At 41.0% G+C, this 144,179-nt stretch overlaps 6 protein-coding genes and 1 long non-coding RNA gene across 12 annotated transcripts in view; 2 read left to right on the forward strand and 5 right to left on the reverse strand.

The window, feature by feature from the left end:
- Positions 1 to 18,971: 18,971 nt before the first annotated feature.
- sf3b6.S (splicing factor 3b subunit 6 S homeolog) lies at positions 18,972 to 31,782 on the reverse strand. The gene is given in 4 exon segments (NM_001086471.1): positions 18,972 to 19,577; positions 21,419 to 21,557; positions 22,666 to 22,784; positions 31,687 to 31,782. Coding segments are annotated over 4 exon segments (378 nt in total). The 5' UTR covers positions 31,717 to 31,782; the 3' UTR covers positions 18,972 to 19,487.
- Positions 31,783 to 36,869: 5,087 nt separating this feature from the next.
- Positions 36,870 to 51,803, reverse strand: tp53i3.S (tumor protein p53 inducible protein 3 S homeolog; the record flags this gene model as incomplete). Its single annotated transcript, NM_001092485.1, is given in 6 exon segments — positions 36,870 to 37,425; positions 40,103 to 40,299; positions 47,433 to 47,645; positions 48,633 to 48,900; positions 49,721 to 49,863; positions 51,784 to 51,803. Coding segments are annotated over 6 exon segments (1,011 nt in total). The 5' UTR covers positions 51,791 to 51,803.
- A 3,880-nt stretch (positions 51,804 to 55,683) lies between these two features.
- On the reverse strand, positions 55,684 to 58,757 carry LOC108717497 (pre-rRNA 2'-O-ribose RNA methyltransferase FTSJ3-like). The gene has a single exon (XM_041565073.1). The coding sequence runs from the start codon at positions 58,663 to 58,665 to the stop codon at positions 56,113 to 56,115; it is 2,553 nt and encodes an 850-aa protein (XP_041421007.1). The 5' UTR covers positions 58,666 to 58,757; the 3' UTR covers positions 55,684 to 56,112.
- A 63-nt stretch (positions 58,758 to 58,820) lies between these two features.
- LOC108718264 lies at positions 58,821 to 73,810 on the forward strand. 2 transcript variants are annotated; one of them, XR_005961661.1, is made up of 4 exons: positions 58,821 to 58,965; positions 59,724 to 59,877; positions 63,615 to 63,678; positions 71,484 to 73,810. It is a non-coding gene; the product is annotated as an uncharacterized LOC108718264 (long non-coding RNA). The 2 variants fall into 2 exon arrangements; XR_005961662.1 differs by lacking the exon at positions 58,821 to 58,965 and adding an exon at positions 59,586 to 59,640.
- A 3,583-nt stretch (positions 73,811 to 77,393) lies between these two features.
- Positions 77,394 to 86,757, reverse strand: pfn4.S (profilin family member 4 S homeolog). 2 transcript variants are annotated; one of them, XM_018265980.2, is made up of 5 exons: positions 86,643 to 86,757; positions 83,806 to 83,944; positions 82,110 to 82,244; positions 79,976 to 80,081; positions 77,394 to 77,822 (listed from the first exon to the last, which is right to left on the reverse strand). In XM_018265980.2, exons 2-5 carry the CDS (start codon positions 83,920 to 83,922, stop codon positions 77,794 to 77,796), a joined length of 387 nt encoding a protein of 128 aa, XP_018121469.1. In that variant the 5' UTR covers positions 83,923 to 83,944; positions 86,643 to 86,757; the 3' UTR covers positions 77,394 to 77,793. The 2 variants fall into 2 exon arrangements, with proteins under 2 accessions (XP_018121469.1, XP_018121470.1); XM_018265981.2 differs by lacking the exon at positions 86,643 to 86,757 and adding an exon at positions 86,009 to 86,349.
- fam228b.S (family with sequence similarity 228 member B S homeolog) lies at positions 86,436 to 104,283 on the forward strand. 2 transcript variants are annotated; one of them, XM_018265978.2, is made up of 10 exons: positions 86,436 to 86,576; positions 86,666 to 86,729; positions 88,928 to 89,041; positions 94,028 to 94,150; positions 95,140 to 95,217; positions 97,816 to 98,013; positions 99,638 to 99,715; positions 99,869 to 99,956; positions 101,234 to 101,378; positions 103,861 to 104,283. In XM_018265978.2, the coding sequence occupies exons 3-10, from the start codon at positions 88,946 to 88,948 to the stop codon at positions 103,910 to 103,912; spliced, it is 858 nt and encodes a 285-aa protein (XP_018121467.1). In that variant the 5' UTR covers positions 86,436 to 86,576; positions 86,666 to 86,729; positions 88,928 to 88,945; the 3' UTR covers positions 103,913 to 104,283. The 2 variants fall into 2 exon arrangements, with proteins under 2 accessions (XP_018121467.1, XP_018121468.1); XM_018265979.2 differs by lacking the exon at positions 86,436 to 86,576 and having other exon boundaries at positions 86,595 to 86,729.
- A 12,037-nt stretch (positions 104,284 to 116,320) lies between these two features.
- LOC108718268 (intersectin-2) overlaps positions 116,321 to 144,179 on the reverse strand; it is a 94,527-nt gene continuing 66,668 nt past the window's right edge. For all 3 annotated transcript variants that reach the window (XM_041565075.1, XM_018265982.2, XM_041565076.1), the window contains 13 exons: positions 140,200 to 140,336; positions 137,636 to 138,066; positions 136,084 to 136,211; positions 133,135 to 133,307; positions 130,837 to 130,990; positions 128,641 to 128,846; positions 126,416 to 126,477; positions 125,057 to 125,223; positions 122,024 to 122,069; positions 121,785 to 121,906; positions 120,635 to 120,731; positions 119,691 to 119,882; positions 116,321 to 116,746 (listed from right to left, as the gene is read on the reverse strand). In XM_041565075.1, coding sequence (XP_041421009.1) covers positions 116,745 to 116,746; positions 119,691 to 119,882; positions 120,635 to 120,731; positions 121,785 to 121,906; positions 122,024 to 122,069; positions 125,057 to 125,223; positions 126,416 to 126,477; positions 128,641 to 128,846; positions 130,837 to 130,990; positions 133,135 to 133,307; positions 136,084 to 136,211; positions 137,636 to 138,066; positions 140,200 to 140,336 — 1,917 coding nt within the window. In that variant the 3' untranslated portion in view covers positions 116,321 to 116,744. The remainder of the gene's footprint in view (positions 116,747 to 119,690; positions 119,883 to 120,634; positions 120,732 to 121,784; positions 121,907 to 122,023; positions 122,070 to 125,056; positions 125,224 to 126,415; positions 126,478 to 128,640; positions 128,847 to 130,836; positions 130,991 to 133,134; positions 133,308 to 136,083; positions 136,212 to 137,635; positions 138,067 to 140,199; positions 140,337 to 144,179) is intronic.

Below are 144,179 nucleotides of genomic sequence, written 5' to 3' on the forward strand. Positions count from 1 at the left end.
AAATTATCATGTATCGTCTCTTTAAAGATCGACCATTCGCCATCTAAAACCGAATTGCTGTTTTAGCCTATGGGGGACCTCCTAAAACCTATTTGGTGGACTTTGAAAAATCAACGTTTTTTTAAAAAAAAACGTCAAATCGCATAAGATCAGTTATGATCTTACTTCGATTCGAATACAGCCTATTCACCCGCAGAAATTTTTTTTTTAATACATTTCGGTTGTTTTTTTTTGTTTCTTCGAATTTTGAAGTTATAGGAGTTACTCCGAAATTCAACACTTGATAAATCTGCCCCTTAGTATCAGGACGACGTTGCTCAGAAATATCGGTGTACAAGGGGGTACACACACGGGCATTAGCTAACGGTTATTTCGCTTCTACACTGACTCAGACGTGTAAGTCTTGCTTGCTGCTGTTTTAAAGAAAAACTCTTCTTTAAATACGTATATATACAGATCTATATATATGAAGAAATAAAGAAAGTCTCACTACTTTACTGGCTTGTAGGTCTTTTTATTTGCTTTGTCCTTCATAAAGGCCCATTTGAGCAATGGAAACCCAAGCCTGCAGATTGGCAGTACAGGTACAGGACCTGTTATCCAGAATACTCAGGACCTGGGGTTTTCCGGATATCGGATCTTTCCGTAATTTGGATTTTCATACCTTAAGTCTACTAGAAAATCATGTAAACATTAAATAAACCCAATAGGCTGGTTTTACTTCCAATAAGGATTAATTATATCTTAGTTGGGATCAAGTACAAGCTACTGTTTTATTACTGTTTTATTATAACACAGAAAAAGGAAATCGTTTGTAAAAATTTGGATTGTTTGATTCTAATAGAGTCTATGGTAGACAGCCTTTCAGATCCTTCTGGATAACCGGTTACCAGATAACGGATCCCATACCTGTATTACCATTCAACTCCATCAATGGGGTGAACAATGAAGTTTATGAATAGGTAGATAACCATAGTTACTTCTACTAGTGTAGCCTACAAAGTACATTTCTAAAAGGGATCAAGTTCATTTACCATTGGATGCCTTGAAGTCCTAAGTGTGTGTGGTTAAGTGTTTTCCACGTACTTGATCAGAACTACAGTTAGGTCCATAAATATTTGGCAAGAAGAAAACCCACACTCAGAGCTCAATGCATGCAGGCGAAGCCCTGCGTGTTTATTGCAACGTAACATTTCGGGGGCGTGCACCTTCGTCAGACAGCAATAAATATTAAATAAATATAAAAAAAAAATATTTGGACAACTTTTTTTTCTAATTTTGGTTCCGTACCACATTGAATTTTAAATGAAACAACTCAGATGCAGTTGAACTGCAGACTTTCAGCTTTAATTCAGTGGGTTGAACAAAAAGATTGCATAAAAATGTGACGAACTAAAGCCTTTTTTTAACACAGTCACTTCATTTCAGGGGCTCAAAAGTAATTGGACAAATTAAAAAACTGTTATACTTGATTGAAACCCCTTTGCTGGCAATGACAGGCTGAAGTGTTGAACTCATGGACATCACCAGATTCTGGGTTTGCTCCTGTTTAATGCTCTGCCAGGCCTTTACTGCAGCGGCTTTCACTTTTTGTTTGTTGGCCTTTCTGTCCCAAGTTTAGTCTTCAACAAGTGAAATGCAGCTCAATTGGGTTCAGATCGGGTGACTGACTTGGCCATTCAACAATATTCCACTTCTTTGCTTTAATAAACTCCTGGGTTGCTTTGGCTCTATGTTTTGGCTCATTATGAAACACCTCCCAATCAATGTGACTGCATTTACCTGGATTTGTGCAGACAGTGGGGGTTATTTATAAACACTGGGCAAATTTGCACCTGGGCAGTAAACCACGGTAACCAATCAGATGATTGCTTTCAGCGTTCAACCTACAGCTGGCTGAAAAAAGCTAGTCACTCATTGGTTGCTATGAGTTACTGCCCAGGTGCAAATTTGCCCAGTGTTTATAAATGAGCCCCACTGTCTCTGAACAGCTCAGAATTCATTTGGCTGCTTCTGTGTCACATGATGGATAAACACTAGTGTCCCAGTGCCACTGGCAGCCATGCAGCCCAAGCCATCCCACTGCCTCCCAAATGTTTTATACAAAACTGTGCTATGCTTTGGATCATCAGCTGTTCCACACCTTCTCCATATTTTTTTCCTTGCCACCATTCTGGTAGAGGTTGATCTTGGTTTCATCTGTCCAAAGAATCTTTTTCAGAACTTTTGAGCAAAGTCCAATCTAGCCTTTCTATTCTTAGAACAACAAATATGGGTAAATCCTAATTCTCACCTTGCCTTCCAGGAGTATCTTGGTGATCAAATAGGCATTGTCCCCTAACACCACCACCTCTCCTCGTTAGCCACTGCTCCAGCCTCCCCATAGGAAAACAGGATCATTGTTCCAAGTCTATTATAGATCCCACTGTAAAAGAGAAGATATCAACAGAGGACAAGGGGAAACCTTAAATGATGACTTTTGGATATGGAGGTGATCTAGGAGCATGGGACAATAAGCACTATTTAATGAGAAGCTTTGTGAGTGGCTGGTCTCCTGGGTAAGTAATAAACCCATTTCAGTAGGGCAGATATACTGTTTGTTCCCCTAGAAGTCAGCTAAGGAGATGTTCTGTAAGGTTTGGTTCTGGATCCCACATTAGAGTACTGAAACTAAAGAGCAGACGTGTTTTTGTTGCTTTTGAATGCTGAATCGACCTGGGTACCAGCTCTGAAGTTATTCCTGTTAATAAGAACTACTGGCACCCAAATGAGTCATTTTGCACCACCTATAGCCCAAACATTATTCTTCCAAACTATGCAAACGGTTGTGGGGGAGCCAAGGTCCCGATCGGCAACAGCAAGAAAGAGCTGGAAAGTGAATTACAGCTCAATATGGCACTGCTGTAAAGGTTCTTTCTGTTCCCGAGAGAATATCAGAACACAGAGATGGCGGCTATACATAGCAGGGGACAGACTGCATGCGGAATAAAATAAATATGTGCCAAGGAAATGTGACTCATAACAAACAAGAACATTGTTGGCAGGAGGAAATCAAACATCAGTCAGACTTGTCATTTCAAGACTTTGATAAAATATATCCTAAATTCATCTTAAAGGCATACTGTACCTCCCAACATTTTGAAAATAGAAAGAAGGACAAAAAGATTTGCCACGCTAGGCTCTGCGAAGAGTTCACTCAAATAACTGATTCTAGTACAAACAAAATCTAACAAAATAACTGCCTTTTGCACAAATCCTGCATGTAGAGAGACATGATCTCTGGTGATTTTAATAGAGTGAGCTCTAATACATTTTCTAGGCAAGTGATCCCCAACTAGTAGCTTGTGAGCAACATGTTGCTCTCCAAACCCTTGGATGTTTCTCTCAGGGTTCTCAAACCAGGTGCTTATTTTCGAATTACAATCTTCAGTGTATTACCCACAAGCGAATGGAGAAATCGAGCGATTCAACTGAAGTCTGAAAGAAGCACTACAGACAGCAAATCTTACTGGGAAATCTTGGAAAGTATTTACAACAGAGTTTCTACATAACTACAGAGCAACGCGCCATGCAACAACCCAATCATCTCCAGCTGAATTATTACATGGCAGACAGATGCACACTAAGTTACTGTCAGGGAGCCGGGAGCCCCCTCTGGGGAGTAGTCCGGATCTAGGAGGAAGCCCCTCAGGAGGGATCAGGGTCGTGGTATCCAAGGGTAAGGCAGGAGAATAAACAAAGTCCAAGCACAGGTCAAAAGACAGGCGGAATACAAACAAAGTCCAGGGCCAGGCAGGGGGTCAAATGGCAGGCAGAGTATCAGCGAAGTCCAAGTCCAGGCAAGGGGTCACAACAAGGAATCAGGCAGATATAAGCAGGGGAAACAGCAAGGGAACCCAGGAATCTCTCAGGGAACAGGATCCTATTTTCGGGCGCCATCTTGGCGCCTCAGGCGTCCTTTTATCTTTGAATTTGGCGCCCTTGCGCCAGCGTCAGCGCGCCTGCGACCGTCGCGCCGTGCTGGCGTCACAACGCCGGCGTCGGAACCCACGTGGGTTCCCTGGGCGCCGCCATCTTGGATTCTTCGCCGCCGGGAGCGGACGCGACTCCTCGCGCTCCCGGCGGTCTTGACAGTACCCCCCCCCTCACGGGGGGCCTCAGGACCACCGGGACTTGGTTTCTGGGGAAACTTGGAGTGGAAGTCTCTTACCAAACGAGGAGCATGCACATCACGGTGTCCCTCCCAAGAGCATTCTTCGGGGCCAAAGCCCTTCCAATGGATGAGGTATTGAAGGGACCCTCTGGAGATTCTGGAATCAAGGATTCTCTCCACCTCGAATTCTTGTTGACCCTCCACAGAGACAGCAGGAGGAGGAGATTGGACACCAGAGAAACGGTTGGAGACGGTGGGCTTCACCAGGGAGACGTGGAACACGTTGGGGATTCTCATCTCTGGTGGGAGTTGAAGTCTGATGGCTACAGGGTTAATTATCTCCAAGATGGGGAACGGACCCAGGAACTTCGGACCCAACTTGGGAGATGGCACCTTCAAGCGAATATTCCTGGAAGAGAGCCAGACACAATCACCCACCTTGTAGGGAGGAGAGGGCCTTCTACGGCGATCCGCGAAAGTCTTGTGGACTAGAGCACACTTCTCTAGATTAGACTTGGTTGCAGCCCAAATAGCAAGCATATGGGCTGCCAGATCATCTGCAGCCGGGACGTCCGACAACACGAAGTCCTGAGGAAAGGCTTGAGGGTGCTGTCCATACACCACCATAAATGGAGACCTTCCTGTGGAGGAATGACATGCATTATTATGAGCAAACTCCGCCTACGGGAGGAGGTCAGACCAATCGTCCTGGCAAAGAGACACGTGGTTCCTCAGGAACTGTTCTAAGGCTTGGTTCACACGTTCAGCTGCCCCATTCGTCTGCGGGTGGTAGGCAGACGAAAATTTAAGTGTTGTTCCCAAGTCTTTACATAGAGAATGCCAGAACTTGGCGGTAAACTGGGTGCCTCTGTCGGAGACGATCTCCACCGGGAAACCATGCAGGCGGAAGATGTACTTAATAAAGAGTTGGGATAATTCCACCGCAGAGGGTAACTTCTTCAAAGGGATGAAATGGGCCATTTTGCTGAAGCAGTCAATGACAACCCAGATCACAGTATTCCCACCGGAGGGAGGAAGTTCGACAATAAAGTCCATAGAGAGGTGCGTCCACGGACGAGAGGGAACCGGCAAAGGCTGTAACAACCCGCTGGGCGGGAATGGCTAGGCTTAGAAGTGGCACAGACATTACAAGCAGCCACAAAGTCCTTTACATCCTTGCGGATATGAGGCCACCAGACTAGGCGCCTCAAGAGTTCAAGGGTCTTGGCCGGACCAGGATGTCCAGCTTGCCTGGAGCAGTGGGTTTGTTGCAGGATGGCCAGGCGAAGTTCTGGAGGGACGAAGGCCATGCCAATCGGAGTATCTTGAGGAGCCGAGGACTGCCCAGCCAGAATCTGGTCGGCAAATTGGGGATACAGAGAGGCAATGATCTTGACTGGTGGAATGATTGGTTCCTGCCTCTCAGGGTCACGGTCCACCGGAGTGAAGCTACAAGACAAGGCATCGGCCTTCAGATTCTTGGAACCTGGGCGATAAGTCAAAACAAAGTTCAATCGGGAAAAGAAAAGGGCCCACCTGGCTTGTCTGGGATTTAGCCTCTTGAGGGACTGTATAAACTCCAGATTCTTGTGATCTGTGAAAATCTGGACAGGAATTTCAGAGCCCTAAAGGAGGTGACGCCATTCTTCAAGGGCAAGCTTGACTGCTAAGAGTTCTCGATTTCCGACATCATAGTTCTGCTCTGCGGATGAGAACTTCTTGGAGAAAAACGCACAGGGGTGCAATTTTCCATCAGTGGAGTGTCTCTGAGACAGGATAGCTCCGGCTCTGACTTCAGAAGCATCAACTTCGATGCAGAAGGGTAGTGCAGGATTGGGATGTCGGAGAACAGGAGCGGACGTGAAGGCCTCTTTCAAGGACTGAAAGGCTTCTATGGCAGATGGAGGCCACAGGCTGGGTTTACCCCCTTTCCGGATGAGGGCCAGGATAGGTGCAATGCGGGAAGAGAACCCCCGGATGAACTGTCGATAATAATTAGCAAATCCGATGAATCTCTGGATTGCCTTGGTACTCAGTGGGAGAGGCCACTCCTGGATGGCCGACACTTTCACGGGTCCATCTCAAATCCCTCTGGAGAGATAATGTATCCTAGGAAGGGGATCTTGGATACCTCGAAGACACACTTCTCCAACTTGGCGAAGAGAGAGTTCTTCCTCAGACGAGAGAGTACCTCCTTCACCTGGGAGCGATGACTTTCAAGGTCCTTGGAAAAGATCAGGATGTCGTCCAAGTATACGACTACGAACCTTCCTAGGAGATCTCGGAACACATCATTAACAAACTCCTGGAAGACGGCAGGGGCATTGCAAAGGCCGAAGGGCATAACAAGATATTCATAGTGCCCATCCCGAGTGTTGAATGCCGTCTTCCATTCGTCACGCCTCCCGGATGCGAATGAGGTTGTAGCCCCCCGGAGATCCAACTTGGAGAAAATCTTTGCCCCTTTCAGCTGGTCAAAGAGCTCGGCAATCAAGGGCAGGGGGTACCTGTTTTTCACGGTGATCTTATTCAGACCCCGATAGTCTATACAAGGCCGAAGGCCTCCGTCCTTCTTCTCCACGAAGAAGAACCCAGCCCCTGCAGGAGAGGTAGAAGGGCGGATAAACCCCCGCTGGAGATTTTCTTGGATGTACTCCTTCATAGCGGTAGTCTCTGCAGGAGACAGAGGGTAGGTGCGCCCTCTGGGGGGCATAGCTCCTGGCAGGAGTTCAACCGGACAGTCGTAGGAGCGATGTGGGGGAAGGAACTCTGCAGGACTTTTTACAAAACACATCAGATAACCCCTGGTAAGTGGAGGGCAAAGTCTTTAGTTCCGCAGTGGAGACATTCACCTTCTCGAGGGGTTTTGGCAGAAGGCAATGTTGCAGGCAAAATAAACTCCAACGAGAGATCTGCCCAGTGGACCAGTCTATGGTGGGGTTATGCAGACGTAACCACGGAAGACCCAATATTACTGGAGTAGAAGGGCAGGGAATGATGAAGAAAGAAAGTTTTTCTTGATGCAGCGCCCCAACTTGTAAAGATAGTTCCGCCGTGAACATTGTGACGAATTCAAACTCCAGGGGTTTGTCATCTATGGCGGTAATTCGCAGGGGTGAAGACAATGGAAGCAGGGGAATCTTCATGCGTTCGGCAAAGAAGGCGTCCATGAAATTGCCATCCGCTCCGGAGTCGAGGAAGGCCCTTTCGAAGATAGATTTACTTGCCAGGTGAATCTGCAAAGGAAGGAGAAGTCTGCGTGAATTTTCTTGATACTTCTCCTGAGGCCCTCGAGTGATGCCCCCTACATGAGAAACCTGAGACATACCTCGGGGTACAAAACTCTTGGCTTTGGCAGGACAGGCGTTGGCAAAATGGGAATGCCACCACAGTACAAACAAGACCTGCCATACGTCTTCGAGTCTTTCCTGCTCGGAGAGGCGAGCCTTTCCTACTTGCATAGGTTCCTCCAGGGGAGACGTGGACACATGAGTCACAGGGACAGCGGATGCTTGCAGAATCGGCCTTTGAAAGCGAGGGGCCAACATGGGGAGAAAATCGTCTGCTGCGCTCTCTCTCCACCTGGTGTTCTCTGAGACGGGTGTCAACCTTAATGGATAGAGCGATCAGCCCTTCCAGGGTGTCAGGAGTCTCTCTGGAGACGAGATCATCTTTGATGCGGATGGATAGGCCTTGGTAGTATACGGCCTTGTAAGCGTCATCACACCAGGAAGTCTCCGCCATCAGAGTTCGGAAGTCTATAGCGTACTCATTGACACTGCGGCTTCCCTGCCGGAGCTGCAAGAGACGTTCGTAACCCGACCTGGAGCATCAAAGACTATGCGAAAAGCTTGGAGAAAGTCTTTAACATCATAAGTCACCGGGGAATTCTTCTCCCAAAGAGACGTTGCCCACTCCAGTGGCTTGCCTTCCAATCGAGACATCACATACCCCACCTTGGAACGCTCACTTGGAAACTGTGTGGGTTGGAACTCAAATTGAATTTGGCATTGTGTGGCAAATCCCCTGCAGGCTTGTGGGTCCCCACTGAAGCGAGGGGGAGGTGGAATGCGAGGCTCACCTGTCGGGTAGCTTGCATTCGTAGAGGCTGCCGCCATGGGGGGATCTCCAGTAGGTGGAGCAGCGGAGGGCGCAGAAGGCACTTGAGCTAGCAGGACATCGAGTGCTTGCCCAATGCGAACCTGCTGGTTTTCGTAGTCCTCCATGCGGGATGCCAGTCCGCGGAGCGCTCGTCCGACATGAGGTGTGGCTTCCTCAGAAGGATCCATGGCCCGAAAATAATGTCAGGGAGCCGGGAGCCCCCTCTGGGGAGTAGTCCGGATCTAGGAGGAAGCCCCTCAGGAGGGATCAGGGTCGTGGTATCCAAGGGTAAGGCAGGAGAATAAACAAAGTCCAAGCACAGGTCAAAAGACAGGCGGAATACAAACAAAGTCCAGGGCCAGGCAGGGGGTCAAATGGCAGGCAGAGTATCAGCGAAGTCCAAGTCCAGGCAAGGGGTCACAACAAGGAATCAGGCAGATATAAGCAGGGGAAACAGCAAGGGAACCCAGGAATCTCTCAGGGAACAGGATCCTATTTTCGGGCGCCATCTTGGCGCCTCAGGCGTCCTTTTATCTTTGAATTTGGCGCCCTTGCGCCAGCGTCAGCGCGCCTGCGACCGTCGCGCTGTGCTGGCGTCACAACGCCGGCGTCGGAACCCACGTGGGTTCCCTGGGCGCCGCCATCTTGGATTCTTCGCCGCCGGGAGCGGACGCGACTCCTCGCGCTCCCGGCGGTCTTGACAGTTACATGTTGCAGACATCAAACTTCCACAAAATACTGTGCCTACAAAATCATCTACTGCTGACATTGTGAAACATCAACAAGCCAAATGCAAGGCTTATACTGACAGAAAACATGGTGCAAGAGAAGAACACTTTCAACCTGGATCTTTAGTCAGAATTAAGAAACCAGGAATACTGAAACAAGGACAATATAAATTTACTACACCACTTGAAGTGAGACGCCAGTGAGGACCATACACATATGAACTGTCTGATGGACGCATATGGAATGCAAGTCGTCTTGTTCCCGTTAGATATGACTTTGGAGAAGCTCCATTTGATGAAGGACATTTTCCTACTCCTGATGTCAACTGCAATAGGCCAGAAGAAAGTAAACCTATAAGTCATACTGAGAGAATCAGAAAACTACCTGCATGGACCCAGGACTATGTGATGTGAATAATGTATGTTATTGCTTTAAGATGCATTGTTGTTTATTACATTTGCCTAAATGCTTTCCTACTATAGGGGGAATATGTGGTGTTTATACAAATGGCCTGTAGATGTCACTGTGCCTAGACTAATACTGTGCATACTTACTAGTAGCTTAAAAGTGAAAGTTACTGTTGCATACCTCCCAACTGTCCCTTTTTCAGAGGGACAGTGCCTCTTTTGACAGCTCAACCCGCAGTCCCTCATTTGTACTGGAAAGTCCCTCTTTTCTCTGCACTGAACAGCCAGAAAAAGAAACAAAGTTTCTCACTTAATTGGCTTTTAGCAGAGAGCCCAGAACAGCTAACAGGTGCAAATAAGGTACTTTGTAACAATTTTGAGACACAAGAACACAGTTTAGATAAGGAGAAATATTTTCAAACTTTCATAACCTGCCAAATTTTGTAAAACGAACATGGTAATTAGGGGGTTTGGCCACAGAAAGGGGTGTGGTCAAAAAAATTGCTGCACTACGTGTGGAAAAAAATGTTTTGACCCTCTTTTTACTTCCAAAATGTTGGGAGGTACCCTAAAAAAAATTATGATCTTTTGCAGCCTATCACCCTGAAAAACTGAAAAGTCGCCAGGGTTTTTTTGGACTTACTGTAGAAAATTTTTCAACTTTTTTTGAGGAACTCCTATCTACTCTATTGCACTTTGCTTGGTCTGAGGTGGCGAAGGCAAGTCTGGCGCAAGAGGTAACGTTCAGTAAAATCTCAATATTAGTGAATTAGTGCAGTTACGTCATTCGACAGAGCACAAATTCGCCTGTCGTTAGAGTGTGAAGTAGCGCTACAATCTATCTCCTTTGCTAGCGAATTTACGCCTGCGCCCGTTAGTAAATCGGCAAAGTGCCGAAATGACGTCACTTCGCCCTTTAGGGAATTTCCACCTATATCTAAAAGCTTCTTGCAAGCATAACTGACAATAAAAAAAAGAACTTCCTTTCAGGTAGGAATTTCCTTCTGTATCCAATAAAGAGCTATTCTGTGTATCCTTCTGTGGCATAAACTGCCCCTTGCACCCTATCCCTGGAGGCATGAAGTCACCCTTTGAAGCCCATCGGTGTTTTCCTTTTCCGCTCCTGTTCGGCGGCAGTGATAAAACCTCTTGTCATTCTGTCAGGCACCTCCTCCTCCCATTCAGGGAAATAACAAATTTGATTGCTTTTTACGATGAGGTAAGTAAGATGCTGGACAGCAGGGTCAGGCCAAGGGGTCGGCAGAGTAGGCACGTGCCTAGGGCGCAAAGCTGGGGGGCACCAGGCATGTACCTCCTCTGTCACCTACCCCCCCCCCGTCCGGTCCCCTCTGTGCCCAACTCTCTCAGCTTTTTTCTTCTTTTTACACTCCTGCGCATGCACGAGAATGCACACTCACACCAATTCACGCATGGGCACGTTTGCACCAATTCATACTTATGCATGTGCATGGAGGGTGTTGTAAGTAATGTATCAGTGTTTGCAGATGACACAAAACTATCAGCCCAATTAATTCCATCCAGGATGTGGCACTTGCAACAGGATCTTGACAAACTGGCAATCTGGGCAGCTAAGTGGCAAATGAGATTCAATGTTGATAAATGTAAAGTCCTGCACCTGGGATGTAAAAATATCCACTTATACCCTTAATGGGACTGCACTAGGCAAATCCATTATGGAAAATGACCTTGGAGTCCTTGTAGATGATAAACTTGTCTGTAGCAAGTAATGCCAGTCAGCAGCATCAAGGGCAAATAAGGTCTTGAGCTGTATTAAAAGGGGCATAGAGTCACGGGAGGAGGGGTCATTCTTCCACTGTATAGAGCACTTGTAAGGCCCCATCTAGAATATGCCGTACAGTTTTGGTCTCCATCACTCAAACAGGACATTATTGTATTAGAGAGGGTACAGAGAAGGGCAACTAAGTTGGTAAAAGGTATGGAAAATCTTAGCTACGAGGAAAGACTGGCCAAATTGGGGATGTTCACACTGGAGAAGAGGCGCTTAAAGGAGAACTAAAGCTTAACCAAATAAATAGACTAGAAATGCCCAAGGCAACCACAGCCCTTTAGCAGTAAAGATCTGTGTCTCCAAAGATGCCCCAGTAGCTCCCCATCTTCTTTTCTGCTGATTCACTGCACATGCTCTGTGCTGCTGTCACTTACTGAGCTTAGGGACCCACTCACAATATACAGTACACATAGAATAGAAATGTCACAATATAAGGCTGATTAGTAATTAATACACATAATTACTACATGGCAGCACAGAAACCAGTGCAATTAGCATCAGAATTGAATAATCAGCAAACCTGTAGCATCAGCTTATATTACAGCCAGGGAAGCTCATTTTCTGCTGGATAATTAGTGACGAGCCCTAAGCTTAGCTTCTCAACAGCCAATCAGAGCCCACTGAGCATGTGAGTGTCACAGATACTTTCCAAGATGGTGACCCCCTGTGACAAGTTTGAAGTCCTGGATCATTGCTGCTACTGACAAGCTGAAACTTTAGGCTGGTGCAGTAAGTTCACTATATAAAATATGCCATTTTTAGCCACATTCATATTTAGGGTTCAGTTTTCCTTTAAGGGGAGATATGATGACTATGTATAAATATATAAGGGGATCATATAATAATCTCTCTAATGATTTATTTACCAGTAGGTCTTTCCAGCTGACACAAGGTCACCCATTCCGATTAGAAGAAAAGAGGTTCCAGCTAAATATTGGGAAGGGGTTTGTTACAGTGAGAGCCGTGAAGATGTGGAATTGTCTCCCTGAATCAGTGGTACAGGCTGATACATTAGATAGGTATAAGAAGGGGTTGGATGGTGTTTAGCAAGTGAGGGAATACAGGGATATGGGAGATAGCTCATAGTACAAGTTGATCCAGGGACTGGTCCCATTGCCATTTTGGAGTCAGGAAGGAATTTTTCCCCCTCTGAGGCAAATTGGAGAGGCTTCAGATGGGTTTTTTGCCTTCCTCTGGATCAACTGGCAGTTAGGCAGGTTATATATAGACTTAAAAGGTTGAACTTGATGGACGTGTGTCTTTTTTCAACCTTACTTACTATGTTACAAGATCCACTCACCACTAGGGGGGAAAGGGGATGAACAGGGGCAAGTGATACTGTATACAGAAGATCCTACAGACAGTATAAACCATTGCTTGTTTGAACAGAACTCCCCGCAGTGTTGAGTCAGACACAATGTAAATAAGCAGCACAAGGCCAATGTGATGCATCTGGAAGAATGAAGCCAATCGCTCCCTGGCGTCTCACTACAGGATATTGTTTCCTTCTTGTGCTAATGGCTCTGCACTTGACCCACCGATTAAGGTTATTGCTGATGTAAAAGCGAATCATTGTGAGCTCGGCATCAATGGCTGCACAAACACACAAAGCCGCTCTGGGTAATACGCGAGGAATCTGTGTATAGGGGCCCGGCGGCGGCACAGGAGCTGCTATTCTTGTTATAGTTATGAACCCAGCAAAATAATCGTTTTTATCGCCTGAATGATTTGCAGTCACTGTATTGTTTATTCAGGGTTGAAAACTAGAATATTGCTATATTTCTTTCAAACACAATTTAGGAAAGTCACAGCGCAAGGCCATTGCAGCAGCAGTGCAGAAGCAGAACTCCACTTACTTTGAAAGTAACTTTTAGTATCGGCTTTTCATCTACAGCATACTGAGTATTAAGCAGGATAAATCAAAAGAATACGGCTATTAAACAGTTAAATTAAACGCTATCACTGCAGCCCTTCAAGTTAGGTTGCCTAGACATATCCTCAGTCTTTCCGGTAACATAGTAAGTTAGGTTGAAAAAAGACACACGTCCATCAAGTTCAACCTTTTAAAGGACAAGGAAAGGCAAAAAATAAAATCCCATTTTTGCCTTCTTTAATGAAAAAGAAACCTATCTCCAATATACTTTAATTAAAAAATGTGTACCGTTTTTATAAGAAACCTGACTGTATGCAGTGAAATTTTCCCTTACTTTACTGCTGTGGATAGGAATTGTCAGACAGTCCCTAACTGCTCTGCAGGGAAACAATCATACTTATGAACAGCAGGGGGAGCCCCCGCCTTACTTCCCAGCCATGCAGAATTCAAGCAGCTTTGTTTATGATGATACCGAAGCAGCCCAGACCACACTGAGCATGTGCACAGTCTTGGTCTTGGAAAGATGTTTAACAAAGTTACAATATAGTGACCCCCTGTGGCCAACTTTGAAAGCATAAATTATTTGTTTGATTAGGCTTGTGGTGCAGTAAGTGCATGTTTATGTTTAGTATACAAAATACAGCATTTCTAGCCTTATTCTATTTTAGACTTTCCTTGTACTTTAACTCTATTTTAACCTGCCTAACTGCCAGTTGATCCAGAGAACGGCAAAAAAAAAACCCATCTGAAGCCTCTCTCTCTCTCTTTCTCTCTCTCTCTCTCTCTCTCTCTCTCTCTCGAGAGAGAGAGAGAGAGAGAGAGAGAGAGAGAGAGAACTGAATGGGATATTGTAACATGAACTTCCCCTTTAAGTTAGGTGGTCAATGGATGACACAGCCTACCCAACACTCTTCATTTAAAACTCAGGATAGTAGTTGAAGTTGACACACCTCCATTAAAGGGATTCTGTCATGATTTTTATGGTTTACTTTTTATTCCTAAATTACACTCTTTACATTGCAAATAATTCACTTCAACTTGGAGTGTAGCAGTAAAGCGTGATTGAAGTTTATCAGAGCACAAGTCACATAGTTGGGGGCACCAGGGAAACAGACATCATGTCTAACTGCATAGGGAAAAAAATGAAACTATGAACAAAAATCTGTTTGTTCTTTAAAAAAAAAAAAAACATGGATACTCATTGGTCGCTTGATGAGTTTCTCACTTGATGTAATAATTAAAATTTTGTTGAAGATACCTGTTACCTCTTTTTTGGTTTTCTATGTACGTATTTGTAGGAATTGGTCATTGCAAGTGAAACAATCAATTCCTCATGATTTCGTTTCACTTTCTGACTGCTTTACAAAACAGATATGGGACCGGTTATGCAAAATGCTCAGGACCTGGTGTTTTCTGGATGGTTGCTTATTTGCAGTATATATTAAATAATATATATTAGGCAACATCCAACATGATTCCACATGACACTGTTACACTCAGCCACAACTCTATCCATCCCAACTCCATAGACTTTATGGAAGGCCCTCTCTTTGTTTTGATCAGCCCTCCTGCCAAAACAGGTACTGGTAATGGATCTGCTTTGTGGAACACTTGTAACCAAATAGTTACTTACCTGACACCGCGGGCATGTGTTACTATCACTTTAGGATGCCTAACTTTTGACACCCCTAAATAAAAACACCTTTCCTTCTCCTTTAAGTTTGGCACTAATAAAAGGAACATACACACTCCTTGGAGATAGCTCCAATGTGAAACTCAGAACCAGGACTCCAGGGCAGGAATGGTACCAGTGAGCCAACCTATGCGACAAAGCACCCCATTAAAATACACACACACCCCATTTATACACACGCACCCCATTTATACACACACACCGAATGAGTTCATCTTCCTTTAGAGTGGCCTTTCTCATGTATAGCAGAACAGCACCACCCAGAGGCAGTAGAACAGACGCGCACTTTCAGGACAGTGTTGGGAGAATTCTGACACATCCAGTTGCATGTGATTGGTCAGTAGATTTAAGGATATGTACCCACCGGGTTTTTTACGGTTTTTCCACATTCTCACATCTCCTGTTTTAAAGGTAAACCTTACAAATAAGTGAATGTAAAATTGATGAGGGGGCTATTCTAAGCACTTTTGCAATGTACATTCATTATTTATTTGTAATATCAAGATATTAAGGGATACATGTACTGTTAATATGAATGAATTGTGTTACAACAGCGCCACCTGCTGGTCAGTTTCCCACCAGTCTGACCACCAAGTAGTCAAGGAAGTTGTCAGGAATAAGAAAGAGGCTGCTCTGATGTTCTTCTGCTTAGGACTAAAATAGAAACCTCAGATAACATCATACCTTGAAATTAAAAAAAATAAAATAATGAATGTACATTGCAAAGGTGCTTAGAATAGCACTCTCATTCTGTTATTTTAAAGGTTTACTTATCTTTTAACGGTCACCTCATTATCCTCATGGGCCCTTCTGCAACTTGCATTGCTCCTCCAGGATCACAGCAGCCCATAGTGGATAACTGGCTTCCCTACGGGGCCCTAAACCAATGTTATGAACTAATTGTAAGTGAGTCATTGGGATCTCTGATGTTCTGCATGTCTGGGGTTGACCATGCTCAGGCGCACACCACACTATGATTGGGCAGTAGAACGGTTTTTGAATTATTTGCTTTTCACTCTTTCCAGCTTTCAAATGGCGGTCACTGACCCCATCTAAATACAAATGATCTTTAAGGCTACAAATGTATTGTTATGGCTACTTTTTAATCCTCATCTTTCTCTTCAGACCCTCTCCTATTCCAATCAATGTGTGGTTGCTAGGGTAATCTGGACCCTAGCAACCAGACTGCTGAAATTGCAAACTGCTGAATAAAAAGCTCCCCTATAAACACACAAATACATTCTCTACATCAAGCAAAATTAATTTAAAGGTGAACCACCCCTTTTAAATATAATTGTACCCGTTTATCAGAATTACCTGCTAAACAATCAGCTCAGACTTACCATGGTCTCCCAAATTGTCTCCTGATCTGTTAGTTCTGCTGTTGGTTCCAATGGGCAGATCTGCTGGTAATACAGTTTATGTCAGTCTCAGACCTATTTAGTCCTATTGGTCCAGCTAGTGGAGAGCCAATGATCTTTCAGTGATCAAGGCAGGATTTAGGAGGCATCATATACTGACTGCTGGAGGGCTGCATGGAAGCACATTTAATTGGATTACACAGAGGTACAGGGTTAGCAGAACTTTGATTTCACCTATTAAAATGACAAGGGATGGAAATTGCAAGAGAACCTAACCTGCCTGTACATGAGCAGAGGGTGCAATGAATTCATTCCCAATCAGCACAATTCACTGCTCATTCCATGAAGCTTCTGTCAGGGTCTTCGTTTGCACTCACGGCAATAATAATGAGTCTTTATGGCAGTAATGAGGGCACCGGGGGACAAGAGACTGGCACACGGGGGGACATGGCAAGTCGAAGGTTTATGTCAGAGGCTGAACCCGCAGAGAACTCAGTCAGCAGAATCAATAATCCAGAGAAATTTGGGAGGGGACGACAAGTTTACATCTTAATCCGACTTTTCGGTCCCACCTGGGGACCTTTTTAATTGCTTAAATGTACATTTTACAAAGGGACTAAGTATTACCTGCTAAAAATTAGTGGTGAGCACAACTTTCCCTTGTTTGTTATAGTTATACAGGAGCAGTGACCAGCTCCATGTTGTAGCTCCCACCCTTCCCAGCTATAGTCAGGTGATCCCACTGGTGTCTAATAAAAGGGCAGCCAAGTTTGGGAGTTTTACTTTGAAAGCAGCAAGTAAGTTGCAGGTAAAACTTAGTCCCTTTGTAAAATGTATAATGAAGCTGTGATAAACTGCTTGGCTAGCAGTGGGTTAAATGATACTGCTGTGTTAGTTCATTTATTTGAACATGTCAGGTAATACAGCCCTGCTCCACAGAGACAGGAAGAGGGAAAACAGGAACAGGAAATGAATCATAAGGCAATGGCAAAACAGCAGGAATGCCCTTAACCAAAATGTCCACAAAAGCTGGTTAATACAGAAGCAATAGAATTCTTAATGAATCAGATAAAATTGAGCGTAGAACTGGCCAGATATGGGATGACTTTGACGTAGTTGTTCATCTTAAATATATTGCAATATATGGACAAACAATCCCTGTTTTGTTTAAAGGGTAAGGCATTTTTCAGTAGCAGTATGCACAAAATTACATAGTTACATAGTTAAATTGGGTTGAAAAAAGACAAAGTCCATCAAGTTCAACCCCTCCAAATGAAAACCCAGCATCCATACACACACCCCTCCCTGCTTTTAATTAAATTCTATATACCCATATCTATACTAACTATAGAGCTTAGTATCACAATAGCCTTTGATACTATGTCTGTCCAAAAAATCATCCAAGCCATTCTTATAGTCATTAACTGAATCAGCATCACAACATCACCCGGCAGTGCATTCCTCAACCTCACTGTCCTGACTGTGAAGAACCCCCTACGTTGCTTCAAATGAAAGTTCTTTTCTTCTAGTCTAAAGGGGAGGCCTCTGGTACGGTGATCCACTTTATGGGTAAAAAGGTCCCCTGCCTTTGGTCTCTGTCTTAAATATATTGATAATGGGTTGAGTGCAGAGGACTCTTGTGTATATATTTCTATATATCTATCTATATATCTATCTATATATCACAGTCCAATGAGTATCCGCACTCCAAGGCACTGTTGCAGCTTGCATAGCCGGGGTGCACGGTTAAGATATATATAACGCAATATTCAAGAGAACCAGCACTCCCATATAAAAATGCACATTTATTTCTGCTGCATCAATGTCCAACGTTTCGGGTGCCGATATTCACCATTTGCACCCTCAGCAGCTTCCATGCACAATCTGACATTTTCATCACTCAGCAACCAAAATCAGCTGTATATTCTTTGCTGCGGCCCAGTATCCGTATATATTCCTTGCTGCGCCCATTAACCATAAATTCCTTGCTGCACCCATCATCTGCATTCGACCCTTAAAAAATCTGCCCCACACTATAAGAGACCTGAAAGTCGTTTATTGGCTTTTCAGCTTCTTATTGAACAGTTCCACCCAAAACTATGAATATCTTCTTTTACTATGAGGCACACTTATCAAAGGTCAAATTTAGAATTCATGCGAGTTTTTATTAATTCTATTAAATTTTAATATACTCGAAATTTGATTGGGGGGGGTTTATTCAATGAAAAAAATCAAATATCTAATAATCGCACTAATTTTACCGACGCAAAAACTTGAATCGAATTTGACTAAACTCGCTTCGAGTTTTTTCTCTGAAAAAAACTCGAATTTCAGGAAGGCTAATAACATGTCCAAATTGGTACCTCCCATTGACGTATACATGAACTCGCCAGGTTTTGGGTGGTGAATAGTCGAATTCGCACTATTAAAGGGCCAGAGTTTGATAAATCTCGAAATTTGAATTCAAATTAAAATTGAAATAGAGTTTGGATAATTCAAATTTAAGAGTTTTGAACAAAAAATTTGAAAATTCGACCCTTAATAAATCTGCCCCTATATGTAGTAATGGCTGCAGCTCATTACACTAGACAACGAGGTGGAGAAAAAGCCAGTGACTTAAATATCAGAGGGCTCAAACTCTGTACAGGTACAATACTTGGGATAGAGTCCTGCGCGGGTCATTTTTTGGAACCGTAGCAGACACCTGCAATCCGCATTCTTAACCGCTTGGACCCACTACCCGACCCACAAGTACCTTATACGAAACCTGGACCCGCTGACCATCAGGAACCAGGAAGTGCTGTCATTGTAAACCGGAAGTGACATCATCAGAAGTAGTCGTGATCAGAAAAAGGAGTAAAAAATTTTATTGAGAAGAACTGCGGGCAGACCCGCAAAACCGCCGACCCGCGTCTATACCCGCACCTGGAACTTCTACCTGTCTCTGCCCACCTTATTCCTAAGCCACATGTACATCATTGCAGCCCATCAAGAATGAATGTTTAGCTCTCAGTAGCAGATTCAATGGCAGCTATATTATATTGTATTTTATAGAAGGCGCTACAGGATATTTCCATAAACTACTGCTCACGTGATATATATATATATATATATATATATATATATATATATATATATATATATATATATTCCACTGGAACATTATGTTCCCTCTGTACTAACCAAAGCTGTGGGGAAAGTGGTACTCGGGCATCTTGGGAAATATTGACCAGGTCACATGACAGAATTCCATAATCAGTGATTCAAAAACATTTATAAACCTTGCAAAGAATTAACAAAAAATGAAAAAAAAAAAAGTCAGATATTTAAAAAAAAAAAAAAAAAAAAAAGGAGGAAGTTTTATTTGGGGGGATCTGTGTTGATTCCATATTTCTCCTTTAGAAGTTTCAGCTGTTCCTCTTTCTTCTTTGTGTCCATCTTCTGGAACGCCTAAGAATAGAGCAGTTTTTATAGAATGAAATATATATACAGAGATAAAACAGTAGTTATTCCTCTCTTTATGGAGTTATATCAACAAATCAAATATAATAAGGAGAAGGCGGCATCGTAGAGAAGACAAATCACATGTGTAAGTCACAATATTTATATGAATCATCGCTTCAATTTACAAACATATAATTAACAGGGTATCTATTAGGGATGCACCAAATCCACTATTTTGGATTCGGCCGAACCCCCCGAATCTTTCGTGAAAGATTCGGCCGAATACCAAACCGAATTCTAATTTGCATATGCATATTAGGGATGGGAAAAACATTTTTTACTTCCATGTTTCGTCACGAGATTTCCCTCCCCACCCCTAATTTGCATATGCAAATTAAGATTTGGTTCAGCTAGATCCGGATCCTGCAGAAAAAGGCCAAATCCTGACCGAATCCCGAACCGAATCCCGAATTCGTTGCATCCCTAGTATCTATGCCCTTAAAGAAAATGTAAAGCTAAATAAAAGAATATATGGGAGGAAATGCTCCTGAAATAGCTTGTGCTTGTTGCTAGGCCACCTACACAGGTGGAGGTCCATTTATCAAAGTCCGAATTTATCTCAATATTTTCTGATAGTATCACTCCAACTTGCAGTACAAGTTGGAGTGATACTATTTACCAGTAGGTCTTTCCAGTTGACACAAGGTCACCCATTCTGGTTAGAAGAAAAGAGGTTCCGGCTAAATATTGGGAAGGGGTTTGTTACAGTGAGAGCTGTGAAGATGTGGAATTGTCTCCCTGAATCAGTGGTACAGGCTGATACATTAGATAGGTATAAGAAGGGGTTGGATGGTGTTTAGCAAGTGAGGGAATACAGGGTTATGGGAGATAGCTCATAGTACAAGTTGATCCAGGGACTGGTCCCATTGCCATTTTGGAGTCAGGAAGGAATTTTTTCCCCCTCTGAGGCAAAATTGGAGAGGCTTCAGATGGGTTTTTTTTTTGCCTTCCTCTGGATCAACTAGCAGTTAGGCAGGTAAAAAAAATCCAAAAAACTATAAGGTTGAACTTGATGGACGGGTGTTTTTTTTCAACCTTACTATGTTACAGCAGTAAATAGTGACTGAAGTTTATCAGAACACAAATCACGTGACTGGGGGCAGCTGGGAAACAGACGATATGTCTAGCCCCATGTCAGATTTCAAAATTGAATATAAAAAAATCTGTAACTATTGAATGGCCACTTCTAAGCAACTTTTAAATTGGCCGTCAATATTTATTTTTATACTTTTTGAGTTATTTGCCTTCTTCTTCAGACTCTTTCCAGCTTTCAAGTGGGGGTCAATGACCCCATCTAAAACAAATGCTCCGTAAGGCTACAAATTTAATGTTATAGCTACTTTTTAATGCTCTTCTTTCTATTCAGGCCTCTCCACTTCAAATTTCAGTTTCTTATTCAAATCAATGCATGGTTGCTAGGGTAATGTGTAAGAAATTGTATCAGAATATCCCTCTCATCATCATCGTACAGGTTAGCTCGTAGGTGAAAACCCCTTAAAGCCTATTATTAAGTGTCTCAGTGACACGAAACGCGTAAGGCACGAGATGATTTTTTTAAATAAAGATTTTTTTCTGCTTTTTAACCAACTTACTTTTTGATCTGATCTCTAAGTGGCTTTCTAGAGTGCCCTAACCCTTTTTTGTTCTTGTGTACGGATTGTACACTCCCCTGAGCTGAGGGCCTGGGGCAGGAGCACCTGGGCCACTACTCTACTTTGGTGAATTATCTTACTAAGATTGGATGCTTTTTATGCTTATATATTTTGGGATTAAATGCAAACGCTTACCCTGTTGGGATTGTAGTACAACACAACCAGGTATCTGTTACAGACGTTGAAACCAGAGAGATGATCACAGGCGTTCTTGGCATCAAAGATGTCTTCATAGACCACATATGCCGTGCCTCTGGATTCTGGTGTGTTCCCGCTATAAAAAAATAATCAAAAGACTTCACGCAAACTACAACATTCACAAGGGTCAACTTCTTGTACTTAAGTCAGAACCAACAGTGCAAAAAAGGACAAAGACGCCGCTTTCAGTAGCAATAACAAACAACTAAGATAACTGTAAATATGTATACTGGAAACTGGCTTACAATTTTACAGTTATGGGACCTGTGATCCAGAATGCTCGGGACCGGGGGCTTTCCGGATAATGGAACGTTCCGTAATTTGGATCTACTAAAAAATAATGTAAACATTAAATAAACCCAATAGGCTGGTTTTGCTTCCAATAAGGATTAATTATATCTTAGTTGGGATCAAGTACAAGCTACTGTTTTAAAGGAAATCAGTTTTGAAAATTTGGATTATTTGGATAAAATGGAGTCTATGGGAGACATTCCGTAATTCTGAGCTTTCTGGATAACAGATCCCATACAGGTATGGGACCTGTTATCCAGAATGCTCGGGACCTGGGGTTTTCCGGATAACGGATCTTTCTGTAATTTGGGTCTTCATGCCTTAAGTCTACTAGAAATTCATATAAACATTAAATAAACCCAATAGGCTGGTTTTGCTTCCAATAAGGATGAATTATATCTTAGTTAAGATCAAGTACAACCTACTGTTTTCTTATTACAGAGAAAAAGGAAATTATTTTTAAAAATTTGGATTATTTAGATAAAATGGAGTCTATGGGAGCCAGCCATTCCGTAATTCGGAGCTTTCTGGATATTGGGTTTCCAGATAAGGGATCCTATACCTGTACTTGTATTTTCTTTTTCAAGACAAACTTGTACTTTATGGATTTTGGACGACTTCACATCATTATGTAGAAAACCGTGATTCAGAGAATGAAGAATCGTTATAAGCATCATTACATACACAGAAAACAACAAGACAGCTTGCTATATACAAAGCTGGAATATAAAATAATGATTGTATTGAGTTGAAAAATTGCCTCCAAAAAAGTTCCATTAACTCAATACTTTAATTTTTCTATTTGTGATTAGCAAAACGATAAATGAACAATAAGAGACTACTGTACTAAAGAACTAAACACTTTTTCCATGCCGATAAGCAGGATTACTTACACTCTGATCTGTCGAATGGGTCCGTATTTGCCAAATATGTCGTACATTTCCTCCCCGGTGATTTTATAGGGAAGGTTTCGAATGTACAGAATTCTGTTCACTTCTGGGGGCAAGCGAATCTGTAAAACAAATGGAGCATCACTGTATTAATATCAGGCACTGTTACAGTTTTAAACACAGCCCTTAAAGTGACTTGGCCAGGCTTTCTAGTCACAGGACATACACAAAATTCAAACAGGACAAATCATTATATAAATAATAACACACTAATACATCTTCAAGTATATGAAGCTTAGGACATATGCTAAAATATTTTAGTCTGCAAGTCACAGGATGGATTTGTCCCCCAAGAAATGATTACGAACACAACATTGTCATAAATGATCAATAGAAACATTCAAGGTTATACAAAAATATATAGAAACATTGGGGTAACAGCCACCCTGCTATAGTTCCAGGGGTACCCAGGGCACAAATAAACACTCACCCCAAAGCTCCCCCTAACTGACCTTCAGACTGGGCCCCCTTAGCTCATAACAAGGTTACAGATATATAGAAACATTGGGGTAACAGTCACCCTGCTATAGTTCCAGGGGTACCCAGGGTACAAATAAACACTCACCCCAAATCTCCCCCTAACTGACCTTCAGTCTGGGCCCCTTAGCTCATAACAAGGTTACAGATATATAGAAACATTGGGGTGTCACCCTGCTATAGTTCGAGGGGTACCCAGGGCACAATAAACACTCACCCCAAATCTCCCCCTAACTGACCTTCAGACTGGGCCCCCTTAGCTCATAACAAGGTTACAGATATATAGAAACATTGGGGTGTCACCCTGCTATAGTTCCAGGGGTACCCAGGGTACAAATAAACACTCACCCCAAATCTCCCCTAACTGACCTTCAGACTGGGCCCCCTTAGCTCATAACAAGGTTACAGATATATAGAAACATTGGGGTGTCACCCTGCTATAGTTCCAGGGGTACCCAGGGTAAAAATAAAAACTCACCCAAAATCTCCCCCTAACTGACCTTCAAACTGGGCCCCTTAGCTCATAACAAGGTTACAGATATATAGAAACATTGGGGTGTCACCCTGCTATAGTTCCAGAGGTACCCAGGGCACAAATAAACACTCACCCCAAATCTCCCCCTAACTGACCTTCAAACTGGGCCCCTTTGCTCATAACAAGGTTACAGATATATAGAAACATTGGGGTAACAGTCACCCTGCTATAGTTCCAGGGGTACCCAGGGCACAAATAAACACTCACCCCAAATCTCCCCCTAACTGACCTTCAGACTGGGCCCCCTTAGCTCATAACAAGGTTACAGATATATAGAAACATTGGGGTGTCACCCTGCTATAGTTCCAGGGGTACCCAGGGTACAAATAAACACTCACCCCAAATCTCCCCTAACTGACCTTCAGACTGGGCCCCCTTAGCTCATAACAAGGTTACAGATATATAGAAACATTGGGGTAACAGTCACCCTGCTATAGTTCCAGGGGTACCCAGGGTAAAAATAAAAACTCACCCAAAATCTCCCCCTAACTGACCTTCAAACTGGGCCCCTTAGCTCATAACAAGGTTACAGATATATAGAAACATTGGGGTGTCACCCTGCTATAGTTCCAGAGGTACCCAGGGTACAAATAAACACTCACCCCAAATCTCCCCTAACTGACCTTCAAACTGGGCCCCTTAGCTCATAACAAGGTTACAGATATATAGAAACATTGGGGTGTCACCCTGCTATAGTTCCAGGGGTACCCAGGGTACAAATAAACACTCACCCCAAATCTCCCCCTAACTGACCTTCAGACTGGGCCCCCTTAGCTCATAACAAGGTTACAGATATATAGAAACATTGGGGTAACAGTCACCCTGCTATAGTTCCAGGGGTACCCAGGGCACAAATAAACACTCACCCCAAATCTCCCCCTAACTGACCTTCAGACTGGGCCCCCTTAGCTCATAACAAGGTTACAGATATATAGAAACATTGGGGTGTCACCCTGCTATAGTTCCAGGGGTACCCAGGGTAAAAATAAAAACTCACCCAAAATCTCCCCCTAACTGACCTTCAAACTGGGCCCCTTAGCTCATAACAAGGTTACAGATATATAGAAACATTGGGGTGTCACCCTGCTATAGTTCCAGAGGTACCCAGGGCACAAATAAACACTCACCCCAAATCTCCCCCTAACTGACCTTCAAACTGGGCCCCTTTGCTCATAACAAGGTTACAGATATATAGAAACATTGGGGTAACAGTCACCCTGCTATAGTTCCAGGGGTACCCAGGGCACAAATAAACACTCACCCCAAATCTCCCCCTAACTGACCTTCAGACTGGGCCCCCTTAGCTCATAACAAGGTTACAGATATATAGAAACATTGGGGTGTCACCCTGCTATAGTTCCAGGGGTACCCAGGGTACAAATAAACACTCACCCCAAATCTCCCCTAACTGACCTTCAGACTGGGCCCCCTTAGCTCATAACAAGGTTACAGATATATAGAAACATTGGGGTAACAGTCACCCTGCTATAGTTCCAGGGGTACCCAGGGTAAAAATAAAAACTCACCCAAAATCTCCCCCTAACTGACCTTCAAACTGGGCCCCTTAGCTCATAACAAGGTTACAGATATATAGAAACATTGGGGTGTCACCCTGCTATAGTTCCAGAGGTACCCAGGGTACAAATAAACACTCACCCCAAATCTCCCCCTAACTGACCTTCAAACTGGGCCCCTTAGCTCATAACAAGGTTACAGATATATAGAAACATTGGGGTGTCACCCTGCTATAGTTCCAGGGGTACCCAGGGTACAAATAAACACTCACCCCAAATCTCCCCCTAACTGACCTTCAGACTGGGCCCCCTTAGCTCATAACAAGGTTACAGATATATAGAAACATTGGGGTGTCACCCTGCTATAGTTCCAGGGGTACCCAGGGCACAAATAAACACTCACCCCAAATCTCCCCCTAACTGACCTTCAGACTGGGCCCCCTTAGCTCATAACAAGGTTACAGATATATAGAAACATTGGGGTGTCACCCTGCTATAGTTCCAGGGGTACCCAGGGTACAAATAAACACTCACCCCAAATCTCCCCTAACTGACCTTCAGACTGGGCCCCCTTAGCTCATAACAAGGTTACAGATATATAGAAACATTGGGGTGTCACCCTGCTATAGTTCCAGGGGTACCCAGGGTAAAAATAAAAACTCACCCAAAATCTCCCCCTAACTGACCTTCAAACTGGGCCCCTTAGCTCATAACAAGGTTACAGATATATAGAAACATTGGGGTGTCACCCTGCTATAGTTCCAGAGGTACCCAGGGCACAAATAAACACTCACCCCAAATCTCCCCCTAACTGACCTTCAAACTGGGCCCCTTTGCTCATAACAAGGTTACAGATATATAGAAACATTGGGGTAACAGTCACCCTGCTATAGTTCCAGGGGTACCCAGGGCACAAATAAACACTCACCCCAAATCTCCCCCTAACTGACCTTCAGACTGGGCCCCCTTAGCTCATAACAAGGTTACAGATATATAGAAACATTGGGGTGTCACCCTGCTATAGTTCCAGGGGTACCCAGGGTACAAATAAACACTCACCCCAAATCTCCCCTAACTGACCTTCAGACTGGGCCCCCTTAGCTCATAACAAGGTTACAGATATATAGAAACATTGGGGTAACAGTCACCCTGCTATAGTTCCAGGGGTACCCAGGGTAAAAATAAAAACTCACCCAAAATCTCCCCCTAACTGACCTTCAAACTGGGCCCCTTAGCTCATAACAAGGTTACAGATATATAGAAACATTGGGGTGTCACCCTGCTATAGTTCCAGGGGTACCCAGGGTACAAATAAACACTCACCCCAAATCTCCCCCTAACTGACCTTCAGACTGGGCCCCCTTAGCTCATAACAAGGTTACAGATATATAGAAACATTGGGGTAACAGTCACCCTGCTATAGTTCCAGGGGTACCCAGGGCACAAATAAACACTCACCCCAAATCTCCCCCTAACTGACCTTCAGACTGGGCCCCCTTAGCTCATAACAAGGTTACAGATATATAGAAACATTGGGGTGTCACCCTGCTATAGTTCCAGGGGTACCCAGGGTAAAAATAAAAACTCACCCAAAATCTCCCCCTAACTGACCTTCAAACTGGGCCCCTTAGCTCATAACAAGGTTACAGATATATAGAAACATTGGGGTGTCACCCTGCTATAGTTCCAGAGGTACCCAGGGCACAAATAAACACTCACCCCAAATCTCCCCCTAACTGACCTTCAAACTGGGCCCCTTTGCTCATAACAAGGTTACAGATATATAGAAACATTGGGGTAACAGTCACCCTGCTATAGTTCCAGGGGTACCCAGGGCACAAATAAACACTCACCCCAAATCTCCCCCTAACTGACCTTCAGACTGGGCCCCCTTAGCTCATAACAAGGTTACAGATATATAGAAACATTGGGGTGTCACCCTGCTATAGTTCCAGGGGTACCCAGGGTACAAATAAACACTCACCCCAAATCTCCCCTAACTGACCTTCAGACTGGGCCCCCTTAGCTCATAACAAGGTTACAGATATATAGAAACATTGGGGTAACAGTCACCCTGCTATAGTTCCAGGGGTACCCAGGGTAAAAATAAAAACTCACCCAAAATCTCCCCCTAACTGACCTTCAAACTGGGCCCCCTTAGCTCATAACAAGGTTACAGATATATAGAAACATTGGGGTGTCACCCTGCTATAGTTCCAGAGGTACCCAGGGTACAAATAAACACTCACCCCAAATCTCCCCCTAACTGACCTTCAGACTGGGCCCCCTTAGCTCATAACAAGGTTACAGATATATAGAAACATTGGGGTGTCACCCTGCTATAGTTCCAGGGGTACCCAGGGCACAAATAAACACTCACCCCAAATCTCCCCCTAACTGACCTTCAGACTGGGCCCCCTTAGCTCATAACAAGGTTACAGATATATAGAAACATTGGGGTGTCACCCTGCTATAGTTCCAGGGGTACCCAGGGCACAAATAAACACTCACCCCAAATCTCCCCCTAACTGACCTTCAGACTGGGCCCCCTTAGCTCATAACAAGGTTACAGATATATAGAAACATTGGGGTAACAGTCACCCTGCTATAGTTCCAGGGGTACCCAGGGCACAAATAAACACTCACCCAAATCTCCCCTAACTGACCTTCAGACTGGGCCCCCTTAGCTCATAACAAGGTTACAGATATATAGAAACATTGGGGTAACAGTCACCCTGCTATAGTTCCAGGGGTACCCAGGGTAAAAATAAAAACTCACCCAAAATCTCCCCCTAACTGACCTTCAAACTGGGCCCCTTAGCTCATAACAAGGTTACAGATATATAGAAACATTGGGGTGTCACCCTGCTATAGTTCCAGGGGTACCAGGGTACAAATAAACACTCACCCCAAATCTCCCCTAACTGACCTTCAGACTGGGCCCCCTTAGCTCATAACAAGGTTACAGATATATAGAAACATTGGGGTGTCACCCTGCTATAGTTCCAGAGGTACCCAGGGTACAAATAAACACTCACCCCAAATCTCCCCTAACTGACCTTCAGACTGGGCCCCCTTAGCTCATAACAAGGTTACAGATATATAGAAACATTGGGGTAACAGTCACCCTGCTATAGTTCCAGGGGTACCCAGGGCACAAATAAACACTCACCCAAATCTCCCCTAACTGACCTTCAGACTGGGCCCCCTTAGCTCATAACAAGGTTACAGATATATAGAAACATTGGGGTAACAGTCACCCTGCTATAGTTCCAGGGGTACCCAGGGTAAAAATAAAAACTCACCCAAAATCTCCCCCTAACTGACCTTCAAACTGGGCCCCTTAGCTCATAACAAGGTTACAGATATATAGAAACATTGGGGTGTCACCCTGCTATAGTTCCAGAGGTACCCAGGGTACAAATAAACACTCACCCCAAATCTCCCCCTAACTGGCCTTCAGACTGGGCCCCCTTAGCTCATAACAAGGTTACAGATATATAGAAACATTGGGGTGTCACCCTGCTATAGTTCCAGGGGTACCCAGGGTACAAATAAACACTCACCCCAAAATCTCCCCCTAACTGGCCTTCAGACTGGGCCCCCTTAGCTCATAACAAGGTTACAGATATATAGAAACATTGGGGTGTCACCCTGCTATAGTTCCAGAGGTACCCAGGGTACAAATAAACACTCACCCCAAATCTCCCCCTAACTGGCCTTCAGACTGGGCCCCCTTAGCTCATAACAAGGTTACAGATATATAGAAACATTGGGGTGTCACCCTGCTATAGTTCCAGGGGTACCCAGGGTACAAATAAACACTCACCCCAAATCTCCCCCTAACTGGCCTTCAGACTGGGCCCCCTTAGCTCATAACAAGGTTACAGATATATAGAAACATTGGGGTAACAGTCACCCTGCTATAGTTCCAGGGGTACCCAGGGCACAAATAAACACTCACCCCAAATCTCCCCCTAACTGACCTTCAGACTGGGCCCCCTTAGCTCATAACAAGGTTACAGATATATAGAAACATTGGGGTGTCACCCTGCTATAGTTCCAGGGGTACCCAGGGTAAAAATAAAAACTCACCCAAAATCTCCCCCTAACTGACCTTCAAACTGGGCCCCTTAGCTCATAACAAGGTTACAGATATATAGAAACATTGGGGTGTCACCCTGCTATAGTTCCAGAGGTACCCAGGGCACAAATAAACACTCACCCCAAATCTCCCCCTAACTGACCTTCAAACTGGGCCCCTTTGCTCATAACAAGGTTACAGATATATAGAAACATTGGGGTAACAGTCACCCTGCTATAGTTCCAGGGGTACCCAGGGCACAAATAAACACTCACCCCAAATCTCCCCCTAACTGACCTTCAGACTGGGCCCCCTTAGCTCATAACAAGGTTACAGATATATAGAAACATTGGGGTGTCACCCTGCTATAGTTCCAGGGGTACCCAGGGTACAAATAAACACTCACCCCAAATCTCCCCTAACTGACCTTCAGACTGGGCCCCCTTAGCTCATAACAAGGTTACAGATATATAGAAACATTGGGGTAACAGTCACCCTGCTATAGTTCCAGGGGTACCCAGGGTAAAAATAAAAACTCACCCAAAATCTCCCCCTAACTGACCTTCAAACTGGGCCCCCTTAGCTCATAACAAGGTTACAGATATATAGAAACATTGGGGTGTCACCCTGCTATAGTTCCAGAGGTACCCAGGGTACAAATAAACACTCACCCCAAATCTCCCCCTAACTGACCTTCAGACTGGGCCCCCTTAGCTCATAACAAGGTTACAGATATATAGAAACATTGGGGTGTCACCCTGCTATAGTTCCAGGGGTACCCAGGGCACAAATAAACACTCACCCCAAATCTCCCCCTAACTGACCTTCAGACTGGGCCCCCTTAGCTCATAACAAGGTTACAGATATATAGAAACATTGGGGTGTCACCCTGCTATAGTTCCAGGGGTACCCAGGGCACAAATAAACACTCACCCCAAATCTCCCCCTAACTGACCTTCAGACTGGGCCCCCTTAGCTCATAACAAGGTTACAGATATATAGAAACATTGGGGTAACAGTCACCCTGCTATAGTTCCAGGGGTACCCAGGGCACAAATAAACACTCACCCCAAATCTCCCCTAACTGACCTTCAGACTGGGCCCCCTTAGCTCATAACAAGGTTACAGATATATAGAAACATTGGGGTAACAGTCACCCTGCTATAGTTCCAGGGGTACCCAGGGTAAAAATAAAAACTCACCCAAAATCTCCCCCTAACTGACCTTCAAACTGGGCCCCTTAGCTCATAACAAGGTTACAGATATATAGAAACATTGGGGTGTCACCCTGCTATAGTTCCAGGGGTACCCAGGGTACAAATAAACACTCACCCCAAATCTCCCCCTAACTGACCTTCAGACTGGGCCCCCTTAGCTCATAACAAGGTTACAGATATATAGAAACATTGGGGTGTCACCCTGCTATAGTTCCAGAGGTACCCAGGGTACAAATAAACACTCACCCCAAATCTCCCCCTAACTGACCTTCAGACTGGGCCCCCTTAGCTCATAACAAGGTTACAGATATATAGAAACATTGGGGTAACAGTCACCCTGCTATAGTTCCAGGGGTACCCAGGGCACAAATAAACACTCACCCCAAATCTCCCCTAACTGACCTTCAGACTGGGCCCCCTTAGCTCATAACAAGGTTACAGATATATAGAAACATTGGGGTAACAGTCACCCTGCTATAGTTCCAGGGGTACCCAGGGTAAAAATAAAAACTCACCCAAAATCTCCCCCTAACTGACCTTCAAACTGGGCCCCTTAGCTCATAACAAGGTTACAGATATATAGAAACATTGGGGTGTCACCCTGCTATAGTTCCAGAGGTACCCAGGGTACAAATAAACACTCACCCCAAATCTCCCCCTAACTGGCCTTCAGACTGGGCCCCCTTAGCTCATAACAAGGTTACAGATATATAGAAACATTGGGGTGTCACCCTGCTATAGTTCCAGGGGTACCCAGGGTACAAATAAACACTCACCCCAAATCTCCCCCTAACTGGCCTTCAGACTGGGCCCCCTTAGCTCATAACAAGGTTACAGATATATAGAAACATTGGAAACTCACCCCTAACTGGCCTTATACGGGTCTCTGTATATCAGATAAGAACTCAGTGATATAATAAGCAAATATTGCAAGTAAACAGCAGCTGAATGTACAGTGACGATATAAATGGCAGTACCACAGAAATACAGCACAGAGAGCCCGGCAGCTGCAGTATAAGCGGCGGACTATGTGTCCTATAGTAAAGAAATGGCGGTTCTGCTGGACTAGAAGTAACAGATCCCCCAGGCACAAAAGCAATAAAGATATAAATATAAATCCCACAGCACTAGACTCACGTTGGCGCGTTTAGCCGCTTGCATAGCCATGGTGCCCGCCGGATAAGAAACCTTTTCCCCACACGATGAAAACAATCCGCTTTCCTAACAGCACACGCACCAACCGGAACAGGAAGTGGGGGAGTGCGACGTAACGGCAACTTCCTCTACTGATCCGGGCACGCCCGCCTACAGTGACAGTCACGTGGTTGTTTGCCCATTTCAGGGATGGCGGACACTAGCGTTAAACAAATAACTTGTGCTAGTTATTATTGTGATTTATTGTGTACAGTCGCTATTAGGGCGCCAGAATGGAGTCAGGGTTCTCTTGTGTTCCCCAGAACTGTGTTAATTTCATTGGCTCTTTGGCATAGTCACTGCCATCCCTTGTGCACAACAAAGTGCAGCAGAGGCCTGAACTCAAACTGGTGTTGTCTTGTCACTGTATCCATTTAATTGGGTTGTTCACCTTTAAATTAACTGTTAGTATGATGTAGAGAGTGATATTCTGAGACAATTTGCTATTGGTTTTTATTATTTGTAGTTGTTGATTTATTAAAGGGACACTGTCATGGGAAAAACAATTTTTCCAAAATGAATCAGTTAATAGTGCTGCTCCAGCAGAATTCTGCACTGAAATCCATTTCTCAAAACAGCAAACAGATTTTTTTATATTCAGTTTTGAAATCTGACATGGGGCTAGACATATTGTCAATTTCCCAGCTGCCTCTGTTCATGTGACTTGTGCTCTGATAAACTTCAATCACTCTTTACTGCTGTACTGCAAGTTGGAGTGATATCACCCCCTCCCTCCCCCCCCCAGCAGCCAAACAAAAGAACAATGGGAAGGTAACAAGATAACAGCTCCCTAACACAAGATAACAGCTGCCTGGTAGATCTAAGAACAACACTCAATAGTAAAATTCCATGTCCCACTGAGACACATTCAGTTACATTGAGAAGGAAAAACAGCAGCCTGCCAGAAAGCATTTCTCTCCTAAAGTGAAGGCACATGACCAGGGGCAGCTGGGAAATTGACAAAATGTCTAGCCCCATGTCAGATTTCAAAATTGAATATAAAAAAATCTGTTTGCTCTTTTGAGAAATGGATTTCAGTGCAGAATTCTGCTGGAGAAGCACTATTAACTGATGTGTTTTGAAAAAAACATGTTTTCCGATGACAGGATCCCTTTAAGCTTTTTACTCAGCAGCTCTCCAGTTTGCCGTTTCAGCCATCTGGTTGCTGGGGTCCAAATTACCCTAGCAATGTAACAACTATGTCAGTAGGGTGGCCACCTGGCCCATTATTTCACCGGCCTATTCACTAAAATACCAGCCAAGGCCAGTATTACAAATTTTCCATCAATGTATTAGCCAGTAAATTTGTAATCCCTATTGGTCCACCCCTGAGCCCTAGATAACGTTTTAGTAATCTGAAAAGGTAAAGCCCATCTTACACTTTGTAGCCCTCTCGCAAGAACCTGGTGTGGTCTTGACTTCTGATCATAATATGATGTGTGTAACCTTGTATTCTCAACGCCTGCATTTTTATTTCTTTATCCTCATTATTCTTTTGTTTTGTAAAAATGCCAAAAATAAAATCCTTAAAATGTGAAATAAGTAAGAGCCATTCTATAACATACTAGGGATGCATCGAATGCAGGATTTGGTTTGTGATTCGGCCAGGATTTGGCGTTTTACAGCAGGATTCTGATTCGGCCGAATCCTTCTGCCCGGCCGAATCCAAGCCCTAATTTGCATATGCAAATTAGGGACAGGGAGGGAAATTGTGTGACTTTTTGTCAGAAAACAAGGAAGTAAAAAATGCTTTCCAATTCCCACCCCTAATTTGCATATGCAAATTCGGGTTCGGTATTCGGCCCTAACTTTCACGAAGGATTCGGGGGTTCGGCCGAATCCAAAATAGTGGATTCTGTGCATCCCTATAACATACCAAATATGAACTTAAAGGCGGACCACCCCTTTAATACCGGCGCTTAGTGAATCGTACATCACACGCATTTCATCAACAATTCATTTCGATGCATTTAGCTGTTTTAGGCTCTTGATGGACAGAAAGGAGGTTGATCAACTGCAGTTCCTCCTTCAACCCAAAACTATTGGAATTCCACAATACCTGATCTCCAAATACAGATCTGCACAGCAGGGTGGATGCACAGTTTTTATCTACTTCCCTGATTGCTGGGCAAAAGGTTACACACTGGATTCTGTTCACTGTTCCCTACATGTCTGCCCCTTCTAAATACCTAACCTAGTACAGGTATGGGATCTGTTATCCAGAAACCCATTATCCAGATTGCTCCAAATTACAAAAAGGCTGTCTCCCATAGACTCAATTTTATCCAAATAATCCAAATTTTTAAAAACAGATATCTTTTTTCTGTGTAATAATAAAACAGTAGCTTGTACTTGATCCCGACTAAGATATAATTAATCCTTATTGGAAGCAAAACCACCATATTGGGTTTATTTAAAGGGATACTGTCATGGGAAAACATGTTTTTTTTCCAAAACACATCAGTTAATAGTGCTTCTCCAGCAGAATTCTGCACTGAAATCCAATTCTCAAAAGAGCAAACACATTTTTTTATATTTAATTTTGAAATCTGACATGGGGCTAGATGCTAGACATATTGTCAGTTTCCCAGCTGCCCCCAGTCATGTGACTTGTGCCTGCACTTTAGGATGGAACTACTTTCTGGCAGGCTGTTATTTCTCCTACTTAATGTAACTGAATCAGTCTCAGTGGGACTTGGCTTTTACTATTAAGTGCTGTTCTTATATCTACCAAGCTGTTATCTTGTGTTAAGGTGGCCATACACAGAGAGATCTGCTTGTTTGGCGATGTCGCCAAACGAGCGGATCTCTCTCCAATATGCCCACCTCATGGGCAATATCAGGCTTATCCGATCGTGGGCCCTAGGGCCCAACGATCGGATCCTAACAAATTGTAACAGGCGGTCGGATCAACGAACAGATGCGGCCGCGATCTGACGGGATTTTTAGTCCCATCCGATCGAGATCTGGCCGACTTTCGGCCAGATCTCGGTTGGGGAAGCCCGTCGGGGGGCCCCATACACGGGCTAATAAGCTCTGTCTGTCAGCAGCTTTTATCGGCCCGTGTATGGCCACCTTTAAGGAGCTGCTATCTGGTTTCCTTCCCATTGTTCTGTTGTAAGGCTGCTGGGGGGGAAGTAGGGTTGCCACCCGGCCGGTATTTTACCGGCCTAGCCGGTAAAGCACCTGCCAGGGCCGGGGCCGGTATTACAAATTTACTGGCAATGTAGCTGCCGGTAATTTGTAATACCCTTTACAAAAGCCCTTGCCCTCCAGTAAAAACGTACATTTTCTTCGGCTTCTGCGATGTGGCCCCGGCCCTTTTGCGGCGCTACCCTGTGGCTCCGCCCCTTTATTATCCACCCCTAACACTGGCCGGTATTTTTTTTTTTAAAAGGTGGCAACCCTAGGGGGAAGGGAGGGGGTGATATCACTCCAATTTGCAGTACAGCAGTAAAGAGTGACTGAAGTTTATCAGAGCACAAGTCACATGACTGGGGGCAGCTGAGAAACTGACAAAATGTCTAGCCCCATGTCAGATTTCAAAATTGAATATAAAAAAAATCTGTTTGCTCTTTTGAGAATTGGATTTCAGTGCAGAAGTCTGCTGGAGCAGCACTATTAACTGATGCGTTTTGAAAAAAAATCATGTTTTCCCATGACAGTATCCCTTTAATGTTTACATGATTTTCTAGTAGACTTAAGGTTTGAAGATCCAAATTACAAAAAGATTGTTATCCGGAAAACCCCAAGTCCCGAGCATTCTGGATAACAGGTCCCATCAGTAGCGTCACTAGAGGGGGGCGGGCCCTGGTGCGTGCCGCGCAGCCGGACCCCGCCCCCCTCCGTACACCCTCATTTGTCAGTGGCGCGTGAGCTGCTGGAGGGCCCTGAGGGGGTGCGGGCCCTGGCCCGCTCGCACCCCCTGCTCCCCTGGTAGTTCCACCACTGGGTCCCATACCAAGCCAAACCAGACCCAATCATACCCAAATCAAACCAGTAACTGTGAGACCACAGGGTGGCGCAATTGTCTCAACAACAAAAATGAAATCCAGCAAGGCAAGAGTGATTTAGTGGTTGTGTTTTTATTGTGGAAACATCAATTTTGAATGCAATAGAACTTATGGAATGATTTCTTTATTTGAGGAATCTAAAATCCCTGCCATAAAGCAAGGGCTGCCCAAAAGGAAAATATAAAATCACAGGAGTATCAAGAAACCTATTTTTCCCACACAAGCCCAAAAAGTAACTTTAATAGGCAGATTTATCAAGGGTCGCATTGAAAATTCAAAGTTTGAGGTTTTTTTATAGCCAAAAACTGTCAAATTCGACTAGGGAATAGTTAAAATCGGATTCCAGTTTTTTTAAAAATTCGAATTTATCATACTCTGGCCCTTTCAGAACTCGAATTCGACAATTCAGTCAATGGGAGACATCCTGGGATCAATTTGGAGTTGTTTGCTTCCTTCCTGACATTCGAGTTTTTAACTGTAATGGAGTTTTTAAAACTCAAATCGAATTTGATTCGAGTTTTCGGGTCGAGCCTATTCACCTGAGTTTTGCAAATTCGTTTTATCTTAAAAATTTCAAATGGTCGAATTTCGAGTTTAGGGGAGTCTATGAATTCAAAAATTGACCCTTCATAAATCTGCCCCTAAGTATGAGAGGCTCTATTTATTCTGATGGTATTCTTTTAATTCTTAGTAGCTGTGATCCTACTTTCTTTATTCTAGGGATGCACCAAATCCAGGATTTGACCAGGATTCGGGCTTTTTCAGCGGGATTCGGCCGAATCCTTCTGCCCGGCCGGACTGAATCCTAAATTGCATATGCAAATTATGGAAGGGAAATCGCGTGACTTTTTGTCACAAAACAAGGAAGTAAAAAATGTTTTCCACTTCTCACCCCTAATTTGCATATGCAAATTAGGATACTGTTTCAGTTCGGTATTCACCCGAATCTTTCACGAAGGATTTGGGGGTTCGGCCGAATCCAAAATAGTGGATTCCGTACCCAAAAATCAGCACTTGCTTAACCTGTGTAGCCAAAATGTGCCAGCAGAAATAGTCAAAATCTCAATCACCGTAATCTCTGATAAAAATTATAATTCAGTGGGTTTTAATCTCTTTTTTATTCAGCAGCTCTCAAGTTTGCGGTTTTTACAATCTTCTTGCTAGGGCTAAATGACCCTAGCAACCATGCACTGATTTGAACAAGAGACTGGAATATGAATAGGAGAGGCCTGACATATACAAGTAATAAAAAGTAATAAAAAGTAGCAATAACAATATATTTGTAGCCTTACAGAGCATTTGTTTAAAAGGTGGGGTCAGTGACCCCCATTAATCGGAGCAAATGATGCTTTAGTAGGTACAAGAAAACCCGACATGGAAGAGTTTCTACCTCAATGCAGTGCAAATATTTCCACTATGAACCTCCACATAATTCTATGGCGAATCAATACTAAGTCAAGGGGCCACTTGTCACATGACATACACATCACAGGGGCATCTGTAGAACAATTTTGCCTGTGTTTTTGTTGTCTTCCATTCGCTGGTGGGCATCAGCAATCTGATCCAAGGGAAATACGCTGTCCACAATTGGCTGCAGCTGGACGGACCCCCCAGGCATGAAATGTGGCAGAGCTTGTTCTGTGAAGGCCTTAACCAGTTCCTCCTTGTACTGAAACACAAGAAACACAGGAATGATCAGTCCCCTGGCAACAATAACAAATAGTTATGACTTTGGCATGTCCCGTCTGCAGCAGCAGCTTATATTAAAGGAGAACTAAAGCCTAACTAAAGAAGTAGCTAAAAATGTTGCCCAAGGCAACCACAGCCCTTTAGCAGTAAAGATCTGTGTCTCCAAAGATGCCCCAGTAGCTCCCCATCTTCTTTTCTGCTGATTCACTGCACATGCTCTGTGCTGCTGTCACTTACTGAGCTTAGGGACCCACTCACAATATACAGTATATATAGAATAGAAATGTCACAATATAAGGCTGATTAGTAATTAATACACATAATTACTACATGGCAGCACAGAAACCAGTGCAATTAGCATCAGAATTGAATAATCAGCAAACCTGTAGCATCAGCTTATATTACAGCCAGGGAAGCTCATTTTCTGCTGGATAATTAGTGACGAGCCCTAAGCTTAGCTTCTCAACAGCCAATCAGAGCCCACTGAGCATGTGAGTGTCACAGACACTTTCCAAGATGGTGACCCCCTGTGACAAGTTTGAAGTCCTGGATCATTGCTGCTATTGACAAGCTCAAACTTTAGCCTCGTGCAATAAGTTCAGTATGTAAAATATGCCATTTTAAGCCATTTTTAGGGTTTACGTCTCCTTTAAGGCAATGTATAAGGATCAATAACAGCACATTCACTGCCTTATTAGGCACATATAAAAGTAACAGGACCCCTTAGTAGTCTTAAAAGGGCTGTTCACCCAACTTTTAGTATGATCTAAAGCTTGATATTCAATCTGCAGTTGGTCTTCCCTTTTTATTTTCAGTGGGTTTTGAATATTTTAGCACTTGTCAGGTTGCTACGGTCCAATTAACCATAGCAACCAAGTAGGGCTGTGAATAAGCATCTGGAATATAATTAGGAAGGAAGCTAAACAGAAACAATGAAAAGTAAGAATAACAATAAATTGTAGCCTCACGGGGTACACGTTTTTTGGCTGCTGGGGTCTAGAGTTGAAAAGAGGAAGATGATAAAAGCAAAAAATTGCAAAAACTTTAAGACAAAAAAATAAAGACCTATTTAAAAGTTGATAACAATAGCCATTCTACAACACACAGTTCTAAGCATTTTTTCCAGATTTGAAATGGGGGTCACTGACCCCACTGAAAAATGCTCTATAATATATTATATCATAATATATTATATATTATATTATATATTCCTGCCTCTCGTTCAAATCAATGCATGGTTGCTAATGTAATTTGGGCCCTAGCAACCAGACTAATGTAACTGCAAACCGGAGAGCTGCTGAATAAAAAAAGCTAAATAACTCAAAATGTACAAATAATAAAAAATGAAAACCAATTGTAAATTGTCTCAGAATATCACTCTCTCCATCATACTAAAAGTTCATTTAAAGGTGAACAACTCATTCTTCTCAGACCATAATGTTCTTATGATCATCCATAGCCCCACTACACTATCTAGGGTTTATGACAGGCACAAGGTACCAAGGCACAGGTTTTGTGGATAACGGGGAGCTGTTTAGCTTAAAATATCCACTAATGAATTACACAGGCACAGCTGCTCTATCCTGTACAGATATATGCCATTATAATACACAAAAGTCATGAATATCTTATAAACAGTGAGTAGTGATGTCATCAGTTATAAACGGTGAGTACTGATGTCATTTGTGTCACATGACTCACTAAAACTTGTATATTATAATAAATAAAGTACCAAAATATGAGGATATTAGAAGTAAACTCGGGAGTTCCATGACCTGTATAAAAACACTTGGCCTTCGGCCTCTTGTTTTTATATGGTCATGAAACTCCTTGGTAACTTACAATATCCTTATAATTTACAAAAGGGATACTTATAATATCCTTATAATTTACAAGAGGAGTACTTATAATATAGTGAATAAAGTACCCCCTCTTGTAAAATATAAGGATATTATAAGTTACCGAGGAGTTTCATGACCATATAAAAGTAAGAGGCCGAAGGCCGAGTGTTTTTATACAGGTCATGGAACTCCGAGGATACTTCTAATATCCTCATATTTTACAACTGGGGGTACTTTATTTATTATAATACACAAATTTCAGTAAGTTATGTGACAGAAATGACATCAGAACTCACCGTTTATAACTGATGACATCAGAACTCACCGTTTATAAGGATATCATTTACAAGATATTCATGGCTTTTGTCTATTATATCCTTATAATTTACAAGTGGTACTTTATCCACTATACAATTTCAGTGGAAATTCTCTGCCACTTGCTGAGATATAGCCACATAGAGGGGTTATGTCCATGTGTCGGACTGGACTGCCGGGACACAGGGAAAAAACCTGGTGGGCCCCCGCCGGCCCAGACCTGTTCCTCCCGGTTGCCCCTGTGGGTAGTGTTCACGCCTTAACCGTGTGTCAGGGAATCGGAGGTCGGGAGGGGGCCCTCTGGGACTGCGAGGAGGGCCCTTTGTTTGCAGCATCGGTGGGCCCCCAAGGCTCAAGTCCGACCCTGGGCAAAGCAGTTATAAAAGTCCATCACCTTTATAACTACACTGAATTTGTTTATTATTATTATTTTCCTTTATTTATATAGAACCAACATAATCTGCGGTGCAGCAATAACAATACATCATTCACATCACTTGCCTTCTTTGAGCGAGATCTTAACAAGCTGCCCAATATGCTCCCTCTTTTCCGCAGTAAATTTGCCAGCAGATCCCCATGAATCTCACCGGAACCCATCAGCCCGTAGAGAACCCAGCGGCCGTCTGTATTAATGCACTGCAAGTTCTTCTCCCAGTGTGTCCCTCCAATGCAGTCCAGTATAACATCTGCCCCAGTATCTAACAGGAGAGAATGAGATGTTATAACGTTAAATATATAGTGAATAAAGTACCTCCTATTGTAAAATATAAGGATATTATAAGTCACCGAGGAGTTTCATGACCATATAAAAGCACGAGGCCGAAGGTCATGGAACGCCGAGGTGACTTCTATTATCCTTATATTTCCCAACAAGGGTTACCGTACTTTATTTATTATAATACACAAGTTTTAGTGAGTCATGTGACAGAAATGACATCACTGCTCATTGTTTATAAGGATATAATTTACAGGATATTCATGGCTTTTGTGTATTATAAATAGGTATAAAGAATAATTGTGCCACACACACACAATGGGGATATTTCATGTTTGATTATAGTGAGCATTTGCTTTATGCTAAAAAATTACCAATTGGAACCTTTACTCTCTAGCATACACCTGTATACACAGTTGTGTTCAGAATAATAGCAGTGTGTTTATAAAAGTGATTTAAGTGCAAAATCCTTATAATACGGTAGCTTTTATTTCCATTAGGGATGCACCGAATCCAGGATGCGGTTCAGGATTCAGCTAAGATTCGGCCTTCTTCAGCAGGATTCGGCCAAATTGAATCTGAATCCTAATTTTCATATGCAAATTAGGGGCGGGAGGGAAATCATGTGACTTTTTCTCAAAAAACAAGGAATTAAAAAATGTTTTTCTCTTCCCATCCCTAATTTGCATATACAAATTAGGATTTGGTTCGGTAATCAGCCAAATCTTTCACAAAGGATTCAGCCGAATCCAAAATAGTGGATTTGGTGCATCCCTAATTTCCATACACATAAATGCATTGACAGCACCGCACATTCTATTCCACATCATAAGATGAGGAAAAATGGATCAAATTTCTGTTATTCCTTTACAGAAAGTGAAGAAAAGGGAATATTAGGCCATTCCAAAAAATAGCAGAATTTTTTTTATGGTCAAAACTCTCAAATTCGAATTGTGAATTATCCAAACTCGATTTGAGTTTTAATTCGAATTCGATTTTTCGAGATTTATCACACTCTGGCCCTTTAAGAACTTGAATTCGACTATTCGCCACCTAAAACCTGCCAAGTTCATGTATAAGTCAGTGGGAGAGGTCCGGGGTCCCAGTAGACATGTTAGTAGCCTTCCTGACATTTGAGTTTTTTTCGGGGAAAAAACTCGAATCCAGTTTAGTCAAATTTGCTTTGTGCCTTCGGGTCAGGAATGTTACAGTTAATACAGTTTTTAAAAACTCAACCTTTAATAAATGTGCCTTTCACTGTATAAACTGAAACATGTTTCAAGATTTTGCTTTCCTTTGAATAACTGAACTAATATTGAGTTGTATAATCCGTGTTTCTGAGAACTGCTGCACATCTGTGTTACATGGAGTCCACCAACTTCCAACAACCTGTTACATTTCACAATTCTTCTGCTTTTCTTTCTTTTGCCTCAAAAACACAATTTTTGATGTCACTCCACAAGTTTTCTATTGGATTAAGATGCGGGGATTGGGCCACTCCATAACGTCAATCTTGTTGGTGTGGAACCAAGATGTTGCTCATTTACCGGTGTGTTTGGGGTCGTTGTCTTGTTGAAACCCCCATTTCAAGGACATTTCCTCTTCAGCATAAGGCAACATGATCTCTTTAAGTATTTTGATGTATTGAAACTGATCCATGATCCCTGGTATGAGATAAATAGGCCCAACATCATAGTCTGAGAAATAGGGATGCACCGAATCCAGGATTTGGTTCGGGATTCGGCCAGGATTCGGCCTTTTTCAGCAGGATTCGGATTCGGCCGAATCCTTCTGTCTGGCCGAACCGAATCCGAATTTGCATATGCAAATTAGGGGTGGGGAGGGAAATTGCGTGACTTTTTGTCAGAAAACAAGGAAGTAAAAAATGTTTTCCCCTTCCCACCCCTAATTTGCATATGCAAATTAGGGTTCGGATTCGGTTCGGTATTCGGCCAAATCCTTCGTGAAGGATTCGGGGGTTCGGCCGAATCCAAAAAAGTGGATTCGGTGCATCCCTACTGAGAAGCATCCCCATATCATGAGCTTCACTCTGTACTGTGACTTGAATTCAGTGTTTGGAAACTGTCTGCAGCCTCTAGACCCAAAAAGACCAATCTTGCTTTCACCAGACCACAAAATGTTGCGCCATTTCTCTTTAGACCAGTCAATGTGTTCTTTGGCAAATTGCAAGCTCTTCAGCACAATGGGACATTGCAGGGGCTATTCTATTATAAATTCCAATTGTCCTTTTCTTCCACATCTTTTCAGGTTTTGGTGCCATTTTAAAGCATTTGAGATCATTTTAGCTGAGCAGCCACTCGTTTTCTGCACTTCTTTATATGTTTCCCCTCTCCAATCAACTTTTTAATCAAAGTCCGCTGTTCTTCTGAACAATGTCTGGAACCAGCCATTTTACTCAGATTTTCAGAGAGAAATACACTATAACCAGCAGCCCAACATTTGCTTCTTCCTTTAAGAAGAATGAAAGGTCACAACTAACCACTTCCCACTGTAATAGTTCACGCACTGTTCTAGCCGATCGCTAAGTTTTTAGCCCGAAATCTAAGTAAATCATTTGTTTTGGCTTTGTTAGGTAAACGCTACTTCCCATGCCTACACTTTACCTGTGCGCATGCGCGAATGATACCTCCCCTTGCCCTGAGCTAACTATAATTGTGCAATCGTAGGGAGGAGGATCAATTTGTTATTTACGCATGAGCACTGAGACTCAAGGCTGCCCAGCCAGTGGGGAGGAAACGGAGACTAATTTTGGTGACGTCACCCAACTGAACGCTTCCCAATCTCGAACGAAGCGCAGTAAGTTAAATATAAGGATGCCTTTCTATTCGGCAATACTTTTAGTTCACCTTTCGTTCTCCTTTAAATAAGGGCTGGAATTGACACCTGTTTTTTTACAGAATGAATGAGCTCACTAACCCTGCTATTATTTGGAACAAGCCTCAATGAATGATTCAGAATCAGCAGCATGTCATGACTGTTGGGTCTGTTGAGTTTCTATTAAGCTGGCCATAGATGTTGAGATTTTTAAAAGATCAGATCCTGATCGTGAGACCACGATCTTCTCAGAACGATCGTACGAATTTACCATCAACTAAAAAGACCATTTTACCAGGAAAACAAAGGGGAGCTGCCTGCTTGGCCCTGCAAACACAGATAGATTGCACTGGGACCGACAAAGAATTTTTGACCTGGCCGATCAATTTCCCGACAGATGTCGGCCGAAAAATCGTAAGATGTACGATCGTTCGAATACCACTAACCACACGATAATTGGTCGGGCTTCCCTAAAATCGGTCGTTCAGCAAGAAGAATCGTCGCGTCTATGGGGAGCATTACTCTACTACACTACTACTCTATTACTCTACTACACCTACTAGTAAACAGTGATCGTGTTAGTGATTAGGGATGTCGCGGACTGTTCGGCGGCGAACTTGTTCGCGCGAACATCGGCTGTTCGCGTCCGCCGCAAGTTCGCGAACGTCGCGCGACGTTCGCCAATAGGCGTTAGCGTCAAAATCGTTCGACCATTCGACCGCTAAAATCGAACGATTTTCGTTCGATTCGAACGAAAATCGTTCGATCGAACGATTAAAATCCTTCGATCGTTCGAATCGAACGATTTTCGGATGTTCGAAGTTCGCGAACTGTTCGCGAACTGTTCGCGAACTGTTCGCATTTTTTGCCGGTGTTCGCGAACGGTGTTCGCGAACACATTATCGGCGGTTCGCTACATCCCTATTAGTGATGTCGACTGCTATTATTCTGAACACAACTCTATGTGCATGTAAACAGCTATGTGTACCAGATGCTTCATTTAGGCCGTTTTCCAAACATGTGAATACAGATGAAGCAAGTTTATGGGGCAAATTCATCAAGGGTCGAATATCGAGGGTTAATTAACCCTCGATATTCGACTGGGAATGAAAATCCTTCGACTTCGAAAATCGAAGTCGAAGGATTTTGCGCAAATACTGCGATCGAAGGAATAATCGTTTGATCGAACGATTAAATCCTTCGAAACGAACGATTCGAAGGATTTTAATCCAACGATCGAAGGATTATCCTTCGACCAAAAAAAAAAAAGCCAAGCCTATGTGGACCTTCCCCATAGGCTAACATTGGGTTCGGTAGCTTTTAGGTGGCGAACTAGGGGGTCGAAGTTTTTTTATTAAAGAGACAGTACTTCGACTGTCGAATGGTCGAATAGTCGAACGATTTTTAGTTCGAATCCTTTGATTCAAAGTCGTAGTCGAAGTAGCCCATTCGATGGTCGAAGTAGCCAAAAAACACTTCGAAATTCAAAGTTTTTTTTCTTCTATTCCTTCACTCGAAGTTAATGAATTGGCACCTAGGTGAAGCACCTGGCACCAGCAGCCACACCTTTCCCCCCACTGAAGTGAGTCACCGCACGTACAGAATAGGTCTGAATAATTTGTACAGTAGACTTTGATTTAATGCCATGCTCCATTTCTTACCCAGAACAGATAGTAAATAAAGAAAAGTAAATAATAGCACACTAATAACTATAAATTCCATATGAATAGGAAAGTTATATTTGAGCTGCAGCCAATGCTTTTTTTTCAGTTCTGCCAGGGTCAAAATATTGAATCAGTGGGTTTATTTCTCCACTAGATGCCAAAGCAAATATGCGTGAATAGACAGTTACAGTAATAGACAATGCAACTCTTTATTCAAAAGACTCTTAATGCGGATTAAATAAATGGGATAGACCTGCTATTATTGTATTGCTGGAATCATCAAACAGGGTCCAGCATGTCTTACACTTATTAACTGAACAAGAATAAAGGGCAGTCTAAGTACAAATGGCATAAAGATGGCCCAATAAGAATCAGGCTGATAAGAGAGCACAATACTCAACATATAATTAGTAATGAGTAGAACAATCATCATTAAGATGGCTTCCATTACAGCCTACAGGATTTTTGCACCTTCCCTCTCGCCTTTCCCCCATTTGCAGAATCTGATATCTCTTCAACTATGGCTGCTGCTGCTTTGACATCAGGCTTGGTGGCTGGGAAGACCAGATAGTTTAGGACAATGTTGACCTTATTGCTCTATTGGGCCTTTGCCTTACTTCCAAGTCTGATGTCACAGCTACTGAACCCATAGGGGGTCCCCATAGGTCTTTTTTGGTATAGGTATGGGACCTGTTTTCCAGAATGTTTGGGACCTGGATAAGGGATCTTTCCGTAATTTGCCTCTTCATGCCGTAAGTCTACTAGAAAATCATGTAAACATTAAAATACCCAAATAGGCTGGTTTTGCCTCCAATAAAGATTAATTATATATTAGTTGGGATCAAGTACAAGCTACTGTTTTATTATTACACAGAAAAAGGAAATCATTTTGATAAATTTGGATTATTCGGATAAAATTAAGTCTAAGGGAGATGGCCTTTCCGTAATTCAGCGCTTTCTGGATAATGGGTTCCATACCTGTATAAGATAGATAAAAGCAGTGAGCGTGTTCTAACATCATTAGAGTATGGATAACCAAATACAGTGCTGCCTTCACATGGGCTGAGATAAACTGCAGTTCCTTGTCAGGTCTACTGAGCTGCCATTGTTCTTCCAGATGAGGGTACATTTGTACCAGGCCTAAAGGGGGGGCCAGCTGTGCTGCCCTTTTCGAACTAGCTGGCCCCCCTTGACAGCGTTGAAGTCCCGAAGACCTAAAGTGCCGGAGACCCTAAGTAGCGAATGTAGCTGAAGCCGTGAAAAGACCCGAAGTTGAAGTCCTTAAGCCGTGAAAAGACCTGAAGTTGAAGTCCTGAAGCCGTGAAAAGACCCGAAGTTGAAGTCCTAAAGCCGTGAAAAGACCCGAAGAGCCGAAAACCCGAAGCCGCTAACGGAGCCAATGCAGCGAAAAGACCCAAAGTTGAAGTCCTGAAGCCTCAAAAAGACATGAAAGGAGCCTAAGGTAAGTTCGACTGAACACAAATGTATTTTTTTATTTAAACCCGTGGCCACCAATGTAATATTTTAATACTATATGGGCCCCTGGCCACCAACGTTTTTTTTTCAAATATTCTATGGGACCCCTGGCGCCAATGTTTTTTTTTTTATTTATAGGTGGGGCTCTGGCTACCAATGTTTCTTTGAAAACTTTTATGGGGGCCCTAGCACCAATTTTTTTTTTAACTTATGGGGGGCCCTGATCACCAATGATTTTTTTAACTTGTATGGGGGCCCCGACCAATGTTTTTTTAAAAAGCTTTTATGTGGGACCCTGGCGGCCAAATTTTCCTTTCCATTTATAATGGAGTCCTGAACACCAATGGCTTTTTTTTGTGTGTGTGTGGGGGGGGGGGGTTACCGTTTTTAGCATCTGTCTTTGTGGCATTTTTACTGTGGTGTGGGTGGGATCTGGGGTGGGGCTTGGACCAGGGGGCCCCGTGATTTCTAATGGTGGCCCTGCCAGATGGTGACTGCCTGGCATCCTATAGTTCTATCGACTTTCCTGAAAAGCCTGGGAAATGAGGCACAACTGCTGCTGTTCACAAGGTTTTTGGGGAACTTTTAACTGAAGGAGCAGAAAAATATATTGTATTTTACTTTTAAATTTGTATAAAGATATGGGATCAATATCAAAATCAATATTTAAACACAAAGAATATTCCTACAAGAAAAAAAAACAGATCCTTGTATTAAATGAGCAGCTCTGTCTGCACTGCTTACAATTTCATTTATTACTACAGGTATGGGACCTGTTATCCAGAATGCTCAGGACCTGGGGCTTTCCAGATAACATTTGGATCTTCACACCTTGTCTACAAGCAAATTATGTAAACATTAAATAAACCGAATAGGCTGGTTTTGCCTCCAATAAGGATTAATTATATATATTAGTTGGGATCAAGTACAAGCTACTGTTTTGTTATTACACAGAAAAAGGAAATCATTTTAAAAATTTGGAGTATTTGAAAAAAATGGAGTTTATGGGAGACAGCCTTTTCATAATTCAGAGCATTCTGGATAACGGGTTTCCGGATAAGGGATACCATACCTTTATATGATGTGAGCAAGTTTAGAGCAGTCGCTAGTCACTTACTAATTGGCAAACTCAATCACTTACTATTGGTGAACTCAAGACACTTTTCACCAAAGTTCTCTTCTTTGTAATTGAATCCAGTTGCAGCTCCCAATTTTACTGCCATCTGCAGCTTATCTGGCGACCCTGCCGTTACAATAGGAACTGCCCCAGCCAGGCGGCACAACTGGATGGCCGAAGTACCAACTCCACTGGCACCGGCGTGAATCAGGACAGTCTCTCCTTTCTGAACTTTACCTGTGAGGAAACAAAAGCCCCAGTATGAGACAAAGACAGAGATACTGAGATACATACTGCACAACTCATTTCAATCTGTATTGTGTTGTTGAATATAAACACGTATCCCTAGTGTCCCATGCATATATACCGATCTAACTTTTAAAGGAGAACTAAACCCTAAAAATGAATATGGCTAAAAAATGCCATGTTTTATATAGTAAACTTATTGCACCAGCCTAAAGTTTCAGCTTGTCAATAGCAGCAATGAGCCAGGACTTCAAACTTTATCACAGCGGGTCACCATCTTGGAAAGTGTCTGTGACACTCACATGCTCAGTGGGCTCTGATTGGCTGTTGAGAAGCTAAGCTTAGGGCTCGTCACTAATTATCCAGCAGAAAATGAGCTTCCCTGGCTGTAATATAAGCTGATGCTACAGGTTTGCTGATTATTAAATTCTGATGCTAATTGCACTGGTTTCTGTGCTGCCATGTAGTAATTATGTGTATTGATTACTAATCAGCCTTATATTGTGACATTTCTATTCTATGTGTACTGTATATTGTGAGTGGGTCCCTAAGCTCAGTAAGTGACAGCAGCACAGAGCATGTGCAGTGAATCAGCAGAAAAGAAGATGGGGAGCTACTGGGGCATCTTTGGAGACACAGATCTTTCCTGCTAAAGGGCTGTGGTTTCCTTGGGCTGGTACAGAAGCACAAAACAGTTAGGCTTTAGTTCTCCTTTAAAGGAATAGTTTAGTGTAAATGTAAAACTGGATAAATAGGCTGTGCAAAAAAAAAGTTTTAATATAGTTAGCTAAAAATGCAATCTATAAATGCTGGAGTGAACAGATGTCTAACATAACAGCCAGAACACTACTTCCTGCTTTGCGGCTCTCTGATTGGTTACCAGTAAGTGACTGGATGGGGCGGCCATATTTGAGCACGCAGCTAAGAATCAAAAGCAAACTAGCTGAACTCTACTATATTTATTCATACCAACCTCACCTACAAAGTGCAGCAGTTGAAAAGCAGTGAGCCAGGCCTCAGGGATGGCAGCAGCATCGGTTGCAGACATTCCAGGGGGAATTGGAATGAGATGTCCCGCTGGTACAGTGACATATTGTGCATTTCCACCACCAGACAGAAGCGCCATAACTCCATCTCCTACCTTCCAGCGCCCATCAGCACCCGGGCCAAGCTTAACCACTGTGCCAGCAGCTTCCAAACCCAGAATGTCACTGGAACCTGGAGGTGGAGCGTATTTTCCCCTTCTCTGGAAAATATCAGTATTACAAAGGATTTATACTTAAAGGAAAACTTTACCCCCAAAATTAATATTTAAGCAACATATTTTATATCATATTAAGTGGCATATTAAAGAAACTGACCAATCTGGAATATATATTTAAGTAAATTTTGCCCTTTTACATCTCTTGCCTTGAACCCCCATTTCGTGATGGTCTGTGTGCTGCCTCAGAGATCACCTGACCAGAAATACTGCAACTCTAACTGTAACAGGAAGAGATCACCTGACCGGAAATACTGCAGCTCAAACTGTAACAGGAAGAAGTGTGGAAGCAAAAGACACAACTCTGTCTGTTAATTGGCTCATGTGACCTAACATGTATGGTTTGTTTGTGTGCACCGTGAATCCTACGATCCCAGGGGGCAGCCCTTATTTTTTAAAATGCCAATTTTCTATTTATGATTACCCAATGGCACATACTACTAAAAAGTATATTATTATGGTTTATTTACATAAAGCAGGGTTTTACGTATGAGCTGTTTTATGCAATATCTTTTTATAGAGATCTACATTGTTCAGGGGGTATAGTTTTACTTTAATACATGGAAATGGAACTTACACTTTTAAGCATTTTATTTACTGAGCAAATGGTAAAGGCCAAAGCCTATGGGTGTGCTTACTTGGCACCTGCATCTGGCTGGGAGCAGGAATGTCTCTGATAAGGGGAATGCCAGTAACAATACTGTGTCTATATGACAGGTATCCGGGAAAACGAAAATCAATTGTCAAGGCAACTTCAGCATGTACTAAATTCTCTTGTATTTTACCCCTTGCCCATGCCACATACCTGAAGTAAGTCTGCCCGGTTCAAGGCACTGGCTTCAACCTTTATAAGCACTTCCCCCTCCTTTGGCTCAGGTTTAGCCACTTCTTTAATGTACAACGTCTCTGGGCCGCCAGGAGCATCGAAAAATGCTGCTAACATTTTATCTGCAGTAACACAAAGCACACACATATATGTGTGTGTATATATATATATATATATATATATATATATATATATATATATATATATATATATATATATATATATATATATATATATATATTGCATTGTAGCATCCATTTATTCCCAGTGACAAAAACTACTGGAGCAGTAAGAATTTATTTATAGCTATTTAATGCATCTTTGTAAAATCTTGTGTTTTGTTCATATTCAAGCATATTCATTTGGCAGATGCACTGGCAAGGATTCTGGGAGTTGGAAGTCCATTAGCCTAGCAATTTGCAAAAGTGTTTTAAAGGAATGACAATATGATGTTCTGTTGCCCTGCACTGTTTAAACTGGTGTATTTGGTATAGAAACACAACTATAGTTTATATAACAAGCTGCTGTGTAGCCATGGGGGCAGCCATTCAAGCACAGGATACACAGTAGATAACAGATAAGTACTACTATAGTTTATATAAACAAGCTGCTGTGTAGCCATGGGGGCAGCCATTCAAGCACAGGATACACAGTAGATAACAGATAAGTACTACTATAGTTTATATAAACAAGCTGCTGTGTAGCCACGGGGGCAGCCATTCAAGCACAGGATACACAGTAGATAACAGATAAGTACTACTATAGTTTATATAAACAAGCCGCTGTGTAGCCATGGGGGCAGCCATTCAAGCACTGGATACACAGTAGATAACAGATAAGTACTACTATAGTTTATATAAACAAGCTGCTGTGTAGCCATGGGGGCAGCCATTCAAGCACAGGATACACAGTAGATAACAGATAAGTACTACTATAGTTTATATAAACAAGCCGCTGTGTAGCCATGGGGGCAGCCATTCAAGCACAGGATACACAGTAGATAACAGATAAGTACTACTATAGTTTATATAAACAAGCTGCTGTGTAGCCATGGGGGCAGCCATTCAAGCACAGGATACACAGTAGATAACAGATAAGTACTACTATAGTTTATATAAATAAGCTGCTGTGTAGCCATGGGGGCAGCCATTCAAGCACAGGATACACAGTAGATAACAGATAAGTACTACTATAGTTTATATAAATAAGCTGCTGTGTAGCCATGGGGGCAGCCATTCAAGCACAGGATACACAGTAGATAACAGATAAGTACTACTATAGTTTATATAAACAAGCTGCTGTGTAGCCATGGGGCAGCCATTCAAGCACAGGATACACAGTAGATAACAGATAAGTACTACTACAGTTTATATAAACGAGCTGCTGTGAAGCCATGGAGCAGAGGAAACATAGTAGATAACACATAAGTACTGCAGAATCCCATTGTATACTACAGAGCTTTTCTGATATCTGCCGTGTATCCTGTGCCTTTTCTCCTTTTTTATCTTTGAAAGTCTGCCCCAATGGCTTACCAGCAGCTTGTTTATATAAACTATATTTTTTTTTAAAGAGACAGTACTTCGACTATCGAATGGTCGAATAGTCAAACGATTTTTAGTTCGAAACGTTCGATTCGAAGGTCGAAGTAGCCAATTCAATGGTCGAAGTAGCCAAAAAAAACATTCGAAATTCAAAGTATTTTTTCTTCTATTCCTTCACTCAAGCAAGTAAATGTGCCCCAATGTGTCCTGTGGATACTGTGTTCTAAGTGCAATAAACTGAGTGACCCTGATTACATTTCAAATGCATAGATTTCTGCTAAAGGTACAGGTTGGCAGCAACTCCCATCATTCCAACAGCAGCTGCAAGGCTAGAGGCATGCTGGGAGTTGTAGCTTTTGGAACATTTGTAGTGCAGAAGTTTGATTATCCCATAAGCAGGATCACTAGCCCTTGCATAGCAGGGGGGATAAATAATAACTTGTAGGAGACGGGCCCACCCTCATTCTGGGCAATAATAAATCAGCAGCCTCTCTAACTTACCCTCCATGCTGGACACTGGCACCAGGGAAGTGATTGACTCCTTCACTGACAGGAGTCAAACAGGAATGTGAGGACGTACCAGTCCCTGAGAGGAGGCATACAAACACCTATACTATTATATGCCTTTACCTTGTGTTTTTTGCTCATCCCTGAATCACTTGTTCATTTTGAAGAGAGTACAGTATGGTGGAATTCGTGGTGTTGTAAATGAATGTAAATAAATGTAAACAAAGACTAAAATGAACTGAGCGCAACCCCCTTTTTCAGTGGAGAAATGGTTTGTTCCAGCCAGCGCGCTCACTCTCTCAGACTTCGGCTCTGAGGCACGCCCCCATGGGAGAGAGGCGGGCTTAACTTGAATGAAATGAAAGGCGAGGTGATATGACAGGAATATTTGCTCTCACACAGTTCTAGTGTTTGTAATTCAGTGTGTGTGTGTTTGATCTGTATTCTGAGACATAAACCCAGGGTGATATTTACAATTAAAGATATACTCTATATATTTTCCTTCATGAAATACAAGGCAGGATAACTACAGTGCAAACTCCATTGATACACTCCCAGTTCCACCTATAATACCTCAGAACTCAAGAAGTTAATGTCAATTTCATATTTCATGCCCCCATTACACGTGGCAGAACCAGTAATACCAGGAAATAAAAAGCCTTTATGGCAGCCATACACCCACATATGTAAGGATTCATATATGAGCGCAAGTGCTGCGGTCAAGCCAGGCAGGCCCAGATTTGTGGCAAGGCCCGGGCCTAGGGCTGCAAAATTTCATGGGCGGCCCCGCTACATCATATCGAGCACCGGGGAGCAGGGCCATTAGAAATCACAGGGCCCCGTACAACAACATTTTCGGGCCCCCTGGGCCCCGCCCACACTAGCGCCCAAGCCCCATCCCAGATCCTGGCGCGGGACGTGCAGCCGGGCCCCTGCCCCCCTCCGTGTGCCCGGAAACACTGAAGAAATCAGTGACGCGTGAGCTGCCGGGGGGCCCTGAGGGGGTGCGGGCCCTGGCCCAATCGCACCCCCTGCTCCCCTGGTAGTTACGCCACTGATTCCGCCCAAAGACCGCACAGACATCAGAGCTAAAAAAGTAACCCCCCCCCCACACAAGTTATAAAAAGCTAAAAAACACATTGGTGCCAGGATCTCCCTTACAAGTTAAAAAAAAAATTTAAAAAAAAAGAACGCTTCGGGACTTCGGCTTTGGCTGTTTTCATGGCTTCGGGTCCTTCGGCTGTTCCGCATTTTCGGCTGTTCGGGATGGTCGCACACACGGCTTCAGCGCTCTCAAGGGGGGTCCGGCTCTTTTCAAAACTGCAGCACTGTTGGGCCCCCCTTCATGCCCGGGCCCGGGCCATTTGTCCCCCCTGTCCACCCCTGATGGCGGCCTTGCCGGGGAGCCGCAGCTAGAGTTGCCACCTGGCCAGTAATAATGATGGTTGATCTCAAGGTTATTAATAGGGAAAACAGATAAATATATAGGACGGCTGGTATTTTTTTCCTGAAAAGGTGACAACTTTTAGGGGCAGATTTACTAAGCTCGAGTGAAGGATTCGAATGAAAAAAAATTCGAATTTCTAAGTATTTTTTTGGGTACTTCAACCATCGAATGGGTCAAATTCGATCAAAACGAATGATTAGAACGATTCGAAGTAAACATCGTTCGACTATTCAACCATTCGATAGTCGAAGTACTGTCTCTTTAAAAAATACTTTGACTACATACTTCGCTACTTTAAACCTACCGAGGTTCAATGTTAGCCTATGGGGACCTTCCCCAGCACTTTTCTAAGTTTTTTTGTGGTCGAATAAAAATCATTTGATCGATCGATTAAAATCGTTCGAATCGTTCGATTTGAACGATTTTATCGTTCGATCGAACGATTTATATTTGTTCGTTCAATCGAAGTTTTTGCAGTAAATCCTTCGAATTCGATATTCGAAGGATTTTACTTCGAGGGTCGAATTCGAGGGTTTTTTAACCCTTGAAATTTGACCCCTAGTAAATCTGCCCCTGTTATAAAGGCTAACTAAGCAAAGTCTTCTGACTATTTCCAGCTTTCAAATGGATGTTGCTGACCCCATCTAAACAACAAATTCTCTGTAAGGCTACACATGTATTGCTATTGCTACTTTTTATTACTCATTTTTCTATTCAGGCCTTATCCTGTCTATTATTCAAATCAATGCATGGTTGCTAGGGTAATTTGGACACTAGCAACCAGATTTCTGAAATTGCAAGCCGGAGAGCTGCAAAATAACTAAAAAAACACAAATGATAAAGAATGAAAACCAATTGCAAGTTGTCTCAGGATAGCACTCTCTACATCTTACTAAAAGTTATTTAAAGTTGAACAACCCCTTTATGGTAAATGTGGATACATTAAAATCAGGATTACAAGGCTCTGCTTTCTGTGGCTCTCCTACTATTAGCAGTTATGGATTGCCTACTTTGATAGGAGCTGTAGTCTAGCTACAAAGCAGCCAGTTAAAAGTGCAGGATCCGTTTTATTCATTACATTTTATTTTTTGGAATGCTGTAATTCTCAATGTTTCTGGACAATTTGTGTATAGGCTTGGGTGCAGGCAATTAATCACTGCTATGTGCCAGATCAGTTATTTTTCTATTATTTTTGTAAAAAAAAAAAAACCAGTTATCCAAAAAGAGCTGATTTACAGGAAGGCCATCTCCCATAGACTCCATTTTAATTAAAGGGGTTGTGCACCTTTGAGTTAATATTAAATATGATGTAGTGAGTAATATTCTGAAAAAATCTGACGTTGCTTTTCATTTTTTATTTTTGTAGTTTTTGAGTGGTTTAGCTTTATATTCAACAGCATTCCAGTTTGCAATTTCAGCAATTTGGTTGCTAGGGTGCAAATTACCCTAGCAAGTTGCAACATGCATTGATTTAAATAAGAGTCTGGAAAAATAGGAGAGGCCTGAATAGGAAGTAATAAAGAAGGAGCAATTACAATAAATTTGTAGCCTTAAAGAGCATTTCTTTTTTAGATGGGGTCAGTGACCCTCATGTGAAACAAGGAAAGAGTCAGAAGAAGAAAAAGGCAAATAATTTACAGTAAAAACTATAAAAAAAAATAGATTATGAAGACCAGTTGAAAAGTTGCTAGAATTAGCCATTCTTTAACATACTAAAAGTTAACTTAAAAGGGATCCTGTCATCGGAAACAAAGTTTTTTCAAAACGCATCAGTTAATAGTGCTGCTCCGGCAGAATTCTGCACTGAAATCCATTTCTCAAAAGAGCAAACTGATTTTTTTAATATTCAATTATGAAATCTGACATGGGGCTAGACATATTGTCAATTTGCCAGCTGCCCCTGGTCATGTGACAATATCCCTTTAAAGGTGAACCACCCCTATAACTAGTTCTCATTTTAAAAAAGTATTTCCCTTGTGTAATAATAAAGCAGTACATTATACTTGATCTCAACTAAGATATACTTAGTCCTTGTTGGTGGCAAAACAATTTATTGTTTCTAGGGATGCACCGAATCCAGGATTTGGTTCGGGATTCGGCAAGGATTCGACCTTTTTCAGCAGAAAATCCGAATCCGAATCCTTCTGCCCGGCCAAACCGAATCCGAATTTGCATATGCAAATTATGGGCGGGGAGGGAAATCACGTGAAAGGAAGTAAAAATGTTTTCCCCTTCCCACCCCTAATTTGCATATGCAAATTAGCATTTGGTTCAGTATTCGGCCGAATCTTTCACAAAGGATTTGGGGGTTCGGCCGAATCCAAAATAGTGGATTTGGTGCATCCCTAATTGTTTCAATGATTTTTTAGCAGACTTAAGGTATGGTGAACCAAATTACAGAAAGACCCAGATCCCGAGCATTCTGAATAACAGATGCTGCACACATATTAAAAAAAAATTGGGGTACATTTGTTTTATAGTGTATAGAAAGGATATTAACAAACACAGAAAAAAATATTTTGCCAACAAATTTGAACATTCCATTTTTGAAAACACTGAACTTTATGGGCTGTTGGTTTTTGGAATTCCAGTAAATACTTTCCCTAAGTCCACATTTTCTGCAGTCAGATATATCTGCATTCAACAATATTAATGCAATATTGCTGTGGAGGTTGAGACAATAAAATGATTCTAAAGATGCACAAAATGATGCACAAAACATAGTACAGGCCAAAAAAAGGTAGGGGCTATAGTTATATGTCCTTGCCTCTGCTATCTTGTACTGTTTGATATCACAAAGTCATCAGTACATTTTCAACAATTAAATAAGACAGCAAAAAGGGTAAAGCAAGCACTAATTTAATCCTTGTATTAATTCACTTTTTTTTTCGTTGACTTCTCATGTCCTTTTTCATTCTTCCATCTACCACCTTGAAATGGCCTTTAATTCCAGCTGGCCGACGAACCTTTCGCCCAACTCCTTTCTTGGCCACCAAATAAGTAACTTGAGGCTTCTCTTTACCAAGGACACCTTTTCTGTATATACTACGAAGCTGTGCAGCTTTCTCTCTTTCGGATATATCACTGGTGTTAACCACTGCTTCAGCTTTTTTTTTCATTTGTTCCATCTTCTTGAGTGTCCTTCTCTTTTTTCTTGCTTTTGCTTCAGCTACTTTTTTAATGGGACGAGCATTTAGTTCTCGTTGACGCTTTCGATAGTCTTCCATCATATGTCGATCAACAGGAACTTGAACAATCCTGTGCTTCCTCTCTTCTGACACAAACCAATCCGGGAGTTCATCCTCATCATCATTAAAATTACGTCTATTGAAGGAACCATCAATTAGATCTCTTGTTGATTTCTTAGATGTAGCAATAACTGTTCCAAGAGCAAGGCCATCTGGGCCCACCACACGAGATCGTTTAACTGTACGTTCTATAGCAACTACTTCAAAATCTGCTTTATCTTCTTCTCCTTGCTCTTTCCTTTTTCCCGCACTTCTTTCCATAGTCTTGGCAATGAACTCATCCTCGCTGTTGTCACTATCAGAGTTGCTTGAATCATTTTTCCCTGAAATATCTTTAGAGCACACTTTAGATGATGAGGTTTCTTCAGATCTTTGCATAAACTCTGTCACCTTTGCAGTGCTGCTGGTTATAGCCCCAGACTTTTCAACACATTTGGCTGCAGACGTGGCCAGGCCAAGTTGTAAAGGTTTATTTCTAATTTGATCTGGCATTTTCAGTGGGATATTGCCCATTTTATTTCCTTTCAAAAGTTGCATTTGCTTAATCTCCATATCTTCATCTGCACCAAGATCCAATGAAGAAAATATTCCCTTTCCAAACCACATACTGGTGTCTCTCTGTTCACGATCTGATGTATCTTCTAGAGAAACAAGTAACGGGTTAATCTGTACTTCATCCTTCATCCAACAATCTTTAACCGGATACTGAATTCTTTTGTTCCTTGCACTTTTCTCACATGCATGAATTTCCTGCAGCTCATAATCTTCCAAATCACTTGCAAGAGATATTTCATCTACTCCCTCCAATTCTTCAGTCTCATCATTTGAGAAAACAACATCATCATTATGAATGTCATCTAATATAAGGGAGTCTGCGGCACACATATCCCCTTTAGAGAGTGTCTGCAGAAGCTCATTCTTGCCAATTGTATGCAGTGAAAACATGCCAGTCTCCCCTTCATCAGCAATAGAAACTCCAGGAAGATCCATTTTAAGTTCAACCCGCTCTCTCTGCCGCCTCTGGGTCTTCAATAAACGCTTCTTTTTCCTCTTAAGTGCTGTTAGTTCTTCAGCTTTAACTTCAGCCAGCTTCCTGTGCAGTTCTTCATCCTCCAGATTATAATCTTTATCACATATGTCCTTCTTTTGCTTTTCTTCTTCCTCATCAGAACTAAGAATTATTTCCATTGCAGATTCTTTAGATGCCTCCTTTAATTTTCTGGCAAGATGTCTGCGTAGTTTAGAACGCCAGTTTAAGAGCAACCTAAGCTCCTTTCGGCCCAATACTTTGATATCTCGACAACATTCGCGTATATCATTTGTTGTGGCTGGATGTTTCTCGAGCTCAGTGTCATCCAGAGCAATCTCGCTGGTTTTTGAGAGAAAGTCAACAGGATTCTCCACTGTAAGAAAGTCAACCAAAGATGCACAATGATAAAGAGAAAGTGATGTAGCGGCATAACCTTCTGCCTTTGGCTTCTTATGGGACAACAGCTGAGACACAGTCTGCACAGGGCCATCCACATCTTTAAAAGCAAATTTGGGGTCAAAGAATCGGGTGTCTATTTTATCTGGGGCCAAAAAACCCTGGCACACGACAAAGATCTCTGCACTCTCACTGCGAGATGCCTGGGGCTTGGTGGAGTTCACTTTCTTAAAAAACTGCTGTAGGATCCAGAGCAGTGACTGATAATCCGATGAGCGAAATATTTTAGTAATGAACCAACCACCTCTGGAGAGACAGTCACAGGCTAGACGAAGGGCCATCAGAGAGAGATGCACTTGTGAGAAAGCATCATGTGTCCAGTTTGCTCCAACATTTGGTGCACCATCATTCAGAACCACGTCTGCCTTCCATGTCTGCAAATGCTTCTTCACTGCCTGTCTGCAGTCCTCAGTCGTTATATCTTCCTGTAGAGTCAACACATTAGGAATGGGTTTTATGGGTACTAGGTCTATTCCTATAATAAGACTGGATACTGGCATAAACTTTGCCGCAACTTGAAGCCAGCCTCCTGGGGCAGCACACAGATCCACAAGAGCACGAGCTCTCTGCAAAAATTGAAATTTTCTATTTAGCTGAATAAGCTTGAATGCAGAACGAGACCGGTAACCAGTCTCTTTGGCTAAATGATAGAACTTATCCTTCCGGCTCTTTCCGACTTTCCCCTTCTTCCCCATATTAGATAGCAGAAAGGCCCTCTTAAAGAATCGTTCACGTTTTGTAATACACGCGGCCTCCAGAGACTTCCGGTAAGTCGCTTTACAGTGTCGTCACAACCTGGCAGTTATTGCTTGGTCGTTCTTGCGCTTTTTTTTCCCTAGCGGGTATTTCTTCTAACCACGTGACCGCTATAACTATTGAGCTGTGAATTCAAGTACGCAAGAAGTGGTAAAGGATTCTTGGCTAGTGGTGGCAGGCTGCGAACTCTTCGTAAGGACCTGCACATTAATTCCCGGGGTTGCTGACTCCTAATGTAGGTTAGGTTTGGTCCAGCTTATATCTTCTACCTTAGGCTTTGGGGTAGTTCTTTGTACCTCTCAACTTTCACTTCTTTATTGTATTGTATATCAGATCTGTATGTGCAGCGGGTATTTGTTTGTATCCACATGATAGATGTATAGCAGGTATCCATATAAATAATCTGTAAATGAAAAGAAAAAATGCAGGATCCTTAATATAAGTCAGCAGTATTTTATATATAATGAACTCCAGTCATGCCAATAACATAACTGCAGGAATTAGACTTTGTGTATTATAACAAACCGTTCATACCTCCCAACATTTTGGAAGTAAAAAGAGGGACAAAAATTTTTTTCCGCATGTAGCGCAGCAATTTTTTGACCACACCCCTTTCTGTGGCCACACCCCCTAATTACCATGTTTGTTTTACAAAATTTGGCAGGTTATGAAAGTTTGAAAATATTTCTCCTTATCTAAACTGTGTTTTTGTGTCTCAAAATTGTTACAAAGTATCTTATTTGCACCTGTTAGCTGTTCTGGGCTCTCTGCTAAAAGCCAATTAAGTGAGAAACTTTGTTTCTTTTCCTGGCTGTTCAGTGCAGAGAAAAGAGGGACTTTCCAGTACAAATGAGGGACTGCGGGTTGAGCTGTCAAAAGAGGGACTGTCCCTCCGAAAAAGGGACAGTTGGGAGGTATGCAAACCCTGGTATTCTCACACAAGCAGTACATTTTATTATAAAATTATGCTGAACATGAATTTTTCATCTACTTACAGCTTATAATGAAGCAGGAACAAGCACAGACCCCCTGCAGCTGCCAGCTTTGTTTTGCCAGCTCTCCAAGAGTAACCCAGTACCAAACACAGTACTGGAATAACTGGGCCATTACCAAGGAAACCAGCAAACAGCCTGCTAACCTCCTCACTGACGGTATCAATATATTCCACCACCCTGCCTTTTAATTGCTCTGTTTAACTCTGTAAGTTCTTGATCAGTGCAGGTCAGTGTGATGACGGCACATGATAAATAACAAAAGGTTTTAAAGGGATGTTTTTATTACAGGCGTGGGTCCACATTTTATTTAGGTAGAGGGATCCATTGCAGGGAATATATAGTTGTCAAGGTTTTCAGACAAAATTGTGTGTGCACACGTTGTTGTGTGCCCTGGCCTCAAAATTTGCGTGTGCGCACGCGGCACACACCTTTAGATGGAACATTGGTAACAAGCAGTCACTAAACATTCAGCCAAAATCTCCCCCTAACTGGTTTCAGGCTGGACCACTTAGCTCATAACAAGGTTACAGATATATAAAAACATTGGGGCAACAGTCACCCTGCTATAGTTCCAGGGGTACCCAGGGCACAAGAAGCACTCACCCTTAATCTCCCCCTAACTGACCTCCAGGCTGGGCCCCCTTAGCTCATAACAAAATTACACATATATAGAAACATTGGGGTAACACTCACCCTGTTATAGTTCCAGGGGTACCCAGAGCACAAATAAGCACTCACCCCAAATCTCCCCCTAACTGGCCTTCATGCTGGGTCCCCCTTAGCTCATAACAAGGTTACAGATATATAGAAACATTGGGGTAACACTCACCCTGCTGTAGTTTCAGGGAGCACTCACCCCAAATCTCCCCCTAACTGACCTTCAGGCTGGGCCCCCTTAGCTCATAACAAGGTTACAGATAAATAGAAACATTGTGGTAACAGTCACCCTGCTATAGTTCCAGGGGTACCCAGGGTACAAATAAGCACTCACCCAAAATCTCCCCCTAACTGACCTCCAGACTGGACCCCCTTAGCTCATAACAAGGTTACAGATATATAGAAACATTGGGGTAACAGTCACCCTGCTATAGTTCCAGGGGTACCCAGGGTACAAATAAGCACTCACCCCAAATCTCCCCCTAACTGACCTTCAGACTGGGCCCCCTTAGCTCATAACAAGGTTACAGATATTTAGAAACATTGGGGTAACACTCACCCTGCTGTAGTTTCAGGGAGCACTCACCCCAAATCTCCCCCTAACTGGCCTCAAGTTGGACCCCTTTATGTCATAACAAGGTTACAGATATATAGAAACATAGGTGTTATAGTCACCCTGCTAGTGTTCCAATAGTACCAAGGGCAGTCGATAAGTACTCAGCCCCAAGTCTCACTCTAATTGGCCTTCAGGCTGGACCCATTTAAACAAATAAAGAAACAATGGTGTTTTTGTATGCACTGAGTCCAAATATGTAACCATTGTCCAATCACCTTGTCTTGTCCTCAACACTTCTCCAGTATTTTGTGTAAACCCAACTGGACTATAGGGGAGGTTATTGTTCTCCATGGCATTGAACCTAGTAAGGAAGTCACCTTCTCTATCATGTTACTCTGGTGGAACCCAATGAGCAGGCTTAAGCTGGCCATAGACGCAAAGATCCGATCGTTCAAATCCTCGAACGATCGACTTCCCCATCTACCGACCTGCCACTAACCATTCAGATCAAATAAAGTAGAAAATAACAGATCAGCCAATGTTCTGCCCCTGACCCGGACAGCTGGTGACAGTCTCCCACTGAAAACTGTAAGATCGGCAATACACACAGAGATATTATCAGCAGCCGACAGAAATGACCGATCTCCGACGGACGAAAAATGTCGGGACTCTCCACACACAGTCCGAAAATCGTACGAATCCTCGATTCGTATGATCGGATCTTTGTGTCTATGGCCAGCTTTAGTTGGTAGCAGACAACCCACGTTTAGGTCCCATCCCAGGGTAAAGGATTCCTATTTCCTGAATGTAACACAACTAACACAATACTTTGCATGCTTTTGAGATTGACAGACCAGTAAAGTGAATCACAAAAATGTGCAAGGCATTTTGTTCCCTAGACTCCTGGCTGGGGGGCAGTTCATACATTGTTTAGGCATGAGGATGTTGACATCACACAGCAACCAAGTTAAACTCTTACCAGACTAATCCTACACTAACCATGCATTGTTCTCAGTGGGTGCCGGGTATTTGACACCATCCTATTTACAATGGGGCACCAGATGAGGCCAATAAATGACAGTCCCCAAGGACACAAATCACCTTGAGGAAGGCATCAATAAGAAGACAGGATCATAGTGACAAACAATGCTGTATCAATATATAGTGATTATGTTTGGCAAGCAGAGCAGCTTTTGCTAATGATATAGCAACATTTTACTTTACCCATTGCTTTAGCAGAGCCTGCAATAAAGCAAATACAAGTGGCTCAGAAATAATTCTAGGAGGAATATTCAAGCTGATATTTTATGACCAAGGGTCCCCATTTGAGAGAAATGTCCCTTATGTCTCTTGAAGATTAAAGATCCAGACTCAAGTCTAAAGGAGAACAGCAGGCTCAGTCACCTTTGGATGTTCTCTGAGATTATTTAGGATTTAATGTGTATTTTTCTATATTCTGTAAAATTTGTTTTTTTCCCCCCAGCCAAATGCATATACAGATATCAGCCAATTTGTTTGAGAAATGGTTGGAATGGGCCATTTTATCTGCTTGTTTACCCAGTTTTTGAATAGGTGCCACTGTTTTACTTCCTAGCAGCAGCCACCATCAGAAACTTTGCCAGTGCAACATATGGGGCTCCCTATCACATACTAAAACATTAAACTGTGATTTTAGGGTCCTAGAAATTCTGGGGTTTATCCTCTGTACCTGTAGTATTTGCACCTGAAGTCAATACTGGTTGGCCCATTGCCCTGCTTACCAGACCTACACCCACACAGTCCCCAACTTGCCCCAGTTAGGTTTGTATGGACTCATAGAACATGTCAACACCACTGCCCTCTGCTTGTGCCTCCACTTGCTCCCGTCTGGTAAACTCTGCTTACTCTGCCTCAGTGATGCCCAACCAGTGGCTCATGAGTAACATGTTGTTCACCAACCCCATGGCTGTTGCTCCCAGTTGCCTCAAAGCAAGAGTTTATTTTTGAATTCCTGTCTTGGAGGCAAGATTTGGTTGCATAAAAATCAGGTGTACAAACAGAGTCTCCTGTAGGCTGCCAGTCTACATAGGTGATAGCCAATCACACAGCCCATATTTAGAACCTACCCAGGAACCTTTTTCATGCTTGTGTCGCTCCCCAACTCTTTTTACATTTCAATGTGGCTCACGGGTAAAAAATGTTGGGGACTAAATCAGGTGCTTTTAACAACATAGTAGACTCACCACATCAAATGGGGGGTCCAAGTGCTCATGCCCCAGACCTTCAGCTTAAAGGAACAGTAACATAAAAAATTAAAGTGTTTTAAAGTAATAAAAATATAATGCAGTGTTGGCCTGCACTGGTAAAACTGCTGTGTTTGCTCCAGAAATATTACTATTGTTTATATAAATAAGCTGCTGTGTAGCCATGGGGGCAGCCATTCAGAGCAGAAAAGGCTTAGGTTAGATAGCAGTTATGCTCTGTAGAACATAATCATGTTATCTGTTATCCACTATTTAACCTGAGTCATTTAGCATTTTTTCGATTTCCTCCATTGATATTGGCTACTTCAATCTAGGTGTCCTAAATGTCTCAATGAGGAATATACAGTAACTTATCCTGCTTTTTATAAAATTATCCTGTAAATTATTCCTATTAATATTTATCTGCTAGCTAACTATGCTTTTTTCCTTTTTAACAGATAAGAAAACATTTCTGAGTACCACCCAGGGCTAGATAATTATTCCCTTTCCCATACATGCAGGGTGAGTTATTTTGTAACTTTTTGTAACTATTAATTGCCATTATGTTTCTAGTTCTACTGACTGCTGCTTTGTGAGTTCATTCTTCATAAGAAATTGTTACTGTGTCAATATGTTGCACTGTATGTTTACACCATTGATTTTGCAAACAGACTTCACCACATTTTTTATGGTTTTCTATACCTTTATTGGAATCGTGATCTTTTCACTATTTATGGACATTTTTCGGATACATCACTACGTGCACATGAAAGGCGAGATATGGACTTTTTTCTAATTATGTATTCTAATTAAGATGCAAATATTTTAATTGTTTTACCTATATATACCTTGTTCACCAATGATTCCGTATGCTTGAGAAAGGGGCATGTCCCCGAAACGTTGCACTTCCGCACTTTTGAATTAAAGCAAGGGTTTCCCTGCAAGCAAGCCTTGTGTGCCGGTATCTTTGTTTCTTGACTCCATGGCTACACAGCAGCTTGTTTATATAAACTATATATATCTGTTATCTACTGTGTATCCTGTGCTTGAATGGCTGTCCCCATGGCTACACAGCAGCTTGTTTATATAAACTATAGTAGTACTTATCTGTTATCTACTGTGTATCCTGTGCTTGAATGGCTGTCCCCATGGCTACACAGCAGCTTGTTTATATAAACTATAGTAGTACTTATCTGTTATCTACTGTGTATCCTGTGCTTGAATGGCTGCCCCCATGGCTACACAGCAGCTTGTTTATATAAACTATAGTAGTACTTATCTGTTATCTACTGTGTATCCTGTGCTTGAATGGCTGCCCCCATGGCTACACAGCAGCTTGTTTATATAAACTATAGTAGTACTTATCTGTTATCTACTGTGTATCCTGTGCTTGAATGGCTGTCCCCATGGCCCACACTAACGCACAAGCCCCACCCCAGATCCCGCCCACTCCACCCAAGCCCCAGTCCATCCTGCCCAAAGACCACACAGACATCCCCCACACACAAGTTATAAAAAGCTATTGATGGTCAGGGCCCCCTTATAACATAAAAAAAAACATTGGTGCCAGGGCCCCCCTTACAAGTTAAAAAGAAATTGGGACCCCAAAATTTTTAAAAAAAATAAAACATTTGTGGCAGGGGCCTATAGAATATTAAAATAATACATTGGTGGCCAGGGGATTAAAATTGGTGTTCAGTAGAATTGAACTCGTGGCTTCAGGACTTCAACTTCTCCTCCTTTCGTGACTTCGGGTCTTTTCGCGCTTCAGGACTTCAATTTCGCTGTTTTCGTGACTTCGGGTCTTTTTGCTGCTTCGGGAGTTCGGCTTCGGATCTTTTCGGGGCTTCAGGTCCTTTGGCTGTTCTTGGCACTTCCTCATTTCGGCTGTTCGGGATGGCCGCAGGCTTCGGCGCTCTCAAGGGGGGCCCGGCTCTTTTCAAAACTGCAGCACTGCCCCTTCATGCCCGGGCCGGGACACTTGTCCCCCCTGCCCCCCCTGATGGCGGCCCTGCTTATCTGTTATCTACTTAGTATCCTGTGCTTGAATGGCAGCTTGTTTATATAAACTATAGTAGTGTTAGTACGTGATATTTTCACGTACTAAAAACACTTTAAAACACTTTCATTTTTTGTGTTCACAATGGGATATTTTCCAAAAAAAAACAAAAAACTTTTTGTTTTGTTTTGGAAAATAAGCCTGTGTTGCTGGTTCTTTTTTGGGGGAAATTTAAAAAATATATATATATATATATATATATATATATATATATATATATACCAAGTCCAAAGGTGCACACCGTTGACTCCGTAATAGCCTGGGTGCCAGCAAAAAGGTAATAGATATTCGCAGGAACAGCGACACTCACAGGATTTTCTTTGCGGGTAAAAGTATGTTTATTCCACTCAACGTTTCGATCCCTCACAGGGATCTTCGTCTTCGTTTGTAATCTCCTGACGAAGATCCCTGTGAGGGATCGAAACGTTGAGTGGAATAAACATACTTTTACCCGCAAAGAAAATCCTGTGAGTGTCGCTGTTCCTGCGAATATATATATATATATATATATATATATATATATATATATATATATATATCTGTATTTACTATTTTGTGGTCGGCACCCAGGCAGAATATACTGAACTATTGTGAGTGCCGGTACATATTTCTATTTGAGAAAGTCTGTGGAACAGCCGAAACGTTAGTTGTGCCTTTTAGGGCATTGTTAATAAAATTTGTTTGTTCCTGCTAAGACCTGTGAGTGCGACTTCTACTTATATATATATATATATATATATATATATATATATATATATATATATATATATATAGTGACAAGTGAACCTATTTAAGTTTTTATAACCCTGGCATGTATTTCTGTGTGCAGTCTTGCTTGACAACCTTCTAAAAGAGTGTGAGTGAGTGCTGTACAATGAGGTTACCCTCTTGTGACCTCTGAAGAGCATTGAGTATTATCCAGAATGCTTGATTCCTGGGCATTTCCGGATAAGAGATCTTTTCATAATTTGGATCTCCATGCTTTAAATTGACAAAAAATTTTTAAAGAATTAAAATAGACACAATAGTATTTATTTACCTCCAATTAGGAATCATTTTATCTTAGTTGGGATCAAGTACAAAGTAAAGGTATTGGACATGGGGCTTTCCAGATAATGGAATCTTAATACCTAAGTCTACAAGAAAATCATCTAAACAATAAATAAACCCAATCGGCTGGTTTTGCTTCCAATAAGGATTAATTATATCTCAGTTGGGATCAAGTACAAGCGACTGTTTTATTATTACACAGAAAAAAGAAATCTTTTTTTAAAAATTTGGATTATTCAGATTAAATGGAGTCTATGGGAGATGGGCTTTCTGTAAACGGATCCTATACCTGTACTAATTTTGCTATTGGCGAGAAAAAGGAAACATTTCAAAATGTTGATTAAAATGGACTCTATGGGAGATGGCCATCCCATAATTCTGAGCTTTCTGGAAAACATTGACATAACAGATCCCATACCTGTATCAGTTTCTTCACTTATTGACATTTCCTCACTACACACTGTTAAGGGGCGCCAGAAAGCACCCAATTTACAATCAACTCTGTCTTCTGAACAACTGCCACACTGGCTACAAAAATTCCCCTGTTGCCCAGAACTGATTCCTGTAAAATGCTAAATAATTACTGAAATAAACACGCTAAGCCCCATGACTTCCAGCTTCATTATATTGGCCTCGTTGACTGACAGCACATTGTGTTGCCGGAGCTGCTGAGCTCTCAGACCTCCCACAAGAAGAGGCGTCAGGGATTTGCTACAGCAAACAGAACATAATACTAGTGAATGCAGACGTACCGGGGTAAGAACAAAGATTCAGAGTTCCAACAGAGTTTCTAAACTTATGGAAAGCGCTCTGTAGATCGGTGTTCTATTAGTCTCTTTGATCAATTATTAAGGTAAGAAATGTTTCATTTTCTCATTTGCTTTTAAATAGGATGTATTTTAAAATAATTAGCCAAAAGGGTAAATATTTAATTTTTATGCATCTGATTGGGTGGAAAATTGATGGAAAAAAAAAAAGACACCTTGTATTATCTGCTGCCTATCCATCCGCTGAAATACACAGCGGTCCTTAATGGCTTAGAATGTTTTTTTGTGCTGAAAACATTTATAAAGAAACAAAACACAAGACACGGATGTACAGTAATTGTACTGTGGTCAATCCACATGGCATTTCTGCTATCTTTACATTGACTGTGTCCATGATTTTGTTTGGCTGCTTGAGCCTTGATGTAGTGTTGCCAATGGGGGGTGTATTATATAAAAAGCACTGGTTGCTAATTATTTATTGCCCACCATAGCCACTGTATGCTGAACAGCCAAAAAACTATACAGTATGACACCCCATGGGATGATGAACCACCAAATTTGGTGCCAAATAAGCACACGGGAACTCAGTAGAATACAGAGCACATGGGCTGAATACATGTCACAGTGTATGAAAGAAGACATTTTTTAGATGTGGCAACCCGCACTGCTGTTCCTCCTAAAGCAATAGATGAAAATATCCACTTAAGCAACTGGATATTAGCCAAATGTGATGACCCAAGTGATGGGCTAAGCTGATCTATCGGCTGTTGATCTTCCTAGTCTAGTGATGCCCAACCAGTAGCTCGTGAGCAACATGTTGCTCCCCAATCCCTTGGATGTATCTCCCAGTGGCCTCAAAGCAGGTGCTTATTTTTGAATTCCAGGCTCGGAAGCAAGTTTTAATTGCATAAAAACAAAGTATAGTTCCAAGAAGAACCTCTTGTAGGCTGCAAGTCCACATAGGGGCAACCAAATAGCCAATCACAGCCCTTATTTGGCACCCAAGGGACTTTTTCATGCTTGTGTTGCTCCCCAACTCTTTTTACATTTGAATATGGCTCACGGGTAAAAAAAAGTTGGGGACCCATGTCCTAGACCAATGATCAGATCATATAAAGACCCATAGGCTTAGAATTACAGTACATCCATGACCATGCGGTCTTCACCCAATGGCATATCCTAGCTTTCCAAATCAGTATCTCAGTGAGCCCCATTCTCATGTCGACTGGGCAATTTATCATTACAGTTCAAGAAAAGTTCCATATAAACATCTTACACTATGGGGGTTATTTATTAAAGTTAGAATGCCAAAAACTCTACAAATTTTAGTTTTATTGACTATAAGGGGCAGATTTATCAAATCCGAATTTTCTGTAAAAAAAAACCTCGAATTTTTCGTAATTTATTATACCCCGAGGATCTCAGATTTGCCGAGGTTGTATATAAGTCAATGGGAGAAGTCCCGATGATATTCTGATCTGTGCTGGGTTTTGTGCAAAAATCTGAAAAGGTTGTGGTTTTCGAGCACAAATCAGAAAAAATAAGAGTTTTCGGGTGGAAAATCTAAAAAATATGTACGATTCGAATTTTCGCATGATTTTCTCAAGTTTTTTCCCTGCACTAGAATTTTTTTAAGAAAATGTATTGATAAATAAGGAGAAATAACCTGTGCAAATTTGGTTGGAGCATATTTGAGAAAATAATGAGATAAATTCAGATTTTGATAAATAACCCCCTATGAGTAGTAGTGTGTTCTTTGTAAAAGTACTGGCAGTGATTTATAGTAGAAACCAAATTTTACGCACCCAGATTTAGTGTTTTCCCAGAAATGATGCTGTTTTCACGGTTCCCATACAGGCAAATGGCATCTTCCCCCTCCCCTGGATTTTACTGAAATTTATGCCGTTTTGACTCAGCTTTGTCATTTTACTTAGAATTTCAGAGACAATTTCAATTTCAATAAGTTTTTCTTGAATTCATCAAACTCGCAGAAGGGTAATAATTTGGCTTATGTGAGACCAATCAGGGTTAACATGTTGAATAACATAGGGGCAGGGGGGCCCAGGAGGTATAGGACAGAGACTGATTTTGGTTTTTTTTTTGTTTATCTATCATTCTTACATCTTCTCATTTACATTTGAGATTCAACTTTCGAACCTGAGAACCATTGAAGTCAAAAGGCGTATAATATGTTTGCAGGAAAATCTTTCTATCACTACACATAGAGGCAATTTGTGAGGGATAAAAAAACCCCACAAAAAAAACTATGACAAAGCATATTAACCATGACCAAGGGGCAGATTTACCTAGGGTCGAATATCGAGGGTTAATTAACCCTCGATATTCGACTGTTGAAGTAAAATCCTTCGACTTCGAATATCGAAGGATTTTGCGCTATTCCTACGATCGAACGATCGAAGGAATAATTGTTCGATCGAACAATTAAATCCTTCAAAAGATTTTAATCCATCGATCGAAGGATTATCCTTCGATCAGAAAATTGTTAGGAAGCCTATGGGGACCTTCCCCATAGGCTAACATTGGCCTCGGTAGGTTTTAGGTGGCGAACTAGGGGGTCGAAGAAATTTTTAAAGAGACAGTACTTCGACTATCGAGTGGTCTTATAGTCGAACGATTTTAGTTTGAATCGTTCGATTCGAAGTCGAAGGTAGTAGTCAAAGGTTGAAGTAGCCCATTCGATGGTTGAAGTAGCCAAAAAAAACATTTGAAATTCAAACTATTTTTCCTCTATTCCTTCACTCGAAGTATATGGGCCCCCAAATGTTTTCATTCTTGAGCATATCAGCAAGAAAATAAGAAATCAGCATATAATTAAAAGAACAGTCAAAAATCATATTGTTCCATTTATTTTTAAACAGGGTGAAAAACTGAGAAAAAATTTAATAGAATCTTAAGAAATCTAAAGACACAATTCCCTCAGACTTTCAAAGAAACTCAACAGATTTTACATGGCGAGTTTTGCCATGCACATTTTTGTGTATTATTTCTTTCCTGCTGTGCTTTTACACTCAACAAATGGCAAATACTCGAGTGTGGTAAGTCTCTCGTGTGAGATTTGTCAAGAAAAATCAAGAATAATATTCCAATTTTTCTCAATCTGCATCTTAGTTTATTTATTTGTAAAGTGTTGTTTAAACAGGTGATAAATGAAGTACGAAGCCATGAAATATATAATAAACAGGAGACATTGATTATTTTGTATAGCTGAACATAATATTATATTATAACAAATAGTACACAGTCAGGTTTACCAAAGAATGATCGGACAATTTTCTTTAAAACATCTCCAATACCAAGTTCATTTGTATAGGATTTGGAGTACTTGGTTTTCGGGATCACATTTTGTCCTATTTTGCATAAATTGAGATTTTTTTTCTGATCACAATTCATCACATTCATATTTGTAATATCTGCATCTCACCAGGTTATTGGTGCCGAGATATTTATTGTTTACGATTTCTTTTTAAAATGAAGTCAGTCAACTTTCTTGAAATCTTAAAGGTATCCATACAGAGAGAAACCTTGCCAAACGAGCAGATCTCTCCCCGGTATGCCCACCTTGAGATGGGCAATATTAGGCTGATCCGATTTTGGGCCCTAGGGCCTAACAATCTGATCGCAACAAGGAGAATACGGGCGGTTGAATCAAGGACTGCATCAGCCAGATATGATTGGGGAAGCCTCGGAAGGTCCCATACACTGGCCAATAAGCACTGCCCATGTAGCTTATTTTGGCCCATGCATGGGGACCTTTAGCTACTTACTTGACATGGGGACCTTTAGCTACTTACCCCATGGATTTCTCTAGATTACAATTTTCAAGATTTCTTTCTTGATAAAAAAAATGCAAATTTCAAAAACTTGAACTTGACATGGGGACCTTTAGCTACTTACCCCATGGAGTTCTCTAGAAACATGGCAGCTTTTAACAATGTTTTTCATTACAATTTTCAAGATTTCTTTCTTGATAAAAAAAAATGCAAATCTCAAAAACTTGAACTTGAATATAGTAGAGATTAGATTTTAGTTTCTGTGCCATGGTTACACAGTGCCTTAGGGTGTACACACATAGCCACAGTTATCCCAAAGTCAGAAAAAGTCCAGATAGCTACATCGCTACTTTTTTGTCATAAATGAATTGTAAACAGTTTTACTATATAAAAACATTTTTTTAACAACGAACCTTCTTATCTCAAACAGAGTTTTCTGCCAAACTGCATTCATGGATCAGATTATAAAACGCAGGCCCAAGACATGGGGACCTTTAGCTACTTACCCCATGGACTTCTCTAGAAACATGGCAGCTTTTAACAATGTTTTTCATTACAATTTTCAAGATTTCTTTCTTGATAAAAAAAAAATGCAAATTTCAAAAACTTGAACTATATAAAAAAAATTTTTTTAACAATGAACCTTCTTATCTCAAACAGAGTTTTCTGCCAAACTGCATTCATGGATCAGCCTATAAAACGCAGGAACAAGACAGCTCCAGCACTAAGTGAGGTATACATTCAGAATAAGAGAGAAGAAGAAAGTCTATGTGCAAAGCTGGATGGGATGCACTACAAGCACCATGCAGGACTGAGAAGGATGAGGCAAGATATTGATCAAATTGCAAGGCAACGGCACAGTTTGCTAACCCAAAGGGCTGTTACCCCACGATCAACACTAGAGCACATCATGAGTGAAATTCAGACTTTCAAACAAAACAAACACTGCAAACAGAGGACACTGGGTCATTTACCAGCTAGTACAGAGATAAGCGTTCAGGCAATTGATGTGTATTCAAAATGGCCTCCTTCTTCATCCGGGTCTCCAGATATGAAGAATAATGGAAAAAGGCAGAGTTTCTCTCTGTCTACACCAGAAAGAACTTCTATGAACAGGTTGCCAAGTGCAACAGATAATAATGTTGAGTCTTCCGAGAAAGACATTGTTTGGAAAAAGAGGCCTAACTCTAGTTTGATGCAGAGGGCGGCAAGCAGGACTGACCTGTTGACATACAAGGAGCTGGGTGGAATTGCCCGACTGGAGAGTATTTCCATAAGGGAAGCTGAAAAGAGAGAGAAGCAGACGCTTTTGGCCAAACAAAGACACAGCAAGTCTCTTGACATTGAAATGCGGCAAAAAATTGATAATTTCTTTAGGAAACTGGAGTCACGTTGAGAAGTTCACAGATTTACTAGAGAGGTTTATCTGGGATCATTGTGCTTTGCTAATTCAGTTCTATATTCTGTTAAACCAAAGCAAAATGATATGTTAAAGGGGAACTATCCCGAAAAATGTATATAGACTTCATCATACTGAAATAAGAAACGATCTAAATATGATCAATTAAAAATTTTGTACAGTTTCTGAAATAATAAAGTTTATGTTCACTGTTCCTCTCTCGGCATCTGTTTCTCTTCATTCAGTCTTTTTGTAGCAGTTGGATGTCAGATGTTGGCTGCATTGGACCTAAATGTCATTCAAAATCAGACTCCCAACTCCTGCATGAAGAGAGAGTGAAGAAAGGAATAGGGAGAGCGAAGATTAACTTGATTATTTCAGATACAAGTCAGAATTTGCAATAGATAAATCATTGGCGACACTGGTGCCACTGCATCAAACAATGAAATTCCATACATACTACTTTGTGGCAGCAGTTTGGTGAAGACCCGTACCTTTTTCAGTCCAATAACACCTCCATGCAGGTCTGCTGAGATGGGAGTGGAAGAATACACAGCTCCCTGATATCAACTCACCTAAACCCCTGTGGGGTGAATTGGAAATCTGAGCCAGGCCTGATACCATCACCACCCAACCCCTTAGACATGAAAGGGAATTAAATGCCACCTTACAATGTATCTAATGGGCAGTGGCGTAACTAGATGTTGCTGGGCCCCACAGCAAATTAATTTTAGGGCCCCCAACATATCCAGTGTTTGTCCTGTTTTAACAATATATGTTCAAATTGCTCATCAATGAGAGCCTCATGGGGCCCCCTGTACCTCATGGGGCCCCCTGTACCTCCTCGGCCCCCCTGCAGCCGCAGGGTCTGCTTACTCTGTAGTTACGCCCCTGCTAATGGGTAACTTTCCAAAAGGGGTTGTTAAAGCAGCAAAGAGAGAACCAACTATTTAATCCCCTTGGTTTAGGAAAGAGATGTTGGACAGGTAGGTGGACGCGGAGTCTAGTATTTTGTTAGAGAGTAATAGGGTTATTTACAAAACTCCGAATGCAAAATTCACGAAAAATTTGTGATTTTCTTTTTTATAAAATGGGCTTTTAAAAAAAATCACAAATTTTTAGAAATTTATTAAGCCCCGAGGTTGGAAAAGTTCGAATCTAAAAAAAACGGCATCTCAGACCCATCGAGGTTGCACATAAGTCACTGGGAGAAGTCCCATGATTTTTTTGATGTGCGCTGGGTTTCGTGCAATACCCCAAAGTTTTCGGGCAAAAATCCGAGTTTTTGGGTGAAAATTCCGAAAAGATTTTTTTCTTGCAAAGCAAATTTTCAGGAAAATGTAATAATAAATAAGCATAAAAAACCCGAGCAGATTTGATCTGAGTTTGTAGCAGAAAATATTGAGATAAATTTGAGCGCCCTCTCCTGTGCAGAAATATATGTTACAGTGCAAGCCTGCAGACTTTTGTCCATAGTTACATAGTTAAATTGGGTTGAAAAAAGACAAAGTCCATCAAGTCCAACCCCTCCAAATGAAAACCCAGCCCCATACACACACCCCTCCCTACTTTCACATAAATTCTATATACCCATATCTATACTAACTATAGAGTTTAGTATCACAATAGCCTTTGTATTATGTCTGTCCAAGAAATCATCCAAGTCCCTCTTATAGTCATTAACTGAATCAGCATCACAACATCACCCGGCAGTGCATACATCATTTATTACATAATATAAAACAAACATCACAAACTCATCAATGGAATTTATTGACTGAACTTTCAGCAGCAACAGGCGTAAACAAAGAAAGTCATATAACTATAGAACATGTGTCTGATTTATTGTGTCAGACATACCATCAGTTATTAATCATTTTAAGATATACAGTATACACGTATACATCCCTTATTCTTGCCATACTTGCCATAAAGAAGGCATGGTAGGGTCAAGCCATTATCAAACATCAAAGAATCAAGAGATTTTGATTGACATGATAATAGCACAGGTTGGGCAGTTGTTTTTACTGAGAGTCAGTGAAGGGTGCTGCCAATGGGCTGTGCCCAGCTTTGATAGAAGCAAATTCAGAAGCTACAATCAGGGCACACAAGGAAGTATCATCTCTGGCACAATGGAGAACATAAAGAAAGTTACCTGCAGGAACATGTATTATACATGTGGTTCATGTGCTGACATACTTTTTCTATGGCTACAGGAACATAAAAGAACTCCCCCATATCAAATTCACTGAGAAGTGTCAATATGTGAATATAATCGCTTACCTTGGACCCAGGCCACTGAAATAGTTGCCAGACTGGGGTACTTTCCCTTGAGCACCACACTGCCATCTCTGTGATTCTCTTTGCTGTCCTGGAGAGCCCACATGCACAGCAGAACTTTAAAGGGATCCTGTCATGGGAAAACATGTTTTTTTTCAAAACACATCAGTTAATAGTGCTGCTCTAGCAGAATTCTGCACTGAAATCCATTTCTCAAAAGAGCAAACAGATTTTTTTTATATTCAATTTTGAAATCTGACATGGGGCTAGACATTTTGTCAATTTCCCAGCTGCCCCCAGTTATGTGACTTGTACCTGCACTTTAGGAGAGAAATGCTTTCTGGCAGGCTGCTGTTTTTCCTTCTCAATGTAACTGAATGTGTCTCAGTGAGACATGGGTTTTTACTATTGAGTGTTGTTCTTAGATCTACCAGGCAGCTGTTATCTTGTGTTAGGGAGCTGCTATCTGGTTACCTTCCCATTGTTCTTTTGTTTGGCAGCTGGGGGGGAAAAGGGAGGGGGGTGATATCACTCCAACTTGCAGTACAGCAGTAAAGAGTGATTGAAGTTTATCAGAGCACACGTCACATGACTTGGGGCAGCTGGGAAATTGACAATATGTCTAGATTTCAAAATTGAATATAAAAACATCTGTTTGCTCTTTTGAGAAATGGATTTCAGTGCAGAATTCTGCTGGAGCAGCACTTTTAATTGATTCATTTTGGGAAAAAAAAATTTCCGCATGACAGTATCCCTTTAAAGTTCTCTACTGTGCATGTGGGCTCTCCAGGACAGTGCAGAGTATCACAGACAGTGTCGGACTGGCCCATCAGGATACCAAGAAAACTCCCTGTGGGCCCAGGTGTCAGTGGTTCCTCATACTTCTAAACATTTGGGCCTATGTCATGGTCAATCCCTACATCTTTGAGAATAAATAGGCTAAATAGATGGAATAAAAAATGATAGTATGTTAAGAAAAGAGACTAGGAGAATAGAAGTTGAGTGAGGAGAGGAATAATAATAGTACTGAGAGTGGGCCCCTGGTCTAAGGTTTTTGGGTGGGCCCCTGGTGTTCCAGTTCAACACTGATCACAGAGAGATCAGCAGAGATGGTGATGTAACACTCAATGAATAGTACTCATGGCCAAAGCACAGCAAATAGGAGCAATGGCCCGGGGTCTGGTAAGTGATTATATTTTAACTTGTCCTTTAAAAAACAAATTGTGTAGATCAATGACATGAATTGCTTTATAACATCTGAACTATATTACGAGGCAGTAGAAACGTCAAGGCATGTAGTCACTTTTATTATATAAAAAAACGGACATCTTTGACTAGGGACCTAAAGCTGGTTTTGAAAAGATGCTCTCATGCGAAAATAAAGAATTGCACAATTAACAAACTTATACAGTGATTTTTTCCCCTCTATTTAAAAATGACATAAAAAGGGTTAAGCACACTCCAGTGATTATCACTAACCTCAGACCCTGGGGAATTATTATGTTAAACACTGTGCCACCATCTTGTCTCTTGTCCCAGGGATCCTTTGCAGGTGATTTGGGAAGTGGAGTAACACCAAAAAAGTGTTTTAAAGTAATGAAAATATCATGTATTGTTGCCCTGTACTGGTAAAACTGATCTGTTTGCTTCAGAAACACTACTATAGTTCATATAAACAAGCTGCTGTGTAGCAATGGCAGAAATTGAAAAAAGGTTTATGTGGCACAGGTTAAATAGTGGATAACAGATAACTCCATTATGTTCTACAGAGCTTATCTGCTGTGTAACCTGAGCCTTTTCTCCTTTGAATGGCTGCCCCCATGACTACACAGCAGTTTATTTATATAAACTATAGTAGTATTTATCTGTTTTCTACTGTGTATCCTGTGCTTGAATGGCTGCCCCCATGGCTACACAGCAGCTTGTTTATATAAACTATAGTAGTACTTATCTGTTATCTACTGTGTATCCTGTGCTTGAATGGCTGCCCCCATGGCTACACAGCAGCTTGTTTATATCAACTATAGTAGTACTTATCTGTTATCTACTGTGTATCCTGTGCTTGAATGGCTGCCCCCATGGCTACACAGCAGCTTGTTTATATAAACTATAGTAGTACTTATCTGTTATCTACTGTGTATCCTGTGCTGGAATGGCTGCCCCCATGGCTACACAGCAGCTTGTTTATATAAACTATAGTAGTGTTTCTAAAGCAAACACAGCAGTTTTTACCAGTGCAGGGCAACACTGCATTATATTTTTATTACTTAAAAAAAAAATTTGATGCTACTGGTACTTTAACCCTTTCACTGTCCTTTAATGGAATTGTTCAGTGGAAAAAAAAGACTGGGTAAATAGACAGGCTGTGCAAAATAAAAAAAAATTCTAATATAGTTAGTTAGCAAAAATGTAATGTATAAAGACTGGAGTAACTGGATGTGTAACATAATAGCCAGAACACTACTTCCTGCTTTTCAGCTCTCTTAGTTTCCACTGATTGGTTACCAGGCAGTAACCAATCAGTGACTTGAGGGGGGACCACATGGGTCAAAAGTGTTCGCTTTTGAATCTGAGCTGAATGCTGAGGATCAATTATAAACTCACTGAACAGTTATGTCCCATGTGGCCCCCCTTCAAGTCACTGACTAACTCAGAGTTAGAGAGCTGAAAAGCAGGAAGTAGAGTTCTGGCTATTATGTTACACATCCAGTCACTCCAGCCTTTATACATTACATTTTTGGCTAACTAACTATTTTGGAAATGTTTTTTATTTTGCACAGACTATCTATTTACCTAGTTTTTATTTTTACACTGAACAATTCCTTTAAAGTTGATTTACATTTCAGCACAACTCTATAGTCTTCTTTGTGTCACCCCCTGATGAAAGTCAGAAGAATTATACATTCTGAGTGATCGAACTGGACTGGGTAAATCCTTATGTAAATTGTAATAAAAGTTATAAATGGAACAAAAATCTATTTCATAATGTTTTATTCTTCGTGAGTCCGTTATTACAGTGCAAATTGCACAAAACGCATTCTTTAAAGGTGGCACATTTTTTGGAGCAAATACAAGGACTTTCTAAGTAAGAAGTTTCCCACTGTCAGAAATAATTTTGTTGGTCTGCAAAACCAACGAAAAATTGTTTGTATTTTATTCTTTAACTTTCCCGAGTACAGTAGTCATATTCTTGTGTGCTCTGTGTTTATGGGAAACTATTGGAAGTCACTGGTAACAGACCAATCAGCAGCCTGTAATTGCAATCTTCATCCACTGTTGTTTATTTCAAGATCATATTTCTTTCTCCCTGAAATAAGAACCTGAAAAACATTAATTACAGATTAAAATGTACATTTACTTATAATATTATAGGTTATAAGCTCATCTCAATGGATTCCATCTCAGTGGGAACTACCCATTACAAAGCTTCAAAATGTGACTGCTAAAGTATAAAGATGTAATGAGAAATATGGAAATGTAACAGACATTGTAAAATCTAGACAAAATGATCATCATCTGAGGGGCTACCAGCTCATGCCCCTGAACACTTCACCCAAGACCATTGGTAGGTGGGAGGGCATAGTGGGAATAGCAGGGGTCGGAGGGGAGATAGCGGGGGGGGGGGAATAGAGTGTGCCCAAACTGCTAATAAAATAACACGGGGCGGCACATTTATCAAAGGTCGAATTTCTAATTCATGCAATATAAATTCGAAATTATACCGATTGAAATTATTAAAAAATTATTTTTTTTTAACTCGAATGAATTTAATCGACCCAAATTGAATTTGATTCGAATTTTAAAAACTTTTCTTGGAAAAAAACTTGAATGTCAAGAAAGCTGCAAACTTAAAGGAGAACTAAAGCTTAACTAAAGAAGTAGCTAGAAATGTTGTACATGATGTTTTGTGCTTCTGTACCAGCCCAAGGCAACCACAGCCCTTTAGCAGTAAAGATCTGTGTCTCCAAAGATGCCCCAGTAGCTCCCCATCTTCTTTTCTGCTGATTCACTGCACATGCTCTGTGCTGCTGTCACTTACTGAGCTGAGGGACCCACTCACAATATACAGTACACATAGAATAGAAATGTCACAATATAAGGCTGATTAGTAATTAATACAGATAATTACTACATGGCAGCACAGAAACCAGTGCAATTAGCATCAGAATTTAATAATCAGCAAACCTGTAGCATCAGCTTATATTACAGCCAGGGAAGCTCATTTTCTGCTGGATAATTAGCATACCTCCCAACTGTCCCTTTTTCGGAGAGACAGTCCCTCTTTTGACAGCTAAATCTGCAGTCTCTCATTTGTACTGGAAAGTCCCTCTTTTCTCTGCACTGAACAGCCAGAAAAAGAAACAAAGTTTCTCACTTAATTGGCTTTTAGCAGAGAGCCCAGAACAGGTAACAGGGGCAAATAAGATACTTTGTAACAATTTTGAGACACAAAAACACAGTTTAGATAAGGAGAAATATTTTCAAACTCATAACCTGCCAAATTTATTAAAACAAACATGGTAATTAGGGGGTGTGGCCACAGAAAGGGGTGTGGTCAAAAATGTTTTGTCCCTCTTTTTACTTCCAAAATGTTGGGAGGTATGAATTAGTGACGAGCCCTAAGCTTAGCTTCTCAACAGCCAATCAGAGCCCACTGAGCATGTGAGTGTCACAGACACTTTCCAAGATGGTGACCCCCTGTGACAAGTTTGAAGTCCTGGATCATTGCTGCTATTGACAAGCTCAAACTTTAGCCTCGTGCAATAAGTTCACTATATAAAATATGCCATTTTTGGCCATATTAATTTTTAGTGTTCAGTTCTCCTTTAATCCCTGGACCTCTAATATTGACTTAAACAGCAATTTGGCAGGTTTTAGGTGGCGAATAGTCGAATTCGAGTTCTTAAAGGGCCAGAGTATGATAAATCTTGGAAATCGAATTCATTTTTTTTTAAAAAAAACTTGAATTTGAATAACTCCCTAGTCGCATTTGACAGTTTTCACCATAAAAAAAACTTGAAAATTAAAATTTTCAATTCAACCCTTGATAAATCTGCCCTTTACAGTTTGCTGCCCTTTACAGCTGTCTGATTCTTATATTTTGAAACTGGAATAGCAAGGGGGGGGGGGGCACTAGAATTTCTCCTGATATCCTGGAGGCCAGTGCCCTGAAGTTTTCGGAACTGTCCCATCAATGGAATGTTTTCTGTGTTTGACAGCACTGTATTCATAAGGGGAGGACAGGGGAGACACTCTGTGAAAGTGTGCTGCATCTTCCTTCATTTCTCAACAATGTGATAAGAGGGCCTAGGGTCCACCAAAGCTGGGGCCCACCGGGTTTTTACCAGGTACCCCGACTGGCCAGGCCGACCCTGCATAGGCTTATTATATAATATACTGCTTCCAACTTCTCAATCTCATTCTCAAATCCAGTTTAGGAAATAATCAACCTGCAGCTGTGACAGGCACTTACCTAATTTCTCAGCAGCCTCTACACACACACTGGGGTACATGCCTTCCCGGTAAGTCGCAAGTAGAATATTCGACTTTGTCTTTACCAATACAAGTCCCCCTTCATCCTGGTCACAATGAGAAATAAAGGGATGAATGGTTACTTTTTTAAATGCCTCCCAAACAAAAGTTCAAATGACAGTGACCCTCTTTATAAATGTACATGACAAAATGGGGTTAATTCACTATACAATTTAAAGGAATACTCGGTCGGAGTAAATTCGGAACCAATATTGTAAAACTTAGATGTCTTTATTGGAATATAGATTAAAACCACAAAATAGTGGGCAGGGGGAAGCGTAGCTTGACGCGTTTCGTGACCTCTGGGTCACTTCATCAGAAGCATGGCCGCCATCTACTGGACAAATAGTTAAATACCATTCACCATTAAGAACACGAAAAACACCTGTTAAAAGTCACGATCAGCGATTAATGCTAATTATAAAGGTCCAAATGGAAACATACTAGACTAGGCAGTATTTAAATCCCAAAAAATTCATAATAATACATATAATAAATATAATAAAGACATTATATGTAACAAATGTAGCAAAATTATTACGTACTATATATTATCTATTAATCAAAGAACACACAATAAAGATTAATATATGATTAACCAAATGGCAAAAAACATATGTAGAACACGGGAAAAAATAATCATAAATGATAATCTCAGATAGTTTATATAATAATAATAATAATAGCGAACAATTGATATGTAACAGCAGACGGTAGTATTTCGGAAATAGTTAGTAACAAGACAGCAGGCGCTACGATCAAAAATTACAGATTGAGAGATACTTTGACAATATAGTGTAGCCTTTAAAGTTGCTGATAAATTAATTGATAAATCCTTCCTAATGTGGTGAAGGAGGCAAAGATAGTATCCCAAAACTAGCGATCAATGAAGCAATTCAATTCCCATTCTCTATTGAGGTTCTCTCTCTATTGAGGTTCTCTCTCTATTGATATTAATTGGGTGTCACTGTATTAAGCCTGTATATCCAGAAAGCTTCCTTCCTAAGGAGAGTTGACTCCGTATCTCCCTTACTACACTGGTTACTACCCTGTCTATAATTTGGACGTATATACAAAGTTTACTTTGATGGCATTCTATCAGATGTTTCCAAATTTTGCATTTTAGAGGGGACCCAGTTTGGGCTCATTATTGTCCCCGAGTCTATTTACAGAATCAGATACATCCAGACCCACCCACTGGTTGGATACAAGGGTTGCTATAGATGTGGTGGATCCAGATGTGGCACTTGCCAATATTTGCGACCGTCTAAGGACTTTAGAGGTAGATTGAATCCCAGGCGTTTTAAGATCCATTTTTATGCCAATTGTGGCACTAACAACGTTATCTATTTAATCACTTGTAGTTGTGGCCTACAATATGTGGTTAAAACGATTAGACCCTTTAGGAAACGCCTGTCAGAACATCTAAGTTGTGTGTCATGCAAGGATTCGAGCTCAGCTGAAGCGAAACATCTGATAGAATGCCATCAAAGTAAACTTTGTATGCTCTGTGCTGCTGTCACTTACTGAGCTTAGGGAGCCACTCACAATATACAGTACACATAGAATAGAAATGTCACAATATAAGGCTGATTAGTAATTAATACACATAATTACTACATGGCAGCACAGAAACCAGTGCAATTAGCATCAGAATTGAATAATCAGCAAACCTGTAGCATCAGCTTATATTACAGCCAGGGAAGCTCATTTTCTGCTGGATAATTAGTGACGAGCCCTAAGCTTAGCTTCTCAACAGCCAATCAGAGCCCACTGAGCATGTGAGTGTCACAGACACTTTCCAAGATGGTGACCCCCTGTGACAAGTTTGAAGTCCTGGATCATTGCTGCTATTGACAAGCTCAAACTTTAGCCTCATGCAATAAGTTCACTATATAAAATATAGCATTTTTAGCCATGTTCATTTTTAGGGTTTAGTTCTCCTTTAAGTGAGTGGGCACGAGTTATGGTTCTATATGGTTCTAATATCTTCACCCTCTGTTTGGCGCCAACTGATATACTGACCAGGTGGGGAGATAAAAGCAATTGCTTAATGTTAAAAGAAAAGTACTTACACATTTTGCATAGATGGAATTTTTATCAGCCCGAACACATTGGTAGGTCTTGTCCCAAAACTGAAGCCCTTCCTTCCTTATTGCAGATGTGTTCTTAAAGGCGTCTACTATAGTTTTTATTGTCTGTGCTTGTACCTGGGAAGTATAAGAAAATGTCTATAGAAACCCATGTGGATGTCAGTGTCTGAGCTCCTCCGCTAGTGAATTAGCAGTAAGTGGAACACACAGCCATCTTCTGCCCATGGGTTATTTAGCTTTTTATTCAGCAGCAATTCAATTTGCATTATAAATAATCTGGTTGCTAGGGTCCATATTACCCTAGTAACCATGGAATATGAATAGGAGAGGACCTTACTAGAAAGATGAGACATACTAATTAGCAATAACAATACATTTGTAGCCGTACAGAGCATTTGCTTTTTAGATGGGGTCAGCGATGCCCATTTGAAAGCTGGAAAGAGTCAGAGGGAAAAGGCAAATAATTATAAAACTATATATAAAAAAAAAATAATGAAAACCCAATGGTAAAGTTGCTTAGAATAGGCCATTCTATTACATACTAAAAGTTTATTTAAAGGTGATCCACCCCTTTAAAACATCAGCATTATAGCAGGTCAAAGGGAGGCCGCATCCCTGGGTTAAAACCTGGAATTTTGACTCATTGGGGCAGATTTATTAAAGGGATCCTGTCATGGGAAAACATGTTTTTTTCAAAACACATCAGTTAATAGTGCTACTCCAGCAGAATTCTGCACTGAAATCCAATTCTCAAAAGAGCAAACAGATTTTTTTATATTCAATTTTGAAATCTGTCATGGGGCTAGACATATTGTCAATTTCCCAGCTGCCCCTGGTCATGTGACTTGTGCCTGCACTTTAGGAGAGAAATGCTTTCTGGCAGGCTGCTGTTTTTCCTTCTCAATGTAACTGAATGTGTCTCAGTGGGACATGGATTTTACTATTGAGTGTTGTTCTTAGATCTACCAGGCAGCTGTTATCTTGTGTTAGGGAGCTGTTATCTGGTTACCTTCTCATTGTTCTTTTATTTGGCTGATGGGGGGAAAAGGGAGGGGGTGATATCACTCCAACTTGCAGTACAGCAGTAAAGAGTGATTGAAGTTTATCAGAGCACAAGTCACATGACCAGGGGCAGCTGGGAAATTGACAATATGTCTAGCCCCATGTCAGATTTCAAAATTTAATATAAAAAAATCTGTTTGCTCTTTTGAGAAATGGATTTCAGTGCAGAAGTCTGCTGGAGCAGCACTATTAACCGATTCATTTTGATTTTTTCCCATGACAGTATCCCTTTAAGGGTCGAATTTCAAATTCATGTTATTTATTTTAAACTCCCATAAACTCAAAATTCAAATGTAATAATAAAATCAAATTTTCTCAGCTCTGACAAATTTAATCAACCCGAAAACTTAACTCGAATTTTATTTATATTTTCAGATTTTCAGAGAAAAAAACTTGAATGTCAGGAAGGCTGCAAATATCTCCAAATTGATCCCTGGACCTCTCCCATTGACTTATCCAGCATTTCGGCAGGTTTTAGATGGCGAATAGTCGAATTTGAGTTCTTAAAGGGCCACTCGGAATTCGAATTAAAACTCGAATTGAGTTTGGATAATTCCCAATTTGGATTTGAGAGTTTCAAGGCCAAGGCCTCACAATATGATTATATGCAACTTACCTGAAAGCGCGGGGGTGAAGGGAACACAACACCCTCTTTTATCCTTATGAGAGCTGCAGCCTCCACATGCTGAGTCTTTATCAGCGAGTCGTACAGCAAATTCTGGATCTGGTTCATGGTGTTCCAGCCCTACAGGGAGCTAAAATGTAATAACAGGTATTAGACATGGTGGAATAACATGCATGAAAATAACATTACTCCCTTCATTATTAGGCCATATTGGTAGCAGGTGGGTAAAGGTTTGCACTGGTCCAGTAACCCATAGCAACCAGTCCGTAAAGGTGGCCATAAACAGAGAGATGCACTTGTTTGGCGATGTCGCCAAACGAGTGGATCTCCCCCCAATATGCCCACCTTGAGGTGGGCAAAATCGGGCTGATCCGATCGTGGGCCCTAGGGCCCAACGATCGGATCCTAACGATGCCTAACGGGCGGTCGGATCGCGGGACCGGTCTGTCGGCAGCTTTTATCGGCCCGTGTATGGCCACCTTAAGATACAGTCTCACCTACACAGCGAGCCATTAATTGTTGTGTCGTGCCCCTGGACTACTACATTGCAGCCTCATTTAGGTTCATCCAATCACGTTATATTAATGTCTATGATTTCAACTATAATTTTGTATATTTCCATACAAAGGGGTGGTTCTCCTTTTATTTAACTTGTAGTATGTTATAGAATGGCCAATTCTAAGCAACTTTTCAACTGCTCCTCATTTGTTTTTTAAATTCTTTATGGTTTTTGATTTATTTGCCTTCTTCATCTGACACTTTCCAGCTTTCAAATGGGGGTCACTGACCCCATCTAAAAAACAAATGTAAGGCTATACATGTATTGTTAGTGCTACTTTTTATTACTCATCTGTCTATTCAGGCCTCTCCTATTCCTATCCAAGCCTCTTATACAAGTCAAGATAAGGTTGCTAAGGTAATTAGGACCATAGCAACCAGACTGCTAAATAACTGGAGAGCTGCTGAATAAAAAAATTAAATAATTCAAAAAACACAAATGATAAAAAATGAAAACCAATTGCAAATTGTCTGAGAATATCCCCCATACTAACAGTTAACTAAAGGGTGAACAATTGCTTTAAAGGGGTGCTTCACTTTTACACTAACTTTTAGTATGTAATTGAATAAGCAACTTTTCAGTCGGTCTTCATTGTTTTGTTTTTTTATAATTATTTGCCTTTTTCTTCTGACTCTTTTCCAGCTTTCAACCCCATGCTCGGGGTTTACCTTGACGTGGTATGGTGGCTTATCAATTTTATGATCATAACTTTGTAACAAAATAACCCCTATTTGGGTACATATGCAATAGCATTTATTATACTTATATATATACTTTAAAGCCTTTAGAGTGCTCCCACAACCCCCCTGTTTTGATATTGTATATTTAGCCGGAAGCTGTGGCATAGCTTCAGTGGTTGTAGCACCCCATACCCCCCCTTTAAACTAGTGGTGATCCTATGCTTTTAAAATTGGGCGTTTGTTTTGGGAATATCTCTCCTTTAAAAGCCTGATTGCTGGCTGGGGAGGATTTAGCCCTTAGTGAAAAAACAGCGTTCAACGGACATTGATTACAGGTAATGCTAAAATGCACATAAAATATAAAACAAGTTAGGGACCGCCATTCGGGGTTTACCTTGACGTGGTATGGTGGCTTATCAATTTTATGATCATAACTTTGTAACAAAATAACCCCTAATTGGGTACATATGCAATAGCATTTATTATACTTATATATATATATACTTTAAAGCCTTTAGAGTGCTCCCACAACCCCCCTGTTTTCAACCCCATGCTCTGTCAGGCTTCACATTTATTGTTATCGCTACTTTTTATTACTCATCTTTCTATTCAGGCCTCTCCGATTCATATTCCAGTCTCTTATTCAAATCAATGCATGGTTGCTAGGGGAATTTGTAGCCTAGCAACCAGATGGCTGAAATTGCAGACTGCTGCTGAATAAAAAGCTAAATAACTCAAAACCCACAAACAATAAACAAATTAAACCCAATGGCAAATTGTTTCAGAATATCCATCTCTACATCATACTAAAAAGTCTTTTAAAGGAGAACTATAGACAATATTTTTGGTAGGGGGGTTAGTTCTCCTTTAAAGATGAACAATTCCACTAAACAACACATCCCCCGGCAGCTGCAATAGACATGACTAGGGAACTGCATAGTTTCACTCTCCTCACCTCTCCTTGCTCTGCTCCTTATAAACAAATCAAATCAGTCCCTCTCCGTCACTTTGTGCTAACCAAGGCGCCCCCTGTTTGAAATGACGCTTCTATTGGCTGTCCAGACACCCCTGTACCGCCCATCTCTTACATTTGGCGTAGTTGATTGGTCTTCCGCCGCGCCAGTCACATCGTGTCCATGAGCGACATCTGTCAACCTAAACATGGCGTTGGCATGGTAACTACACGCCGTGCGATTCAGCGGAAGGATACTTGGTCAGTCGTGGAATGATATACGGTTTCAGTGTAGTGGGCTACTGGATAGTTTTGTGAGACAGATACTATCGTTCATATTAGGTCAGTTCGCCTGTGGTTACGCGTATAATAATTTAAGCAAAGTATCTGTAAGTTTTCCTGTTAGTGTGGTGAGTTTTATACGGATCTGGCTGCGGAATCCCAGGCTGCGGAAGGTTACACTAGCGCTATTAGAGTTGCATTTAGAAAAGGGAGTGATGCGTCGCTGTGGTGCTATTGTCCGCTGACAGGGAAGAGCAGTGACCATATGTTGCTTATTACTCACAGGAAGGTACAGGCTGAGGGCAGGGAAGGAAAAGCAGAAGATTACTTATTTATTTTATCAGTTTCTACTTACACTTTGTCTTCTTTGTCTTGCAGATAAGTTTCCCCTGCACCTGCGGAGCTGCTGCCACTGGGAGGGCCCCTCTAGTCTAGGGCCAAGGTGAGCTCTTCTCCAAACAAAGTCCCAGAACTATAGAGAAACTATAGAGAAACTATAGAGACCTTGTGGCTGCTGGGGGGCTCAGGGGTATGGGGGAGGGGCTTAGGGGTATAGGGGAGGGGCTTGACGTCTGATCACTTATTCCCAATATTTAGGGGACTCTAAAATGATTTTGCTTTGGCTCCCAAAATCTGTTATTAATATTGTTATTGTTGTTTAATCATGTGTGCTTCACCTTTAAATGAATTATTTTAGAATGGACAATTCTAAGCAACTTTCAAATTGGTCTTCATTATTTTATTTTTTTTATAGTTTTTCAGTTATTTGCCTTCTTCTACTGACTCTTTCCAGCTTTCAAATGGGGGTCGCTGACCCCATCTAAAAACAAAATGCTCTGTAAGGCTACACATGTATTGTTATTGTTACTTTTTATTCATCGTCTTTCTATTCAGACCCTCGCCTATTCATATTCCAGTCTCTTATTCAAGTCAAGACAAGGTTGCTAAGGTAATTAGGACCCTAGCAACCAGACTGCTAAATAACTGGAGAGCTGCTGAATAAAAAAATGAAATAACTCAAAATCCTCAAATCATAAAAAATGAAGACCAATTGCAAATTGTCTCAGAATATCCCTCTCTACATCATACTGACAGTTAACTGAAAGGTGAACAATCCCTTTGAAGGGGTGCTTCACTTTTACACTCACTTTTAGTATGTTATAGAATAAGCAACTTTTCAGTCGGTCTTTATTGTTTATTTATTTATTTTTTTATAATTTTTTTTAAATTATTTGCCTTTTTCTTCTGACTCTTTTCCAGCTTTCAACCCCAGGCTACACATTTATTGTTATTGTTACTTTTTCTTACTCATCTTTCTATTCAGTCCCTCTCCTATTCATATTCCAGTCTCTTATTCAAATCAAGGCATGGTTGCTAGGGGCAATTTTAGCCTAGCAACCAGATTGCTAAAATTGCCGACTGGAGAGCTGCTGAATAAAAAGCTAAATGACTCAGAATCCACAAATAATAAAAAAAGATAACGAATTGGAAATTGTCTCAGAATATGACACTCTACATCATAATGAATGTCAATTTAAAGATGAACAACAACTTTAAAAGGTACTTGCTGGTTATCCAGGCAAAGCCATTTTTTAGGGTAAGCTAGAGAAGGGGATTTGCCTGGGGCCCCCAGCATGAGCTTTGTCCTTTTAAAACAGGAATGTAGATACAATTATAAAGGGCACATTATACTGTATAACAAGGTTTTACTCACAGGGGCGTTACTTTAGAGGAAGCAGACCTAGGGGGGCCCAGGAGGTATAGGGGACCCATGTGACCCTAATTTATATAGTTTCAAAAAATATTGGTGAAAAATAATTTGCTATGGGGCCCAATAATATCTAGTTACGCCACAGTATACTCGTTTTTTGGGGGGTTAGCAACAACTCAACTTTTATATTGAAACACAGTAAAAAAAAAAAGAAGCACAACCGATCCCAGACAGTAAATTAGGGGGCACTGCCTATTCATTTTTGAAGCCGCCATACCTAGGTCCAGCACTAGCCATGGGCCAGCAACAGACATCAGTACTTGAGTGCCCAGTAAGGAGGTTATTTACTAAACTCCGAATGCAAAAATCATGAAAAATTTGTGATTATTTTTATTAAATAGGACTTTTAAAAAAATCCCGAATTTTTTGGAATTTAAAGTCTGAATTTGAAAATCCAGCATCTCATACCTGTCGAGGTTGTATATACTGTAAGTTAATGGGAAAAGTCCCAATGATTTTTTTGATGTACGCTGGGTTTCGTGCAATACCCTAAAGTTTTCGGAGTTTTCAAGTGAAAAAATTATGAAAATCGGATGAAAAAATCAGAAAAAAATTTGAAAATATGATTTTTTTTCCCGCAAAACAAATTTTAGGGAAAATGTAATAATAAATAAGTGGAAAAAACCCGAGCGGATTTGATCAGATTTTGTAGCAGAAAATATTGAGATAAATTCGGTCTTTGATAAATAACCCCCTAAATGTCACTACAGACTATAACCATACGGCTCCAGTCTACAGGCATCTCGCAGGGCACTGACATTTGTGTGCAGTGTAAATGTATAATCGTTCTTTCTGCAGAGCTTACAATCAAGGCAACACTCAGTAAGCCAGTAAGAAGGAACTAATAAAGCAGCTGTATTTCTGTGTAGGTCACATGTAGATCTGAGATGTCGGCAGGACGCAGAAGTCCAAGGAAGGATGGAAATATCACAATGCAGAGCAACGGGATTCCCAGTGACTCGCTGCCTGGTACTCAACATCAAGTACGTACAGTGAAAATGTCTGACTGTTTAGCTTCACATCTTGTCATGGTGCAAGTTCTCTCCCAAACCTGTGGACTTTACAGAAGGAGACCACATTCACATTCCAGGGGTATAACGGGATACCCGGAAAACTCCCGATGGGCCCAGTGGGCCCTTTTGCTACTAATTATGTGGCCAATTTCATGGTCATTCCCTATTTCTTTATGCGAAAAAACGCTTAATAATGGAAGAATAGACTAAGTAAATATAAACGACTAGGAGAATAAATAGGTTGAAATGAGGAGAGGAGGAATAATAATTTGGAAAGTGGGGCCCCTGGCATCCCAGTCCGACACTGGACTATACTGTGATCAAAACAGTTCATTTTCCCCCCCAATAATCTTCATTTTCCGTTTTAAATATAAAGGGAGGGGGTACAGAAGGCAAGAGGGGAGGGGATGGAGGGGGATTGTACATGAATTGAAAGGGGACTATCATGAAAATGTAATATAAGCTTCTATATACTGAAGTAAGAACTCTTATTAATAATTCTGCATTGTTTCTGAAATAATCAAGTTTATCTTCACTATTCCTCTCTCAGCATCTGTTTCTCTTCATTCTCTCTTCATGCAGCAGTTGGGTGTCAGATATTCAGTGACAGTTAGATCCAATATATCTTATAGGGGGGCTCCTTTTGCCTAGAAGATGTATTAGAGCTCACTCTATTAAAAATTTTTAATCACTCTATTAAAAATCACATAGGGGGTTATTTATCAAAGTCCGAATTTATCTAAATTTTTTAGGGATGCACCGAATCCAGGATTCGGTTCGGGATTCGGCCAGGATTCGGCCTTTTAAAGCAGGATTAGGATTCGACCGAATCCTTCTGCCTGGCCGAACCGAATCCGAATTTGCATATGTAAATTATGGGCAGGGAGGGAAATCACGTGACTTTTTGTCACAAGACAAAGAAGTAAAAAAAAAACTCAGACCAAATCCGCAAGGGTTTTTCTTGGCTTATTCATTAATACACTTTCCTGAAATTTTTGTTTATGGGAAAAAATCGTGAAAAATATGAATTTTACGAATGCTATGGAACTTCCACCCGATTTTCACTTTTTTTTCACCCGAAAACTTTTTGCCCGAAAATTTCGAAAACTTCAGGGTATTGCACGAAAACCCAGCGCACATCAAAAAATCATTGGGACTTTTCCCATTAACTTATATGCAACCTCGACAGGTCTGAGGTGCCGGATTTTCTGATTCAGACTTTTCCATCCTCTGGGTTTAATAAATTCCGAAAAATTTGTGATATTTTCACGAAAAATTCGGATTTTATACCAATTTGGCATCTAGAGTTTAGTAAATAACCCCCATAATGTCTCTCTACATGCAGAATCTGTGCAAAAGGCAGTTATTTTGTTAGATTTTGTTTCTACTGGAATCAGTTATTTGAGTGAGCTCTAATTCATCTGCTACAAATATAAGATATATTGGATCTAACTGTCAATGAATATCTGACACCCAACTGCTGCATGAAGAGAGAATGAAGAGAAACAGATGCTGAGAGAGGGATCATGAAGATTAACTTGATTGTTTTCGTAACTGTGTAGAATTTTTAATTGATTATACTTAGAACATTTCTTATTTCCGTATGATTAAGCTTATATAGAATTTTCATTTTTTGCTATAGTTCCTCTAGAAAGGTTTATCCAGGTCAGTATCATAATAATATAACCCTTATAAATTATCGGTCTTCCTGCCTAGTTAAAAGCAGTTCATATTTAATGAATGAATGGCTTCTCTGTGGGCAGCTGGGTGTGTCAAAACAATGACCTCAACCGAAATCAGACTGAGAAGAGAGGATTGGTCAGCCTTACTCTGCATTACTGTCTCTCATATAAATAATGCAGCATGTCAGTCATTGGGAAGGTTTTATATGACCAGAGACTTAGTATGTTGCCATCCTGGATATTTCTGTGCACTTGCATAAATAAAGAGATTAGCGAGGAGGATTTCAATCTCCCATTGCAGATTCCATATATACTGCCAATAGGGTTGCCACCTTTTTTGGGAAAAAATACCGGCCTTCCTGTGTATTTAGATTTTTTCCCTATCAATAACATTGGGGTCAGGAATAATTTTTACCGGTCAGGCCCGTAAAATACCAGCCAGGTGGCAACCCTAACTGACAAGCTAGTACCCTGAGGTTGACCATGCATTGGCAGACTAGGGGCAGCATTCTTTTGGGTCTGTATATTATGGTTTTATGCATAATCTTAGAGGCTCATTTATTAATTATTATTTATAATTAATGAATTTATTAGGTCCTTTTCTTGAATTATAGTAGCTGCCCCCATGGCTACACAGCAACTTGTTTATATAAACTATAGCAGTACTTATGTTATCTACTGTGTATCCTGTGCTTGAATGGCTGCCCCCATGGCTACACAGCAGCTTGTTTATATAAACTATAGTAGTACTTATCTGTTATCTACTGTGTATCCTGTGCTTGAATGGCTGCCCCCATGGCTACACAGCAGCTTGTTTATATAAACTATAGTAGTACTTATCTGTTATCTACCGTGTATCCTGTGCTTGAATGGCTGCCCCCATGGCTACACAGCAGCGTGTTTATATAAACTATAGTAGTACTTATCTGTTATCTACTGTGTATCCTGTGCTTGAATGGCTGCCCCCATGGCTACACAGCAGCTTGTTTATATAAACTATAGTAGTACTTATCTGTTATCTACTGTGTATCCTGTGCTTGAATGGCTGCCCCCATGGCTACACAGCAGCTTGTTTATATAAACTATAGTAGTACTTATCTGTTATCTACTGTGTATTTTGTGCTTGAATGGCTTCCCCATGGCTACACAGCAGCTTGTTTGTATAAACTATAGTAGTACTTATCTGTTATCTACTGTGTATCCTGTGCTTGAATGGCTGCCCCCATGGCTACACAGCAGCTTGTTTATATAAACTATAGTAGTACTTATCTGTTATCTACCGTGTATCCTGTGCTTGAATGGCTGCCCCCATGGCTACACAGCAGCGTGTTTATATAAACTATAGTAGTACTTATCTGTTATCTACTGTGTATCCTGTGCTTGAATGGCTGCCCCCATGGCTACACAGCAGCTTGTTTATATAAACTATAGTAGTACTTATCTGTTATCTACCGTGTATCCTTTGCTTGAATGGCTGCCCCCATGGCTACACAGCAGCTTGTTTATATAAACTATAGTAGTACTTATCTGTTATCTACTGTGTATCCTGTGCTTGAATGGCTGCCCCCATGGCTACACAGCAGCTTGTTTATATAAACTATAGTAGTACTTATCTGTTATCTACTGTGTATCCTGTGCTTGAATGGCTGCCCCCATGGCTACACAGCAGCTTTAAAAGACTTTAATTTTTTGGTGTTACTGTTTCTTTAAGCTGGTAAGAACTAAGAAACGCCTCTTGTTTTCTCTATAGTAATTGTTCATTGTGTGACAGACTCTCAGTACATAGAGACATTTAATGACAGTCATTAGCAGACAATGCTACAATAACCTACTTGCCCCCTATAAGTGTGTGTCAGACACGAGACGTTTCATTGGCAGATTGTTATGGCTACTGGCAGACCATTGTTCTATAAGCTGAGAATCTGCAAGCCTGGGCCTGTCCTTGTTCTTAGCCTTTTGTATATGAAACTAGTGGGGGTGGATGTCAGACAATACACGGATAATTTATTAAACCAATTCTTTACTCAAAAGCAGAACCAAAGTCCCCTTGCAAAATAGTTCTCATTGATATATACTGTTTGTGTGATTAGTGCAGGGCAGTTTTATGTTACTTAAAGGGGAACTATTGTGAACATTTCATATTAGCTTAACATACTGAAATAAGAAACTTTTTTTATTACAATCCATTAAAAATTCAGTACCATTTCTGAAATAATCAAGTTTATCTTCACTATCCCTCTCTCAGCATCTGTTTCTCTTCATTCTCTCTTCATGCAGCAGTTGGGTGTCAGATATTCATTGACAGTTAGATCCAATATATCTTATAGGGGGGCTCCTTTTGCCTAGAAGATGTATTAGAGCTCACTCTATTAAAATCACCAGGCATCATGTCTCTCTACATGCAGGATTTGTGCAAAAGGCAGTTATTTTGTTACATTTTGTTTGTACTGGAATCCGTTATTTGAGTGAGCTCTAATACATCGGCTAGGAAAGGAGCCCCCCTATAAGATATATTGGATCATTCATCTGATTCCCAACTGCTGCAAGAAGACAGAATGAAGAGAAAGTAGTGAATATTGATTATTGATTATTTCCGAAACGGTACAGAATTTTTAATTGAGTGTATTTAGAACGTTTCTTATTTCAGTATGAGGAAGAGTATATTAAATTTTCATTTTATGCGATAGTTCCAATTTACTATAGTTAGTTTCACTAAAATGACAGCCCTGGAGTTATTCCTGGAGTTATTGTCAGTTTCCCAGCTGCCCCCAGTCATGTGACTTGGGCTCTGTTAAACTTCAGTCACTCTGTACTGCAAGTTGGAGTGATATCACCCCTCCCCCCCAGCAGCCAAACAACAGAACAATGGGAAGGTAACCAGATAGCAGCTCCCTAACACAAGATAACAGCTGCCTGGTAGATCTAAGAACATCACTCAATAGTAAAATCCAGGTCCCACTGAGACACGTTCAGTTACATTGAGTAGGAGAAACAACAGGCTGCCAGAAAGCAGTTCCATCCTAAAGTGCTGGCTCTTTCTGAAATCACATGACCAGGCAAAATGACCTGAGATGCACCTACACACCAATATTACAACTAAATACACTTGCTGGTTCAGGAATGACATTTTATATTGTACAGTGAATTATTTGCAGTGTAAACTGTAATTTAGGAATAAAAACGACATCATAAAAATCATGAAAGAATCCCTTTGATATTGAGCTGAGCTTCTAAATGACTCCCAAGATCAACATTTTATTTATTAAAACCCTAGGAAAAAGAGTATTCCAGAGACAGTGGCTGTGTAAGAACTCGCTCAAGTCCTGGGGGCAGAATCATGTCTACTGCATCCAACAGAAAGGCTCGGGACTGGCTGGCACACAAACCCAATATCCAGGTATGAAACAAGGCTGCACACTTTTCTAGCCCATGAATACTCATTATCCTGCTTCAGCTCTTGTCACAACCATGTTCTCAGGCACCCCAACATGATTTGTCTGTGATTCATGATCAGCTGAAGGGCTGCAGGTTGGAATGGCCTACATTTTATTGATGCTGTCAAGTAATCTGTTTTGCCCCAGGCCTTGTGTGGATTATAGGAAACTCAAAAAAAGTGCAACAGAAATCCTGCTCTTAAAGGACCAGTAACATCAAAATTTTTTTACAAAAAATTCGTTAGTATAAATCGAAAAAAAAAACCACCAAGCCAAATGAAACTATGAAATTGCAAAGTGTTTATTAAAAAATAATTTACAGAAACTCCACTTCCGCTCCTCTTCAGAAAAGAGGACGACGATGCATCGTGCGGCGCTGGATTTCTCCTCCCTGGCTATCTCCGATATTCTTCTGACAGCATCTGAAGGAGCCGTGGTCCTTGGAAAGTCAGATGCACTGGTGGGCTCACAGGCAGTTGTTCTCCTGGCAGTCCAGCCCCATTGCCTTCATCACAAGAGGAACACCAAGGCTTGAAGTTGCAGGGGGCGCCCTGCAGAGGAGGCCGGAGGAAGAGCAGGAAGGCAATGGGACTGGACTGCCAGGAGAACAACTGCCTGTGAGCCCACCAGATGCTGTCAGAAGAATATCGGAGATAGCCAGGGAGGAGAAATCCAGCGCCGCACGATGCATCGTCGCCCTTTCGCCTTTTCTGAAGAGGAGCGGAAGTGGAGTTTCTGTAAGTTATTTTTTAATAAAGACTTTGCAATTTTAAAGTTTCATTTGGCTTGGTGGTTTTTTTTCGATCTATACTAACAAATTTTTTATAAAAAAAAAATTGATGTTACTGGTCCTTTAATAAAAAGTATAGGACGTCTCTGGTACCATTGTCCCTTTTAGGTTTCCTTCTAATTTCATATATTTATAATTCACTGTTGGCCTTTATTTCCCTAGCTGCTCATTGATGAAGAAAATCAAGAGATTAGAGAAACAATGCACCATCTGTTAGATGTGGAGCATCACTTTAACCAGGTAAGAGGAGCCGTTATTAGATTAATTATTAGCACATATTTATAAAGTGCATAAACATATTCTGCAGGGCTGTACAATAAATTAGTATATACATTATGTAAGAGGTTAAGAGGGCTGTCCTGAATATTAGCTGATTATCTGTTCCCATCAGTCCCTGTCCCAGCTGAGCTTAAAAGCTAAGGTTCTATCACATTCATACACAGTTAGTGTTATCAGGAGCCAATTAACAGTCTTGGAAAGCACCCACAATGCATTGCATTGATCTTTGCCATCTTTGGTGCAAACCCAATGAGTAATTAAAATAAAAAAAAGAAACAAAGGAGACCCTCATCATACGATTACTCAAGAACATAAAAGATAGAAAATTTGTCCCACCCTGTGACACCGTACTTTCCATATGAAGTCGTGTAGAAGGCTTGCTCAGTGTAAGACAGTTGGTTGGGTTATTGGGATTAATGGTTGTTCTGTAAGAAAAGTGTTTTTTTGGCCAGCTCTACATAATTTGGTTGTTAACAGTAACCAGGGCCGCCATCAGATATCACGGGGGCCCTTACAACAACATTTTCTGGGGCCCCCTATAAGTAAAATAAAAATTTGATGGCCAGGGTCTCCCATAAAAGTTTTTTAAAAACATTGGTGGCCGTTGTCCCCCATAAAAGTTCAAAAAGCAGTGGCCAGGGTATAAAAAAAATAAATAATAACAAAAAAACCATTGGTGTTCAGTGGAACTAACTTTTAAAGGACAAGGAAAGGCAAAAAATAAAATCCCATTTTTGCCTTCTTTAATGAAAAAAAAAACTATCTCCAATATACTTGAATTAAAAAATGTGTATCGTTTTTATAAGAAACCTGACTGTATGCAGTGAAATTCTTCCTTCATTTACTGCTGTGGATAGGAATTGTCAGACGGTCCCTAACTGCTCTGCAGGGAAACAATCAAACTTATGAACAGCAGGGGGAGCCCCCGCCTTACTTCCCAGCCATGCAGAACTCAAGCAGCTTTGTTTATGACGATCCCTAAGCAGCCCAGACCACACTGAGCATGTGCACAGTCTTAAGCTGGCCATAGATGTACAGATTTTCAACAGACCCAATCCACATCGTGAGACCAAGATCTTCTGAGAACCATCGTACGAACGTTCGAACTGTCCATCAACTAAAACGACCAATTTACCAGGAAAACAAAGGGGAGCTGCCTGCTTGGCCCTGCAAACATCCATAGATTGTACTGGGACCGACAAAGATTTTTTAACCTGGCCGATCAATTTCCTGGCAGATGTCGGACGAAAAATCGTAAGATGTACGATCGTTTGAATCCCACTAACCGCACGATAATTTGACGAATCGGTCGGGCTGCGCTGAAATCGGTCGTTTCGCAAAGAAGAATCGTCGCGTCTATGGGGGCCTTTAGTCTTGCAAAGATGTATAATAAAGTTACAAGATGGTGACCCCCTGTAGCCAACTTTGAAAGCATAAATCATTTGTTTGATTAGGCTTGTGGTGCAGTAAGTTCATGTTTATGTTTAGTATACAAAATACAGCATTTCTAGCCTTATTCTATTTTAGACTTTCCTTGTCCTTTAAAGGTCTTCTTCATTCTCCTCTTCTTGGGGTCTAATCGGAGCCTTTCAGCTCTTATTTGGCTTTTAGCTCCAAACTGAGGCCTTTGCCTCTTTTTGTGGCTTTCGGCTCCTTTTGCGGGTTTCAGGTCCTATCTGAGGCTTTCAGCTCTTTTGGAGGCTTTCAGCTCCCAACAGTTTGTCTCTTTTCGCGGCTTTTGGTTCTTTCTGTGGTTTTCAGGTCCAATCTGAGGCTTTAAGCTCTTTCTGTGGCTTTTGGCTCCAAGTGGAGGCTTTCGGCTCTTCTTGTGGCTTTCCGGTACACTTGTTGGCTTACGGCTCCAAACGGAGGCTTCTGGCTCTTTCCCCAGCTTTCAGCTCCAAACGGAGGCTTTCGGCTCTTTTTGCGGCTTTCAGGTCCAATCGGAGGCTTTTGGCTCTTTCTGCAGCTTTCTGCTCTTTCCACAGTTTTCGGCTCTTTTCTATGCTTTTGGCTCTTTTTGGGTCCAATCATAGGCTTTCGGCTCTTTTCCCAGCTTTTGGTTCCAATCAGAGGCTTTCGGCTCTTTCCGCAGTTTTTGGCTCCATACAGTGGCTTTTGGCTCTTTTTGCGGCTTTTGGCTCTTTTTGTGGCTTTCGGGTCCAATCGGAGGATTTCGGCTCTTTCTGCAGCTTTCGGCTCTTTCCTCTGCTTTTGGCTCTTTTCGGGGTCCAATCGCAGGCTTTCGGCTCTTTTTGTAGCTTTCGAGCCCAATCTCAGGTCTTTAAACGGTTTTCGGCTCCAAACGGTGCTTTCGGCTCTTTTTGTGGCTTTCGTCTCTTTGTCTTTTGGAGTTCGGAGGCTTTCGGAAACTTTGGTGGGTTCCGACGATGCAAGGGGGGCCTGGCTAATCCAGGAAGTTCAGCGCAGCCAAGCCCCCTTAAAGCACCGGGCTCGGTACAGTTGTGCCCCCCTGATGGCGACCCTGACAGTACCTCTCCTCTGTATAATAACAGAATCTGTGGCAGGATCTCATACCCATTCATTCTTATCTCTCAGAGCCTGACAAAGTATCTGAAGAAAACAGACGACTTGGAACTGCGCAGGAAAGAGATGCAGCACAAAAGGTGGACTGAGCGCGTATCAGATCCCTTACAGAAGACCATCCAGAGCTACGTAGATGCACAGACAGCAAGAGACATAGAGAGAAGGAGGCGCTTTGTCCTTGCTCAGTACTTGAAGTATTGCAATAAAAAGGTGCGTGTGAAAGATTACCTGTAAAAGAATAAAGCCGAATGATCCACTTGTTTGGCCCAGTTACCAAGTAAGAGAATCTTTGGCGGATTTATCAAAGGTTGAATTTTGAATTTATGTGAATTTTTTTTTTTTTTACTTGAATGTCAGGAAGGCAATAAACATAATAAACAAATGGTTCAAAGGACCTCTGCCGTTTACTTGTAAATTTTAGGTTTTAGGTGACAAATATTCGAATTACAACAGTTTCCATGGTTGAGGTGTGAAAAATCCCATTGGCGGATTAAAATTTGAATGTGTGAATTTTGACACCAAGAGGCACATTTATCAAATTGAAATTTATTTTAATAGAATAGAATTAGGGATGCACCGAATCCACTATTTTGGATTCGGCTGAACCACCGAATCCTTCGCTAAAGATTCAGCCGAATACCAAACCGAATTTGAATATGCAAATTAGGGGTGGGAAGGGGAAAACATACTTCCTTGTTTTGTGACAAAAAGTAACGCTAATATGCAAATTAGGATTCGGTTCGGCCGTGCAGAAGGATTGGGCCGAATACTGCTGAAAAGGCCGAATCCTGGCCGAATACCGAACCGAATTCTGGATTCGGCGCATCCCTAAATAGAATAAAGGTGGCCATAGACGTAGAGATCTGCTTGTTTGCCGATGTTGCCAAACGAGCGTATCTCTCCCCGATATGCCCACATTGAAGTGATATAGGGCGGATCCAATCGTGGGCCCTCATAATGCATCCGATACGGGTGGTCGGATAGTGAGACCGCATAGACGCACAGATGCGGCCACGAATCAACAGGATTTTTTAACCTGCCCGATCGAGATCTGCATGACTTTCGGCCAAATATCGATTGTGAAAGTCCGTCGGTTGGCCCCACACACGGGCAAATAAGCTGTTAAATTAAGGCCCCCATACGATAAAAGCTGCAGACAGACCGAGTTGGCAGTTTATTGACCCGTGTGTGGGGCCATCCAACCGACTTTCCTGATCGATATTTGGCCTAAAGTTGGGCAGATCTTGATCGGGCAGGTTAAAAAATCCTGACGATTCGCGGCCACATCTGTGCGTGTATGCAGCCCCGCGATCCAACCACCCGTATCAGATGCATTATGATCCGATATTATATCCAGCCTACAGGGCCACACTCTATACCTAGATTCTTGCTGTCTGAGACCTGAATAGATTAATAACCTCTCATTTATCTCTTATTTACCTTTAACCCTTAAGGCAGTTCTTTTATAATTTGTTTTCATTTGTATTTTTATCTCTTATCTTACCCACTTATAACATACCCACTACTGGGAGCTATATTCATTAAGTGCAACGGATATTTACAAGGAATACAGACCCGTATATATATTTAATTACCTTATAATAAACTTATTGATAATTTATGACAGTTGCACCCTCTACAAATACCTACTTTAAAGAGATCTAATCTTATGCAACACATCATATCAAAATCACTATACTCTTATATGTGTAAAAATGCAATATGATAGTTTATAATCCAGTTCTTGTTTATAATGTAATCACATAACCCTGCTACTGTACATGGATACATCTGGATGTTTATTGTTCTTCTTGTTTTCTTGTACCGGCTGTAGGGTTTCGTCTTTCTCAGAGATTACGATTCCACAGAGTACGACCCCTTTTCTCATCAGATTTCTAAGCAATACCTCCGGGTAAGTGGGATCAGTGATTGGGCTTGGTTCATGGCTGCCGGTTATTTATACCATGAAGTTATTGTTCCGATTAAAATATGAAAAAATTAAACTCTACACAGCACCTTTCATCAGAAATAACACAAATCTGGGTTTTTTTTGAGTGCACAATAGGTTTTCATGCCACAGTTCCTCGACCCTCTTCTACAGCAGAGTCAGAGGAGAGTTGAAGAGGAGAGCATAACATTACACTGTGAAACAGGTATCTCTTTGGCAGCTCATTCTGTTACTGGGGTTCATTTAGGCACTTCTGCCCCACTTGTCTGCATGTATGTGTTACACCTGACAGAGGAGGACATTTGGAAGTGGTGAAGTGCAGCCAATTGGGAGACTGGATGATAAAAGGGATACTGTCATGGGAATTTTTTTTTTTTCAAAACACATCAGTTAATAGTGCTGCTCCAGCAGAATTCTGCGTTGAAATCCATTTCTCAAAAGAGCAAACAGATTTTTTTATATTCAATTTTAAAATCTGACATGGGGCTAGACATATTGTCAGTTTCCCCGCTGCCCACAGTCATGTGACTTGTGCTCTGATAAACTTCAGTCACTCTTTACTGCTGTACTACAAGTTGGAGTGATATCCAGGCCCCGAAATGGCAATCTGTGAGTTCTGGCAAATGCCAGAGGGGCTGCTGTATGGTTCCATAGAAAGTCAGTATTTAGTGGGCTGGTGGGGGCTGTTTGGGCCTCTGTGTACCTGAAATGCCAGGGCCTATTTTTATTCTCAGTCCAGCCCTGGTGATATCACCCCCCTCTCTTTCCTCCCAGCAGCCCCTAACACAAGATAACAGCTGCCTGGTAGATCTAAGAACAACACTCAATAGTAAAATCCAGGTCCCACTGAGACACATTCAGTTACATTGAGTAGGAGAAACAACAGCCTGCCAGAAAGCAGTTCCATCCTAAAGTGCTGGCTCTTTCTGAAATCAGATGACCAGGCAAAATGACCTGAGATGCACCTACACACCAATATTACAACTAAATACACTTGCTGGTTCAGGAATGAAATTTAATATTGTAGAGTGAATTATGTGCAGTGTAATCAGTGTCATTTAGAAATAAAAACTACACCATAAAAATCATGACAGAATCCCTTTAAAAGACTCCCTAACTCTGTCCAGGAGGCCTTTTGGAAGCACATTCATCTGGTTACACATGTGAAACAACCTGCAATACTGAGTTGTTGAGAGTGTCAGTAAATGGGGGGCCTGCTCTCGCTGTCATTCGGGGGGTGGGGAATGTGAAACTTGATTTGATTCATATATATATATGTAGTTAAAATCTATGTCTATAAATATGTTTAGCATGAGCTAATGTGTAAATTGTTGGTCTTCTCTCATATGTACAATGTGAAGGTAAGGACGTTATGATATGAAAATGAAAAATCAAACTTAGATAAAGAGTTCAAAAAATAAAAAAGGCAATCAAAATGTATGGCTATTTACCAAATGTGGTGAATATCATCTTTGCCTGTAGGGAGAATCTATTCTGCTAGAGAAATCCATGAACTGAACATGAAGAAACTGCCACAGGTTCCTTTGGGCCGGCACGGCATGAATGGGATTGAGTGGGTCAAGGCTCCCTTTGGTTACATAGAGAGTGAGATCAGACAAAAGAGCAGGTAAGAGTCCTCCTCATTCACATGTTTAGTGTGTGTGGCAGGGTTTGCGCCCCAATCTGTTGTGCAAATGTTTTAGGTTGACCTTCACTAGCTCAAGCTTTTACTGCTTGTTAAGAATTAGGGCTGAATTATTAAGCCCTGCAAGGAGCACACAGTGCAGGGAGCAGAGCTGTGGTCACACTCAGGGCCACCATCAGGGGGGCACAGAGGTAACTATTGTATCGGGGGGGCCCGGATGTGCTGCACTTTTCTAAATAGCCACGCCCCCCTTGACAGCACCGAAGCTGCGCCGCTCCTGCCGAAGATCCAAATAAAAACTTACCTGAACAAAAAAAAATAAAAAAAATACACTTGTTGGCTCCGGAATGACATTTTATATTGTAGAGTGAATTATTTGCAATGTAAACAGTGTCATTTAGAAATAAAACGACATCCTAGCAAATACGAGCTAAAGTCGGTGATCGTCCTGTACAACTCTACAGATACCTACAAATGAGGCATGTCTTTCAGGCTCAAATTTGGCTGACTTAACGAAGAATATAAAACCCCCTCAATAGAACCGATCATGCGTGAGCCACAAAGCTAACATCTCGTCTATACAAGGCTCTTCTTGACTCCATTCCCCCTCCGTACGCTAGAGCGAAGGCCAAATGGCAACATACTCTCCCATCATTAGTGGACAACAACTGGGAGGAAGGCACAGATACAGTTTATAGTGACCTAATCTCTATCATGGTCCAGTTCAAATTCATCCACCAAACCTATATCACCCCTCTGAAACTTCAAAAGATGGGGGGCTGTCCAGCAGCCAAATGTCCAAGATGCCAAACAGCTAATGCCTCATTTCTTCATCTGGTTGGGAATGTCCCCCAATACAAAGCTATTGGAGAAATAGAACTCAATATTTGGAGGACAACCTGGACTTTCCAAACGTATGTACTGCATAGATGTGCCCCTGTGCCTTTTGGGGATGTTAGAGGATCAATTCCCCATGAACAAAACTAGATCCTTAGCTCGGGTTTTACTATTATACGCTACAAAAACTGATAGTCATGCGCTGGATGGGGAATACGACACCTGCAACGGCCCAATGGGTTAACCTGGTCAACCCACTCTTACCTGCAATCAGATTAAACTACGAAGGTAGGGGCTGCCCATCGAAATTTGAAAAGATTTGGACCCCCTGGCTAGACATTCATGCAATTGAGGCCTCTAATTAACCAATTATCTGTTTAATTAACCAGTTAAGAACTAATGTAACTCACCTACTGTTCATTATGTTTGGTGCTAGCATTACAACTCTCGTATGCTAAGATTTTAGAAGGTCCCACCTACTACTCTATAGCTTATCTCTGATCACCATGATGTAAACTTCAAGGTACAAGTTAGACCTCTCCTTTTCTCTTTCTTCTTCTTCTTTCCTACCGTCTGTTAATGCAAAATACAATAAATAAAATACTTAAAAAAAAAACGACATCCTAAAACTCATAACAGTGTCCCTTAAAACTGGCAGGGAATCTGTTCTGTGAAAGGCACTTCATTAGTACAAGGCAAATGTAGAGCCGAGAGTCACCTGACGGCAGACTCACAGGTTTAGGAAGAGCTAAGGACAAATTCAGAAAAAATGTGGCGTGAAAGACCAAATTTGGAAACTTTTCTGTTATTTGGAAACTTTTCTGTTTAAAAGAGAAATTCAAAGAAGTGGATACAGATGTTTGTGAATATGGCCGGAAATCTGACAATTTCGATCTCCACTTTTATTTTGTCTCAATATCACCCCTTTTGTGAATTCCCCCCATAGTGTTGCTCAGTCTGGTTGTGTAGCTTAAAGGGATACTGTCATGGGAAAAAAATTTTTTTTCCAAAATGGACCGGTTAATAGTGTTGCTCCAGCAGAATTCTGCACTGAAATCCATTTCTCAAAAGAGCAAACAGATTTTTTTACATTCAATTTTGAAATCTGACATGGGGCTAGACATTTTGTCAATTTCCCAGCTGCCCCAAGTCATGTGACTTGTGCTCTGATAAACTTCAATCACTCTTTACTGCTGTACTGCAAGTTGGAGTGATCTCAACCCCCTCCCTTTCCCCCAGAACAGTGGGAAGGTAACCAGCAGCTCCCTAACACAAGATAACAGCTCCCTGGTAGATCTAAGAACAACACTCAATAGTAAAATCCAGGTCCCACTGAGACACATTCAGTTACATTGAGAAGGAAAAACAGCAGCCTGCCTGAAAGCATTTCTCTCCTAAAGTGCAGGCACAAGTCACATGACTTGGGTAGCTGGGAAATTGACAATATGTCTAGCCCCATGTCAGATTTCAAAATTGAATATAAAAAAATCTGTTTGCTCTTTTGAGAAATGGATTTCAGTGCAGAATTCTGCTGGAGTAGCACTATTAACTGATGTGTTTTGGGGAAAAAAACATGTTTTTCGATGACAGGATCCCAACTATATAACTGCATTTGTTTCTATTGCAGGCAAAGAATAAGAGGAACATTTAACAAAGAAAGTCATAACTTCAAGACTTAAGATACTTAATATTGACCTGGATGGAGGTGTGACCCTTCCAAGGAAATAACCCCTAAGAACTCTACCCCTCGGCAACGGGAATAGGGCCAAACACTTTCTGGATAACAACAGGTTTTATTGTTAGGAAATCGCGATTCTAGTGGGTGCCCCGGATCCCATTCCTTGTGTTCCCCAGCAATTTGATTTACCCCAGCGTGTTGTCTATTCAGGAAACAAAATCACTTATCCACCATCACTGAGCCCTGCATTGTACATGGATTTATCCAGAAGTTTATTCTACAGGCTGGTTTAGTATTGGAATCACTCAGCAACTGTTATTTAGAAGCCCCTTTTTGTTTTGCAGTTTATTGAATAAATGTGTTTGTGAATTATTGTTCAGCCTTTACATGTTCATCCACATAAACAGACAAAGAAGGGAATTAATAAGCTTTTTGCTTTAATTATGGATACCTGTTCCACCAATCAGGATTATGTATCCAAGTAAAGTGTAATGTAAAGTAGGGGCCCCTCAACCGCCAGTCTTGAACTGGGCCACCGAGCCTAGGGGACAATTAACGAGGCCAAATTGGACGTCAACCCCTCCCCGGTCCTTGCAAAAAAAGTTGGCTCTACACGGGTCCCCAGGCCGAAAAAGGTTGGGGACCACTGATATAAACCTTTTCCCCCAGTGTGCTGCATTTAAGGGAAGCCACTTCTTGCCCAAACCTTTATGCCTCTTCAAGGGGTGGTCCAAGTTTAAGTGAACTTTTAGTATGTTATAGAATGGCCAACTCTAAGCAACTTTTCAATTGGTCTTCATTTGTACTTTTCTATAGTTCTTGAATGATTTGCCTTCAACTGGATCACTGACCCAATCTGAAAAAAAAAAATGCTCTGCAAGGCGACACTTTTAGGGGCAGATTGATCAATGGTCGAATTTCGAATTTGAAAAACGTCGAAATTCGAATTCAAAAAGTATAAAGCAAAAAGGCAGGCGCTAGCAGAGACCAGTCTTCTAGGCAGGCTTGTCAAATCATTCAGTAGTTTATTTCAGTACATAAGGGTACAGCCTTACGCGTTTCATAGCACTCAGATACTTAGGGGCACATTTACTAATGGTCGAATATCGAGGGTTAATTAACCCTCGATATTCAACCGTCTAAGTAAAATACTTTGACTTCGAATATCGAAGTCGAAGGATTTACCGCAAATACTTAGATCGATCGAACGATTAAATCCTTCGAATTGAACAATTTAAAGGATTTTAATCCATCGAGCGAACGAAATTCCTTCGATCAGAAAATTGCTAGAAAGCCTGTAGGGACCTTCCCCATTGGCTAACATTGTACCCGGTAGGTTTTAGTTGGCGAACTAGGGGGTCGAAGTTTTTTTTAAAGAGACAGTACTTCAACTATCGAGTGGTCGAATAGTCGAACGATTTTTAGTTCGAAACGTTCGATTCAAAGTCGTAGTCGAAGGTCGAAGTAGCCCATTCGATGGTCGAAGTAGCCAAAAAAAAACTTTTTTCTTCTATTCCTTCACTCGATCAAGTAAATGTGCCCCCAAATCATAGGCTCTATACGGACTACTATCAACAAATGTGTGTGATCTATATTCGGGCTCCAAAAGACCAACCAAAATGAAGTCAATGTTTTGTTTTGGGCGCATAGGTCCGTTTTTGATCGAATAGGTCTGTATTCGGCCGAATTCGAATCGTAGTAATAGCGCATTCAATCGAATTGGAATTGAAGTTTCTGGCCCTTATTGTTAACACTATGTTTGATTACTCGTCTTTCTATTCAGGCCTCTCTTCTATTCATATTCCAGATTGTTATTCAAATCAATGCATGGTTGCTAGGGGAATTTGTAACCTAGCAAACTAAAAGTGCCTAAAATTGCAAACTGGAGAGCTGCTGAATAAAAAGCTAAATAACTCAAAAACCACAAATAATAAAAAACTAAACCCAATTGCAAATTGTCTCAGAATATCACTCTACATCACACTAAAAGTTAACTCAAAGGTGAAGAACCCTTTTAAGGCATAATATAAATCAATCATTATTCAGTTACACCCATGCAGAGTCCAAATGAAGCCGTGCAGCCATGCATCTAAATGAATTGCTAATTAGCCATGCAGGCTGTGGATTCCATAAGTGTTCAGTTCTAAAGGAGTGAGGTGGCAACCCTACACCTAACAATATACCCTGTGTGTGGGGGGGGGGGTATTGCTGCAACACTGCCTTTCCGCTTTCTGTGCTGTCTCACAACACTGGCGCAAAGCAAGGCAGGGAGGAGACTAAAGGTGCCCATACACTGAGAGATCTGCTCGTTTGGCGATGTCGCCAAACAAGCGGATCTCTCTCCGATATGCCTACCTTGAGGTGGGCAATATCGGGCTGATCCGATCGTGGGCCCTAGGGCCCCATGATCGGATCCTAACGCATGGGAAACGGGGGTCGGATCGCGGGACCGCATCAACGAACAGATGCGGCCGCGATCCGACGGGATTTTTCGTCCCATCTGATAGAGATCGGTGAAGCTCGTCGGGGGGCCCCATACACGGGCCAATAAGCTTTTATCGGCCCGTGTATAGCCACCTTTAAACTACAAACTTGTGAGATATAAATGGGTATTTTGTAAAAGGTCTTTCTTTCAAAAAGCATACGTGTATAATGATTGTTGCGTGTGCTGTACACGTACACTGTGCAAAAAGCAAGATATGCTTGAGAATTGATATTTTGTGGCTGCTACAATGCAGACCATACGCTGTTTCAGCTGTTGGCAGTTGCTACTGGCCGGCAATTTCATGTGATCCGACACCAGGCCCGGACTGGCAATCTGTGGGTTCTGGCAAATGCCAGAGGGGCTGCTGTAAGTTCCCATAGACAGTCACTATTGGGCTTGTGGGGTCTGTTAGGGCTTCGGTATGTCTGAATACCAGGGTCTCTTTAAAAATCCCAGTCCAGACATGTCTGACGCGATGATGTCACAGGCGCATGGAGCAGAAAGGGCAGTGCGGCTCCGGAATCACAGGACGTTTTGTATTGGCGGATACTTATTTTTGTGGAGGCGTTGACTTTAGTGATGTGCGGGCGGATCCGATACCGTGAGTTCCACGGGTTTACCCACAGGGAGGGCGGGTTAGGGTAGGGGAAATTGCGACTCGCACATCACTAGTTGACATTGCAGTAGAAAGGGAAGAGGGAAAACGGCTTCACTACCTCTTTGAAATAAAGTTGATCCACTTGTACTTTTAACTATTAAGACAATGGCAGGTTAAAAAGACATGTTTTACAGGAGTCAGAATTGCTATAAAGGAGAAGCAAAGGCTAAAAGTAAGTAAGCCTTATCAGAAAGGTCTATGTAAATACACCAGTAAACCCTCAAAGTAATGCTGCTCTGAGTCCTCTGAAACATCACATTTCTTTCCTTCTATTGTGTACTCATGGGCTTCTGTATCAGACTTCCTGTTTTCAGCATAAACCTCCAGGGCTAGGGCTTGAGCATGCTCAGTTTGTTTCTCTCTCCCCTCCCTGCTGCACAGCAAGATGAAGAGCAATACAGCATTCAAAAATGTAAGGGTGTGTCCAATTCTTTCAAGGGTACCTAGTGTACCTCCTCTTCTTTAAACAGACGCACAATTGCTGCAACATATCGAGGATTTGCCGTACTTTGAGTCATGATATTGATATTTTCCCAAAGGGAGTGTCCTTCAGAATGTAATTTAGGATTTGCCTGGTAAGTAAAGGGAATGGCAATCTTTCGTTACATACAAAAGCATAGAATGTAAGGGAAGAGAGAATAAGGACAATTATGGCTGAAGACTATTTTAGTTATTGCTTCGGAGGAAGAGGCGAGATGCCCCGAAACGCGTGATCCACGCTTCTGTATTTAGATGTCCTGGGAGTGTTTTATGATGGACTATTAAAGGAGAAGGAAAGGGGGTGCCAAAAGTTAAGCACTGCCAAGTGATTCTATATATTTACCCAACACCTCAGGCTGGTGCTCCTGTCAGCAGAAAACTGCACAGGCCCAGGGTTCTGCCAGTGAGCACCACGGAGCGATCCGCTGCCTTATTCTTCTTTCTTCAAATTTCCCGGGGCAAACGCATGCGCAGTAGAACAAAATAGACGACTTCTTCCTTAAAGGGTTAGTAAACCTTAAAAATAAAAAGTAAACCTTAAAAATAAAAGAATGTAAAATAGATGAGGGTGCTATTCTAAGCACTTTCGCAATGTACATTCATTATTTATTTATTTTTAATTCCAAGATATTCTGGCATCCCAGTCCAAAACACATCAGTTAATTGTGCTGCTCCAGCAGAATTCTGCACTGAAATCCATTTCTCAAAAGAGCAAACAGATTTTTTTATATTCAGTTTTGAAATCTGACATGGGGCTAGACATATTGTCAATTTCCCAGCTGCCCCAAGTCATGTGACTTGTGCCTGCACTTTAGGAGAGAAATGCTTTCTGGCAGGCTGCTGTTTTTCCTTCTCAATGTAACTGAATGTGTCTCAGTGGGACATGGGATTTTACTATTGAGTGTTGTTCTTAGATCTACCAGGCAGCTGTTATCTTGTGTTAGGGAGCTATTATCTGGTTACCTTCCCATTGGCACCGGCCCGGGGGGTTTCAGGTAAGTAGATACAATGACTTGGGGGATGCCGAACTTTTGGCAACCCCAAGTAAATACCGACTTTCCTTCTCCTTTAAAATGTGACATTCTATTTAATGCCTTTTCCTGTTGCTCCGTGTTTTTGACATTTCTATTTGGATATTGCCTGCGGGGGAGAGGTAACATGCGTAGCATGGAAATGAGCTCTTACTGAGGGGTATTGAGCTCCCTATATTTGGACTTTATACACTGAAGACTATTTTGGGCATGGAATTGCTGCAAGAGGTCAGCTGAGCACAATTATTTGCAGATTGTAAAAATGGCTCCTTGCCCATTATTGGTTGTTAAAGGAGAACTAAACCCTAAAAATGGCTAGAAATGCCATATTTTATAAACGGAACTTATTGAATCAGCCTCTCTAAAGTAGTAATGATCCAATCATTCAAAATTGTCACAAGAGCTTCCCATCTAGGACACCCATGTTCAGTGGGCTCTAAGCAGCAGTTGAGAAGCTGAGATTAGAGGACATTTCTAGCTACTTCTTTAGTTAGGAAGGGACACATTTCTAATACTGTGTCATTCCCAAGGACCTCATATACTAGGATGGATTTTATCTTTATGAAATGTCACTGGAGCAAAATCCTAGCCTGTCTTAAAGTGGACCTGTCACCTACACATAAAAAGCTGCATAATGAAAGTCCCTTGCAAATTAAATATGAAACCCCCAAAAATGTTTTCATTAAAACATCCCTACCTGTTATAAAGGGGTTTAAATATCTAAACTGTCAATCAAATATTACCTGCCCCGCCTCTATGCCCGTGGCATAGAGGAGGGGCAGACAATTACTTTCACTTTCCATTCAGCACTTCCTACATGTCACTGCTCTCCCCACATTCCCCCTTCCCTCCTCAGGCTCTATAATTGTGTAGGGCCCCCCATTCTGGTTCATACACATTGTGATACACAATTTCCCTTAATAACCGTGTCCACAAAATGGCTTGCTGTGATTGTATAATTCCAAGACAGAAGGAAATAAAATTTAAATAATGAATAAAGTGTTAGTAAAGTTTATTTTGCTCAACTAACATGATAGAAAAGAATTTGAAATTATTTCTTAGGGTGACAGGTCCCCTTTAATAAGGAGCTGATCTGCTGAACACTCCCATACAGAGAGAATCTAGGCACACTATAGGATATGGTACATAAGAAGAAAACTCACCTGCGATAAATCTTTTGTGCAGCCAACTCATTTTCCGGTGGGCCCAGGTGTCAGTAGTCCTTCTTGCTTCTCACCGTTTAGCCAATTTCATGGTGATTCCCTATTTCTTTATGGGGAAAATGCTTAATAATGGAAGAATATAGTAGATAGAAGAAGAATATAGTAAGTAGATATACAGTAAAAGACTAGAAGAATAAAGAGGTTGAGTGAGGAGAGGAGGAATAATAGCTTGGAAAGTGGGTCCATGGTCTAAGGTTTTCTGATGGGCCCCTGGAATCCCAGTCCAACACTGACTGGACCCCCCACAAATCTATTGGCCAGGTGTGAAAATCCTGTATTGGCGGATGGGTCTTAATTGGACATAATTCTTCACAAACAGAAAAAACCCGCAAGTGTGATCATCCACGAACGTTTATTAAACATGTTTGCATAGTTACATGTCAACATGTGGATTTCTCCCATAGAGCAGAATGCAAACCCCCCCCCCCCATGCCAAGAACGCTTTGTGTACATTAACGTATTCCCAAGAAAAAGGACACATTTGTACCCATATTGCAACATTCTATTTAAGGCAACAGAAGCATCACAAAGAGCTGAACACAAAGCACATATTGCAGCGGATCACAAGTCAGAATTCAGCTTTTTACATTCAAGTGAAGTATTTGGTTCTTGTGGTATAAAGATTGAACTGGAAATAGGCAGAATGATATGGTGTCTGTAGTAGAGAAATGTATGATTACATTACTGGGGGCCTTCGGGATATCTGCGGCGTGACCAAACTTGGGAACTGGATTAACACAGGCTTTGGAAACACCATATGTACAAGTAAGATGACTGGTTCTTTATGAAGGCTGGTTCTTTGTCCCTCATTCACCATAATTCTGCTGAGAACTGCTTTCACTCAACTCTTGAGAAGCCCTTACTCCACTCACTCACCCCGACCCCTCAAATAATACAATGTGGCTCCCAACCCCCAGCAGGAGGCACTGCTTGACCATTTCTTGACTGTCTATTGCCACACATTGCCATAGACTTGAAGGTCAGATACACCTTGTATAATGAACACAACAACAATTAAGTGTGTTAATTCCCTGTGGGGTTCCACCACTTCAAAAACCCCAAGGCCAGAGAACCTAAAATCCTTATAATCTAAAACAGATGAGATCAAAGCTGGAAATCCCAGTAATAGAATAATGTAACCCATGAACTATATAACAGTGCGTGCCTTGTAAAGCTTCTGAAATAACTGGTTGGTTCTAACCTTGAAACAACATTTATCCAGATCCAACAATAGAGAATGGAGGGCTGCACAAGCTCAAATCTACAGGCCCCATCATGTCCTAACCAGCTCTACCAGCACTAAATGCACTGCCTTATAATGGAATGTAGGTACATTATTACATTGGAACCCTAACAGAATTACTCATTTCCTACCAGCCATACTTACAATTGTTAGAAAGAGAGCCTTATACGCCATACACTGAATACAGGATGATAGAAAAGAATGAAAGTCTTCAGTGTGTCCTAGAAGTTAAGAACAATATTTTCTATCATTAGCCAGAACTCTAGTTCCTGTGTCAGAAAGTTTAGTTCTTAAATTTAGGCTGTGCTGCCTCATCGCTCGGAAGACCCAAATGGTGGCACTCCCTACATCAGATTGCTCACCCAAAGGAATTGCGGATAAGAATAGGCAAAGGCAGTTCATGTACTTCCACTGACAAGCCAAGTAAGTGCTACTAAAATACCCAAGATTGCAGGTTGGAACACTGAATTTAGGAGAGGTCTGTAAATGAATACTATAACTTGTTCCACATTACACAGTTGGAACTAATACGGGCAACCATCAGAGAGTTACCATCCCTTTCAGCTTGAGATCTCAAAAGCATTTTGTGCTGGATGTTGGAACATAATATATTTTCACACCTTAAATGGGAACAAATTGCTATGGGCTTCTCTATTATCTCTTTTACAGAACAAAAAAAGATTGGATATAATCAAGTAATATACAAGGAGAACTCTTATTGGTTCCAGAGCTTAATGAAGCCCCACATCCATCAGTGCAGCAGAAAAAGAAGACTATTCTATCATAAGTAAAGCAGAAGGCAATCCCACCACCAGTAGAGCAGAAGAAGGCAATCCCACCATCGGTAGAGCAGAAGAAGGCAATCCCACCATCGGTAGAGCATAATAAGACAATCCCACCATCGGTAGAGCAGAAGAAGGCAATCCTACCATCAGTACAGCAGAAGAAGGCAATCCCACCATCAGTAGAGCAGAAGAAGGCAATCCCACCATCAGTACAGCAGAAGAAGGCAATCCCACCATCAGTAGAGCAGAAGAAGGCAATCCCACCATCAGTAGAGCAGAAGAAGACTATCCCACCATCAGTAGAGCAGAAGAAGACTATCCCACCATCATTAGAGCAAAAGAAGGCAATCCCATCATCAGAGCAGAAGAAGGCTTTCTCACCATCAGTTGTATGTACAAAGTATCTTTTGCCATCAGTATAACAGAAGGCTCTTCCGCCATCAGTAGTACATAAGAAAACACTCTCACCATCAGTAGTACATTAAAAAAAGCCCTCCCACCATCAGTAGTATGTACGAGGACTCTTCCACCATCAGTAGAGCAGAAGATTGCTCTTCCACCATCAGTAGAGCAGAAGAAGGCTCTTCCACCAATCATCAGTAATGCATAAGGAGGCTCTTTTAGTAGCAGATAAGAACTCTCTCCCACCATCTGCAGCCCATAAAAAATTCTTCTAACATAAATTGTAAAAAGCAGCCCCTTAAAGAACCAGTAGCACTTGAAGTAATCCGTCAGACAATCATAGAACTTAAGGAGGCTATCATACAATCAGTAAAGCATAAGGACACCTTTACAAATTTAACATATGAATAACGAATAAGAAGGCTCTCAAACCACAAGGAGCTTCTCCTTCAATCCGTGGCACATTTTGAAGGCTTGATCACCATTAGTGGCCCATGTGAAAGTTCTCATATTGAGGCCCTCACACAGTCATCGAAATACAGAGGCACTGGCACCAGGGGGTCACACATGGATATGATTGCGATGAGGAAGAATGAGAGAGATCAGTGCATCTAATGCAATCATTTAGGAATCAGTGGCACCCAGGCTAGCTCTTGGTACAAAAGTAATTGTAAACAAAATGGCACCCATACCATCGAAGTGAAATCCACACAATTACACAGCTTATACAATACAATACGTAAAATACAAATCAAATTTGTATGATCAGTGGCAAATGAACAGGCACTACCATGAACGGACTGTAAACACATCGCCCATCAAGTCCACATAGGGAAGCCGACCAACCAATTAACTGCATGAGTCCAAATGCAGCTTTTAGCAAAGGCCTTGTCAAATGAAATTCTTTATAAAATATATTAAGTGCTATTGGTTTATGGTTAGCAAAGGGTGTCAAGGCCAAGGCTAAGAATGGCAAAGGCCAAGTTCTACCCTTGTCTGATTAATGTTCCTCATAGAGACTGAGAAATAGGGAAATTATAACTTCAGTATAAAGGACATTTATTCCATCTTTAATACTTGTCGTCAGAAAGATCATCCCCCTACATATTCCAGATGTTGCCTTTTTAAAATACCACACCCACACCTGTATAAATGCAGGATCTATTACACAGAATGGTTAATACTGGGCCTTTTCTGGATAATGGGTAATGTGGAGAACCAAGATGTAAGGATGTTAAAGTTCAATGAAGACAAATGCTCAGTAGGATTGAATTGCCAATCAAGGTTCTTTCTGGGTAACGGGTCCTGTCACTGAACTGAACCCTAAAAATGAATGTGGTTAAAAAAAAGCATATTTTATATAGTGAACTTATTGCACGAGGCTAAAGTTTGAGCTTGTCAATAGCAGCAATGATCCAGGACTTCAAACTTGTCACAGGGGGTCACCATCTTGGAAAGTGTCTGTGACACTCACATGCTCAGTGGGCTCTGATTGGCTGTTGAGAAGCTAAGCTTAGGGCTCGTCACTAATTATCCAGCAGAAAATGAGCTTCCCTGGCTGTAATATAAGCTGATGCTACAGGTTTGCTGATTATTCAATTCTGATGCTAATTGCACTGGTTTCTGTGCTGCCATGTAGTAATTATCTGTATTAATTACTAATCAGCCTTATATTGTGACATTTCTATTCTATGTGTACTGTATATTGTGAGTGGGCCCCTAAGCTCAGTAAGTGACAGCAGCACAGAGCATGTGCAGTGAATCAGCAGAAAAGAAGATGGGGAGCTACTGGGGCATCTTTGGAGACACAGATCTTTACTTCTAAAGGGCTGTGGTTGCCTTGGGCTGGTACAGAAGCACAAAACATCATGTACAACATTTCAAGCTACTTCTTTAGTTAGGCTTTAGCTCTTAGGCCCTTATACCAGATAGTCTAGTTTACATGGAGCTCCTGTAGGGGACTTTTTGTATGAGTGGCTGTTGGGGGTTGTAGTTCTACAGCGACCGAATAGCCGGCGGCTGGATATAGGAGACACATAAATAATGCTTCTCAAATAGGAATTAACACAATCAGGTCAGAATTTAAATATGATTATAAAACTATTTCCCCTTCTAAACACAACCCCTAGCTGAAAGTGCTTGTCACTTACTTAAACTTACTGTATATATATATTTATAAAATCACCTTTATTCTGAGATATAAAATGCCTATATCCATGGAAAGTGCACAGGGAATATCTTAGATATAATCAAAAATAAACCAAAATGGTCCAGTCCTTACCTTGCAGCAGACGTCTCTACATTCAGGATTAATAAGCCCCTACTGCTTAATGAAACAGGTATATATGAGTATATATAATATGAATACTGTCTGGCTAATAGCTAATTAACCACTATAGAGGGTATATCGACCCTATTTAGCTTTATTTCCCCTTGATTTCCCAGTAAAGCAGAAGGACATTGATTGAACGCTAGGACTGGTGGACAGTGATGATTCAGATTAAATTCTTATCCTTACACTTCAGATCAGAGCTTATCCTCCAGGGCAAAGCAGGGTTATCCATTCGGTGGTTACTGAACTAAATCTCCCAGCATGCTTGGCAGCTACTATCTGGTGTAGGATGCTGTAAATCCACAGACTGGATAAACGTTATACTATTATAGATCATTGGGTAAAGTGCATAAAAGGATAGATCCGGTTTGTTCAAATACAAGAAGGTAGTTATGGCATTTTGGAATCATTTTTTTTGGGGAATGAGGAAACCCCACCTAATAAAGCACATTATTACAATTACAAAGAGAGAGCTGCAATAGAACACTATAAAACACATACACCAATCACATCGATCCTATGTCTGCCCAGCTGTCGGCTGCATTGATGGCTGCCACTTATTCCCAGGCACATTGTGAATGGCCAATCAGAAGCCATGCTGCACTGGTAGCTAAGTAGCCATGCAGCATGTGTATAGTACAGGTATGGGACCTGTTATCCAGAATGCTCGGGACCTGGGGTTTTCCAGATAACGGATCTTTCCGTAGCTTGGATCTTCCTATCCTAAGTCTATTAAAAAATCAAATAAACATTAAATAAACCCAATAGAATAAGGATTAATTATATCTTAGTTAGGATCAAGTACAAGTTACAGTTTTATTATTACAGAGAAAAGGGAAATTATTATTAAATATTTGGATGATTTGGATAAAATAGAGTCTAAGGGAGACGGCCTTTCCGTAATTCAGAACTTACTGGATTCCGGATCCCATACCTGTATAAGCAACTGCCATTACAGGCATGAAGCGGCAACCTCTGCTCTGGGCATTGCAGCTTCTGGTGACTGATACACAGGGTGGTCCTGGATATGTTGCATTTGCTCGTATAAAAATGGTATTAACAGCAAAAAGGTTTAATTATAAAACATTCCAAACGACCCACCAATCCCCCTGCTGGCACCATTAAACATTCATTATTGCACACGTTGTGTTTATACCCTGTGCCTTGTCCCTCGGAAACAGGCTGAAACAATACAAAAAGTGATATATCTGTACAGAAGTGCATGTGATGCGCATAGTGGGTCTTTGTGTGCAGACTTGTACTGAGAGCTTTAAAGGGGAACTATCGCAAAAATAAAAAATATAATATAAGCTTCGTCATACTGAAATAATAAACTTTCTAAATACAATCCATTAAATATTCTGCATTGTTTCTGAAATAATCAAATTTATTTCAGCATCTGTTTCTCATCATTCTGTCTTCATGCAGGAGTTGGGTGTCAGATATTCATTGACAGTTAGATCCAATATATCTTATAGAGGGGCTCCTTTTGCCTAGAAGATGTATTAGAGCTCACTCTATTAAACTCACCAGACATCATGTCTCTCTACATGCAGGATTTGTGCAAAAGGCAGTTATTTTGTTAGATTTTGTTTGTACTGGAATCAGTTATTTGAGTGAGCTCTAATTCATCTGCTAGGAAAGGAGCCCCCCCTATAAGATATATTGGATCTAACTGTCAATGAATATCTGACACCCAACTGCTGCATGAAGAGTGAGGAAAAGTGAACATAAACTTGATTATTTCAGAAACAGTACAGAATTTTTAAATTGATTATATTTAGAAAACGTCTTATTTCAGTATGCTGAAGCTTATACTAAATTTTCATATTCAGGATAGTTACCCTTTAAAGGACCACTCACAGGTATGAGGAATGCCGCAATACACGGTGAGCCCCTCCCTTTTCAATGGGGTCCATGCTACAATTGCTTTGCTCAGTGATTGGTTAGAATGTGTAAGTGGCACGGCCCATATCAGGGAGCAAGCGGAAAGCAATGGAAGCCCCACAAAGAGCCACTATCCTTCCACATAGACAATGCAAGAGAAAGCAGAGGAGAATCGAATGTCAGAGGAGGTCCCGCCAGAGGGATAGGCTGCGGTCCGTTGATCATTCACATGAAGCCAAAGATGGGGTCGGCGATATGGTCAGGCTTGGATAGTGGGTCTCTGTAGTGCTTTCATACGGGAAGTGTGTCCTAAAAATAAAAGAGAAAACAGTTTAAGAACAGTAATGTTTAGCCTGGGGCTCTACAGACAACAGTAAATACATGAGCAGAACAAAGGGCAAGAATGTACTTACTTTTCAGTTAATGTAGACAAAGGGGATGAAAACATACGTTGCTTTAAAATTTTCTAAACTATACTGGAATGTAGTATTTGCTTTTTTTTTTTCATTAAAGGGATACTGTCATGGGATAAAAAAGTTTCTCAAAATCATCAGTTAATAGTGCTGCTCCAGCAGAATTCTGCACTGAAATCCATTTCTCAAAAGAGCAAACAGATTTTATATTTAATTTTTAAATAAATCTGACATGGGGATAGACATATTTTCTGTTTTCCAGCTGCCCCCAGTCATGTGACTTGTGCTCTGATAAACTTCACTCTTTACTGCAAGTTAGAGTCCTGCGCGGAACCAATTTGTTAGACCCGAATCCGACCCGCAACCCGAATAGCGACCTGCTGACCATCAAGAAACAGGAAGTGCTGCTGTAAACTGGAAGTGACATCATTAGAAGTATGTGTGATCAGAGAAAAAGGAGTAAAACTTGGTATTGAGAAGACACGCGACCCGACCCGCAAACCTGGAGAACAGCCGACCCGCGTCTATACCCGCTCCCGAAACTTCTACCTGCAAACCGCAGATTTTTGCAGGTAACCCACGGGTACCCGACCCGCTGCAGGACTCTACTGCAAGTTGGAGTGATATCAACCGCCTCCCCCAGCAGCCTAACAACAGAACAATGGGAAGGTAACCAGATAGCAGCTCCCTAACACAAGCTTACATCCCCTTTAAAGCATGTCTAAAGCTGGCCATACACGAGCCGATAAAAGCTGCCAACAGGCCGTGTCAGCAGCTTATTGGCCTGTGTATGGGGCACTTCGTCAGGCTCCCCGATCCATAGCTGGCCGAAAGTTGGGCAATCGGGCAGGGTTAAAAATTCCATTGGATCACGGTCGCATCTATTTGTTGATGGGGTCCCTCGATCCGCCCCCGCCCGTAAGAGTGACTGAAGTTTATCAGAGCACAAATCACATGACTGGGGGCAGCTGGGAAACTGACAATATGTCTAGCCCCATGTCAGATTTGAAAATTAAATATAAAAAAATCTGTTTGCTCTTTTGAGAAACCGATCGTTGGGCCCTAATACAGTTTACAATTTCCCTAAATTAAGGAGGAGGAGGTATTGTAGGTACTGACAATATTTTGCAGGGTAGCAGTAAAGAGAGGCTATTCACGAAAGCAAGGGAATCCTGAGTTGTCTGGACAGTCTCAACTTTAAGTTAAATATCACATGGGACTAATTGCCAAGAATTCCCTATAAATTGTGATTGTGAGTGTATGATGAGTTACTAACATGCAATAGAACAAGGAACACTGAGAGAAATACGAGGAAATGTGCAAAGGCCCCATGTCGTGGGCTTGTCTCCCATTTGTGCAAATCCACTCTACTCCATTACACCCAATAAACTCTGCCCCTCCCAGGCCACTAACCAATAAAATATAGACAATAAGTCACATCCAGTTAGTGGTATGTGTAACAGACACCCTGTACAACTTTGAGATCTCTTATCCAGACACCTGGGCTCTCCATAATGCCTTAAAGGGGTTGTTCACTTTTAAGTATAATATAGAGAGAGATATTCCGAGACAATTTGCAATTGGTTTTCATTTTTTACTACTTGTGGTTTTTGAGTTATTTAGCTTTTTATTCAGCAGCTCTCCAGTTTGCAGTTTCAGCAGTCTGGTTGCTAGGGTCCAAATTACCCTAGCAACCATGCATCGATTTGAATAAGAGGCTGGAATATGAATAGAAATACGAGTAATAAAAAGTAATAACAATAAATTTGTAGCCTTACAGAGCATTTGTTTTTAGATGGTGTCAGTGACCCGCATTTGAAAGTTGGAAAGAGTCAGATGAGAAAGGTAAATAATTAAAAAAAACAACAGAAAATAAATAATGAAGACTAATTGGAAAGTTGCTTAGAATTGGTTATTCTATAACATACTAAAAGTTAACGTGAAGGTGAATCATCCCTTGAAAGGACAAAGAAAGGCAAATTCACTAGGGGAAGGTGGTAGGGGTTTGCCATAGAATTATGCGACACTAGTTAAAGGGGAAGTTCACTTTTAAATAAACTTTTGCAGTGTTATAGCTGGACATATTCAATTTCAGTTCTACATTAGTCATTATTTATTGGTGTTTGCATTACTGGCATTCTTATTCTTCCCTTTTCTGGCCTGCAACTGAAAAATGCTACCTGGTTTTAGGGGTCACTGACCCCAGTGGAATTCTGTAGTCCCCCTAAAAGTTATGAACTACAACACCCAGAATTCTGTGCTAGTCTAGAAATACTTGGGTCTGTAGCTCAGTATCTGTTTCTCTTCATGCAGCAGTTGGGTGTCAGATATTCATTGACAGTTAGATCCAATATATCTTATAGGGGGGCTCCTTTTGCCTAGAAGATGTATTAGAGCTCACTCTATTAAACTCACCAGACATCATGTCTCTCTACATGCAGAATTTGTGCAAAAGGCAGTTATTTCATCATCTATCTATAGTCCAGTCTAAATTTTCTCCCATTTCCTTTAATGATATATGCTCTAAAAATAATGCCAAACACGCAGTAAGCAGTATTACATTACACCATATAATATGTACATGTTTTACATGGATTACACATTACATAACAATAATTACAAATGGTCTCTCTCTTTGGTCACCATATAAACTATACGCCTCCTACGCTCAAAGGGTTTGAAAACAGTGAGGTGGCTGTTCTCATGATCATTACAGGCATGTCCTTCAGCTCTAGTTAAACTACAACTCTCAGCATCCACCGGCTGTAGTTTACCAGCAGCTGGAGGGTTCCAAGTTGCCCTTTGATCACATTTACAGTCCCGGTGGAATTATAACTCACACTGCTGGCTGGGATCACTCTCCTTGGTCATTTTGACGTAGTTGGAGGGAAAGAGGCCAGTCACGCCGTTGATTTCGCCTTGCCACCAATCGGCATCATCTTTATTTAGCACGTAGATAAGTTGCCCTTTGCTGAAGCGAAGCTCGTCTTCATTGTTGCCGATGTAGTCGTACATGGCTATCACCTGGCACACTGAGTAAGAAAGAAAAGTCAGTGTACAGAGAGGGAATATGACAAGAATAGTGGCTATTGGCCACTCTACTGGACAGCCATTCCGTAATTCTGAGCTTTCTGTATACCGGGTTTCCGGATAAGGGATCCTATACCTGTATGGTAGTTCTTTTCTGTGTATTTTCTTTACTTTTACAAATCAAAAGTGTTTGTGTATTTCATGCGTGGGCCCCAGACAATTTTTCTTTTTCCAATATGGCCCAGAGAAGCCAAAAGGTTGGAAATCCCTGCCTTAATGTCTTGGAATAAAAATAAATAACCAATGAATGTAAATGACAAAAGTTCTTAGAATAGCCCTCTCATCAGTTTTACATTCACTGTTTTTAAGGTTTACTTATCCTTTAATAAATCATGTTAGTATTTTGAGCGATTTCTAAGATATTAGCAGTTTAGATATTAAAATATTAAAGCTTATATTTAGATTTGGGTTCAGCCGCTCTCTTTCTACTGTGTCACTGACAGTATGATAAACTATGAGGAGAGGGGATACATTTTTTACTGTGACAGAGTAGCTCTGAAAGAAAACAGCAATCCTGGGAGTGGCAGTCTAAAACTGCGAATATTACTAAAAATAGAAAATAAATGTAAATTGCAAAGGTAGTCAGAGAAGCATTCTAAATTGACATTGATTTTCTATTTCACTTTCGATGCCCTCTAATAATGGGTATTGGGTCATTAGAGCACACATTGGTGATGTCTCATTCATAACATACCTGGAATGAAGGCGGGTGCAGCTTTTTCATTATTTGGTCCAAGTAATTTAACATGCGATGCTGGGAACCAGCCCTTTTGCCTTTTCTTGCCTCTCGCCTGTAAAAGAGAAGAGAACATTATAAGGGACCGCATAACATGTGACCTGTGAATTAATGGGGAACCATTGTGAAAATAAAAATTTAATATAAGCTTCAGCATACCGAGATAAGAAACTTTCTAAATACAATCAATTAAATATTCTTTATTGTTTCTGAAATAATCAAGTTTATATTCACTATTTCTCTCTCAGCATCTGTTTCTCTTCATTCTGTCTTCATGCAGCAGTTGGGTGTCAGATAATCATTGACAGTTAGATCCAATATATCTTATAGGCTTCCTTTCCTAGCAGATGTATTAGAGCTCACTCAAATAACTGATTCCAGTACAAACAAAATCTAACAAAATAACTGCCTTTTGCACAAATTCTGCATGTAGAGAGACATGATGTCTGGTGAGTTTAACAGAGTGAGCTCTAATACATCTTCTAGGCAAAAGGAACCCCCCTATAAAATATATTGGATCTAAAGGTGGCCAAAGACGCACAGATAATATCGTACAAAATTAATTTTCGTCCGATATTCGGTGTGTGTATGGTAGAAAAAGAGCCGACCGATATCGGCAGAAGACTTGGATATCGGTCGGCTTGTCGTTCGGGCTGGACGGAAAATTTTGATCGGGTGCCTTTGAAGGGACCCAAATATCGGCCATTGTTAGTGCTGAATCGTCAGATACAGGCAGAATTCTATTGTTTCTTCCCGTATATCTACCGATTCAGCTCTACGTGTGTATTGAAACTAACGATCTTTCTTGGAAAGATCTTTTCCAAGAACTATTGTAATTGTTACGTCTATGGCCACCTTAACTGTCAATCATTATCTGACACCCAACTGCTGAATGATTCTAATGAACAGATGCTGAGAGAGGAAGTGAATATAAACTTGATTATTTCAGAAACAATGAAGAATTTTTAATTGATTGTATTTAGAAAGTTTCTTAATTCAGTGTGATGAAGCTTATAGTAAGTTTTTCGTGATAGTTCCCCTATAAAGGTACCTGCAGTTGCACATGCTGGGAATGAGAGGTTAACGAGGGACCAAGCCATATATTTACCTGCAGCTCTCCTTGCCACCATCCCGAGGGATTCTTTTTTTGAATGAGGATGAGTTGCCCTGGTGCCAAGCTGAGTTGCTCTGAACCGGTGGCAGTGTAAGCGGTGGTCACCTGGGCTATCTCTGAAATAAGGAAATAGAGTGCATGTAGCAGGGCTGTGTTTTACAAACTGTGGCTATAGCTTATTTCTTTACAATATCAGTTTATAGTTTAATGGTCCAAAACTAAATGGCACCTACCAGGCTTTTTGGTTAACGTTCCAGTTTTGCCCGCGCCACTGGAAACCTGGAAACAAGGAAGTAGCAGTAAAAATATTTACTATAAGAAACAAACTTGGTGTAAGGGCACTACATGCTACTACTTGGTACAAACTCCAACACGTACATTTTTATAATGCGACTGTGATTGGTGAAGACAAAACACACAAAGCATAAAGTGTTCCTCATATCAACATATACAGTTGTGTTTATAATAATAGCAGTGCGTTTGAATAAAGTGCAAAATCCTTATAATATTTTATTTCCACATTCTATTCCAAATCAAAACATGAAGAAAAATGGATCAAATTTGTATTTTTACAGAAAGTGAAGAAAAGAGAATATTAAGCCGCTCCAAACAAATAACAGTCCCTGTATTATTTTTTACAAACTTAAATATTCACTGTATAAACTGAAAAATGTTTTTTGCTTTCCTTTAAATGACTGAACTAATATTGAGTTGTATAATCAGTGTTTCTGAGAACTGCTGCACATCTGTGTTACATGGAGTCCACCAATTCCCAACAACCTGTTACATTCCACAATTCTTCTGCATTTCTTGCTTTTGCCTCACAAACACCATTTTTTTTTATTTCTCTTTATTTTGAACTTTTCCAAATGAAGTCACTTGAAATATAACAACACAGTAAAGAACTGTACTTTTAACAATAATCATACTGTAGCATACACTATTAAATAAAAGCAAAACAAAATAAAAAAAGAAATAGAAAAGAGGATAAAATAATAATAATCACTCAAATATTTTCAATCTGTTTTATTTGAATCTCCATAGATATAAACATTTTCTGACCAGGCAGTGCATGGGGCAAAGCTATTTTTTTTCTTTAATGTTAGGGGAGATTATAATCAGACAATTTGGGAATTTCCATTATTCAGAACCATTGTAAGGCCTCTGCTTCTAGCCGGATTTCAAGGTTGCTTATACTTATGTTGTTTCTAGTACTCGGGTTGTTGGCTTTTCTTGAAATGTTCCCAAGGTTCCCATATTTGCTTGTGTGACTCCAAGGAATCTGATATCAGAGCAGAAAGGTAAGATAATGAATGCATATGGTCCACTCTGGATATCATTAGTGACACAGCTAAGGTTGGAGCCAATTTAGCACTATTGTCCATCTTGTTGCTGCTAAAATTTGTCAAAGTAATTTGTTTTGCAATTTAGTGAGTTTTCTAGAGGGAAGGCAGAGTAAAGCATTTTCAGGATCCGGGGAGAGCTGCTTGTTAAAAATCTGCGATGCCATTAGGAATGTTTCTGTCCATATTTTGGCTACAATTGGGCATTTCCACCATGAATGAAAATATGTCCCTCTCTCCGAACAGTTGGATGTCACCCCACAAGTTTTCTATTGGATTAAGGTCCTGGGATTGGGCCACTCCATAACGTCAATCTTGTTGTGGTGGAACCAAGATGTTGCTCATTTACTGGTGTGTTTGGGGTCGTTGTTTTGTTGAAACCCCCATTTCAAGGGCATTTCCTCTTCAGCATAAGGCAACATGATCTCTTCAAGTATTTTGATGTATTGAAACTGATCCATGATCTCTGGTATGAGATAAATAGTCCCAATACCACAGTCTGAGAAACATCCCCATATCATGATGCTTGTGCCCCGGCTTCACTCTGTACTGTGACTTGAATTCAGTGTTTGGGGCTCGTCTGACAAACTGTCTGTGGCCCCTAGACCCAAAAAGAACAATCTTGTTTTCATCAGTCCACAAAATGTTGCGCCATTTCTCTTTAGATCAGTCAATGTGTTCTTTGGCAAATTGTAAGCTCTTCAACACATCTTTCATTTTTTTTCCCCCAACAATGGGACTTTGCAGGGGCTTCTTGCCGATAGCTTGGCTTCACATAGTCGTCTTCTAATTGTAACAGTATCACAGGGAACTTTACTCCTTCTTTCATCTTCCGGGAGCTGATCATTGGCTGAGTCTTTGCCATTTTGCATATTCTTCTATCAATTCCAATGTTTTCGTTTTCCGTTTTCTTCCACGTCTTTCAGGTTTTGGTGCCATTTTAAAGCATTTGAGATCATTTTAGCTGAGCAGCCTCTCATTTCTTCTTTATATGTTTTCCCCTCTCCAATCAACTTTAATCAAAGTCTGCTGTTCTTCTGAACAATGTCTGGAAGGAGCCATTTTCAGAGAGAAATAAACTATAACCAGCAGCCCAACATTTGCTCAATCCTTCCTTAAAAAAGAGCTGGAATTGACTCATGTTTTGTCACAGAATGAATGAGCTCACTAATTGAACTCCACACTGCTATTATTTGGAACAAGCTATTATTATGTGGAACACTGCTATTATTTGGAACAAGCCTCAATGAATGATTCAATGACAAAGAATCAGCAGCAGGTCATCACTGTTGGGTCTGTTGAGTTTCTATTACTCTACTACACCGACTAGCAAATTTTTTGCCATGTAGAAATATAATTTTGTTCTTTTCCAATTATATTTATTAGCATTCGAAAATAGAAATATAATTTCTACCAAAAAAAACTGTGATTGATCAGGTTAGTGATGTCGGCTGCCATTATCCTGAACGCAACTGTCTATACACTACAATTCCGCATAATATTGTTTATAGGGATGCACCGAATTCACTATTTGGGATTCGGCCGAATCTCCGAATCCTTTGTGAAAGATTCAGGCAAATACCGAACCGAATCCTAATTTGCATATGCAAATTAGGGGAGGGAAAGGAAAAAGCGAAAAATGTTTTAAATCCCTTGTTTTGTGATGAAAAGTCACATGATTTCCCTTCCCGCCCCTAATTTACATATGCAAATTAGGATTTAGTTTGACCAGACACAAGGATTCGGCTGAATCCAAATCCTGTTGAAAAGGGCGAAATCCTGGCCTAATCCCGAACCGAATTCTGGATTTGGTGCATCCCTAATTATTTAAATATATCTTGTATTATGTACATATTGGTAAAGGGACAACACTCCAAAAATCAAGAACAGAAAAGTTTTCAGACAATATGTATCGTGCATTACCTCCTGGTCTCCGGCCCGCACATAGTTTGATGGGAAAATGCCTGTCCTGTTTTCTATTCTACCCGTCCACCATTCTCCATCTTTATGGGTCACTAGGATGAGATCTCCTTCATTGAAATTGAGATCTCCAGGCTCTGAGCTTGAGTAGCCATACAGGGCCACATACTCTAAAGAGACAGACAGAGAGAATTGGCCTCAATACTGATGAATGTACTGTATAAACAACCCCATGCAATTTTCTTTGCTTCCTTGTAAAGAACAAGCAGCCAAAGTATTATACTGGCACAATCCTGGCTGAAACAGTCCAAGACTAACCCAAAATATTCTGCGTTGTGTGTTCTATTGGAGAGCTTTTTTTTGATGTTACCAGTAGCATATAGGGAGTCACTTAACATGGCTGTATGTTTTTGGATTGAGGGAAGAGACTGGAATAACAGAAAGAACCCCAAACAGCTGGCACAGTAACACCAAAAAATTATTTTTTTGTTGCCCTGCACTGGTAAAACTGGTGTGTTTGCTTCAGAAACACAATTATAGTTTTTATAAACAGGCTGCTGTGTAGCCATGGGGGCAGCCATTCAAGCACAGAAACACAGTAGATAACAGATAAGTACTACTATAGTTTATATAAACAAGCTGCTGTGTAGCCATGGGGGCATCCATTCAAGCACAGGATACACAGTAGATAACAGATAAGTACTACTATAGTTTATATAAACAAGCTGCTGTGTAGCCATGGGGGCAGCCATTCAAGCACAGGATACACAGTAGATAACAGATAAGTACTACTATAGTTTATATAAACAAGCTGCTGTGTAGCCATGGGGCAGCCATTCAAGCACAGGATACACAGTAGATAATAAATAAGTACTACTATAGTTTATATAAACAAGCTGCTGTGTAGCCATGGGGAGCTGCACAGGGATTGGATAGTGGAGGTTTGGAACTTAATGACCATCTCTTCCAATCCCCATGCAGTTTTACCGGGATAATGCTGTTACTGGACAGAATATGCAGCCACCTGTGCTCCTGCCCTCCCTTCCAAAGTTGGCAGATTACTGACAGGAGAGGGGGGACCTGCTAATCAAATAAGTGTAGCATGGTAGGGCCCCTTAAGTGAAAGAGTGGGAATTGAGCTCATAGCTACTGAATAATGTGAAGCTAATAAAGGCATTTGCAAACCCTTCATTGCCCATTCTTTTTTTTTTGCATATTCTTTTTTTTTTGTATATTACTTTGCTTAGCCCTAAACATACTCAAAGACCCCAGAAAACAACCCTTTGTGGTTCCTTCTAGTATTGGGGGGGGCTGAGATTTCTGATAGCAGCCCTGTCACATTTGGGCAATACAAGCCCTTACCTTCTCCAGTTGCGGGGGATGTACCCGGCTTCTTCTTCACGGCCGCATAGACTGGTTCTGGCCTGCAAAACACACAACATGCAAACAGGTTTATAAAAGAAAAGGTGGAACGCTCTATTTGAATGATAAGGGATGAACACCAATTCCAAAGTCCTGCCTAGCACCTTGTTATATTAACACTTTCCCTGATTTAATTTTTTAAAGGAGAAACAAACCCTTAATAAAAAAAACCCTACCCTATGTATGGTAGGGTTTTTTTTTTTTATTAAGGGTTTGTTTCTCCTTTAACCAAAATGGCTCTTTATATATTATGTTAATAATCAAAATATTTGCATAAATAAGTCATTATATGTTTTACTCCCCTTCTTTGCTAAGCAGATGCACAGACTGGCAGTGTGGAGAATCAGTGAAGATTAGTGTTAGTGCACATGCCCCTGATTCTATTTCAGTCTGAGGCTGTTAAGTGTTAAGTGCTGGGGACTGGGGCAGATGAGTGATCTGGGGCCCTGTGTAGAGAGGGTGAAAACAGCAGCTGAAAATATCATTGAACTATTAGTTTGCTATTCTCTACTTGGTCACATTTAGTGGAAACTGCTCCATTCAATTTTGGGGGAACATCAGTATTGAGGTTTTTTTGTTAAAGGGGTTGTTCGACTTTAAATTAAACTTTTAGTATGATGTAGAGAGGGATATTCTGAGACAATTTGCAATTGGTTTTCATTTTCTATTATTTGTGGTTTTTGAGTTATTTAGTTTTTTATTCAGCTGCTCTCCAGTTTGCAATTTCAGCAACCATGCACTGATTTGAATAAGAGACTGGAATTGAAAAGGAGAGGCCCGAGTAGAAAGATGAGTAATAAAAAGTAGCAATAACAATACATTTGTAGCCTTACAGAGCATTTGTTTTTAGACGGGGTCAGTGACCCCTTATTTGAAAGCTGGGAAGAGTAAGAAAAGGAAGGCAAATAATCCAAAAAACTATAAAAATGAAAACAATTGAAAAGTTGCTTAGAATTATCCATTCTATAACTAAAAGGTAACTTTAAAGGTGAACCACCCCTGTAAGATTAGCGGCACCCTAAATATATCTATTATTGTTTTAAAGGTGTGGTTCACCTTTCAGTTAAGTTTTAGTTTGTTACAGAATGGCCAATTCTAAGCAACTTTTCAATTGGTCTTCATTATAAATTTTTTATAGTTTTTAAACTATTTGCCTTTTTCTTGGGATTCTTTCGAGCTTCCAAATAGGGGTCACTGACCTCACCTAAAAACAAATGCTCTGTAAAGCTACAATTGTATTGTTATTGCTACTTTTTATTATTCCTCTTTCTATTCAGTCCTCTCCTTTTCATATTCCAGTCTCTTATTAAAATCAATGCATGGTTGCTAGGGTTATTTGGACCCTAGCAACCAGATGGCTGAAATTGCAAACTGGAGAGCTGCTGAATAAAAAACGAAATAACTAAAAAACCACAAATAATAAAAAACAATTGCAAATTGTCTCAGAATATGACTCTACATCATACTAACAGTTAATTTAAAGGTGAACAACCCCTTTAAAAGAGACATCGGATAAATGAAAAAACCCTAATTTTGTAGGCAATTACAAGTAATATATGGTGTTGCTTTTACATGGTGCTAAAAATTAATATTATCTTTAAAAATAGCCCCTTTATTGTATCTCCCTATAGATGTTCTCAGTAGGAGGGGGACAGCCAATCACAGCCCTGCAGTCACACAAGCACAGACAGGCTTCAGTTCCCTATCAGGTCCTGCTAGCTGCTGATTGGTTCCTGTTCTACAGTGCAGTGAGCCGAGAGCCGCCGGCTCCCCTGTACAGCCTGGGAATTCAGTGAGCAGGAAGTGGAAGGGAGGGATAATTAGGGTTTTTGCAGAAATATTCAATAAATCAGCCTGAAACACTACTTTTTTAAGCACAATTTTTCTATATCTAAATGAGTATAACACACTGGTACATTCTTATTTTTTACACAATATGTCTGTGTGGATGAGCGTAATGAATGGTCAGGTTAACACTGGGCTCCAGGGAACCAAGCCCAGCCTGGAACTAATGTATAAAAGTTTTAAAACATCTCCCTCACTTTATATAAAACAGTATCCAATGATACACAGGGGGGGATCAGGAAGAACATTGTATGGGAGTAAAATCCAGTGAACAAAGAATCCTCGGTGGTCACTAGTAACCTTGTACATCATATACTCACGCCGCAGTTTTAGCAACTGTGCCAGGAAGAATTTTCACATAAGATTTTGGGAACCAGCCCTTCTGTCCTCGGACTTCGCCAAACCACCAGTTTTCCTGCTGCTCCAGTACAACGATGGTGTCATTTTTGGAAAAGTTTAAGTGGTTATCTTTCTTTGCAGTCCAGGAGCACAGTGCTTGCGCTTTTACGCTCTCCCCTGGCTGCCCCTAAATATAAATCAAACATTATCAATTCGTTATAAAGCACCAATATTGTATGCAGTAGTGACGTGCGGGCCGCCTCACACTCCTCTTCGCATGTGCCGTTTGAGCTCTCCCATCCTCCACCTTGAAATGCCCGCTTCCGGCTTTATAGCCGTTAGGGTTGCCACCCGGCCGGTATTTTACCGGTAAAATACCTGCCAAGGCCGGTATTACAAATCTACCGGCAATGTAGCTGCCGATAAATTTGTAATACGATCAAAAGGAGCCCTCGGCCTGCCCCCAATCCCCTGCAACTTACCTTTTTTTTCCCCCTCTTCTAGCGTCCGCGGGTCTCAGTCGCGTGGCCCCGCCCCCTTTGACCGCCCGCCCCTTTTGATGTCACATCCCGTCCCTTTTGAGGCCCCGTCCCCAGCAACATTTTTTATAAAAGGTGGCAACCCTAATAGCCATGTGCCTGTTTGCCCCATCCCTTTTGTGACATCATCGACGGGGCGGTTCGCGCGGGTCTATAACAGTAACCCCGGAAGTCGGCGGCGGGTTAAGGTCGGGAATAACGTGACCCGCACATCACTAGTATGCAGGACTATAATATATTATAGTATAGGGATTAAGATTTAGAATGCTTCAGAAAACATCTGGCCAAAGGGTTTTGCCTGTATTTTATGAAAGATACGAGTTAGCAAGGAAAGGTAATAAAGAAAGTAATGCAAAACAGGAGGCTGAGGCTTAGAAAGCCCCAACCCACTGCTTTGTGTCTGCATCACAGTAGCAACAATTTGGTCAACCAACACTGTGTACAGCACAAAGAGTATAAATCTGTATGACATCCAGGGGCAGATTTATCAAGGGTCAAATTAAAATTCTTTTTATGGTCAAATTCGACTAGGGAGTTATTCCAATTTGATTCGAGTTTTTAAAAAAAATTGAATTTGATTTTCAAGATTTATCATACTCTGGCCCTTTAAAAGAATTGTTCCGTATAAAAATAAAAACTTGGCTGTGCAAAATAAAACATGTTTCTAATATAGTAAGTTAGGCAAAAATGTAATGTATAAAGGCTGGAGTGACTGGATGTGTAACATTATTGCCAGAACACTACTTCCTGCTTTTCAGCTCTCTTGCTTTCCACTGATTGATTACCAGGCAGTAACCAATCAGCGACTTGATGGGGTACCACATGGGACATAACTGTTGCTTTTGAATCTGAGCTTAATGCTGAGGATCAATTACAAACTCACTTAACAGTTGTGTCCCATGTGGCCCCCCTTATTGTCACTGACTAACTCAGAGTTAGAGAGCTGAAAAGCAGGAAGTAGTGTTCTTTTCTGTTAGACACCTAGTCACTCCTGCCTTTATACACTACATTTTTGGCTAAATAACTATATTAGAAATCTTTATTTTATTTTGCACAGCCTTTCTATTGACCGAGTTTTTATTTTTAAACTGAACTGTTCCTTTAAAAACTCGACCGACTATTCGCCACCTAAAACCTGCCGCATTGCTGTTTAAGTCAATGGGAGAGATCCAGGGATCCAGAGTTGTTTGCATCCTTCCTGACATTCTTCGGAAAAAACGCAAATCAAGTTTTTTAAATATCGAGGTTTTTAAAATAAGAATAGAATTCGATTCAAATTTCCACATCGATTCTATTCACCTGAGTTTAAAAAATTCGATTTTGTTAATAAATTTTGATTGGTCGAATTTCGAGTTCATGGGAATTTAAAAAAAAAATAAATTCGACCCTTGATAAATGTGTCTCCCCATGTATAGCACAAAGGGTATAAATCTGTACCACATCCAGTGTTTGTTCTGTCTGTTGTATAAACCATTAGAGCAGTATTAGTTGCTATGGGTTACTAGACCTGAAGCAAGTTTTGCACCTGTTTTCTACATTGCCAATTGTGTCTCGGTCAAGTTTTTTGCCCCCTACTACCATCTTTGTGGGTACAGGTTTTAAGTGATGCATTTCCAACAAGTAGACAATGAAACCAACCTGCCCGTGTATTGGTGAGATGGTGCCCGGGGATACAGTAGGGGTAAATGCAGATGTTTTCTGCCATGTTGTGTTGTTCACATTAAGGCTGGAGAAAGGAAGGTTCTGATACTCTGTATCTATCTCCGAGGAGGATTTACTCATCACAAGTGGCCTAAAATTGGAATAGCAGAAATGAAAATGTGATTATCATGTCCCAGAATGCAACTCTTCATGGTATTAAATGGGCATCTTCAATTATTAATAATTTTGTTTAATATTCATTGCAGGATATCATACTATCCTCATTTATTCATGTATATATAGTGAATAAAGTACCCTCTATCTTAAGATATATGGATATTATAAGTCTAATGCCAAGTGCTTTTACACAGGTCACGGAACTCCGAGGTGACTTCTAATATCCTCATATTTTTCCAACAAGGGGTACTTTATTTATTATAATACACAAGTTTTAGTGAGACATGTGACAAAAATGACATCCCTACTCAACGTTTATAACTAATGACATCACTAGTCACCGTTTATAAGGATATAATACACAAAAGCCATGAATATCCTGTAAATTATATCCTTATAAACGGTGAGTTCTAATGTCATCAGTTATAAACAGTGAGTCCTGATGTCATTTCTGTCACATGACTCACTAAAATTTGTGTATTATAATAAATAAAGTACCCCCAGTTGCAAAATATGAGGATTTTAGAAGTTACCTCGGAGTTCCATGATCATATCTTCGGTAACTTATAATATCCTTATATTTTACAAGAGGGGGTACTTTATTCACTCTATATATTACAAGATATTCATGGCTTATGTGTATTATATAGTGAATAAAGTACCCCCTCTTGTAAATTATAAGGATATTATAAGTCATTGAGGGGTTTCATGACCATATATATGTTTTTATACAGGTCATGGAACTCCGAGGTAACTTCTAATATCCTCATATTTTACAACTGGGGGTACTTTATTTATTATAATACACAAATTTCAGTGAGTCATGTGACAGAAATGACATCAGAACTCACCTTTTATAACGGATGACATCAGAACTCACCGTTTATAAGGATATAATTTACAAGATATTCATAGCTTTTCTATTATATATATATATATATCTATATATATCTATATACAGTATCTATATATCTATATCTATATATATATTTATAGTGAAAAAATGACCAGCAACACCGAGATATCTTGTGAAATGCTCAAAAAGGTGTATTGACAACTGCGTTGGCTTTTCATGTAATTTTCAATACACCTTTTTGAGCATTTCACAAGATATCTCGTTGTTGCTGTCATTTTTTTCACTATTTAACCCATTTACCTTACACCTGATTGCTCTAATTAAATCAATAGGCAAAACACAGTTTAAAGGGCTGCTGTCACTTATCTGAGCTTAGGGACAGACTAACAATATACTGTATATATTCAATATAAGAGTCTTATATGTACATTACATGGCAGCTCAGAAACCAGTGCAATTTGCATCACAATTTTAAAATCAGCCCCGTAGCATCAGCTTCTATGACAGTCAAACGTAATTTTCGTGCAACTACCCCTAAGCATACTGAGCATGTGCAGTGTCACTGACACTCCTAATAAAATACAATCATTGTGGCAACTTTAAAGACCTGGATTATTACCAATACAAAGATTTAAAAAACTTTAGGTTGGTGCAGTAAGTTCAGTATATGAAAAACGTCATTTCTAGTTTAACTCTCCTTTAAACAAAAGCCCTATTTTACTAGGATCAAGTTGAACACAGGTATGTATTGTGCCTTTGAATGAATGATTATAGCCATAAGCCATACAATGACTATGGACTACAGAAACACCTGCTATCTTCGCAACACAACTTGCTATAGCTTTGCTTTCAGCACATGCTAAAGGAAGGCAGCTGGGGTAGAATATACATTCCAGCAAGTGACATTATAAGATTTTCAACTGGAGGTATTTGGTACAGGAGGATCTAACTAACATAAGGCAATACCTCAAGAGTGCAAAAACTTCCTATTTCCCCTTGATTCTCTCCTGTCTGTAATTGCCTCATGTAAGCTGGAGGGGTCGGCACCTCTCCCAACTGTATCAAAGAAGAAATATGCCAAACACAGTGTAGCGGGGAAATCCCCTGCACGTTTATTTACTCATATGATGTAACGTTTCAGGGGCGTGCCCCTTCCTCAGACATCATGGCATATTTCTTCTTTAATACCTCAAGAGTGGCCACTTCCTGTGAATAGGTTGCCACTTGGCTTTAGTGGGTTTCACATTAATGCCATTACTTACTTGGCAGGAGATGAGGTAGACACGGAGACAGCGAGAGGCAGTAAGGCTTTCTTCGGGGATAGCGGTGCCTCAGTCTTAGCGGATCTCTCTGCGTAGTTGGAAGGGAACCAGCCGACATTTGCCCTCAAGCAGCCGTACAGCCAGCCAGGTTCTCCTGCATTCTTCTCATCCACCTGAGCATGACAAGCAGCTCACATAGTGACCTCTAACCTTACAGCAAGATCCTACACCTTAAAGGAGAACTAAAGCCTAACTAAAGAAGTAGGTAGACATGTTATACACGATGTTTTGTGCTTCTGTACCAGCCCAAGGCAACCACAGCCCTTTAGCAGTAAAGATCTGTGTCTCCAAAGATGCCCCAGTAGCTCCCCATCTTCTTTTCTGCTGATTCACTGCACATGCTCTGTGCTGCTGTCACTTACTGAGCTTAGGGACCCACTCACAATATACAGTACACATAGAATAGAAATGTCACAATATAAGGCTGATTAGTAATTAATACACATAATTACTACACGGCAGCACAGAAACCAGTGCAATTAGCATCAGAATTGAATAATCAGCAAACCTGTAGCATCAGCTTATATTACAGCCAGGGAAGCTCATTTTCTGCTGGATAATTAGTGACGAGCCCTAAGCTTAGCTTCTCAACAGCCAATCAGAGCCCACTGAGCATGTGAGTGTCACAGACACTTTCCAAGATGGTGACCCCCTGTGACAAGTTTGAAGTCCTGGATCATTGCTGCTATTGACAAGCTCAAACTTTAGCCTCGTGCAATAAGTTCACTATATAAAATATGCCATTTTTAGCCACATTCATTTTTAGGGTTTAGTTCTCCTTTAACCGTTCCATATTCATATGAATATCTATGAATACTCCAAAAAGCTTAGAAGGCTACAGAAGAACTGGTACCATAAAGGGACATGATGCATGGAACCATAGACTCCATTACGGAGAGAAAAATGTATACATGGAAATGGCTGGTCAAATACAATAATTACAATACAATAACGGGTATTTTTTTCCTCAAAATGCCAAGTGTAGTTCACCTTTTAAAACAGAATAGTATATTGCAATACGTCTATGAAGATTCGATTCTCATGTATCCAGGTCATACAGTATCTAGTAGAATGAATTCAAAGACAACAAGACATTTAGGGGGTTATTTATCAAAGTCCGATTTTATCTCAACATTTTCTGCTACAAACTCCGATCAAATCCGCTCTGGTTTTTTTTACGCTTTTTTATTATTACATTTTCCCAAAAATTTGCTTTTGCTGGGAAAACAAAAATAAGGTTTTTACGATTTTTTTTTGGTATTTCTCACCAAAAACTCCGATTTCATATGCATTTTTTTTCGGTGATTGCATAAAACCAAGCACACATCAAAAAACCATGGAGACTTCTCTCATTGACTTATATTTAACCTTGACAGGTCTGAGATGCCGGATTTTCTAATTCGGACTTTTGCCTGGTCTGGGTTTGATAAATTCCCAAAAATTCCTGATTTTTTAAAAGTCCGATTTTATATATAAAAATTTTTTTTTTCGGGATTTTTGCATTTGGAGTTTAGCAAATAACCCCCTATCCAAAGAATCCACTTTTGGAGTAAAAGTGATGTAAAATACTTTCTCCATATTCACAAACAGAAATCAGCCTAAATTCCAACTCAACCACCACTTTTCATATTTTAGGGAAAGAAAGACAGTTTACAGACACTTTTATGAATCAAACTACATAAAAATGGAGCAAAAAACCAAATTTTCTCCCGACATTTTAAAAATGGAGTAAAGCTCAGTATAACTCTTCCTCATGTGTCAGATCAATTCTAAAATAACTTGCTCTGCTTTGGATCAGCCAATCTTCATTTCACACCTCTTGTAGGAGCCCCATTGGGGAATTATCATATTAATAGGGATTAGCAATTTATAGTCGAATACCGAACCAAATTTGCATATGCAAATTAGGGATGTGAAGGGGAAAACGTTTTTTACTTCCTTGTTTTGCGACAAAAAGTCACGCAATTTCCCTCTCGTCCCTTAATTTGCATATGCAAATTAGGATTCGGATTTGGACGGGCAGAAGGATTCGTCATTTTGAATCCTGCTGAAAAAGGCCGAATCCTGCCAAAACCCGAACCGAATCCTGGATTCGGTGCATCCCTACTAACCCTATAGGTGTAAAAGCCTCATTAACAAAACAAGTAAAACACAGGTTAAACAAATAAAAGTCTATTTTATACAATTTGATATGTAAAAAGTTTTTAACTCTAACATTATTTTATTAGTTTTAGCTCAATGAATGAGGCAATATTAGCAATTTGAGTGAACATATCTAAAGGAAAAGTAAAGCCTCCCAGCTATTTTTTTTTAGTTTTAGCAGCAATTAGACACTTGACCTCAGATATTAAAACATATTTCAGATACAAATCCCTATATTATGCAAAATAGCATTTCTTGTAGTTAGACACTTATACCTTGTTACAGAAGTGGAATTACACAAACTAAATGTAGGCAGATTTAGAAAGACCAGGTTATCCTGAAAAAAATGATGTAACATTTTCCTAGTTAAAATAAACCTCCTGCCCCAAAAATTCCAATTTGATGACTGACAGGTGTAGTAAGAGCTAAAGACAAATTCAGAAAAAAATGTCAAATCTGAAAACTGTCCCTTTAAAAGACAAATTCTCAAAAGTGTAGATAGAGGTTTGTGAATTTAATGGGAAATCCAACATTTTTATCTCCACTTTTATTTTGTCTCAGTATCACCACTTTTGTGAATTCCCCCCTAAATGTCCAGTTGCCTTTGAATTCATTCTACTGGATACTGTATATATTGCAATACAGTATGGCTCCCAATTCTCAAAACCAGCATCAAGCACAATGAAAAATATACACCTAAGCCTTATAACTTTGATTATAGCCCATAGAATATACTTATAGACATACCTGGAGAATATCCCCAGCATTGAAGCTCAGCTCATCTGCGTTTCGAGCCTCGAAAGGGTACAAGGCTGTGTAGTTGACAAATGCAGCTGTAGATGACTTTCTGTTATCAGAGATGCTGGTGGTGCTGGCTGAAGAGCATAGAATGAAGAATAAATACTAATACAGAAAGCCAATAGTTTAAGTATAAATACAGACATGCTCTACCCTATTTAGATACTAAGACATGATAATAAATTAAAGGTATATACTCGAGTATAAGCCGACCCGAGTATAAGCCGAGGTACCTAATTTTACCTATGAAAACTGGGAAAACGTATAGACTCGAGTATAAGCCTAGACACAACTACAGCCCTGTCTCCCAACAGCGCCAAAGCGACCCCCCCAGCGATCAACCGGACTTCCTTGCAAAGTTGATGGTGACAGAGAATTGCCAAACGGATTACTGTGTGCATTGTCCCACTGTCCCACTACCATGTGCAGAGGGTGCTGTGTGATATTGCCATCACTGTTAATCTTTTGTATAACCAACAGAGGGCGCTGTGTGATATTGCCATCACTGGTAATCCTTCATATAACCAACAGAGGGCGCTGTGTGATATTGCAGTCTCTCCCCAAGCGAACTGTTGGTATAGGAATGATTAAAAGTGACGGCAATCTCAGCTACTGCCCACTGACTCGAGTATAAGCCGAGGTAGACTTTTTCAGCACATTTTGGATGCTGAAAAACTCGGCTTATACTGGAGTATATACGGTAACCAATTCTCTCTTTTCCCAGACTGAAAACTAATTAGGATGAGATCTAGGGGCATTTGCTCTCTGACATAATCCCGAAAACCCAATGTAAAAATTAAATATGTTAAGGTGTGGATGAACATTTTTTTTGCCTGTGATAGTCAGAGAATTATACAGGCCTGGAATTACAAACAGGGCACCCCTAGGCCGTCTCTGCTCATCAACCCCTCTCCGCATCTCTCTCCCCTCTTCGTCCGCCTCCCCGTCTCCCTCCCCTTCTCCATCAGGAGAAGTAAACCCCGTAGAAAAAGAACCCGTACCCTCTCTCTCCAGGCTAACTGCCCCCCCCCCCTGGGAAATGCCCCATACTTTATACTTTCCCTTGTCACAGATTCTGGCATCAGACTTCACGGCATCCATCTTCTGGGTCCTCGGTAAGCTGACTGGGAAATCGATATGTCGGCGCAGTGGGAGCAATTTGTCGGTTTTCTAAACAACTGCGCATGCGCCAAAATTAATGGAGATTGACGATCTCCCAGTCAGCTTACCGAGGACCTGGAAGATGGATGCAGTGAAGTCCGCTGCCAGAATCTGTGACGAGGGGTAAGTATAAAGTATAAAGTATGGGGCATTTCCCCGGGGGGCAGTTGGCCTGGGGGGAGGAGGGTCTACGTGAGGTGGGGGTACAGGGTTTTTTTTCTAAAGGGTTTCCTTCTCCTTTAAGCTTTCCATTGCTTCAGTGCTTTGCTGGACACTTTTACCACTCTCTCCCCCCCACCCCCAAGACGCTCATAAGATTCTACAGACCACATTATTTTACCTTCTTTCCCTCTCTCAGAGCTGATGTTCCTGCCTCCAATATTCTTCAGCTTGTCAGTAAACTTCCCATCCAGGCTGAGCTTGGAAAATCTCTTCTCAGAACCTTTGCGGCTAGAGCTTTCCTTGCGTCTCTTCTCCTCTTCCTCCGCTTTGCTTTTCTCCTCCAGGTCCTTCTTCAGCTGGGCCTGCCTGTGTTTTTCCTCTTCCTGCTGCTTCTTCCTCTGTTCCTCTTCCCTCTCTTCCTGTTTTCTCTTCTCCTCTGCGAGCCTTTGCTGGGCTTCCCTCTGCCGTGTTGCTGCTTCCTCCTCTGCTCTATGCTTTTCCAGAAGCTTCTGCTCTTTCCTTCTCTCATCTTCTAAGCGCTTTTGCTTCTCGTCTTCTTCTTTCTTAAGATTTTCCAGCCAGAGGTTTTCTCTCTCTTGCTTGGCTCTCCTGAGGGGGTTAGAGAAGGGTGGAAGCAACAGGAATAAAGTGAACTGATGCGAGACATGGACACTATTGGTCTAAGAATTGCAATACTGCACACGATTTAGATAAAACTGGTAATAACCAATAAATGGAGACAAGGAATCACAAAATCTTTAAACAGGTAAAGGCAACAGAACTTTATGGCAGCAAGAGCAGGGGAAACAGCAGCTTAAAGATAAGTGAATATAAAATTGATGAGAGGGCTATTCTAGATCTTTTGCAATGTACATTCATTGTTTATTTATTTTTATTTCCAAGATATTAAAGGATACATGTACTGTTAATATGAATTAATTGTTACAACAGCGCCACCTGCTGGTCAGTCTCTCACCAGTCTGACCACCAAGTAGTCAAGGAAGTTGTCAGGAGAAAGGAAGAGGCTGCTCTGATGTTCTTCTGCTTAGGAAAGACTTGAGAAAGGTTTCTAATTATTTTCCTAAGCAGAAGAACATCAGAGCAGCCTCTTTCTTTCTCCTGACAACTTCTTTGAGTACGGTGCTGTTGTAACAAAATTCATTCATAATAACAGTACATGTATCCCTTAATATCTTGGAATTAAAAAAAAATTATGAACGTAAATTGCAAAAGTGCTTAGAAAAGCGCCCTCATTCATTTAACATTCACTTATTTTTAAGGTTTTCTTATCGCGAAAATGAAAATTTCCTCAAACTGAAGTAAGGAACTTTTACATTCACTATTCCTCTCTCAGCATCTGTTTCTCTTCATTCTGTCTTCATGCAGCAGTTGGGTGTCAGGTGAATTATCCAATATATCTTTTAGGGGGGCTCCCTTCCCTAACAGATGTATTAGAGCTCACTCAAATAACATTTCAGTAGAAACAAAATCTAACAAATCCTGGATGCAGAGAGACATGATGTCTGGTGATTTTAATAGAGTTAGCTCTAATACGTCTTCTAGGCAAAAGGAGCCCCCCTATAAGATATATTGGTTCATTCATCTGACACCCAACTCCTGAATGAAGACAGGATGAAGAGAAACAGATGCTGAGAGAGGAATAGTGAAGATAAACTTAATTATTTCAGAAACAGTACAGAATATTTAATTGATTGTATTTAGAAAGTTTCTTATTTCAGTATGATGAAGCTAATATTAAATATTCATGTTTGCGATAGTTCCCTTTTAAAGGATAAGTAAACCTTTAAAATAAGTGAAAGTAAAACTGACGAGGGGGGGTATTCTAAGAACTTTTGTAATTTAAATTCATTATTTTCTTTTGATTCCGAGATATTAAGAGATATATGTACTGTTAAAATTAATGAATTTTGTTACAACAGCACCACCTGCTGGTCAGTTTCCCACCAGTCTGACCACCAAGTAGTCAAGGAAGTTGTCAGGAGAAAGAAAGAGGCTGATGTTCTTCCGCTTAGGAAAGATGTGAGAAAGGTTTCTGATTTTAATCCTAAGCAGAAGAACATTAGCCTCTTTCTTTCTCCTGACAACTTCCTTGACTACTTGCTGGTCAGACTGGTGGGGAAATGACCAGCAGGTGGCGCTGTTGTAACAAAATTCATTAACTTTAACAGTACATGTATCCCTTAATATCTTGGAATTAAAAGAAAATAATTAATGAATTTAAATTACAAAAGCTCTTAGAATAGCACCCTTATCAGTTTTGCAATCGCTTATTTTAAAGGTTTACTTATCCTTTAATTGTAGGGCTGCACCGAATCCATGATTAGGTTCTGTATTCGGCCGTTTTCAGCAGGATTCGAATTCGGGCCGAATCCTTGTGCCTGGCTGAACCAAATCCTTAAAATAATGTGACCTTTCGTCACAAAACAAGGAAGCAAAAAAAAATGTTGACGCACAAGACCCTGGCCTTCACTCATTTGCATATGCAAATTAGGGTTCAGATTCGGCCGAACCTTTTCCAAAGGATTCATAGGTTGGGCAGAATCCAAAATAGTGGATTCCGTGCATCCCTATTTAAGTGCAGCCCAAAGTTAGGACTATGATTACATAGTGAAGCCCTCAAGAAGACCTTGCAAGGCCCATTTATGAAACACCCCAGATTTATTGCAGGATAACAATTTTATAAAAGATATGGCTTGTTCTGCAGCAAAGCTGATTTATTACCTTGCAGCCTCCTCTTCCTCCTGCTTCTTTTGGGCCTGCTCGGCTCGTTTCTGCTCTATTTCCCTCAGTTTTTCTTGCTTGATCTTCTGCAACTGATGTAAGGCAGCCTGTTGCTTACTGTAGCTTTCTCTCAGATCCTGGTCAAGAGACAGCAGAAAGCACATAGTGAATACGGAGTGAGACAGGAGGGGAGCAGGAGGTGTAATACAACGAAGAGCTATGGTATCATTGGCACATGCATGGACGTGTGAAGATCTGAAGCCCAACAAAGATGGAGGCACCATATGGAGAAACAAGGGAACTGTAGGCATTCCTCGTACTGTAGAAAATATGCAGTACAAAAACAATGGGTTTGAAAAGTCTGACAAGAATACAAAATGCTGTAAAACGTGACACTGTATTGCAATGTTTTGGGGCCACAATATAGTATAGTGTTTTCTCCAGTCACTGCTGAATATTCTGGAATTTTCTTTTCACCAGCTTTGAAATCTGCTGAATCAGGCACTGATTATTGTTGTTCACCTTTCCAACACTTTTTATCAGTGGAGTTACTTTCAAATTATTCACAATAAACAACGTTTTTTTCAATTGCTTTTCATCTTTTATTTTTTACCGTTCTCCCAAAAAATCTAAAGTTTCAGTTTCAGTGTTTCAGTCTGGCAGCTCAGAGATCCAGGATCCAAGTCGATACACAAGACTGATTAATAATCAGAATATACAGACTGCACTGGGTCCTGTGTTGTCATGTAATCTAATGTGGATTTTATAGTTTTTGTATTGTTTAATACAAACTTTCTCCAACTCTGCAGAACCATTGGCTGCAGCAAAATAATCCTCCAAATAGAATCCAAATTAATCTGTTTCAATCTGGCTCCATGATCTTTGTCCCTGCAGCTGGAGTTGGAAACAGTAAAGGCAAAAATAAAATCCAATACCAATCTCGACACAGTCGCCGACTGCTCTACAGGGAAACAAACAAAGCTGCTTGAGTTCTACATGGCTGGGAAGTAAGGCTGGGGCTCCCCCTGCTGTTCATAAGTATGATTGTTTCCCTGCAGAGCAGTTAGGGACCGTCTGACAATTCCAATCCACAGCAGTAAATAAAGGGAGAATTTCACTACCTACAGTCAGGTTTCATATAATTAAAGTATATTGGAGATAGGTTTTTTTTTTTTCATACTTGCGGCGCTTCGTTTTCCGAAGTCGCCCGAAGTTGCCTCACGAGGAAACTTCGGAAAACAAAGCGCCTTGAGTGCCATGCCGCAGGTGATTTTTCATTCTAGCAGGCGGAAGCAGTTCGGGGAGATTAGTAGCCCCAAAGAACAGGCGATTAGTTGCTGGGCGACTAAATCTCCCCGAATCTTCCCGTGTACCCCAACCCTAAACCTCTGAGATAGCTTTTTGTAGCCTTCCCCTAAACCATGATACTGAACAATTGTTGTTTTCAGATCATTTGAGAGTTGTTTTGAGGATCCCATGCTGTCACTCTTCAGAGGAGAGTCAAACAGAAGCACAACTTGCAATTGGCCACCTTAAATACCTTTTCTCATGACGTTCAAGGCTTAACAAGCCAATCCAAACAATTTGATTTTGCCAGTAATCAGTATTGAGCAATTACATGCATTCAAATTTACAAGGGTACCCACATTTTTGCACAGCCAGTTTTTCATATTTGATTTAATTTCATATAACTGAATACTGCTTCACTAAAAATCTTTGTTCAGAAAACACCCCAGTACTCAGATGTTCCTGGAAAATGAAAGACAAACCACTTTATCTTATCTTTTTTGTTGAAAATGGAGTAAGTTATTATGCTGGCTGAGAGGGGTTCGCAAACTTTTTCATATGACTGTACAAAGAACTCATAACAAATAATATTTAATACTTAGTAGAAAAGCCTTTGTTGATAATGACAGATTCAAGACGCCTCCTGTATGGAGAAACTAGTCTCATGCATTGCTCAGGGGTGATTTTGGCTCATACTTCCACAAAAACTGTCTGCAAATCTTGAAGGTTCCAGGGGCCTCTTCTATGAATTCTGATGTTCAGTTCTTTCCATATATTTTTAATTGGATTCAAGTCGGGTGATTGACTTGGCCATTCTAGCGGCTTTATTTTCTCTCTGAAAACAACTGAGAGTTTCCTTGGCTGTGTGTTTGGGACCATTGTTTTGTTGAAATGTCCACCCTTGTTTCATCTTCAGTAATGACAGCAGATTCTTATCAAGAATTCAGCCAAAGTAGTAGTAAGTACAGATATATTTTTTTGAATTTATTCATCTATTCACTGATGTGATTAATCCTATCAATGTATATTTTAGATAATTTATATGTATATAATGAACTCCTGAAATGTATTAATTAATTCATTTATCTGGTGAACTCCTCTAATGTGTTAGCCAATAAAATATGGCAAGGGAATGAGGAGGGGTATATTTGGAACACCTGAGCGAGATGGAATTCAGCCTCTGATGAAGTGAAAGTTCACGAAACGAATTAGGCCAGGAGCTTGTCCTATGAGTGTAAATCAATTAATGCAATATATTTTGAACCTTATCACCAAGCCTCCTCCCTGTCTTGCCTGAAACAATTTCCCCATCATCCACGATGCTGAGGATTCATTACCTGCATCGAGTGAACTCTTGCAGCTGTGGCAGACCAGCGTGTGGGAGTTGGTGGAACGAGAGGCAGCCGGAAAGATTGTAAGCCGCACTACAACTGATATACAAGTGATGTCGAGCGGATCCTGTAAGTAATAACCAAGCGGAGCTTTAGCATTTGCATTCAGATAGTGTGCAACCTTGGTCTTCTCTCTCTTGCCTGTTTTTTCCTAAGGTGGGTCGACGCCGTGCTGCTTCATTTGGAGTGTGAGGACTGTGTTCGTTGTGTGTGGCAGAGAGGCTTATCTCGGTTTTGAGAGAGAAGAGAAATCTTTGAAAAGAAGGAGGGACGCAAGGGTCTGGTGAAACTTTTTTTACAGGAAGTGCATACAATTCCCTTTATCTGTACTCATTTCTTTTAGGTTTGGAAACCTGTATGTGTTGCGCATCTATTTAATTTTCCCTTGCGCAGGGTGTGAACACTAACCTTTTAAAGTAGTAGTAAAAATTGGTCAAACGCAGGTAACTTCTGCAAATTTAGGGTGCTTTCATTAACACACAACATGTTTCGAGCAGAAGCCCCTTTTCAAGTTACTTTAAAAAGAGCTTCTGCTTGAAACATGTAGTGTGTCAATAAAAGCACCCTAAATTTGCAGCAATTACCTGTGTTTGACCAATTCTTACTGCTGAATACATAGCTTCATTGGACGGAAGCAGTGAGAATGGTCTAGATAAAGGCTGAATCTGCATCTTGTTCATGTATGAAGATGGTCTTCTTATCAAGAAGAAGAAGGTACATTTCTCCAGTCATCATTTCTTCAACTATATATTATGACTGTACCATATGCTGAAAAACAGCCCAACACCATGATGTTCCCACCTCCAAACTTCACTGTTGGGTATAGAGTTTTTGGGTGATGTGCAGAGCCATTTCGCCTCCAAACATGGTATGTGCAAAGACATCCAAAGAGTTAAATTTTGGTCTCATCTGATCAGACTTATTCTCCCAGGATTTCATTGGCTTGTCCAAATGTTGTGCAGCAAACTATAAACATGTGTCACGGCCGGCACCCAATACCAGAACAAGTGCCAAGCACCCTGGTCTCGGCTCGACTTCACCAGTAGTGTGACCACTGTTGGGCTTCGGGAGGAGCCCTCAGCTTACTTGGGTGCCACCTGGACTTAACGAGGGTTGCAAGGCGAGATGTTCTGGCTGGCGAAGGGGCACGGCTGTTTAGCAGAGTCTTTAGGCCGAAGGTCACGGTACAAAGGTCAAGGCAAGCGGATGGTCAGACAGGCTGGGTCGAGGCAGGCAGATAACAGAATCGTCAGGCAGGCAAGGGTCAAAACCGGGTATCAAACAGGCAGAAGGGATCAGGCA

Source organism: Xenopus laevis, chromosome 5S (genome assembly GCF_017654675.1).
Source record: "Xenopus laevis strain J_2021 chromosome 5S, Xenopus_laevis_v10.1, whole genome shotgun sequence".
Classification (NCBI taxonomy): domain Eukaryota; kingdom Metazoa; phylum Chordata; class Amphibia; order Anura; family Pipidae; genus Xenopus; species Xenopus laevis.

Excerpts from the sequence above, each read along its gene's own strand:
- LOC108717497 (XM_041565073.1), bottom strand. The coding sequence starts at position 58,665 with ATGGGGAAGAAGGGGAAAGTCGGAAAGAGCCGGAAGGATAAGTTCTAT.
- pfn4.S (XM_018265980.2), bottom strand. The coding sequence starts at position 83,922 with ATGAACCAGATCCAGAATTTGCTGTACGACTCGCTGATAAAGACTCAG. Across the intron at positions 82,245-83,805 it reads CTTCACCCCCGCGCTTTCAG|GTACAAGCACAGACAATAAA; the intron begins GTAAGTTGCATA and ends TATACTTCCCAG. Across the intron at positions 77,823-79,975 it reads AGAGGCTGCTGAGAAATTAG|GTTCTTATTTCAGGGAGAAA; the intron begins GTAAGTGCCTGT and ends AATGTTTTTCAG.
- fam228b.S (XM_018265978.2), top strand. The coding sequence starts at position 88,946 with ATGTCGGCAGGACGCAGAAGTCCAAGGAAGGATGGAAATATCACAATG. Across the intron at positions 98,014-99,637 it reads TGAAGTATTGCAATAAAAAG|GGTTTCGTCTTTCTCAGAGA; the intron begins GTGCGTGTGAAA and ends TACCGGCTGTAG. Across the intron at positions 99,716-99,868 it reads TTTCTAAGCAATACCTCCGG|GTTTTCATGCCACAGTTCCT; the intron begins GTAAGTGGGATC and ends AGTGCACAATAG.